The sequence below is a fragment of the Anopheles arabiensis genome, chromosome X (genome assembly GCF_016920715.1).
Source record: "Anopheles arabiensis isolate DONGOLA chromosome X, AaraD3, whole genome shotgun sequence".
Classification (NCBI taxonomy): Eukaryota; Metazoa; Arthropoda; class Insecta; order Diptera; family Culicidae; genus Anopheles; species Anopheles arabiensis.
Window position 1 is genome coordinate 5,730,042 of NC_053519.1, and position 144,179 is coordinate 5,874,220.

Sequence of the window (144,179 nt, forward strand, 5' to 3'; positions counted from 1 at the left end):
ATGGCGACGAAAGTGTGAAAAGTGTCCAGCCGAAACGGGGAAAGCTTGCTTTCCTCTCCTGTTTTATTAACGCACCCTTCCAACCCCCCCCCCCCCACCCTCTCCACCATGCACCTTGGTTCAATTCAAATTATTGCACGGACGCCATGGAAGACACCGAAGGAAATCAGCACGAGGCGGGTGGAAAGGAGCTGCCAGCGACAGGAGGGGGGAAAACTATTTTATTATTCTCTTCCCCCTTTTTTTCAAAACGCTACCCCTGTTTTGTGGGGCTATGTTTTATCTTCGAATGCCCGGGTCAACGCCGGCAATGCGCAATTCGACACGACCCGAAATCCGGCTCGAAGGACCAAAATCCGAAGCGTTCCGGTGTAATTGGCACGCGTCGGTACACGCTGGCTGGCTTTTGTTTCGGTTCGCTGTACTGTGGGGATTCCAACACCATCGGTTCAAGGATTGTAATGCTTGCGCCTTACCTTTGAATGTTGGCAAAGAATGTTTTTTTTTTTTCTGGAAAATCTGCAAAAACCCCCCGATGGTCGGTGATCGGTTATTTAAATGTTCGCTTCGATGGGTGGAATTTAGATGCGAATAGCATCATTCCTTCGCCTCCTGACGTACCAAAGTAACACGCGCCTGTGGGCTGTCCCTGTGTGGAGGCGAGTGGAATTGGGAAATACTAACCCCCCTCCCCCCCCCCATCCAGGGAGACTTGTTCCGCAATGCGGAAGTAGTTTTGGGCAGTGTGGTGGGCAACTTTCCGACCTCTTTTCTCGCTTCCAGCAGCATGACAATCAAAGCAACATGACAGCGACCGTCCCCTAGCAAAGTCTTTCAATGGCAGGCACATTTTTCGGGCCTGTGTCAACCCTTCGGTAGGCTCAAACACAACAGCAGCAAAGCACAAACTGGCCTCCCCCCCCCCCATACCTTCCCAAGCGCAGTAAAACGCAATAATGTATATATAATTTTCCAGCGCGTGTTTTCTCCGGCTCCGAATCACAAGAAATGCTATCCCCAACCTCGATGGGTGTGTGTGTGTGACTTTTTTGCTTCCCAACCCTCCCCCCCCCCCTTGGTCACCCCATAACGAATGGCAAGTGTGCAAACGAGAGCCTAAAATTAAAAGAAGCACAAACCAAGACACACAATTTATATGAAAGGGCGGAGACGGCACAAAATCGTGACAAGTAGCTCGCCGATTTCCAGCAAATACGCACACACGCCACAGCGGGTGGGGCATGAAATTATGCACGAAATTAATTTGCACAAAACTTATGCAAAGCACCTGTAGGGGGCGGGGTGTAGGCTCTACGATTGTACCGCACGCAACCGTCGCAATCGTGGGGCGCTGGGAGTCTAAGGCCATTCTCTAGTCGCGCATGTTGTGTCTTGCACATCAGCGTGAGTTGCTTGCCTTACGGTTTGCTACTGCTTTGCCTTATTTTGCGAGGACATTCCAAAGGCAGGGTTCGCTTAAAAGGAGCTGTCAAAAAAAAAAAAAACTGGTAAAGAACGTTCCTGGGCTGGCGTTGCAGGAACGAAATCAACCCTATTCTAGATAGTACGTCGTGGCGTTTTGCTTGACTTTTTTTGTTGCAACTAATTTTTCTTTAAATCGCTGCTGCACCGGGAACGAATAGAGCTACCTCCGAGCACTCCCTGGAAGAAGGCAAAATAAAATAAAAAAAAACCCCATTTGAAGGAAGAATAACAACGTTCTTGTGAGTAAGGATTACAGCAACTCGTGTAATAACACCTGGTTCGCCCTCAACTCCAGGGCTCTCCCCGGGTAGTTTGCAATCAATTCTCGCCCCCGGCTTGACACTGGGCGAATGACTCACCTGCCGAGTCACACAGAGTGCCCCGCCCGTCCCGACACTCGCTTCCCGCGAAAATTAGCTTAGCTCCTGGGGTGGGTTTTTGTCCTCCTCCCAAGTGCGGTGTGTTGCAAAATTGGGATTTTCAGTTTTTTGCACCGAAGAAAGTGCATGAGATTGAGAAGAACTTTTTATTACTAGATGGGGAAGAAGGGAGAGCATGGGGACAAAAGAGCGCCCTTGCATTCACCTTCCCTTCCCGGCTTCCAGCTGTCACTCGAGAGCAGCAATCAGGAATGGTCATTAACAAATTTCTGCCCGTAAATCACCGGGCTCCATAAATTAGATTCATCCACATCCGGGCTGCACATCCCTTTCCCGAGACGAGCATGAAAATAGCATTGTTTGCCTCTGTGTGTGTGTGTGTGTGTGTATGGATGTTTGCTTTTCGACGACGAACATTTGATTCCTTTCGAAGACATAATAAAATATGCACACTTACAAAAACTCCCCCACCAAACACACACTTCTACCCTGATGCACACCGGGGTTGGATTTTGAGGTTAGCAACTGGGCGTAAAGTTTTTTGCTAGCCATCTCATTTTCCGACCCAACCAGTGCTCAAGACGCTTGAGTGTTACAGTTTCTTGAAGGAGATGCGCACCTATCCCCTGCGCCGCTTGCCAGGTGCTTAATGCCTGAAATTGCGATTGCCGAAAGGAATGCAATTTTCGGACACTGGAGAAGGACAGATAACACTGAGAGCCAGTCGCAGCAGTGTCTGTAAGCCCGGGAAAGTTTGCTTCCTGCTACCAAGTTGACCGGCACTGGGGTGAGCTTCTTGCCAAAACGTTCGGATTAGGAATGCTCCCTGTGGGAAAGCTTTGCTGGAGTTATTTTTAATATTTCGCACATTTTATTATAGTTTCTTCAACGCTCCGAAAACGGAATTTGATGTTTTTTTTTCATTTTATCTATTTTTTTCTTGCAATGAGCAGGGCAAACAGCTTCTCGTGTCTTGGTCCGTCTCAGGAGTGTCCGAAACCGCGCACGGTCTCGCGCCTTCGTCTGCCAATCCGTGCCAAAGGCAGACACCGCTGTGCGGAAAAAAAACCAGGAAATCGATTTCTAACGAACGGAAACGGAAATATTCAAAGTTCATACCGCTTTTGCATCAACAATCGACTAGCGTGTCCGGGGCTTAAACAATCAACAAATTGCATTGCTTTGTTTATCTCTGCACAGCTGGTGTTTACGTCCAAACGTCAGTGTTGCCAGCGGCACAGTGATGGTAATTAGTGTAAGCACACTGGTTGGTCGCTAGTAATGCATTCCATTCATTTATCGTGATAGCTCAACCGTTAGTTGGAAATTATCAGTTTTAATAGATTTACAGGGTTTACCAGCATAATAAACAACTGTCCACTTGTTTATAACAATAGTCGTTTTGAATAGACACCGCTGTCTACCACTTGCTCACACGTCAGATGGTGTAAGCTACTCTGTCCAGTTCAATAACACAATTTACGCCTTCGATTAGCAACTGTCAGATTCGGCACAGTTTGTTTTGTTGGGACAAATTTTGCAAAAACAAAACATTTTCAAACACGCTTCTTTTATTCAAGCAATATGCAGTATAAACCATAAATTTCAGTCAATCAAAACATAATTTTTGTTAATTATAAAACAACCACAAGAAACCTTGCCGAATCCGACCGTTGTGCAATCGAAGGCGAAAATTGTGTTATTGAACTGGACAGAGTAGCTTAAACCATCTGACGTGTGAGCAAGTGGTAGACAGCGGTGTCTATTCAAAACGACTATTGTTATAAACAAGTGGACAGTTGTTTATTATGCTGGTATCGTATAATCCGTTTTATCGGTCTATGTGGACGAGGTTCAGTCTAGTGATGGGTAATGATGGCAAAAATCTGGAGTCGATTCCGATCCGACTCCGATAAATTCAGAATCGACTCCGGAAGGTAGGTCCACGCTGCAATATCCGGAGTCGTCCGGAGTCGCCCGTAGTCGTCCAGAGTACCCGGAGTCGTCCGGAGTCGTCCGGAGTCGTCCGGAGTCGCCCGGAGTCGTCCGGAGTCGCCTGGAGTCGAAGTCATTCAGAGTCGCCCGAAGTCGTCCGGAGTCGTCCGGAGTCACCCGGTGCCGTCCGGAGTCGTCCGGAGTCGCCCGGAGTCGCCCGGAGTCGTCCGGAGCTGCTTGGAGTCGAAGTCATCCAGAGTCGCCCGAAATCGCCCGAAATCGCCCGGAATCGTCCGGAGTCGTTCGGAGTCGTTCGGAGTCGTTCGGAGTCGTTCGGAGTCGTCTGGAGTCGTGTGGAGTAGCCCAGAGTCGCCCAGAGTCGTGTGGAGTCATTCGGAGTCGTCCGGAGTCGTCCGGAGTCGCCTGGAGTCATGTGGAGTCGTTCAGAGTCGGAATCATCCGGAGTCGTTCGGAATCACCTGGAGTTGGAGTCGTCCGGAGTCGTTCGGAGTCGCTCGGAGTCTTTCGGAGTCGTTCGGAGTCGTTCGGAATCGTCTGAAGTCGTCTGGAGTCATCCAGAGTCCGCTGCAGACGGAGTCCTCCGGAGTCATCTGGAGTCGGCCAAGGTCGGCTTGTATAGGAAGTGCGCGTGCAAAGTGAAAGACAAAAAAACACAACGAAAAGAAATGTCTGATCACAAGCACATTAAACCACATGGCTCCTGTTGACTCCACACGACTTCGACTCCGGACGACTCCGACTCCAGGCGGATCTAGTGGTTACATTTTGCCGGAGTTGAAATTGGACTAACAATAGTCAAATTTGGATCGGAGTCGTGGGTGCGCTCCATACAGTCCATCGCTAATTCAGTCCCGGTGAGTCTAGATAAACGGCGTGTCCCTGTATTTGTCACCATTATTACGCTGTTTTTCGTTGGTAGTTTGCGTGAACATTTTGTGTTGTGAATGTGTGTTTAAGTATTGAGGAAACTTTAAGTGGAAATAATAATGCTATATATCAATATGAGACCTCAATTGCATTTTGTTTCATGCACAAAAATATTCGAAAATGCAAAATTGGATTTATAATTCCATGCTATTTCGAACCAAAGCTTTGCACAGAAGATAAAGGTGACTAATTAATGCGAATGGAAATATAAACTCAACAATTAACTGCAGTAGCAACTTCAGTAATAATTGTTGATTGAACTGTGATAAAAAATAACCACACTTATATACATTTCGCTCACTGTGCGCTCGCAGGCTACTAACAGCAAAACAGCTGCACGCATATTGAGCAACAGTGTTTTGTTGGTATTTTTCCTCGTCTCGTAAATGTCGTTTAATGTTTCATTGCAGTTTGCGAGATTTCACATGCACATTTGTAGGACGGTGCAAAACAAACGGCAAACAATTCGCAAGCGAGCTGCAATCCCGCACCGCAAGAAGTGTAATTTGCTTGCTACAGTTTACATGCATCCGGTCGCGTTCCAACCTAAATAAATCTGCTCCCGAAAATGCTACGGCGTGGGGGGAAAAGGCTGCGCAAGCAAACTCCCCGTTACTATTAGCCAGCAATGAGCAGGCTTCGAGTGGCCGTCGACACACGCACACACACACACACACACACACACACACACACACACACGAATTGCTGCTGTCCTCGAGCGTGCTCGGCTCATAATTTCCCGCCCCCCAGGCCGGGCTACCGCTCGCTGCATTGCATTGATATTTATTGCCGGTAAGGGTAAATGTTCGGAAAATTGATTTCCTCGCAAGGAAGAGCCGGACCGCCGGGCGCGTAGATGAACGGTGAAATCCGCGGTCTGGTTGCTGTGGATAGTGGCGAGAACTAGCTCTGTCGCGGTGCAGGCAGGCAAACAACAAACACGCACGCAGGCAACGGAACCCCCTTGCCGCGGCCGGGGGAAGAAATTGAATGCGACGAGTGAGTCATCGACGCCATATGTTTGCGCTGCTCGCAGGACGCAGGATGTCCCGGGAGGAGGATGGGGGGGGGATGGAGGGGTTGTGTGTGTGTGGGAGACGAGGGTGGAATAAAACGGTAACGATACGTGAATGACGGAATCCATCTACGCAGACAGGCGGCCCGAGTTTGGAGTTGATGGAGTGGGACAGACGCGCGCGCGCGCGCGTGTGTGTGTGTGAATATGTTTCTTGCGTGTTTTTCCAACGCCAGTCCAACCCTCCCTTCTTCCGTTGTTGAGGCTCATTTTCTTTGCAGTTCATTTCGAAGGGTTCGGGACAGAAGTTGTGGCAGGAGCAGCGCGAGAGTAACATTTAAAGACTGCGACCGACCGAGCCCGACGAGCTGCTGAAACTGTCGCCTAGGTCCGGGAGAGGTTGGAAGAGAGGGGGGGGGGTAGGAAGAAGCAGAAGAAGGAGGGAAAAAAGCAAACCGTAACGCGTTTCTGCGTCAACCCCCAAAAGGGCGGTTATCCTGCCAGTGCCCAACCCACACACACACACACTCACACACTGTATAGTTTTTCACGCAGTCGGCATTAGAGGGTCGGCGGCCCAGCAACTCCGAAGCCTCGAGAAAATAATATGTGCACACACACACACACACACCATTCTAGCAGCGCACACGTACACCACACTCACATGCGTTTAATGGTTGCAGTCAAAGAAGGTGGAAGCAGTAGAAGATAGGGAAGGGGAAAAAAGGATTCCCTCTTTTACCATGTTACTCCCACACACACACACGCATCCACATCCATGTACAACACATGCACAACCCCGAGTGGGCCAAACATTCGGGCAAATTTGAATTAATGACGAACAATGTTTATGTTTATGTTGTGCTTCCCGAGCCCCGCGTGCCCAGGATTCCTGCAGGACGGTGTTCCTCCGTCACTCCGGCCTTTCTTCGCTTCCCTCTTCTGCCTCCCTTCCGACCACGGTGCACAAACCAAAACCATCATTAGGGCCGGGTTTTTCGGTACGACAGCGCCAGCACCGGGCCCGAGTATCATTCGCGTCCGCACACGGATATCCACGGCGCGCTGTGAGATTTAACTTTTGATTATAGCGATACACCACACGGGAAGAAAAAACTGGTTACTGAGGGTTTTGGTATGTTTTTTTTTTTACTGTCCACTTCCTCCCCACGCTTGGTGAGATCCCGTTCGCCCAAATGTAGTCCGAAAAAGCGTTTTGAGGGCCATCGCCGTGTGCGCGGTGGTTGTAATTGAAAGCGGATACAAAAGGGAACGATCCTGTGAGGGGGTGTTGCTGAGTTTCTAAGGGCATTTTTCAGGTGTACAAATGTTATGCATACGCAGAATTCACGCTAGAGATCGTTCCATTATTGGCTCACTTTGTGCAGGCCTTGGTTTTGTTTTGCTCCTGCTGATTGCACTGAAATGGGGTTCCAGTACCCTTAAACCTTAAAAGGAAGAGTATACCACCAGAAATGCCTTCAGATGTGAGTACCATGAACTTCTCTTTGTGCTAGACGGCTTCGTGAACCCACAAAACGAGTCGAATGTGTAAGTCCCTGGTGATAACTGCACTGGTCGGACGACTCAAACAGTTCTGGGCGGTGACGAGTCTGGAAAAGAAGTAGAGAAGATAGTGTCAACTAGTCGAACAGGATGCTCGTTCGTTAGTATACCCTCGACTTCTACTATTTAATGCCAAATATTTGAAGAGTGAAGTGCTTCTAAAAATAATATCAGAGGGACCTACAGCTCCGAGAAACTTCCACTGTTAATAATCTACCTACTCGAGTTGCTGTGGAGTCTCCAAGAACCTAAGTATTGCATATGAACCCATGTAAAACCTAAAGAAATGTTCCTCAAGAAGAATAACACAAACCTTGGAGATCTTGGAGTGACTGCAGAACACAGACCTTCGCTGTATCTTCTAATTCCAAGAGGAGCAATAAAAAATCTTAACAATGCAGAGGAGAGTTCAATATCTTCCTGATATATCTTGCTCTGTTGGGCCTGACATCTACCATTGCTAGCCTACCACGTGGTCGAGCTCTTTCAGAATTATATTTAAATTGGTTTTATTGTATTTATCAGACTAAAAAGACAACTTTCCAGCCATCTTGCTAAGCCCTTTCTAACGTCTCCTTTGCTCCGGATGACCTCGCCATCGACACCGATTTCGCCAGACGCTGCCGCAGCATCTATATTTATCGTGCGTCTGATGACTGAGGCAACGGTGCAAATCGCTCCAGCAGCGCACATCTGCAGTCCAACGCGTCTGACGTAAAGTCCGAAGCATCAGCATCAGCGCACAGTCTCTTCTCCAGTGTGTGTGTGTGTGTGTGTGTATTTTTTGCTTCTTCTCAATTCTTAAAGAAAATCGTACCAGGGCACACGCGAAAAGGTGGCCTGAAAACTTGGCGGATGACGTCCGCCCAACCAGGCGACCGTATGGTGATGCCAGGTTTGGGTTTAACCTGCCCCGGGACTGCTTCGTCGTCTGCTAATGTGAATGCACCGTGACTTTTGCAGCTGCCGAAACGCGATTATCTCCCCCCGGTCTCCGTGCGTCTTTCTGTGCGCCCGCCTCACCCTGCTCGTGATCGGTTATTACAACTGCTATTATTATTTATATTTTATTTTTAGCTCGCTGCTCTCTCTCTCTCGCGAACCATCTCCATCGGAATCGTGCCGCCTCTGATTTCGGTCCATTTGGTTGATGTGCTTCCCCCCGGGCACCCCCGTCCAAAACGGCTCGCAGCGGGTCTGTGTGTCATATTTTTCACATCATCGAAAACTCCCTTTAACATTACAGAGGACGCGTGTAACGGAGAGATAGAGAGAAAGGGGGAGAGAGAGACAGAGTGGAATTGAAGTCGCTGGCGGCGCATTTGCTTGCATAGATTTATTTATATCATGAAGGTCATTAACTTCGACGGCGCGACCCCTGCGTGCTCGTTTCGAAGAATTTCTGACGCATCCTCTTCTTCCTCCAACTCTCTCTCTCTCTCTCCCTCTCTCTCTCTTTCTAGGGTCTCGTATTTCCCCCAGCAAAAGCAATCCGGAGCAAAGTAGGGGAAGAAAAAAGCGGATGCAGTTTTCCACCGTCACGACAAATGGTTCCGCTTCCTCGCTGCCTTTTTCCGCCGGCGTGTTCCGCTTCCCTCCGCAGTGTGCTCCCTGTTCCATGTGTTCGCGTGTGTATGTGTGGGTGCCAGTCGGGAGCGGAAATTGTCATACATTGACTATTTACATTTTTCATGGGGTCGGATATTGAGGCATAGGGGGAAACATTAATGGAAAAACTAAACACACACACACACACACACGGCGGCATGCATACGCACAAACACAAACTGATGTTCGCTTACGCGAGGGTGAATCTTTGAACTGTTGGCTGGGTGTGGAAAAAAAACGAGGTCGCTGTTGCGAAGGTCAAACTGGCGGCGGCTGCGAGACGTTTACCGATACGGTTTAAGACGCCCTGACCGAGATCGTCATCCATCGTCAATGCGGTCGTCAAACTGGGAAAATGAAAGCCTCCACGCCCGGGTAGGTGGAAACCGTCAGTCGACACCCTTGCCCTGCGTCAGCTACTTCGGAGAACTGTCGAAATGTGTTTGTGGCACACCTCGAGCAGCAAATGGTTTCCCTTCCGAAACGGAGCGGAAATATCCCTTTGGAAAAAGCACCCCACCCCACAAGCCCTCCTGTTTCGCTGGAAATCTCCCCCCCCCCCCTAATCTTGGGGCCCAAAAATAAAACCTCGGCTCGCTTTACAAATAACTACCAAAAAGGCGAACGATTACTGGGCGAACAATCGCTCTCGGTAAGCCATTTACCTAACTATGCCTGTGACGAACCTGCGGGGGGGGCCCACTGTGCCCATTGAAGGGCACAAAACTCGGTAGCGAAACTTCTTGTAACGAGAAACCACGCGTGTAGTTTGCGCGATGATATTCTGCACAGGGGATGTGTTTGCGATGGAATGGTGCTTCGCTTGGCAAACGGTTCGGTCGAGGTGTGTACCTCGGACTGCACACGCTACGCTGCACTTGTACGGGCTCTGCAGCAATGTATGCTACGCCGAGCGCCTCGATACCAGGCTGCATGCTCACATCTAGCTGGGGGTAGTTGGCTGAGCAGTGTTTTGAAATTTGGCTTCAGCGTTGAAAAACTTTCATCGACAAAACCCACGGCCGAAGGGGGTTTCTCGGAATCTCTCAAGAACAGACCGGATTGATTCCAGCGGAGTGGGGATGCTTAGATATGCAGACATTGAAGTACAGGAATTATTGCAACGGACCAGGATCTATAGATAGGCATTAAAATATTATTGGAATACTGCTATATAGGGTTTAAATGATCCCAGCAGATGTTTCCAGAGCTTGAAAAACTAAAAAGGGTTTTGCGTGTTCCGAGTAGAATGATTTATTTATTTATTTATTTGTTTAAATCAAAGTTATCGGGCAGTATGCCTAAATAACTTAATGCTTACAGAGTACAAGTTTAAATTATGGCCCTAGAACTAACTTGAATATGCTGACGCAGCTGACTAACGGATTGGTTGAAATCTGCTGATAACCCTAACCTATTATACACATCAATCATTTTGAGCAGTGGATCATTGGCACCAAAACCAGTCGATCTAAAAGGGCTTCTTAGTAGCTCTCTACTTCTAAGACCTCTAGAGGGAGTAGAAAAGCAAATAAAATTTAAAATGTCAGGTGCATCAAAATCTCCAATTAATAATTTATGCATAAAAGTTATCTGAGCCGTAGTTCTCCTATGCTGTAAAGTCTCTAAGCCAAATAGTAAACACCGAACATTATACGAAGGACGTGGAATTTGGTTTGACCAGGGAAGACGATGAAACATAACACGTGTGATTTTTTTCTGAATTTTTTCAATTTTATCTATGTATGTGATTTGATGGGGACACCAAACTACACTGGCAAATTCCAGGATGGGACGGACTAAAGAACAGTATAATGTTTTTAAACTGAAAGGATCTTTAAAGTCGGCCGAGACACGTAAGACAAATCCTAACAGTTTAAGAGCTTTAGTGACGATAGTTTGATAATGGCTAAATAAACTAAGCTTACTGTCTAAAATAACTCCTAAGTCCCGAACCTGAGAAAAACGTGGAACGCTGTCTTCATTGATTTTGTAGTTATAAATAATAGGATTTTTTTTCTTTGAGAATGTTACACAACTACATTTGCTAACATTAAGTAACATTTCATTATTAAAACACCATGCAGAAAAATAGTTTAACGAGTCTTGTAACATTTCACAGTCCACAATGGGCAGTTTAGAACAAATTTCGGGATAAAATTATTTTTGCAGAAATTGTTAGTTTTTATCGTTTGTAGTAAAGTGTTATGATAGTAAATAACATTTTATATGTAGTTCAAATCCATACCACCAGGTGGCGCTTCATAAAATAGTGTTTTAAGGGATCTTTACTTTAGTATTTTAATTTTGTGAGCTTTTTTTTCTTGTATTTGTTGTTTCTAATAGTATAAGCCATTTTAAAATATACTGTGATGTTTCATAATATATGAACAAAGTATAATAATTATGAATAAGATAATATTTTCTGCTTTGTATAGGCAATTGTAGCTAATTCTCATCACTTTTACTCACAGGTAGTACAAATATTAAAAAATTACATACACAACTTAGGTGGATGCTATTACAAGCTCCTGACGTCTAGTTCACATTTCTAAAAACATGAATAAAGGCATTTAAATAATTAGATAGAGCAGGCACATTGAAATAAAGTAGTTCCCAAATTCGTAATGAAAAGCAGCCCATATTGTTTGTCTTTGAATATTCATCCAATACTTTTCCAAGTCCTGTACTGCCTTCAGAAGGGGTAATAAAACTGAAAATCCGATGTTCTTGGTTTTACAACTATCCAAAATTCAACGATAGCTACAAGCAAAGAATTTACTTCATTTGTAAAGTTAAACTCTGTCTTTATATTAGTGCGTGTAGCTACTGATATTAAACTGGTTAACGAATGAGAGGAATACAGCTCATTATACAAAATGTCCTTCTGGATACATTTTCTTTCTTGCAAAATATTCTTTGTAGCATACTCCCCTCTAACCTTATAATTAGTTTGTCATAACTTTTGGGATTTTCTTCTCCCAAAACGCCAATAGATGCTGGTGCCTTCATAACATTTTCCTGTTATGCGTATAATTTTAGAATTATTTTCCTTACATCGGTTTATAATCTTGAGCAGAGGTATTTGGTTCTGATTTGCTTCATAATATTTAATAATAAAGTTAGGTTAGAATAGAAATTTACATATTAGATAAGTACATGAGATTAAACTAAGATACACAGCTTCGTAATGGAAATTAAAGGTAATCAAAAGCACGTAGAATATATTTTTGTAGAATACACTAAATACGCTACACTAGGCACCTATGGAGCCGCCTAGTTACGCATGTGTCTGTTTTTAGAAAAAGTTGATGTAAAAAAACTTCTATAAAATTCGCGTTCGCAAACTTTCGCAGAATATTTCTTCATAGATTAATAGTATATATATTACACTATTATGTCACATATATGAGACAACGCCACTCTACGCCACTTCCATAATGGCATCAAGTCAAAAATTAAAATGATGAAAATTTTCGAGAATTTTTTTTAGTTATTATCGTATATTTTTGCATGAAATTACCTTAACTCAAAATCTTTAATGTATTTATAAAGCTGACTAAATATCCTTTTTAAAATGTCTAAACTTATCAAAATCGGTTCATATTTGAAAAAGTTACAAAGGTTCAAAGTTTTCCTAAAAAAAGAAAAAATTTCTGCGTTTTTTTAACAAGTCTCGACTTTGAGAGGCCTTTTCTAGAGAACCAGAAAAGATAAAGAGCTCATATTTGGTATTTTTCTTAGTTTAACCCTTAGTATTAAAACCTATTATTTGGAATTGCGCTATTACAAAGTTGATTTTTTGAATTTCATCCCGGCAAATGCCCATTGTGCAGTCGTCAGAATATTTAACAGGTAGGAACATTTTTAGATCGTCAGCATATAATAACAATTTAACATGAGGAATAGCAAACACGACATCGTTAATAAATATAATAAATAGTAAAGGTCCTAATATACTCCCTTGAGGAACACCAGATAAATTATGGAATGTGGCAGATAAACTAGTTCCTATCTTAACGTTAATGCAACGATCAGTTAAATAACTTCTTAACCACTCAACAACATTTGTGTGAACACCATACTTTGATAATTTAGATAGCAATAGAAAGTGGTTGACCTTGTCAAAAGCAGCGCAGAAGTCAGTATAAATGACGTCAACCTGTAAGCCCTTGTCAATATAGGAGTGGCAAAAGTTAAGTAAGTATATTAGATTGGTCTCAATCGATCGTTTCGGCATAAAGCCATGTTGAACATTAGAAATTAAAGGTGAAAAGGCTTGGAGCATATGACGAGACAGTATCTTTTCAAACAGCTTACTGCACGCACATAACATTGAAATTCCTCTATAATTGCACACATTACTTTTGTCAGATTTTTTATAAACAGGAAACATCCACGATGATTTCCAAAGACGCGGGAAGCATTTCGATTGCAAGGATTTGTTGAATAGTTTGGTCAGTATGGGAATGAGAGCAGCCTTGCAATTAATGAGAATTGCGCTGGGAATATTGTCAGGCCCAGGTGCGTAGGAAAGCTTCAACAACGAAATAGCAGATTCCACCTCATCATCGTTGATTAGTGGTGTGCATAAATTAACCTCATCATTTATGAAGGATAAAGCCGATGTTGAGTTAGACGGAACCGAGGAATTGTTGGTGTACACAGAAGAGAAATATGAGGCAAATGCATTGCAAAACTCTTCATCTCCGGTAATGGTGTTTCCCTCAAACTGCATCGAGGAAGGAAGTCGTCCACAGGATTCCTTATCTTTAGCAAATTTCCAGAATGATGTGGGATGTCTTTTGATATTGATTTCAATTTTCCTGACGTAGTTGGCGTAGGCGGTTCGGTTCAGCTGCTTATATATTTTTGAGGCGCGAGCAAAATTTATTTGATTAGTGCTGTTTTTTAGTCGATGCAGTTTTTAAGGGCCCGTGATCTTCGACGTTTAGCCAAACGTAGTGCAGAATTGGTCCATGGTTGATGAGCACGAACATTAAACCGTGGGATGAATTGTTCATACAGTTCATTCATTTGAGAAGAAATTTACTGCCACTAGTGCCTGGAAGTATTCTCTCGGTAATATCAGTTATCTTGTTGGAGCCAGATCTTTCGCATTAGAGAGAACATTGATTTAGAAATGTAAGAAGTTTTATCTCTCAATTAGCTTCAATAGCCTTTTGATAAAACCTAATTGATAAAACCAAGAAATTGTACTACAGGATTTATCATGGGAGTTTATTTGGTATCGTAAACAAGGTTTGAGCGGAAAATTTAGGTCCAAAGGAACAATATCTACAGGCTAGCATTAGGATACTACTGGAATACTCCTGGGTGGTGTTCTTAACTGCTTTTACATCAGAAGATCTCTGCAGATCATGAGAAAAAATGGTTTCTGGAAGTTATGAGGAAAATAATCTATTAAGAATAACTCTATTCGTTAGAGATCTCAATATTCTTCTTGGAGCCAAATGTTTTGGCATTTTGGAACCAGAAAAACCCAAACACATATCTCTCGATGTGTGTGCCTTAAGTTTGATTAACCACCATCGGAACATCAAGAACTATAACCAACTGTCGTTTCCAAGATCATCCACAATTATTCTTTATCGCCACCAACGAATGCTGCTATCAAGCTGATGTTTCTCGGCATTGCTTGATGCATTCCGCGCGATATCCATCAAAAGTGATCGCTTCAATCAGGTTGTCATAAATAAGCCATTAATGTTCTCGACCCCCTCCGGATGCTTCCCGCAAGCGTGCACACCGTATCCGTGGAGATGAACAATCCCGCGCGTTCGATTGCGAGCACACCCAATAAAAATCAATCCAGTTACATGCGCCTGGGTTTCGGTGTGCGAAATGTCAACCCTAATCCCTGGCTGCTCCTGGGTTTTGCGGCGACCGGTTAGCAATCAGCAAACGTTCCATCGAACCGCACCTCCCCCCCTGGAGCTGGCTGGCCTATACCAGCGGCTTACGGGAGCCCCAAAGCGAGAAACGGTCCGTCGATCGAATTCGATTACCTGAGCTACCTGCTACCAAATGGAGGCATCTTTGGGGGGAGGGCGGTCCGAAAAATGAATTGACCAATCTCGGTGTCTGACCGGAGCGTTCCCGATGGCAGCATAAAGGGGCGAAATTCGTTCACCGTCTGCCACGTGTTACCCTGATCAGCATACAAAGTTGAGATGAACAGCCGACCAACAACAGCAGGAATAAAAAAACTTCCCTCCCCAAAAAGCCCAGCAAGATGCAGGCAAATGCAATTGATCACATTTTGGAAACATTTCGTGCTTGAGTGTGTGTGTGTGTGTGTGTGTGTGTGTGTGTGTGTGTGCGGGAGAGAATTGGGTAGTCGTCATCAGCGTTATTCGATTCTAGCACGTTCCAGGACAGTAGCCCAGCTCTTGGCCTTGCGGTGGACATACCAGGCTCACACCGAAAATCGGACCCTCTCCCGCCGGGAGCAGGAACAAATTCGCCAGCAGCAACAATAATTGTCCGTAATTAGAATATTTTTTAATTGATTTTAAAATTGAATTATTCTTCTACGGTCCGCCGGCAGGCATAATCGTCCTCTCCAAAGGTGGGAATAAAATAGGGAACGGCCAGCAGCAGCCTTTTGCCAGGGCTGGAATGGCAAACACAGGCACGCAAATTAGACTGCCGGAAAATAAGGATCTTGGCGCGGCGATAGCCCAAGGAGTCTGGTGTGGAGTTTTGGATGATTTTTTTGTGTGTGTCTGTGTTTGTTTTTATTTTCCCCAATCGTCTTCAATTGAAATCCCACACGAAACAGATGTGGAAATGAGAGCACGAGAATGGAAACCGTAAATATTAATATTTATAATTTGCTTCGCTTTTAAGAACCTTGGCCCATTTGTGGCGTTTTTATTTCATTAAAAAGTGTATTTAAAAAAATCAAAAACTCAATACAAAGTACATTTGAAGCAGCTTCAAGTAATATGAAAAGAAATTGAGAGTTAAAAGAATGATTTAAAATTTCAGTTTTTGAATGATAACATTCAGGAAAAAGCAAGTGAACTTTCCATTCTTTGCAAAGCACAAATCAACGAATCTATCTGTCTCGTTTCGCTTCTACCCATCCGTTGGTGTACCAACAAATACCTAGCAAGGGATTAAACAATGGAATAAACTCGGAAAAAATCATTAATCATTGATGGAGCGCCCATTCCCCATCCCATCGTAGGTGTAGAGATTGCACACAATTCGGAATTTGCGCACAAACCGCAGCCCGAACAAACAGCAGAGAAGCCGCAACGGGATGGAATCGAGCGCAAGCATCGCGACCAGAAAGCGCAAAGTTCCATTTTTACTTTCTATTTGCGTTAGGCAAAAGATGACACCGTTCTTTGTACCGGCCACATACGGTCACCGGTGCGGAGGGATTTATTGGTGCAGCTCCGCTCGAACTGGGAGCAAATTCGAGCAGCTTTGCAAATCAAGTTCCACCCCCGAATCACATCATAGTTGACATGATGACGTACAATAAATAAAAGTTTTCTTGTAACAACTGTGTCTTGCACAAAAGAATGGGAACCGATGTTACGATACGAGTTGAAAAGGCTTACTTTGTTTTTGAGTGGGTAAAATCACGGTTGGAGAATCGCTTTGAGGATTTGAATATTTGATTCATTCTAATAATTTTTAATAATGTTTTTTTTTTGGTTTTTTCTAGTGTTGGGTTTCATGAATCTTTCTTTGAGATTCATTCGTATGAATCTTCAGCGATGAATGATTCGAATCTCGAGTCGAATTTTCAAAGATCCATAAATCTCTAAGGATTCACAAATCTTCAAAGATTCATGAATTTTCATAAGCGTCGTCCTGTCGTGGGTTCAAGCCTCGCATGGACCGTCTCCCCGTAGCAAAACAAACTATTCGGTTGCGTGGTATTGCCAAGAAGTCTCGAAAGCCTCTATAGACTGGCCAGACCACGTAGGTTGTTACGCCAAGAAAAAGAATAATTAAATATTCAACCTCTATCAATGTTTAGAGATTTAAGAATCCCTTGAGATTCATTAAGATTTCGAGATATGAGATATTCCTTTTGAGATTGATTATTCTTTAGAAATTCACGAATCTTTCCAGATTCGTGAATCTTTCAAAATTCGCGAATCCTTCTAATCGAGATTCAGAATCATTCAATCATCCCAAAGATTCATTCCGATTCATGAATCTGAATCAGATTTACCCAACACTAGTTCTTACAGGTCTTTTAAAATGTTGTCCAGAAACTACATCTGAAGCCTCACGCACAAAGTGTAAGTGAATCGTATCCCTTAAAAACCGAAACCTACCCTGAGTGAGTCGTAAAAAGTGAACAGTGAATAGAGCAATGATTCATGTAAACTTCACTTGCTGTCTTCAATATCGAAGCCATTCAGATTCGGATTTAAACCAAAGAATGTACGAATCCTAACGTGTCGCGAGGCAACGCACAGAGTGAATCATTTGCATTGCAATATATTTATGTGATGAGGCTCAAAATAAAGAGCCGTGGATGGAAATCCCTGTAATGACTCCTTTACTTTGAGTCAAATCACTGAACAGAGTCATCGTTCTCACCTCTTGCTCTAATAGCATATAAAATTAAGAGCGCAAAAACAATACCCCGATCTGATTATGTTTTACGTTCCTTTGCATCGTGTGCCTGATGTGTTTCAGTGCTTTTGTTTTCAGTTTTCGATGTACACAAGAAACAGCCAAACTGCCGATTGTGGCCCGTTGCAATAAACAAATGAGCGAAATAATTGAAGCTTATGCGAGTTTCTCGAACCGCTCGAGAGCTGTGTGGGGTTCGCTGGTAAATAATTTACCTCCCGGGGCGGGCTGGGCCCGTCGCAATGGCCGCAAAGGATTGCCGAGACCTGACTCCCGGCCCCGGTGATGATAGTGGTGGTGGTGAATTATTTAACGCACACAGCCGGGGGCAGGCAGTGGTACGTACCTGCCGTGCGGCATTCGTGCTGTCGGCCCGTTTGTTACAGTCGGTGGCGTTTTTATTGCAGAGCGCTAAGGAAAGCTCAGGAGTGTCTCGGAGGGGCACGCGGGGAAAGGATAAAGGACGAATTAAGATATAAGCTGCAATTGGAAGGGTAACAAAACAAAGACAAAAAAACACCACCTCACACCAGTTATCCTACTCATTTTCTTGCCCGATCTCCCTTTTTTTTTTGTACGCGAGCGTGGCAAAGATGTGTTTCGGTTTGACGTCAGCCCGGGCGCACAGGAAAATGCACCTCAGCACGCCAAAGATGATGTACGCAAATGCTGCAGCACCCGGCCCAGACTGTGCCAAGATGACTGCGGACGGGCCATCAAAACCGGGCTGCAGGTGTCACAAATAGTGGAAGCATAGTCTTTGCCGCAGCAGCAGACCCCCCCCCCGCCGGAAGCCGAAATACCAAGCGACGAACTCGGGTGCGCTTATTGTTGCTTCTTTATCTGTAGCACTCGTTAGAAGGCCTCTTCTTGACACTCATCGCCCGACCCATTAGGGTCAGAAGTTAGGAGGCCCTCCACCCGACGGACCCGTCTACCGACCCCAAAAACCTGCCAGATTCCACGGGGCAGCGGGGCGCTGCTGATTCATGCTGATTTCCTTAATGGCCACCGATTCATCGTGCCGCCACGGGACGGGACGGAGCCATGCATAACGGCAGAAAGTGCAATAACTATATTTTCGAATTACTGCAAAACTGTTTTTGTCACGCGCTCGCGATGAACCCGTAGCGCTTGCTGGGTGCTGGCGAAAAGGTGACCACACACATTAATTAGCGCAAGCATCTTCACCAGCCCGTACCCGTACCGGAGCGCTTTTCCAGCGGAGTGCTCTCGATCTCAACACCCGTCCCCCCCCCCTCCTCCCATCCTCTCGCAGGATTATTCACTTTCGGATGCTTTTTCCGCTGAGCGTGTCATAAATTCATTGTCCAAAATATTTCTTACACCCACCAGGAAGAAAAGCGGTTTGCGAATCGTCTGCCAGTGTCAGTTGCGTGGCGGCGGTGCGACTATCCAGCACACACACACACACACACACATACACTTCAACTGTCACCCAGAGTCCCCATTGTGTCACTTGTTTGGCCCGCCATCCCCACCCACCCGGGCGAAAGAAACCGTTGCGCGCTAATTAGCATAAAATACACCTCACGTGGCCATTGCGCGAACGGGCGCGGGCGCGGGACAATTTCCATGCAGCATCCCGGCAGCCGGCAGTCTGGGAGCGATCGCCGGTGCCGTTGCTGGAAGCGCCGCCCGCCTAGAGATTCATTACGTTAATTTATTAGCAAATGTGATGGTATTTATGATGCATTAAGGTGTCGTTTTTCCTCGCCGCCACTATATCGGAGCAGCGTGCAAACGGCACTCGGCACTCATTACCGGTGAGCTTTTGTTTGCTGATGTGTGCGCTACCGTTCCATCCGCACTGCTGAAACGGATGGGGGGAATACATAAATGGTACACCAGGAGGCATAACCAACTGGTGCTGCTAGTGAACGCTACTTTGCTTTACAAATTTTATCAAACTTCATCGAGTAACTTCCGGGCCTTTGAAATTACTACCTTCAAATGCTTACAGCTACTACTTACAGCTTTGGAATGAGTTTGGAGTCTCTTCTTTCATATAACGGGGTGAACAGAGACCCACTTCAGAAATTGTATCGACTCAGAATCTGTTCCATAGCCGGCATTGATTCAGGATGTATTATAGGATCTAAAAGGTTTCGAGGTTTGAGGTTTGAGGTTTGATGATCGGTTTAGACATTTAGAATCACCTCTAAGACGGTTAAGGGCTCAGTTCAAGGACCTGAGCAGTATCAGGATAAACTTCAGAACAGGGATAGCATTTGAATCAGTGTTTGTAACAAGGCCAGAAGTTTGAGGAAAACGCGAATATATTCTAATAGCTTGAGATCAGATTTATGCTTGAAATCGAGTTAGAGATCAGTACACAAACAACATCGATTTCAGCACCGGTATGGTTTCAGAATCAATTCCAGGTCCGGTATGGTTTCACAATTAGTTCCAGGATCGGTATTGTTTCGTAATCAGTTTTAGGTATCGGTTCAGTATTCAGGATCAGTTGCAGGATCTTTTCCAGGAGCATGGATTCAGGATTAGTTCCAGTACTGGTTTGGGTCTAAGGACCACTATTGGGTCATAATCAACTTTAGGGCACTAATCTAAGGATTAGTTCCTGTATGGGTGAGGCATGCTCTCGGTCGTACAGCTTATTTTAATTGAATTTTGCGATAAGTTTATCATTATTAGCAAAATACGGCTAAATTATGTAGTAGGAATTTACTTACTTAAAAAGATACTTTGAAATCCTCATACCAAAAATACATCTAAATTTTTTCACTTAAAAATGACACAGTGGCACGTATAATAGTGGCACTATTAATAATAAACACCTGATTCTGCTCACCTCGCTAATTGTTCAGGACATAATCGGCATTTTGGAGCATTTAAAGCATCATTATAAACAGTTCTTCCTATGGCAGTTGCTGTTGAGTGCTATCTGACGTGCGCACAAAATGAACCATAATCCACAAACGAAACAATGCACATAATCAGAATGCAAACCACACCAATACTGCTGGCCCAAAATCAATCCGTTATTCATTCGTGATGGGGACCTTTTAAAATATAAGTAAATACTTCATTACCAAGCGGAGCAATAACAGGCTCCGTAACAACAGTGAATAGTGGTGCAATTAATATAAGTAGGGGGAGTAATTGTCAATTCTAGCTGTTCTCGTTCCTCATTCGCACGCTGAGCCAAAGTTTAAAGTATGGGGCAGTACATTTATGAAGATATGATTGACGTCTTCCATTTTTAAGTTATTAACAAGCATCCAACACTGCGTAGGAGATAGTGCCTTCTAGTTGAGATCCTCACTTCAAGCAAATTCCATTGTAAGACTCGAAGTACCGAGCATTTGGTCCTTCGGACCGGATTCCGGCTATAGGAAATTGATTGTCAGTGCACTGGACACCTCAAAAGAGGCCCTCTAAAACCATGCGAATGGAAAACACTTCAAAGGCTTAATCAAGAAATGTGTACCATTTCGCACGACTTCTGAAGGTACGGCATCAAAGACAAACTTAACCTCAAAGCACCACATAAACCACTCCACTCGACGATCAAACACAAATGAAAGAGCTGCTCGGTGAAAAGAATACCGCACGTAACACATTGTACTGTCAACATTGTCTAGATAATCCCAAATCCCGTCAGCCCGGCGACGGAATGCATTCTGTCCAGCTTCAACCCACCCACCCGAAACCGCTCCACCGCTTCCCCTCCAGCGTGTGAGCATCTAATTAAAAATTGAAGCATTTCACACTAGCACCCACTAAATTGAAGCCCGTAATAGCGGAAGCGATTCGGAAATCTATAATCCGCCAAACCCCGGAAACTCTCCTCACTTCCCCGTCTCTTTCCCTCTCTCTCTCTCTCTCTCTCTCTCTGCCTCTGGGGGCGCTGTGGGGTATAAATTGCAACTCCTCTCCGTGGAAAGCTCGGCTGCACCTTTGGCAACTGCACCCAATCCCCGAGGCTTAATCCGACCGTCCACCGATGACAATGGATTCGCTGGCGCCGGCTCGGAGTGTGTCAGAGAGCCCATCCCCCCCCCCCCCTCCAGCGTGGCGTCATGATGGGTTGGGCAACAAAATGATTACCCGAAACCCCCAACCCCCACCGCGATTCGCTCGGCCGTGTTTTGATGGAGCTATAAAGGAGCACCATTTTAGAAACCTTCCACAGCCGCTCACACCCACCCACTAACAAACGCACGACCCCACTCCACCCCCAGAGCCAAACGGTAAACATCGATTTGTCACCTCATTTCTCCGGACGGTGTTTTGCTGAAATACGACGTCGATAATGGGTGCAATAAAGCAATGATTATCATCAAAAGCGTCCATGGGGCCGTTTGGGAGTGAGAAAGGGACGGAGAGAGAGGGAGATAGAGTGAGAGAAGGAGTGAGGCATGTTGACTGGCATGCCCGGTGGGTGCGGTCCGACCCGTAAACGTCGTTCCAGTAGCCCTGGAAAAAGCTGGCGAAGGGTCAGCCGGCAAGTCATCGGAACCCCAACCCACATCCTATGAACCAGACCCTGATTGCTCCGTTTACAACTTCAGAACTCGAACGAGCGAGTGTAAACGTAAGCCGCCTGCTTTCGGATATAGAGTCGTACAGAGTCCTGAGAATCGGCTCTCTCTCTCTCCTCCTCCCTTCCGTTGATGAAGTAATTGCAAGGTGGTGGCTGTGTAAAGGCTTTCGCCACAACTCTTTCCACTGTGGGCGGGTCGGGCCGGGAAGGCTCTCCAATAGCTCAATTCGTGCAGTATTCGGGGGGAACGCCGGGTTTCTTTGGGGCTCTGGAACACTCATGAGGTTTGCCGGGATCGTTTGGAGCACACACTTTTTCATGGCGGAGGAAGACAAAAAAAAATCCCAGCATTTAGACTGCAGAGAGGAAATGTAGAAATAGAAGAAAAAAAGCAAACACACACCACACCGCCCTGATAGAAGGATTTCATAAATGCTCGCTCACGCACAGGCAGCCCCAGACATGGTGACATTGTGTCGAACTGGTAAAGAGGGAGAGAGAGAGAGTCCCAGGGAGCGTGTTCGGTGGCCGACGACCGTAACCGTTCCGATGCTCGGGGGATTCCGGGACATACGCCAGGCATTACTGTTTCAGCCCATGGTTTTAATTGTCTCTTGATATGAAGTGCTTTTACAATGGCATTAGGGAGCACACACACACACACACACACACACACGTACAGGAACGAGACACCACACGTACCTCACACCTTAGTCTACCACTTCAACAATAACACACAAACACACACACACACTCACACACACAAAAAGGACACACAAGAACCTTGGAACCTTTGCAAGGGATGAAGTCGTCGCTGGCTGGGTGCCTGAGACTGATTATGTTTTATTGCACGTAAAATTTATCTAGCCCACACTTGAAACCAACCCCAGGGATGCCTTCGCTCCATCCTCGCTGCTAGTCCCCCGGCCGTGTCTGGCAGGCTGGCAGACTGGGGTTTGTAGTTCCTTTGAGCCTCGGCCTGTTTAAGGCCGCTCCCATCCTACCGCATCCAATGCTCGCTTGGATTTATCAAGGAGAGTTCCCCGCCTGCCCGCACCCGTGGTTACATGTCAATAGAGAATTGCTCCTCCACACACACACACACACTCACACACACACACACACACACACACACACTCACAACCGCTTCGTTGGGCCCGAATTTCCCATTGTTGCCAACTGTCACACTTGAACAGGGATTGCTTTTCTGGCCCTCCGCTGTTTGTCTGAAGTCTCTACCAGAAACAGTACCTCCACCTTCTCCCTTACCTTCGTCCTCCTCGCTATTGCACGTAATGAACACCGGCTTTTTAACGGGGTGGTACTTTTTTCCCGCCTTCCCTTTCACACAGCTCCAAATCACGCTCCCTTTTGCTTGGAGGAAACTCTGGAGAACGGGAATTCGAGCACCGCACTGAGTCGCACATTATTATTGTACAGGCACGGGGACTCTTTTGGATCTGTGTGTGTGTGTGTGTGTGTGTGTCTTCAACCTTACCCGATGACTTACCCCCTGCATGCTCAAAATGCAAAAAAAAAAAAACCTTGACAGTCCACACTCCAGAGCGATAGCTCCTAATTATGCTTACCCCTTTTGCAGTGACAGGTTTTTACTTCTTGAAGTTGTACCATGAAGCACTTCCTCGGCTGCACTCGGGTGCGGGTGAACCCATCCCCCCCCCCCCCCCCATTACTCTCCTACCCCCGCCCAGTCAGCTCAGTCAGCTCTCTCGACAGTTGAGGACCCTGGCCCTGGTGCTCGCGTCATGCAGGCAGGGAAGGTGGCAACGGCGCGCGCCCAGAACGTGCCTCATTGGTGTTATTAGAAGTTGAGCGAGCAGCCGGATTTATTGCTGATTTTGCGTCTGTGTGCTCGACGACGATGTCGGCGACGATGAGATGAAGAGTCAGCATCGTCGCACAAGTGGGCAGCGGCAAACGCGGTTGTTCAATGGCGCTGTGCAGTGTGCCGCTGTAAAACAATACGGAGAATCGGATGGGTGGGGCCACTAACATACCGGCTGCCGGCACTGTGCTGGTGCACTTGCCCCCGCTTGCCCAGAAGGTGTCAGCAAAACCCTCGATTCGGGCCGCGGTGCAAGCGGACAAACCGTCCAGCAGCTGCCAACGCCAAGACGTTAAGTGTCCAGAGAGAGAGAGAGAGAGCGAGTGAGTGAAGGGGAGAAGCAGAGGGCGCTTTAATGAATCTACAAAAGGATGAAGAAGCAAAAAAAAATCATACGCTGCACCCCTTCCTCACTTTCGGCCGAATCGAATCGTATTATTCTTAGCGCGAAAAGTAGCGAAAGAGCACGCGAACCCTATTACACCGTGGGTGCAGCTCCTCCCGGTGAGCGGTGAGCGACGAACCCCTATCGCACTCGGTTGCCAAAAAGGCAACGGGAGGGGAGAGGGGAGAGAAGGGGGGGGGGTGCTTACGCCGTGATGCAAAAATTATCACGTACGCCATTTCTTTTAACGCGTGCTATTTTTTTTTAAATTCTGCACACAAAAAAAACGAAAGAAATATGAGCGACACGATGATGCCCTGTTTGCTTCCGTTGGCGACGGGGAAACGAGAGGAAAATCCGTGCTTTTTTTTTTCTTTGCCACCTGACGAAAGCAAAGGAGGGATGCGTGAAAGCGAGAGTCAGGACACTTTTGAGCAGTAGCTCCGCATCGGTTGCGTACCTCCAGTGTCTCATTAGTGATTTTAGATGCTGAAACATTGGCAGTATCCTTCGTGGAATTTCAATTTTCCTCTGACTGGCAGTGCCATTTTTTGGCACCCTCCCCGGTTAGGTTCCGCACCGCGACACAGATCTTGCGATCAATGGCTCGAGCACAGTGAACCGGGTTGCGCAATTGGTCGGCTTATTTTTTTTTCCCCGCGGTGCAAAGAGTTCCGAGAAGGAGCGCTGCAGCAGTTGGGCTCTCCGTGTTCGGGCCAAGTTGGACGAGTCGAAGGACAGTTTTTGCCGGCTTGATTGCTCATAGCTCGGTACCCAGGAGAAGTCCATTCAGCCCCGGTTGGCTGATGGGTGTTTGGTCAGGTCTTGGAATTTGGAGCATCGTTGAGGCATCCGTTAAGCACACGAATGTCCTACAAATCACTCTCTCAATAGCATTAGTTTTCTATTTCAACCCAACGTATCATGGTGCGCGAACTAAAGCTAGAAAGTTCTATTTTAAAGCAGGCCGGATAGAATTCCATGTATACTTTTCATTTTTAGCCGTCATTCTGCAGAATATTTCAGATTCAAGGTTGGTTCACATCCCACAGCCTCTAGGTTCTTTGAACATGTATGGTAGTCACCAAAGATCACGAGAACACGGAGAATTCCTGTCAATCAGTCCCCGATTGCGTCAGATTGTAGTAGTTTATCATTACAAACTTTCAATTCATGTACTGATGATCAAACCTTCACAGAACGTCTATTGATACTAAAATTCTTTGAGGGCAGTTGAAACATCTTACCATTCATTTCAGTGATCGAATCAAACTCTTGGAGAACCCCTGAGATGTTGAAAAAGCAAGACTCATAAAATTCTAAACGTCTTGGAACAGAGATGTTTAATGTTTATTGTTTGTTGTCAAGAGACTGCATAGCCCACTGGAAACAGCTCTTATACCGCCATGGTCCCGGGCGCGTGAAGGCCACTAAAAGAGTTCAGCAACCATGCAAATATCATCATGAAAATATCTCCATAGAAAGCATTTCAGGACATCTGAGGATATCCTCCAAGAGCTTAAAAAAGGAAGACGCGTAAAGATATGGATATCTTGCAACAAATAAGCTTTAAAATATCCCCAAAGAAGATTTTCTGGAAAATATCCACATAACGCATTCCAGGATATCTCAGGGCTCCTCAAAAAGGAGATCATTAAGATCTGAATATCTTGGAATAAAGATCTTTTGATATGTCTCCAAAGAAGGCGTTCAAGGACATATCAGGACACCTCCAAGAACTTGAAGAATCATAACACATAAATATCTTCATATCTTGGAGCAAATGTCCTGTCTAATGTTTAGAAAGAAGACGTTCTAGGATATCTCTGAGATCCTCCAAGAGTTTGAATAAGTATAAGTAATAATTTTTCTCATAAATCTCGGTAGGTTTCAAAATAAATAACGTTATAATACATACAAAAAACGACGTTTGAACACATCTCAGGGCTCCTGCAAGAACTTGAAGACTCATAAGATCTTAATATTTTGGAACAGAGATCCTTGAATTGTCTCCAAAGAATGCGTTCTAGGATATCTCAGAGCACCTCCGAGAGTTAGAAGAACCGTTACTCAAAAAGTTCTGAATATCCTGGAACGGTTCTAAAAGTGCCATGGGACGCAAAACTTCTCCAACGACGTGTCGCAACCCGTTCCAGAAAAGCGCCGCAGCGAATCTTCTACGCATTCACAATGAAATTATTCCGTCCAATGACCGCTAACGTACCAGACGTGTCGTTTACACACACATACGCACGTTCATCTCGCACGAACCCGTTCATCTGCCGCGCCCGGTTTATGAGGTGCATTTATTGTAGCGCACAAACACACACACACACACACACACACACACACACACACACACACACACACACACACACACACATGCTGCATCTGCATTGATTGACTCGCGGTGCAATGTATCCGGATCGGTTCCTAACCCAACGGGGACCGTTGTTTCTGTCCCCCGCCCGTGCCCTTCCCCACACAAATTGCGCGCACCGTTAGAATTAGTGCAGCAGCGAGTGACCGGTTAATTGCACCGGACGGTTTGCTCCTTGCTCCGAACCAGTCCAGAGTCCAGTTCAGCCTTTGCACCGCAATAATCGTTGACGCGCCTGCCGGTTCGGTTACGCACCAGCGTCCGGGGGCGCGCGCGTCAGTTGGTTGGTAATCGGGAGTGAAATTTCATACCCGCACCGGGGACTGCACGTATCGAGTAGTCTGAGCGAGTTGAGAAAAAAAAGCAACAACCTTGGGGCCACATTGTCATGCGAGTGCGGGCTGCAGTGGCGCAGAGGCTAATTTAAAACGGTTCAGGTTATACACGCCGCGTCGCCTGTACCTGTGCGCTGCTTATCATCCCTGCGGTGCAGTCTGTGGAATGTCACTCCACCACGAAACCACAGCCGGAACGCTGGTCCGGTTCTGGACTTTTGGGGCGGAGTCCTCAGTCACCACCGCTTCTTGTTGGCGTAGCCTCGCAGGTCGCATACTAAAGTAACAGCTGGCAAGTGAGCGCGATTGATGGCGACTGTCTTCACGCGAACTAAGTACAAAATAAAATAAAAAAACACAGCCAAGCCATCATCATCCTTCAGCTTCAAAGCTTACACGCGCGACCCGTGGCAGCAATGCACAGCAACATCCATCATCCATCCGGGCGCAGAACTGTGACATTCTCTGCGTGCTCACACGGTTCTTCACTCCGTCCAAGCCTGCTGCAGCTGCTGCCATCAGACCAGCCGCACAGGGTGGTTGAAGGGGCGCGGGATGGAAAACGGCCAAAGCGTCTGGTTCGGGTTTAATCACTTAAAAACTGACATGCCTAATTTTCCATTTTCCATTCGCGCACGGTTTGCTGCGTGAAGCTGTTTATTGGGCACTCCCGCGAGATCATTACCGTACTGCTGCTGGGCTGGCATTTGGCTGCTTCTGGCAGCACCAGATGGCGCTCGCCTGCCCTCCCTTCCTCGCTCGCACAGTAATGTACTTAAGTACAGTGGGGGGGGAAGCCCACCCACCCGATCTGCATACGCGATTGGTAATGGTTTTATAGATGTCATAAAGACGGGCAGAGGCGGATTCGCTTTTGGTTCTGCTCTTTTCGAATCGAGCAACAAAAAAACACAATTTTTGAACTCCTCACGCTTGCCCTTTATCTCGTTACTTGGACGCTTGGGTGGTGCCGTGACCGGGATCTTTCTGAAGGCGAACGCCGCTACCAGCTCGAACAAGGTAATTTAAAATTAATGTTCGGAACATGGATAATGCAATCAGGCAGCGAAGCAATGGGTTTGGAAAGTAGCACCACCACAGCCACATTGTTTGCTGGCGGCTATCAGGCAAATTGCATACTGTTTGATGTACCCGGCGAGCCATCCCCAGCTCCCGCTGAAACGGAACAGGAAAATGGCTCCAATTATTTTCAATTCACACTCAATATCCTCCCACCCACAGAAAGGATGCATTCGGGGATCTCCAGGCTCCGTTTGGATTTTCGGCACACACACTCACACACACACACACACACACACACACACACACACACACACACACACACACACACACACACACACACACACACTGACAACTTTTTCGTCTTCTTCAAACTTTTTCGAACGGCGCAACCTTCTCCTGGCGATGTAATTTAGTTGGCCTAACGCTACACGCCCGACCTTGCACGCTTGTTTTCGTGTGTGTGTGTGTTTTCTGGGCATGCTATACATCCGGAAAAGTCCACCCCCACCCCCTCCCCACGAAAGCCTAACCATACGCGGCGACGAATTGATATATTTATATACCTTATGTGTCCCCTTCGCACAGGGCAGAGCCGTAACCGTGCGCCCGAAGCAGGGGTTTTTCGGAAGTTCACATCACTCCCACACACACACACACACATACCTTTGGATCATCAAATGACCCTAGGGAAAAAGTTGCACCATTACCTTAAGACTTTGCGCGCCGGTAATGGTTACGGTTATGAAGATAGTTCCGTCCCGGTACGATCGTAAAGAGACCGAAAGGCTCACGGACTGCTCCGGCGTCGTCTTCATCGTCCGTTGTGCCGCACATACTCGCGCTTAGCGAACGAAAGTAACGAACAGCAACAGCAAAAAACACACACACACACACAACGACAAGAGAAAGACAAGTAAAGCAAGCCATCAAGATTTAGCCCCGCCGGTAGGCTAAACTCCAGTTCGGGCGTACATAAACCCGCGCGTCGTCGTGCTGCACCACCCGCCGGAGAAAAGTTTCGCAACGGCCAGAGCAACAGAAGGGGACAGCGATGGACGGTCGCGGAAGCTGGTGACCGGAATCGGAAGGCAGTGCCTAAATAATTAGCCCCATGTTTGGGAGGATGGGCAACGGGTGGATGGGCAGTAAAATTGAACAACCGGCGCAATTTACCGGCCCGAGTAAGCCGCGACAGCTCCCCCGGCACGCGACCTGCCTCGGGGATGGAAAGGATGAGCGCTTGTTCGATTGATTTTACATTCTTTGAAATGAGACAAGTTTCTGTAAGGTACGGTTATGGTGGTTGAGAACATTCTTCCCTTTCGCTCTTACCTTACCCGCACCGAGCTGCCCGGCGATGGGTGGTGGAGTTTGGGTTCGGAAGCAATGAAACGGAACGGCACTTTGCCTAATCTGCCCGGACCCGGTGGTTCGCTTAGTTATTGGCCGGTGAATTTGCCGCTTGCCGTTAACTGTTCAAATATTGATGCCTGCAGGCGTCATACATCGGCCTTTGTGAGGCTTTGGAGATATTCTGATGAACACGCGCGTACAGCTGCAGCAAGACAACAACGAGCATATGGGCTCGTAAGATGTTAACAATATTTTAGGCTCTCCTGGAGTGACGATTTGCTCCAATAAGAAGCCTACCCCGAAGAAGACTCTGCCAAGGAAGATGTCTCCAAAAGTGTTCCGTGTCCTATACATCTCTCCTATCTGGACAAGATGTTTTGAATGTCTCCCTCCAATTACTTTAGAATTTGTCCAGCCACCCAAGACGTACCCGTGCATCGATACAATTTCATCCACAGTTGATTGAACGGTCCCGTGAGACACGGCCACATACACAGGCTCTGATTGGGCTCGTTGGTGTCTCTCACACAATCCATCCGACGTATCGAATCAATCACCGTGCCCAAAGCAGGAGGATCTCGCTTCAATTAGGCGTCGCTTGTGGGAATCGAGGTGAGAGGTCCCACCTAACCGGAAGAACATTCGGGGTGCAGGTTTTGGTATCGTTCTCCCATTTCCACCAGACTGTGCGACTGTTTGAAAAGCCCCATTTTGTACGGCCAATCGACACCAGCTGACGGCATCTCACTCTCTTTATCAGCGTACAGCGCAGATTTATGAGCCTGTTTCCACATTGCTCGTACTGTCTGGACGGGGGTGGAGAGAGGGGAAAAGTGTTAAACCAAAGTGGGTCCAAATGATTACGCCACCGGTTGTAAGGAATGTGAAGAATTCTACAGAAACTGAAGAAATATCAAACAAATTTTGAATGATGTTCACAGCAAACACAGTCGCGCACAAGTCTTTGGTGCCTGCCATTAAGCGTTAACAGTGACACAAGTATCCCACAACCGTTGAAGCAAAAAAAAAATCGGTGGCCATCATTGTTTATTTTGCCTCCTCATGCTCATGTGTTTTTCAGGCAGACTTTCAGACTTTCCCGAAAAGGGTAAAAACAATGTCTCGGGCAAGAGCGTGTGGTGCGTTTCAAAGGATTTATATGTCCGCTTTACTACACTGCCAGGGCATCGAGACAGCGAATGCGCTGCATTCGATTCTATAGCGGGGCCCAAATGCCCCGCAAGGACGCATTTCTGAAGATGAGACACACAAACACACCCATACCCTGCATTCGATTGCGCAAGAAACAGAATAAAAAGGATGGAAAAATAACAACAACAACAACAAGAGACAACACAGACCCTGCCGACGACACCACCCCGAACGCCTGTCGCGCAGGCTAGGACACCGTGCACCCCCAGAATACGGTCCCGGGATCCGATTCTTTCTACGAAGACTACGAAGGCCCGGGAAGGCGGCGGTCCTGGGCGAAAAACAGACCGCGGCCTCATGTGTCGGTCCCGTGGCATCCTTCTCCTCCTTGCGTAGTGTTTTCGTTTTCTCTGGTCGATCCAGCAGTCGCTGCCCTGCACCCCACGGAATGCGTTGCGTGATATTTTGTTTTATTCATGTTATTCTACTTCTTCTTCTGCTCTATTTCTCCTTGAAGATCCGTTTTGTTGTTGTCGTCGTCGTATACGGCCACATGTTTTACGACACCCCTGCTGCACACTCCGTGAGACACGGCCACATACACGTATGTCTGTGTGTGTGTGTGTGTTTTTTCTTTCTCCAGAATCGTTGCTGAGAGCGCATTTGAGAATATTTCAACAACAACAACAAAAAAAAAACAGCCGCTTTAAGCCGCAGCCTGTGCAGCGATTGATAAACCTAGCCCGAACCGATTCCGAGGGCCTGCGCATCCCCGGATGTGTGCTGTTTGCTGCGAGCGGTAAGAAGCAATCGTCGGCGATGATTAGATAGCGCGTAGAGGCCCGAGGGCGCCGTACGGCGATACCTTCGCGCAATAAACCATTCCGATCCGGTTCCGATCTCTGTTCTGTAGCTGTAATTGCTCAATTCGACACCTTGGAAAAGCCGTACCGGAGGCTCAGAGTTTTGGTTGGACGGAGGGGCCATGATCAGTCCTTCGAATGATTTTCTTCTTTCCTTTTTTGCCCTTGTCACGCAACCGCTAACTGCCGTCCCGGGATCTCGTTTATCGCGCGTTCCCTCGCGCGGAGATTACGTTTCACAGCCCGCGCTCGGGAAAGGAACGGGGAACGTTCTTCAGGCATCGAGGGGGGGGGGGGAGGTGGCGGGAAGAAACAAATGCACCGATTATCTCATCGCGCCGGGAAATTGGGAACAAAATGTTTCGCTTGTAGCGTTTTGGCTTTATGATGTGATGGAATGTGTTCGTTTTTTTTGTATTTCTCTTTCATGGATTATTTTACCAAATCAATTGAAGCGTTTAGTTTTGTGAAGCGAGGCTGATTGTGTTGTCAAACTTAGCTTAGGGTAATTGCTTCCATTGCATCGTTTATTTCCGTTTATTAGTCGATCAAAAGTTGCCATCTGGATAGTGAAATCGTTCACAGAAGCATGCATAAAACGAAAATGGTCCGAGGCGTAGGTTCAAATCTCGCCTCAAAAAGGCCTATTGGTGGGAAGAGTTTGTGAGTGTGTGTGTGTGTGTGTGTGTGTGTGTGTGTGTGTGTGTGTGTGTGTGTGTGTGTGTGTGTGTGTGTGTGTGTGTGTGTGTGTGTGTGTGTGTGTGTGTGTGTGTGTGTGTGTGTGTGTGTGTGTGTGTGTGTGTGTGTGTGTGTGTGTGTGTGTGTGTGTGTGTGTGTGTGTGTGTGTGTGTGTGTGTGTGTGTGTGTGTGTGTGTGTGTGTGTGTGTGTGTGTGTGTGTGTTTGTGTGTGTGTGTGTGTGTAGAGAGAGAGAGAAAGAAAGAGAGAGAGAGAGAGAGAGAGATTTTCTGTCATCTTATTGTTTAACACATAACACCCACCTAATATAATGCAACAAAACATTTACTACTCTTTGTAAACTTTACTGTTGGAATGACTCTCCTGAGAATCGAAACTCCTACTTCTCTTTATTCTTGCACAAAAAACCAACCACATTATTGTTGCAGAACTTCATCAAGATAATCCACCTTGTCCTTTATCAGCCCAGTACTCAGGATCAGATCTCCTGCAAGTTAATATCCAAACCTTGACTTGATCCCAAGTGTCACCGGAGAGCGACCGTGTGGACGATAGCTTGTTTTTTGTTTGTTTGTTTTTTTTTTTTTGTTATCGGCACCCGTAAAACGACCATTCGTCAGCTGGGTGTGATTTATGAAGCGTTTCAATTCCACCGATCAGGTGAGTGACCGTTCGCACAGAGAGGTGTCAAACGCGAACGCGCGCACACTACGCGCGTCCAATCGGTCAAATCTGCGCGTGTTGGTGTCGTTTGCCGGCTTTGCGATCTTCTTCACTACTAGCGCCCTCGTGGTCATCGTGGCGTGAGAAGATGCAACGGAGGTGTTTGTGTGTTTTTTATTGGACATCAGTTTTTATGTGCAACACGATACTTTGTCGATCTGTTTGCGTTTTCTGTTTTGTTTTGTGCCATTCGGCGATTGTTGCGATTATTTGTGGGGATGTGGGAAATGGGAGTGATATATAGCCCGCATGGGCAGAAGCATTTACTGTCCGGAGTCCCAAACTTCGAGCCGTCCCGGAGTAACGATGTACCTTCAATGCCACTTAATACAATATTCAACTCTTTGGGAGTGATGTGCTACATAAGGAAACTGAAAAGAATGAATCTGTTTTTCACATTTAAAGATCAGCTCAATTCTCGGCCCTTCTATTTAAAACAGCCCGGGAGAGAACGATCGGCCTCATCTGTGTGCACCAAAATGCCCACTTGTCACCATGTACGAGGCCTTTCCGATGATTGAAGTGGGTCGTGTAAGAATTAACGAAAAAAAAAAAAGGCCCGATCTGAGCTCCATCTTTCAACTGGCCCTTTCTCCGGCTGTCGCTTTCTCGCCTCGGCGCCATACCCATTGTAACGCGGAGGCGTGTCCGTCCAGGCCTTTTTTTTGTGGTGGGAAAAAAGAAAGGTTCTGGATCGGCAGCCGGACAAAAAAAAAATTAGAAAACAATTTTACAGTCAAACACACAGTGCGCACTCGAATTACAGCCGACACCCGACTCGCGATCCCCTGGAGGAGGTCCTTACCACTGCCGCAGAATCGAACCGCCAGATATCAGGACCAGGAAGGGACTCTTGCTCTCTCTCTCTCTCTCTCTCTCGCAAACAAATGGGCTCGTTGTCTGTGTCATCTTTACGTGTTCGTTTCGCGTTACAACAAGATGCAGTGAATGTGGCGGGATAAGATATAGGCTCGGAACCTGCGTACTTTAACGCAGTGTGGTTTCGCGTATTTGTTGTGCGTTTGCTGTTGGCTTTTTTATTTACGACCCACTCTACACGGGTGTGACCAAAACAGGGATATCTTTCCCAAGCACCCAAGTTGCAGCAGCACTTGGCAAGAGGTTGCAGGTTGGTTTGATTTTTGTTTGGTTCTTCATTTATTTGCTTTGTCGTGTTTTTTTTTTACTCTTTCATTTTTACACGTCTGCATCTAAGCGAACGGGCGGCTGCAGCAAGGCACTACTGCCTCAAGTGTGTCCCGCAGCGTCGGGACCGCAAGAAGCCAAAAGCCAACGGGAGAGGGCACCCGCTTGGTGCAAACGCGTTGTGGAGATTAATTTTACACATGCTTCCTGGCGCAGTCTCACGCAAGGGCCGTCTCGTGTGCGAATGTGTGTTTTGTTTCCTTCTTTGCTTCCAGCGCCTTTTTTTGTTGGCTTTGGTGCGTTAAGCCATGAAGCAAACCTAAGCTAAGCCCGCACGAAGAAGGGCAAAGCAACGCACAGAATAGTGTGTGTGAGAGAGAGAGAGAGAGAGAGAGAGAGAGAGAGAAAGAGCACAAAAAAGAAGACCAATAAAATAAACCTGCCATTGCGATACAATAAAAACTCGTTTTAATTAACCCCTCACGCGCGGAATCCATCCTGCCGGCCCCGGAGGTGTAAAAAGCAGGGCCCAACCATCATGTATCGTATCGTAGCGTTTCTGCACGGAGCAAAACCGAGGCAACGCTGTCGCGCAAATCGCCAAACCGGAGTAGAGCGCAGGAAATAATAAAAAAGGTCGTGTGTGTGTGTGTGTGTGTGTGTGTGTGTGTGCGAGGGCATTTTTTTCTTTCCATATTCTCTTTTGCCCGGTTGTCTTAGCCCGCGGAGAAAGATTAACCGCCCGCCAGACAAGGGACGCTAACACGATCCTTCGACAACTTCATAATCATCGTGGTGTAACGCGCGCGGTACAATTCCGGTTCGGTGCGACAGAAAGTCGCGCAACACATACCACGGAGCACGTTTTGTTGCGTACCGAGTAGGCGCACCGTGGCCATCCGTGCTGGTTGACGGTGGTCAAAATTTAACCCATTTGACTACCCCAGAGTTCGCTCCACAGCTATACGCCATGTCTCTCGCTCTGTTTCTATCTCTGTTGCCATCCATCCACACTCTGTTTGCGCTGGAGCACACCGACACGGGACACGGCCGTGTCACACAGTAAGCGTTAAACACACGTTCCTCGTGTCCGAACGTCAAGGCAGCGTATATGCCCCGTCCGAAACGGTACACCGAGATCCTCGCAAGGCACGCGCATGTCAAACTTCGGCTCGACTTCGGCGCTACCCGCTGTGCTACGGTCTCACGCACCGGGGTGGAAAGGCAGCGCGGTGCGAGGAGGGCAAACCGGTCGATGCTTTTTCCAAAACCATCCACACAGCGTCTTCGCACTGTCCGCTGTATCGCAGCTTCATTGTCTGTGGCAGTACGATGCCGTCGTACTATGGGATGCAGGGACAAAACAATCGTAACGGGGTGGAAAAAATATTATAATAAAAATTAAGATGAAAACTAATATATCTTGAACAGGACACTTTTCCAGACATATTCAACTAATAAAATTATATTTGTCAGTAGAAAAAAAAATGAAACAATGCAATCCGAACTGTTAACTAACATCAGCAGGTGAGGTTTCAATAGCACATTATAAAGCGTCCCCACCTTTTGACTTATCTTTTTATTGCCATTTATGCATCCCTCGTGCAACGTGGTCGTATAGTGCACTGCGTAAGTGGTTGGGCATGCACAACGCAAGGAAAGAGATCGAATCTGGTTTTGTGAACTTTGTTCAAAACTTGCAATCTCTACATTGATCAACTAGAACAGGGGTCTCCAAACTACGGCCCGCGGGCCGCATGCGGCCCTCAAGAGCTTAAAATGCGGCCCCGATGACTTTGCCAGATTTAGAATATTAGGTTATTTTGACATTTTCAAAAGAAATTGTATTTTTTTTCATTTCTTAGACAAAAATCAAGCTTTAGTAACACTAATCTGTTCAAGTATCGTTAGTATTTTGTTATAAAAATGAGATTTAAACGTTCACTCATCAATTATAGGTAACATTAAATGGCCCTTAACATAGTGATTTTTGAAGCAATGCGGCCCGCGGGCTGAAAAGTTTGGAGGCCCCTGAACTAGAAGAAAAAGTCTCTATTTGCAATGCATTTTTCATTCATTATATCTATTCGTATATCTCTCTTTATTGATTTATTATTGTCTTTAGCCTTTTCCTCTTTTCCGCAATTGTTTTCACTTTTCTCTGTTTTTTTACTCTTTATTGTTTTGTTTTCTTTATTTATCAACTGTTACATACCGTTTATCACGTGTATGACAAATTTATGTTTTTAGTAATTGTAAGTTTTTTTGTTTTGTTTGTCACAATTTGTTGTTGTATGAAGTTAAGCGATCAGTTTTGACAGTTAGGAAGTTATATTTTCTATCAACTTGTTTATTTTACATCCTCACTTTTTCTAATCCCTTTTCTCTTTCTCTCGCTTCTCTCTCTCGCTCTCTTTCTCTCTATCTCTCTCTATCTCTCTTTATTTCTCTCAATCTTGTTCTCTTTCTCTCCTTATTTCTCTGTCTATTCTTTTCCCATTTTTAGTGCAATACTTTTGCATGCTGTTGCCCGTATCGTTTCAAGCAAAACCACGGCAAATTTTATCCACCCGCCGTCATCACCGGCGCACAGTTCGGTGTACGCGTGGTGTTGTTGCGGCACAAAGCACCGTCCTGGCCCTGGCGCGGCCGGACGGTCGGTGGCGGCGTGCGAAGGGCAGCCTGTTCAGCTTCGGCTCACGGGCACTCGGGCGTCGGGCCCTTCCGAACGGTTTCGGCTTTCGGTTTGGTTCGCTCACGCGCGTCGCCGCAGCGCTTCGGTGTATACGCAACAGAACGAACTGGCCCTCCCGGTCGTCCGCACCGTCGACCGCTCTCTCGCACACACACACACACACACACGCTTGCGCTTGCTTCAACACCCATGAAACGAGAGCCCTCACGCGCTGTACACACGCGTTTACTGCCGCACCGACTGTACGGGGTGGCCGCCGAACGCGCTGCTTGTGTGTGAGTAAATGGTGGGTTTGTCGCAGTGGGTAGCCCGGAACGCAGCTCAGTCAGCACGAAACTGTCGTGGCGTTTGCTCCCTCTCCGCTGTGTGGAAGGTGTGTATTAATTTGTGTGCATGGGTGTGTGTGTGTGTGTGCGTACGTCAGCGTGGATTATTTGGTCCTTTCTAACGTGTGTGCCAATCGTCCTACCGAGCGCATTGTATCGCACGAAAGCGCGCAGTGTATCCTTTCGGCATCGCGGAACAGCCAAGCAAGCCAACAAAACAAAACAAAACGGTGTGAGTTTTGTTGTTAGAATTCTTCCTCCGGCCCAAGACAACTCACGGTTTGCCCGCAGTGCAGAGGTGTTTTGATTTGCCAAAACGAAATTAAAACAAAACAAAAACCGGCAAAGCTGGTGCGTGTTGGTGCGTCTCTAAGCCGTGCAGTTCAGAGTGAATTAATAAAAAGAATTAATGCAAAATGCATCAAACGTGCAAAAGGCAAACAAACAGAAAATAAGAAAAAATAAATCGTTTACTACCGGAAGTGTCGCGCCAACGCGCCAAAGAAACTGGCCAACACAATCTTGCGCACGTGTTTCGAGCTGGTGTCTGAGTGTGGGTGTTGGTGCCGGATTCTCTTTTTTTGTCGACAAAAGTGTAAACTACGCACGTAGAAAGTGCAACAGAAAAAAAAAAACAAAAAAACAAATGCAAATCGCTGTGCAGTGCAGTTCGTTTTGGCCACAAGCAAAGGGTCTTGCTAACAAACAAAAGGCAGCACAAGCAGACACAAAGAAAGCGACTGAGCAAATGCACTGGCGAAGTGTTGATGGAACCGTACCCTGTTCGAATGCAGCTGTGCTCTGTGCTGTTTGTGTTTTTCCGTTCGGTGCAGTTGCAGTTTGCAGACTGCACGAACGCAACGAAACGGCGGCGATTGCCACGTTTTTCGATCGCTCTTCTTACTTACTGCTATCAAAAATGTCCTGCTCCGGCCACGGATCCACTACTATCAAACACCTCGTCGCCTTCCTCCCCCCCCCCCCCAGCGCGTCAACACTCACCTCCGTTCCCTGGCCGTAGCGTGAAGTCGTGTGTGTGTGTCGCGGCGTTTGTGGTTTTGCGGCTCGGCGCTCCCCCAGTGTGTCCTTTGTGTCCTTGCGCTATCCGCTTTTGTTTTTACCCTTCGAAAATAAGTTTTTGAGAATTTTGTACTGCAAATTTTAATATTAAAATTACATTTTATTTTTATTGCAACTCTCAATTTGCAGAAAACAATTTTTTTTTTTTGATATATTACTTGAGTTGCTAAAAATGTGCAATTAATAAGGGGGAACGCTTTCGGGCGATCCCAAAGCATCGACTGGCTCTGGCTGAGATTTTTTTTTGTTTTTTTTTTTTTACGAAAAAAATAATTTGTTTTGCGTTCACGTCGCCAAAAAATGTGGCAAACGAAACCTCGTGCTCCTGTAAAATGGGAGGAAAAACGCTTTAAAACCTCCGCTAGAACTCAAACACATTGAAGTAGCCCAAAAGCACGTGGAGTCAAAACTTGTGTCTGTGAGTGGTGTGCCAGCGAGCGAGCCAGCAAACCTGTGACACTGTTTGGTTTGTGGCTCCATTTTCTTCCCCCTTTTTGTTTGCGGGTGGAAGGAAAAAGTGTCACGAATCGAGCATACATTTATTTGTATTTTGATGTCTCGTTTTGGGCCATTTTTTTGTTTTTTTTTTTTGCTGGTCTCGTTACGCACAAATAGCGATGGTATGGAAACTAAAATTTGCTCCATTTGCTTTTACTACTGCCCGTTCCGATCTGTTTTTTTTTTTGCTTTATAGTTGTTCTGCAGCGAGCTGGAACCTGCCACCAGTGTCCCTTTGAACTGGCTGCAAATGCAGTCCACAAATGTCTCGACTGTGCGGGCTTATTGGTGGCCCCAATTTGCAGCAAGGAAAGCAATCGTTACGGCACTTTGCCTAATTGTGGAACTGGAAGTACTCGGCAGGAAGGAAAAAGGCAAAACAAAATGGAACTTATGCACCTCGAAACCAACCAGGTTGGATGACAAATCGGGACAGCAAACTAAAATAAAAAAAAAAAACGAACAACCCACACAACGCTGCGCTAGAAAATATTTCTAAAATCGCGCAAAACCGTTCCGGGAGGGGGAATGCAAGCGCGCGCGCGTGAACGCCTTCACGAGTTTCTAGTTTTTTTTTAAAGAAAAATACACACACGCGTGTAAACCATTCTCACCATCCACCCACACCCAGCACGAGGAGGGTGTTAGAGGGTTTTTTTTTTGTTGTAGTAATGGTAGTGGCCGGCATTTCCTTCTTTTTTTTTTTTGCTTTAAGAGTTCATTTCACTTGGTATGGGCGGCAGCAGACAGGGCAAGAAAATGTGCGTGTGTGTGTTTTCCCTGCCGTTTGTCTTTTTATGCCTTCTTCTATTTGTCACCGTCGCAATGTGCTACCTCTTCTTTATCGTATTATTCTTGCTTTCGCTTCACAGCATAGAGAACAGAGAAAAGCAAACAGTTTTCCTTGACATTCGTGGTGCGTGGTGGCTCTCGTTTGCGTTTTTAACGGTGTTTGCCGGAATACGACGAATTGTGTTTTTTTTTTGTGTGTTTGAGTGCTTTTTTGCCGTTCAGATCGCCAACAGCCAACGGCAAACAGGGTGAGAAAAAAAGTGTAGTGAGTTATTTTAAGCCGATGCGCCGAACATCATCAAAACGAAGTGGTGCTTAAGCGAGGGGGAAAAGTTGTGAACGAGAGAGAGAGAAAAAAATAGTGCAAAACAAAAAAATTTAAAAAATAAAATCATTAAAAAAAAGTCGCTCACTCCTGAATTCATTCGGAGCAAAGCAAAACCCAAAAATTGTTTGATCCCTTGTGCGTAAAACTGTGTGAACTGAGTGTTCGAGTGTTTTTTTTTTTTGTTGCTTTTTTAGCAAAACCACAAACGTACGGACGCCGCGAGTGGTTGCACGTGGAGGAGGGAGAGACGAGGCGACGAGCAGCAACAATCAACCAAACTTGCCTGGACCACGCCAACATTGTCTACATTGCAGTAATTCATCACAGTGTCAATCGCCCTAGTGATAGAGAGCAGGAAGAGCATTTAATTGTGAAGCGAAAACGGCAAAACAAAGCAAGGCCCAAATCCACCCGACCCCAAAAGTGCACAACACTTTTCCGGGGGTGTCCTTTTCTCGCTGCGTAGCTATTCTTTCCACCCGCTAATCGTTTACATCTGCTGCTCCTATCCTCCCTATCAATCAGGCAATGTGATCAAGCTGGGGCCGCTCGGTTTTTTTGTTTTTCGTTTTGTTTTGCAACGTGCAACGTTTTAATTGCGTTTGAAAAAAAAAAAGTGCGCACCGCCTTCTACCGGAGCGCGTGGCGGGTAACGAAAAAAAAATAAAGAAAATGATGGAAAAACAGCTCCTGTGCCGGTGTAAAGTTTGACGCTGCTACCGACGCGACTGCGAATTCAAGCCAGCGCTCGGCTGGTCAGATAATAGCATAATTGGATTTCAACTCTTGATCGCGCCCCTGCCCGATCAGCTTACGGTGCGGGAAGGGCAAGTAAGTACGACGTGTGGCGACCGAAGCGGGGACGCTGAAAAGGAAGTCACCGTGTGCACGAAATCGAATCAACACGCGCGCGTCAAAAGCGAACCGTGCCGTGTGTGTGTGTGTGTCTGTGTGTGTGTTTGTGCGTGTTGGGTGGGTGGGCGTCTGTGAGTGGTTGAGCCGAGCGGGGCGGAAGAGTGTCCTGCCATCCTGTGACAAGCGCGCACAAACAGGAGGAACAGCGCGGATTCGGAAACAATTCAAGGTAAGTTTCGGGTGAAGCTTTTCTTTTTCGTCTCTTTTTGCTTGGTACAATTCGGGAAGGTTTTTTTTTTGAGAATGACTGATGCGAATGGTTGCGCGAATGGGGCGGGTGAGCGCGATGGAATGCAATCGCAATGGCGCACCAACATTTTGAGGTGGAAATTGGATCGATTTATTGACTTACAGCGAACGTGTGCGGGGGTACGCCCCCCCCCCAACGCCCTTCGCCGTGCCAGCAGTAAGGAAGCGTCAGTTTTATTTACCCACCGCTGTTAGCACGGGGATCTGGTGGGGGGGGGGCAAGGTGACCCTTTTTTTCTTTGGGGTGTGGAATCGTGCGGATGGTGTCCTTAAGGATCCCATTTGTTTGGGCGCACTGTGCTGGGGGAGAGGGAGGCGTGGTAAACACGAGGCAAACGAGTGGAGTCACGTATCCTTCTTTCCTCGGGGGAGCATCAATCTTTCGCCTCGTCAATGTTCCCAACACGGTGCGGCGCGGCGAACAACGAACAAACCCATCGGCGGGTGTCAGCAGATCGGGAATTCAGGTCAATTTGGGCACGGTACGGGGAGGAGGAAGGGGAGGAGAGGTGAGGAAAACAACGAGCGAGAGGTGGCGGGTAACGTGCTAAAGCTAAAGAGTATAAATTGTGCACTCAAACTGGAGTGCTACTGAACGAATGTCCGACAGATAGATAAAGCGAAGCCAAAATGGGCGCTGTAAGGATGTCTTTAACGGTTCGGTTTACCCAGTTTTACGACGCGATTAGACTGGCACTGGCTTGCGACGCTAAAGTGGTGCGAAAATGCACAGCTCCACTAGCTCTATCCTTCCATTCGAGCAGTTTTCGAGCAGTTTTCGAGTTGCTCGAAAAACATTATATACTTTATTCGATAGCTACACTCAAGCTAAGTAGATTGGAAGTAAAATACGAGATTCGAGCAGCTGCTCGAATTGTTTCAATTTAGGCCAAAACATATAAATCGTCGTATACGCATAGCGAATCTTTGAATTTAACGCTTTACCAACTAAAAAACAATGATTTGTCTACTAAAGACTTCAAAGAAGGTTTCCTCAACGCTTACAGCTACACACACTTCAGTGTATTAGTGTCAAAAGCGAAACACTTGAACGATGATATAGTTCAAGCATACTGCGCACCGTTTAGTGAGCGTTAAAAACCACCCACGAACTGACACTGTCTGCCCGCACAAATGAACTGTCAAAAAGGCTGATCTGCTTTGCATAATTCCGGGCGCTAATATATGCTCCTGCCGTGCACGCGGACCCTTTTTCTACTCTACAACTGTGTGTGTGTGTGTGTGTGTGTGTGTGTGTGTGTGTGTGTGTGTGTGTGTGTGTGTGTACCGGTACAATCGCTTCGGCATTTTCCCCCGTCCCCCATTCGACCGTGTGGTACCGTGGGGTGTGGACGTGCCCTAGAAACAGAAGCAAAACAAAAGAAGAAGAAAAAAAAAACAACAAGAAATAGCACACCCACACGAACACACCTTTACGCTGAATCGCTTGAGCATTCTAAGCGTCTGCACGGGTGAAAATTTAGTCGAAGCAACAACAAAAATCCTTACCTCAAAAGTCGATGCGCTACACGCGGGGCTCAAGTAAAAGCATACACATACACACAATCCCACGCACAACTCCTCCACCCACGGGGAGTAAGCTAGGCAACGGAATAGGAGGCAAAATTTGCTTGGGCGGGCGAGAGCGTTTGCGTATGTCATCGTTTGATTTTTCCATATCCTGCCCAACGAACACTGGCAATTGTTTGCAAGGGGAAGGGCGCCAAGCATTCGCGTATGGCTTGCACGTAAATGATGCACGGTGGAGGGGGAGGTGCGGGAAAAGATATTAATGAAACAACAACTGGTAGGAGCGGGAGGAAAAAGAAAACTTCCTTGCGCGAACGAACAAAAAAAAACCGGGAAACAAACCTTTTAAAGGGATGGCACGTTTAGGTTGCGCGGGGGTTGTTTTCCCCCCTCCTTCGTTGCCCCATCCGGGCTCGGAAAACAGGAAAACCAAAGCAGGGTCGAGGATGGCCTGGAAGCAGCTAGCAAGAAATTGGCAAAAAATAAAGATCATAAAGAGCCTCTAACATGCACGGGAACGGCGCGTATATTGCAAGTGATTTCGAAGAAAGCCGCACAGAAGAACGCCGCGAACCGGAAGGAAGCAAGACACGAGAACAAAGGTGCAATAAAACCAGGTATGCGGGTGGAAAGCGCAGCAGGCAGGTAGATAAAAACAAAATATAGCCGAACCTGATCGGCCCGATGAGGCACGCAGAAACATTGCTCGACTGAGGACTGAGGAGAGCGAAGCTGAAAGGTAAGATGCAAGCAAGGAACTCTCTCACACGCGTGTGTGTGTGTGTGTGGGAAGCGAGCAAACAAACAAATGAGCGGACGAAATTTGACATTGACTTTTGCTTATCAGCTCGTAACAAGGCCCGTACCCATTAGGGTCCAATATTGCTTGACTCGTCAGCCTGTGTATGTGTGTGTGTGTTTTTTTTTCATAAGATATCATAAGCCGTGTGGGTGGTTAAAAGTTGATAACGATGTACCGACCGACCCTGGATGGCAAACGAAATGGATCTGGGCAAGAATAACAAAAAAACCCAGATATGCTTTCGAAGGAAAATGTCTCTTCTCTTGAAATGAATGCCAGCAAGAAGAACTGAAGGTTCTAGGAGGCTGATATCTTTTTTTTACTGTGAATTTTACTATGCTGCTAAATGTATAAAAATATTTCGGCTTTTATGCGCCCTTTAATGCCTTATTAAGACGTCACAAGACGTGAGACGTAAGACGTTTGCAGCGTTTTATTAGCCTGCTAGGCTTGGGCTTGGCTGACAACTGTAAGACATAAAGTTTCTTTTTGGCTGCTGCCGATGGTGGTGCAGCTGAATGCTAACATCTGTATGACTGCATTAACTAACCCACAACGATCTCGTTTAATCCATCACCATCTGAAGCATCTTGAGTCAAACGTGCACGCATGTATGTGTGTGTGTGTGCGGGGGGCCATTTTTTAACACCCAAACGACGCTAACGATTAGAAATGCGATGCGCCCACAGGGACGGGAGATGCAATTAAGGCCGGGAAAGCCGGGAAAGGTGGGCCCGGGAGTGGTGTCATGGTAATATTTCGATTACTGTTTTACAAGCAGTGCTTCGCGCTGCTGCAGCAAACGTTCGGCGGCAAACGTCTGAAACTCCGTACGATCCGTTCCGCGGGCCCGTTTCGTCACGCCGCCGGGCCCGCATTCGTAAGCTTCTTTATTGACTGCGACGAGCGATTTGTCGAGTGTTTGAGTGGCTGGTGGTGTAAAAATTTGTAACGATTTCATCAAACTACTCCGACACACACACACACACACACACACACACACACACACACGAAAGGGTAGATTTCTCACGGTTCGGATCGGCGTTGCGATGGGAACGATATCAAATAATGTGGAACGGGAAGGAAAAGTTGTGATGTGGATGACGGATTTGTGTTTCTGTTTTTTTTTTGTATTTAACACCACATTAGAAATTTGATTCGGACCAGCTATGTGAAAGAGAAGAAGAAGAAGAAGAAGAAGAAGAAGAAGAAGAAGAAGAAGAAGAAGAAGAAGAAGAAGAAGAAGAAGAAGAAGAAGAAGAAGAAGAAGAAGAAGAAGAAGAAGAAGAAGAAGAAGAAGAAGAAGAAGAAGAAGAAGAAGAAGAAGAAGAAGAAGAAGAAGAAGAAGAAGAAGAAGAAGAAGAAGAAGAAGAAGAAGAAGAAGAAGAAGAAGAAGAAGAAGAAGAAGAAGAAGAAGAAGAAGAAGAAGAAGAAGAAGAAGAAGAAGAAGAAGAAGAAGAAGAAGAAGAAGAAGAAGAAGAAGAAGAAGAAGAAGAAGAAGAAGAAGAAGAAGAAGAAGAAGAAGAAGAAGAAGAAAGAGAAGAGAGAGAGAGAGAGAGAGAAAGAGAGAGAGAGAGAGAGCTTGTATTGATTTGGATAGATCATTTCAATAATATAGACAAAACTTTTTTACAACATGAGAAAAATAGTAATGATAAAAGTAAGTCATCATTTTCTGTCATTTTTTGCAGACAAATGACATGTAAATGACGTTTTGCTTTGTGCTTTTTTTATCATTTTTATTAACTCTCAAAACAAAACTCTATGAATGCAAGAGACACGTGCTCACGCATTCTAAATTCCTCCACTTTTACAACACATTAGCTTACGATGCGGTAAGCTTCCCCTTTCCCCCCACATCCACACACATAGCGCGCGTTCCAAAAATTGTTTGACACATTACGAGCTGTCAATTGCTTAATACCCCCACGGCACAAAGGAAAGCGAATGAAGACCAACGACGTAACCAACGAGAAACAGCCCATGCCAGGCAAACGACAAAACGACTCCGTCAACCATGCGTGAAAATGTGCGCGTGAAGAAAACATCAAACAATAAAAAAACACTCACCCTCCCTCCATCGACCACACACGCCGACAGCAAATGGTTACCATTTTCATATTTCCCGTTGATTGCTAACACACTCCCGGGGAAAATTCCCTTCTTTCCCGAGTTTTTCACATTCCATTTCCCAATGCCTTCGCGCACGATCGAAGCTGAAAAGGGGGACGGGGGCGGACTAGTGTACCCATTTTCCCTTTTGCCGAGGCTTGCATTTTGCGGCTATCCGCTTGCTTGATTGGAAAAGTGAACATAATTTTCGAGCCGCCGGAAAGCAAACTACAGCCAGTACAAAAAAAAAAAACTCTAATGAAACAGTGAAACGAGGCAGGTTTGGTTTGCAAGATGAAGATGCGATTGGCCGTCGAATTAGGGCGCGCACGCTACGAAGTGCGTGAGCCGCTGTTGCTGGTGGCAAAATCATAATTTCGTTGTTAAATTGGCCGGCTTGGGTTAGTCGGTAGGGAGAGGTCTCGCGTTCGCCACCGTCCGTGCCGCAGTTTTATTTATGTTTCCATTGCCCCAGCGATGGCGACGCGCTTGGCGTGAGGTTTTAGGACAGGGCCCTATAAATTGCCCTTTGTTTTTTTGAGCGGCTGTTCTGGCGGTGCGTTGCAGTAAATGTTCTTTTCGGTGAGCGGCCCATTACCACCGACCGGGTTCGATCGTGTTTCCATCGCAGCATGCAAACGGACGGTGCAAATGCCAAACGAAGATGGCATTTGGAAAGCCAACGCCAACCATCGTGTAAGGCGAGTTTTGAATCTTCACGGTTAGGCAAGCGCATTCGCCAGGGACGTGCTCCGGTGCACGATCGGCAGGATTAGGCAGCAGCTAGGCGGAAAGAGTTATTTCCAATTGCGGGGTTTCGGGGCGGGGGCGCGCGCTCGATCTAGGGGATTAAAGGCACGTTGGCGATGGACCGATATGGGGTGTGATATTTTTAATTTAATGTCTGCGCTTTTCTTCGCGGGAAAAGCGGTATTAGCAAGTGCATCGTAAAGATGCAGCCGCTCGAACAGCACGGCAAACTGCGCCATTTGTGTGCGCGTGTGTGTGGCTTTTAAAGTGGCCTCCAAAAAAGGTTTTCATTAGACCGAGGGGAAGGAAGAGGAAGGGGGTGCAGAGAAAGGGGGAATAACTCAAGTTTGAAAATTAATCGTAGAAGTTTTGCTTCATAATTTAAAACGTACCTTTAAAATATTGCGGACTTAAATCAGGTTTGCGATCGGTTTTGGTTCATCAATATCCGGTTCGAAGGACTAAAATGAGAAAATCTACTCTACTGCAAAACAGGTTAGTTTTGAGCCGCTCAATTTGTAGTGTGATTTCAATAGTTTAACAGTATTGGTAATAGAAGGAAAATCCTACGGAATGACAGTTGATTAGTGTAAGGAGCTAAATGCATTAAAATCCGGCTCGAAGGACCAAAGTGTGGATTTATCATTATAGGTCAAACGTTTCCTAGAAATAGAAGCCATTTTAGTGCTGTACACTTCATCCAAACACCATATAGAAACGTTAAGTATTTAGCCGATATGAAATGGAAATTCCTCATAAAATAAATAAATTAAACTATCGTCGAGTGGTAGGTCTTTATACTAGGAATCGAAGCAGCAGCATGTAGACTTTTCATCGATTAGATTGAATCAAGCAAATTTAATTTCTTATGACTCTTTTAGACGAATCTAAGTTCATTCCTCACCATCATTTTCCTAAAATTTCACATTTTACAACGAACAACATTGTATCCATCGCAAACCGAGGGGAATTAGACGACGAACCTTAACCAACATCTAAATTAAACTGATTCATATTGCCTACTCGTTGACGCTCTTCATCGTGCTGCGAGGCGCGAGCACAGATCATTGTGTTTTCTTTCGAACCCCTTCAAAAGCCAGGAAATTTAAGAAAAAGACACACACACATACGCAATCATGTAAACCGATCCTTACACATCGACGGGGACGACATTTCTTGACGCTGTTCTTGGAAGAGCAAAGTAGGAAAGTGGAAAACAAAAATTCAAAACACCCCTTCACGGTGTGCACTTCACCTTCATTGCTCTTATGAAGATTAATTTATTGCCATCCAACTTATCGGTACTTATGTTTACGCGCTGCTTAACAGCTTCCCGCGGAAAACCCTCCACCAAGTTGCACGTCACTAACCGTGGCAAACGGGAAGCAGTTGCTGTCGATTATTAAAATGCATCCCGTGATGCACAGGCGTCACCCGATCGCCCCTTGCCTTTCGCTTTGAAATATGGAGCTGCCTCTCGCGCTTCGCGCACCCCTCGTTGCTAGTAACAAATAGAGTTCTTTTTTTTTGTTGCTGCGGCTGCTGTTGCTTGGTGCAGCTGCAGCTGCCTATTTATGCTTCTTTCACACACACACACACACACACACATACACACACACACACACACACACACACACACACACACACACACACACACACACACACACACACACACACACACACACACACACACAAAGTGATTGACTATTTTTCACATCCCACTTCGCCCCCGCACGATGGCATTGTGTAAATGGCAGCGGATGACGAAGGTGATGCATTTCGTTCGCACCCCTTTTTTCCGGAAGGGAATGAATTGTCTGCTCTGCTGTTTGTGGGATGATTTTGTGTGTGTGTGTGTGTGTATCATCTTCTCTAGCATTATGATGGGTAGAAAAATGGATGCCCAATAGCCCAACATAAAAAAATAGTGTTAAATTTTTCATCTCCAGCGAAAAATGGGGCGCTGGGAGTGAAAAATCGGGAAAGAGAAAGAACCACGAGCACACTTTGCGGTAGCAACAAAGCAGGACGAAGTGGCAACAAGGGCACCCGGGATTACTTACCTCATCGATAAACACTCGCCGCAGCTCGTTCGCTCATCGAACTTTGCTGAATTTACCCCCGTCCGCCGTTGGTTTTTTTTTTTTTGCTTTTTTGGATCGGATTTTTAACATTTCGCTTTCGCGCTCGCTCTTAGCCGCTTAGAGACGTTCTGTTGCAGCTCCGCGGATTAGCATGTGAGCTGACGAAGGGGGAACTGGGGCACTTGGTGGTGGTGTTTTATGGGCATAAAGCCATCCAGACACCGCGAGCCGGCTAATGGAACCGATATGCGCGCGCGAGCGCCACACTGTTTGGCTCAATTTTGGCTCGCCCCACCGAGATGAGCTTCCCGTGTTTTAGATAATTGAATCTCTTTTCCATCATTACTGTCCGCCCCCCCCCCCCCGCTTCCATGGCACACGACGTTTTGGGCAAGGGACGAGGGAGCGAGTAGGACGGGAAGGCATTTTCTTGTTTATATTTATCAAAATACTACACGACAAAAAAAAAAAAGGCACGCACAAAATCGAACGTCTCGTCTCGGCAGCCAGTGCTGACGTTTTTTGAGCAGGGGCAGCACAGAATGAAGACATGATTCGCGCGGAGGGAAGTGAACAAAATATTGATGGAAAAACAGAGTGGCGAGCAGAGGGCGCCGACAAACTTTACTAAAAACTTCACCCAAAAGACAAGGAAGGAAAGGCGGGGTGCTGTGCCGCACTGCTCGAGAGCCCCATCCACTCGGTTACGATAATTTAATTTCTGCATCGGCCCCGGTGGAACGGGCAGGGAGGGCAGCTATTCGCGATTAATAACGGCCCTCGCGTCGGCCGTCGGCAGCGGCAGTCGGCCATTTTTATCGGGCAGCTCTTGTTCTGGTGTGCTGTTTTTTTTTTGCACTTCCGCTGCTGCTCGATAGCATTAGCTGTGTCAAGGAAATGCGACACCAAGTGGGAGGATGTGAAGAGATTGGCAAGAGAGCAAACAGAAGAGCAACAAAGAAGCAACGCAAAAAAAAAACCTTTCCGGAAGCAGTATTGACACGTTCACTTTTCACTCAGCACAGCAGCATGATGTGAAAGTGAACGCAAGCAAACCGGTGGAGCTTTTAAGGGCAGGGGGGGGGGGAAGTGGTAAAAGAAAGATGAGGGAGAAAAGTACTCTGAGCTAGCTATTAATTTCCATTTTTAATTATTAATTATAAATTTCTTTTCACTGTGGCGCATGGAAAGTGATTTGTTCCGCCTGGCCAAGAAGCTGCGCCCCGTCTTAGCGTTGTATCGGGGCTGTCGTTGCTTCCAGAGCTATCTCTTATTTTCCTGTTCGGTTTTAATTTTATATGTTTTTTTTTAAATTTGGCAACCTTTAGGCCTGTCATTTTTGAAGCCGTTTTTTTTTATTCTAAAATTGGAAATGAGCAAACAGCGTGGAAAGAATTTTCCACTGAGAAGAAAAACAAGACTGAGATACAGAGAGACAGAGGGAGAGAGAAAGAGTGAAATAGAATAAAGCGCAACGTTTCTTATTTTTAGAGCAAGAAATTAGGAAACCATCAAGAAGATGGCTTCCCAAGGTCTCGATATTGAGCTGGGCAGCAGATAATGTTGGTCAAATTAAAAGATTCATGAAGAACGGATAAGGACATCCGCTATCCCACCAGCTCAAGGTTAGCCGCAAAAGGTGCCCTTTGCTTGGGCACCTGCTTTCACGCACTCTGCAAACCCACCTGGATTGTTGTTTTCTTTTATTATCTTCTCCCTTTTGTTGTTGCCATATTTATAACACAATCAATGGGACTATTCATTGGGTTTTAATTCTTCTCGTGCTGCTCCGTCCTTGCAGTGCGGAAAGCCAAAACATGATAAACACACACACAAATACGCACATCAATGAACCTTTTGTGCGCGTGTTCTGTGAGCGCACCAACAGCAGCAGCAATAATAATAATAATAATAATAATAATAATAAAAAAACCTTCCCCGAAATCCCATTGATAAATTCTCGGAGAGCAAATTTTTCATTTTTCCTACCTTCCCCACCCCCAAAACGGTACAGTACTGGCGGGCAGGCCATCGTCGCATACACGCCACAGCTGTAGCCCGGCCCGTGCAATGGGATGGGTGGGTCGCGAGGTTATTTTTGATTTTTATGAAGCGCCATTTTTTACGCGCCACCATGCGCCTCCATGGAAATGATACGAGCGTGCAAATCCTCGCCGTCATGCAACAGTAGCTTACATTTTGAGCTCTTGCTAGGGGGTTTTTTTTCCTTCTTTTATTTCTTCTTTTTAACTCTGTGTTTGATAGAGAGAGAGAGAGAGAAAAAGTAGGGAAAGAGAGCGCGTGCGAAAGCATTTCTGTTCAGGCCCAACAGGCTTCGCACCTGATGCGCAACTGGCACTGGCGGGTCGCGTGTAGTGGACAACGGAAAGTGCTTGCGCGACAATTTGCCTTCCAGGTGGCACCGATAATAACGACCGTGGTCATCTACTCGATACCCGGTATCGGTTGGAATCAATTTTCCCGTCCATTCCCAGTGGAGGGATTTTTTTCCCCGGCTCCCCTTTTGTGCGTCCCGGGGCCGAGTCGGAGCGATTGAGCACTAAGGTGGGTGTTGGTTTTTTTTTCTCTCTCTCTCTCTCTCTCGACATCCTCACATGCACACCAAAGGTCAAAGGTGTTCGGTAAATGGGGGGCGGTTGAAGCAATTTCCGTCTTTCACGGGGATGCACCTGCAAAGGAAGGGCACATGTGGCAAAAAACGGAAAACTCGTGTGGGAAATCGAGAGTTCTGTTCAAACTGGCCTCCAGAGATGGTTTGCAAGTGGTGTGGACTTTGAATCACGAAAATGAAAGCAAACGAAAGGCAAGAAGATGTAAACAGCAACGATTTCAGTTATCTGATATGAGTTTTTTTTTTCATGGTAAACTTATTAAGTTATTTCAAATTGCAAAATCTAATAGGAAAGTTATTGCTCGAATTTCCTAAGTCCTGCCAGTATTTTGGTGAAATCTTCGCCTGCAAGACTGCTACTGTAATAAGATATTGGAATTGCAATCTGCTGGCACCAGTTTACGTAGCGATGCATCTCCTGCACAGTTTGCTCAAGGTTCTACAAAATGGCGGCCAAAAAACGGTTCAAATTGATAGACAAAAAATGTGTCACCGTACAGAACAGTGTGTTTGAAATGGCTGCTGTCTTAATTCGTTCGAATTCTCTCAAACTTTGATCGCCATGGAACGAACCCAGAAACTGGACGACTCTTTCAAAAACAAAACCAAAAAATAACACCCAACGTCTCGTTTGTCGAAAAACACTTTTGCGTGGCAAGTATTTTGTGTAGAAATGCGTCGCATCATAACAATTTGCTGTGAGAACTTTTGGATGCGAGTGTTTTTGTGAACGTGTGGGTGTGTAGATGTATGCTATTCAGGTTGTTGTCACTGCTGCTCCATTACTAATCTGCTTTTGAAGGCACCGGTGAGCCCGAAACAAGCCGAACCTTTTTTTGTTGTTGTTCAAAGCCCTTCCACACCATACTACAAAGGCGAAAAATGAAAAGCCTCCGGGCCACAACCGGCCAACTCGATGTGGATGATTTTTGCCCTCTCTTTTCTCTCTCACAGTGTGTGTGTGTGTCTGTAGAGTGTCCTTGCCGGATTATGGACGCCACAGTGCATTCTCCAAACCCCGGTCCCAAACAGGGGGCAGCGCCGAACCGGTCCGGCACTAGTCCCGGGCCTGATGGCGCAATCGTCTTTCGGTGCCGCTTGTTCATACTTCCGCTTGACTAAACGATCGAAATGACACGCTTCTTGCACTGAAATAATTGCTCCTCAGTGTGTGTGTTTCGTGTGGCTGTGTGTCTGTCTCTCTGTGCACCAGGAAGTTGTTGCTTTCCTTTTTTGTTTTTTATATTTCTTTTTTTTTGGCGAGCGCGAACTGTCATGTGTCTGGTGAAGAGAACAGAACGCTTTAATTGAAAAAAGCCAAACCTTTCCTCAAACCACCAACGAAAGGGAAGAGGACCGTGCCCCGCACGAACGCATTCCACACGTTGATCCGATTTTAGACGAGTCACAAATTTCCCTCATCCTATTAGGCTCCACTATCCGCTTATTGGGATTCTGGGTACTTCGGTTCGTTCCCGATTTTCTTTCGTTCTTCCCTTTTTTTTTTTTTTGGTTGCCTTTCCACCACTGAGCGCTCGTTCGCTCGTGTTCAAGTTCAATACCGATGCAGGGCGCCCTTCCGCAGTGGCGAGTGTCATCCCGAGTGCCCTCTCGTCTAATGCTCATCAGCAGCGGCGAAATCCAAACGCCTGAAAGACCGTCCATCGTTGGAGGAAATTTTTTGTGCGAGACGATTTTTCAACTTTTCTTTCATCTAGGGGTTTTACTTTGATTTCGACGTGCCTCGTCCTCTCGATTCTCGGTTTCCCCGAGGCGGTGGTGTGGAGTGGGAAGGGGGCGTGGAGAGGAGAAGACCTCACGAGGTGGATATTTATTTTGGGTTCATTTTTGCCTCCTCCGGATCGGGACATCACAGCCGGAAGCAGCCGGCACTGGCTCGTTATTATCATCTGCTTTTCTATCATCATCATCATCATCATCATCATTGGTAGCAGCAGCATCATCAGCGAGGTCGTCATCATTCAGCAGACGCTTCTTCGGTACAACCGGTATCGTCAATACATCATTTATCTTCAAAGAATGTATCGAGTGACGACTTTGGCTGGGATTGGGAGATTCTTTATGCTTTCTATCTCTTTCTCTCTCTCTCTCTCTCTCTCTCTCTCTCTCTCTCTCTCTCTCTCGCCTACCCTCTCACTTTCTCTCTTTTTCGCTCCCAAGAATTATCAACTGCTTCTTCTGGTCTCTTGCATTCCCCTCCATCGATCCTTGTTCCTTTCAAAACGCTTCCCACAGAACTCTCCCAATGCTTGTTAATTTCCCCGCCCAGGCCCCGCAACTCGAAGTGATCGGCCAGCAATGACCTCCAGCATTTCGAACGCGTTTCAGCACCGTTTTTATGCTCACTCACAGCTATTGGCAAGATGAAAGTATCGTGGCAAAATCTGCTCCAAGAAAAAAAAGCCCTCCCCGGGATGCCTAAGGGTCGTTCTCTCCAACCATTTCCAACGTTCAGCGTCGGACGCGGCAAGCAAGAGCGTCCTCTGCTAATGTCTGCCACTAAATCATGATGGATCGTGTGTGTGTGTGTGTGTGTGTGTGTGTGTGTGTGTGTGTGTGTGTGTGTGTGTGTGTGTGTGTGTGTGGTGTGCCTCTAGCTGAACTATAAATTATTTTTCGATGATGCGAAGAATCGGTTTTTGGCCTCGGACAAGTGAACATATGCTTCCCGCAAGCAAGGGGACCATGTGCGTGTGTGTGGGAGATGTATCGCTTGCACCCGGAGGGTAAAGGTTACATCAAACGCCCACTATTGGCTGTGCATGTGTGTGATAAAGTGGTGCTGGTAATGGAGCCCAGATTTCATTCAATTGTTGCCCTTCCCGTACGGTGTCTGTGTTGCCTCCGTACAAAACTTTAGCAGCTGGAAAGGGAACGCAGTTGGGCTGTTTAATTGAAATTAATTCGATTCTGAAAAGCCCCCCTCTGCCCCACGCTCTGCCACTGCCTAAAACTGCATTCGAGCAGTGCTTTTGATGCCATTTATTGACTTGTTATTAGTTATTTTTGCGCTGCTGGCTCGGTTTGCTCCCGCACGGTCTTATCGCAGCGCAAACATCCACCCACATTCCAGCTGCATACTATCGCACACACACACACACCGCACCCCACGATTGCAGCCATTTAGTGGCGTGGGGAGGCGTTTTCGCCGAATTTAGTGCTCAAAATGAGCATCAGTCGCAACATGACCACATGGCCATTTGACGCCCACACTCGTCACAGACAATCGAACCGAGTGGCACAGTTTCGGCGAAAGGTTGTTGATGTTCGCCACAATTAGCTAGCCCACACACACACAGATCTGCTCTCTGCATGCAAGCGCCCACAGAAGACACAAGGAACAAGGTTCCGAACTTCCCCCGAAAAGGTTCATATATCACTTTTCTCATCTGTAACACTGCTGCTCGGTCGCTACCTCCTCCATTTCGAGGTTATTAAGCGCTTACCCAGGAGCCATTCTAAGCGACAAAACCAATCACTCCCACACACACACACTCGTCCACAGTACAGGTATTGGAGCGCGAATGCCTCCCGAACACACGGGACAGGAGCCTATCCATTTCCGGACAGGCTCCCGCCGAACCAATCGAACCCGTTTGGCAGCGCCGGACGAAACAAACGAAAACGCCAACCGGTGATGCTTTCATCTTTCGACCGTGCTTAAAAACGACCCTCATATCCTTCCCCCCCACCCCCCACCCCATTTCCTCGTCCCACAAAAAGTACAATGTTTGCCAAAGTGTCCGGAGCGTCCGGACGGCATTTGCAAGCGAACACAACCGTTGAACCGATGCAATGCGGCGGCGGCAGCGTACGCACTTTGCTTTTGGGATGATAAAGTGAGCCCACTCTATTTGGACAGCTATCACTCGAGCTTGGGTCATGATCGGGGCAGCCATGCGCTTGCCATAACAGCACGCGGTCCCGGGCGCACACTCACTGATGGATGCGTGGAGGCTGAGTGCTGCAGCAGTGCACACTATCGCAGGCTTTTGGGGGCGAATGCCGCTTTTGCCTTCTGTTTGATGTGGCACAATCGTTCAAGGAACGTCGGCCATTGCAGACGACGTTTAAAAGGATGTTTTGATTGTTTCGGCGGGAAGGGGAAGCACTTCTTGATAGGGAGTTGCATTGCATTAATATTTAAAACATCTTGAGCCTGACAACGTGTATTTAAACAATCGATGCAGTTGAAACTGCAAATGTTTGAGCTTCAGCTCAGCTACGACAACATCATGTTTGTGATAGTAAGTGAAACAATTGTGTGTTTCATTTATTAGAAATTGTAATTGAATTACACTAGACAATTCCTAATTTTCCAACCATTGCACAGTGGAAGCAGACCGGAATGAAGATTTTAGTTTTTTTAATTTTTTTAATTTTAAATTTCAATGCTGGTAGTATTTTTGCTTTAAAGTAGATGCTATAACATTAGGAAAGGCAAAAAATTAGACTTCCAAACCCCGTGGATTGCTAGGAAAAATATATCAAATTTAAGAAATGTATCATGTCCTTTATATTTAGGTACATGGAAGGAGCATCTTTTTACTGCAATATTTCAAAAAGAAGTGATTTGATTTTGAAAGTTTATAGTGTTTCGGAAAGGTTATTTAATATCCTTTAAAATTATGCCTTATTTACTTTGATTATAAAATATTCATGAATTTTATGGGAATAGCTGTAACAAGAAAACTTAAAATAAATAAAATGTTTGTCTTCAACATGGTAAAAATCGTTTAGTATATTCATGTTTTCCTTAGTACTACACATTGTAGAATGACTTGTTATAAAGCTTGTGTCCAAAACTCAAGATGCACTTTTCGTAACTTTAGAAATTACATCATATTTTGTAATTGTCAGTTTGTAAGAAGTTCATGTCATATTACTTCTTTTCATAATGGGGCCCTTCACGATTCTAGCCCGTTTTTTTTTGTATGGAGTTTGACAGTTGGAGGCTGAAATCATGTAAACACTCCATACAAAACCACACACACAACTAGCCTGCAATTTTTATTCTATATTATTCTAGCCTCAAAGCTAGAATTAGATTCGAGTACCTGCTCGAAAAGATGGCAAAACAAGGTTGTTGTTTACTTTTATCCCAAGGAGCATTAAATAGATCTGTTGATGAATTCCAGAATCAAAGTGTATGTAGTCCAGGTGGTCTCATAGTATGTTTAAAAAAAATTAAATATCACTTTTTGACAGGATGGGTGAAAACTTTTGCTCAAACAACCTTTCTGGAGGCTTGACAAATACACAAAACACGCTTAAAATCTTCATTCAGAAGCAGAAGCGATAAAAATCAGCCTTCTTAATACATACACCTTGGGATAAGCCCACCTGTATAGTATACCGACTTAGTTAGCTACTCGAAAACTGCTATACAATGGAAACAGCTGACAGGCTGAAATTTCAGCTTACGAACTTAAAACGGAAAGGGCTCCAATATTATTTTGGAAGGGATTATAAAGAACAATGTAAATATAGATAGCAAGCATTTGACTTATGAGTTTTTAGAACTGGAATCAAATTTCATTATATAAAATTAGGTTTAAACGTAAGGAAAGGCAGCTAATTTACTGTACCAGCACAAGGAAATTGTTTAAAAAAAAGCGTTAAACTATCAAAATGTAGCTAATTATGTAAAATTTTAATAATTTTCCAGTAAAAAAAAGTATACAACATCCTTGTTCAATAGAAAATTTTCAGATCTAATAACAAAATATTTTTACCCCACTGCTTGTACGGGCTGCTTCCACTGTGCATTGGTTGTGTGCATCCTTTTCAATCAGTATGGCAGCTTTGTGAAACACTCACTCACTCTCTACCTCTCTTTAAATAACCTAGTGAGCAGTGAATTGAGCGATCGCTTTTCCTTGCCGCAGCGAAACCAAACTTTTCCGCGATTGACATATTGCCTCTCGCCTAGTTGTGGCATTATTTCCGACCTTTACTCGCGATGCTCCCCCCTCCCTATAAGGCAAATTTATTTCTGTTCAAGACCTTTATCTCCAACCCTCTGCTCACCAACCACACGAACTGTTCTCGATCTGCTCGGTTAAAATCATCATTTAGAAAAATGATTTCAAATGTGCCACATAGCTCACAATCCGGTATTTGCGCGAGACAGGCAGAAAAAAAAATCCAATTGGATGGGTTGATTTCGGACCCTCTTTGGGGAAGTAATTCCAGGGCAGGGAATGCCGGCTGCCGTAAATAGATTTGCTCGTGCTGCCTTTCTCTCTGGGCAGGGGCAGAGCCACATCAGAATGCTAATAAAGGACGATACATCCGTTCCGGTGCACATACCGAACGGTGCTCGACGGCTGGAGCGAAATTTAATACAATGAGATGAGAAACGACGCAAGAAGCGGGCAAAAGCCTGGGGCACATTTTTACTCCTTTTTTTTATGCGGACGCAAACCCCCGGCGCAAAGAAGCAAAACGTAATTCGAGCACTCTGGTAACACAGAAAACGCCCCTTCGAGCTACATTTTTATCAATGCCCTAGTAAGTTTAAAAATGTATGACACATATTTGTTTCACGGCAAAAGTGTTTCACGCATGAGGGGCCTACCTGGCGAGGCAACCGGCCTCCCCGCCGCGCCATTTTCTAATCCAATTGAACGAACTTAAATCGCAACTACGTGGGCATGCACGAAACGCAAAGGAAAGCCGCACATGATCCCTTTACGCAAGCGAACAGGGAAGGAAAACAAAACCGTGCACCGATGTCATTTTCCGAGTGCGGGTCCGCCGTACATCATCGTCATCACGTACACACAACCTTGGGTCTTTGCAGCAGCCGGAAAGGATTTTCCTCCACTCTAACTGGTTCGCTTGATTTGCTCTTTCTTTTTACCAATACACCACTACACCCACGTTACTTAGTCTAAGAAGAAAAAAGAACAGCGGCAAAAGTAAGGTTAAAGTTGAATACTTTCCAGTTTGCTGATGCGTACGATCACTACTTCGCCTTCCGCTTGTCTCTTTTGTATGGGTTTGATGGTCATCTTTTTTTTATTATTATTTTTAATCGGAAATTAGTTTTCTCAGCTTCTCGCCAGCGTTCACCCCTTCCGGGCGTGACAATTATTGAGCTCGATATTGCGATTTTTCTTCCACTTCTTTGCTTGCTGCTAACCCATAACGTTCCAGTAACATGTTTTTTTTTTTCAAATGAGTTATTTACTTTGTGCCGTCTTTTCACGGTTAAACTTTCGCAGAAAGAGCTGTTTGAAAGCGTGATGTTTGTCTTTTCCCGGTATCGTTATCGACATTACCTTACAGCGATGGGAAAAATGAAGTTTTTTTCGGAATCGATTCCGGTTAGCTCCGCAGTTTTCTAGAACCAATTCCGGATAGTAGATCCGGAGTCAGTTTCCCGAAACAAATCCGGATTCGATTCCGGATTCGGATTCGGAATCGACTCCGGAATTGGTTCCGGAATCAGAATCGGCTCCAGCATTGATTACGGATCCGGCTCCGGAATCGGAATCGGTTCCGTAATCAACTCCGGAATCGGAATCGGTTCCGGAATCGAAATCGGCTCTCGAATCGGAATTGGCTCCTAATTTTGAATCGGCTTCTAATCGGAGTCAGCTTTGGCATCGCCATAAAAATAGGCAATCAGGTCCAATGATTCTACGTATTGATAACTGCAAAAAATCAAAATTTACTTGTAAAAGATCCATTCTCATGGAGATCCCTGGGCTGATGTTGATTCTAAAACTTCTTTTTTTCAATTCAAAAACTAATTCTCATTCCGGAGCTAATTCTAATTCTGGAGTCAATTGAATTGCCCCATTCCGCTATCGGGGAAAGTTGCGATTCCCAGGTCAATTCTGATTCCGGAGCCAATTTTGAACGCGGAATCAATTCTGGAGCCGACTCTGGAATCGGTTCCGGAGATAATTCCAGATTCGGTGCCGGAGTCAACTCAGGAATCGGCTCCGGAATCAACTCCGGAATCGGCTCCGGAATCGGCTCCGGAATCGGAATCAGCTCCAGCATTGATTTCGGATCTGGCTCCGGAATCGGAATCGGTTCAGTAATCAACTCCGGAATCGGAATCGGTTCCGGAATCGAAATCGGCTCTCGAATCGAAATTTGCTCCTCATTTTGAATCGGCTTCTAATCGGAGTCAGCTTTGGCATCGCCATAAAAATAGGCAATCAGGTCCAATGATGCCACGTATTGATAACTGCAAAAAATCAAAATTTACTTGTAAAAGATCCATTCTCATGGAGATCCCTGGGCTGATGTTGATTCTAAAACTTCTTTTTTTCAATTCAAAAACTAATTCTCATTCCGGAGCTAATTCAAATTCTGGAGTCAATTGAATTGCCCCATTCCGTTATCGGGTAAAGTTGCGATTCCCAGGTCAATTCTGATTCCGGAGCCAATTTTGAACGCGGAATCGATCCCGGAGCCGACTCTGGAATCGGCTGCGGAATCAACTCCGGAATCGGCTCTGGAATCGGCTCCGGAATCGAATCCGGAATCGATTCCAGCATCGGAATTGATTCCAGGATCGGTATCGGCTCCGGAGTCAAATCCGGAATCGATTCAGGAGCCGACTCCGGAATCGGCTCCGGAGATAATTCCAGATTCGGTGCCGGAGTCAACTCAGGAATCGGCTCCGGAATCAACTCCGGAATCGGCTCCGGAATCGGCTCCGGAATCGGAATCGATTCCAGCATCGGAATTGATTCCAGGATCGGAATCGGCTCCGGAATCGGAATCGATTCCAGCATCGGAATTGATTCCAGGATCGGTATCGGCACCGGAGTCAAATCCGGAATCGGCTCCGGAATCGGAATCGATTCCAGCATCGGAATTGGCTCCGGAATTGATTCCGAACACGGAATCGAAATCGGCTAGGTCCGATTTCGAGCTCCCACCACTATTACCTTCGACTAGGAAGGTTTGTGTGAGTGCTTGTCGCGGTCAATTATGAAGTTGTTATTTTTATTTGGAAGCAAAAACTTCAATGAATTATTTATTTATTTATTTTTTTTTTTCAAAAAATAGAAAAAGCATGTAAGAATTAATTAAAAACCAGCATAAGATCGTTTCAATATTCATGCAAATGGGGTGAAGCAGTAGGAAGGATGGGTTTATTTTTCTTCCTTATTTTGGCGTACAAATATACGCAACGTACAACCCTTACGTATTTTCTCCATCAGCATTGTAAAGCCTCCAATGTAAGCTAATGCTTCCTTCCCATCTTAAGCGCGACCAATAAGCTCAACAATTGCTAAACGTTTTCGCTCGCTTTCGTCCCAATTTACCCCCCACAAAGTCTTCGCCTTCCCCCCCAGGAGTGGGTGGGGGGGGGGGAGGGGGCGCAAAGAGTACAGTTTCCAACCCAACAACTGGCCGGCCAAAGGAGTTTTCATGCTCACTTGCACGCAAATGTTTATTCGTTTATTGTAACATACCCGCAACGGTGTGCAATGCTTTGCCCCCTACCCCTCCTCCCCCCACCATTCAAGCACCACTCGAGTATGCGTGTGTGTGTGTGTTTTACCTTGCGCGTGAAAAAAAAACATGGCTCCCAACCCCAAAAATCGCGCATTTTAAGCACCCACTTTTAGGGGGGTGGAGATGGCGCTGGACTGGGAGGAAGAGATTATTTATTTTTCCCCGTGTAAAACAATTCGCTGATGGGAGGAGCGTTTGTTTTCCTTTTTTTTTTTTTGTTGTACTTCGAGAAGGAGGTGAACAACTTTTTCTGGCCTGTCCCACTCCCCTTACATCCCACTCCCCCTCCCTGTCTGTATGTTTGTACGTGTCCGGCAGCGGAGCTCAGGTACGGGGAGATAAAATAATGCATTGTTGAAATAACACGACAGTAGGGTTGGTGGGGGGGGGAGGGGTATGAAAGAGGCGCGAGACGCAAAAGGGACAAGCGCGGCTGTATGGAAATTTTGCGCGAGTCCGCACACATACTCACACATACACACACACACACACACACATGCCGAAGTTGATATTAACATTTCAATCCCCAAATTTCAAGCTTTTCCAACCCCAAGGGTTGGGGGGGGGGCGAGGGTAGGTAGAAGGTAAGCGGGGGGGGGGGGGTATTGGTAGTGTGGAAATAAAAGCGTCAATTTTGGCAACGATCTTGTAAAGGGCATGCTTTTGCTCGGGTTTTTCCACCCCCTCCCCATACTCGTTTTGCCACCACCTCCCAACCAAGCGAAGCCGAAAAGCTGCCATTTGGAATGGAACTCTCTACATTTCTTGGTAGCTATGTGTGTTTGTGTGTGTGTGTGTGTGTGTGTTCAGACTTGCTTTACAAAATGCTGGACACATATACAGGTCCACCCGGGTCCCTCGTCCCTTCCCTGAATGTGGGGTTTGTAAAAGCTTCCGCAACAAATCGAACAATAAAAGCGCGCGGCAAACGGCAGCCGCGCACCAAACGGGACTGCCTGTGGGAAACGCTTCGGTGAACGGAAGGGATGACGGTTGTCGGGGGGAAAATAAACAATTGTGAATCCTTTTCCCTTTAACCCGCTGCCCCTCACTGCGCCACTCCCCTTCCCGGAATTGCCGTTCGGCCGTCGGCTGCAAACGGAAAATTCAAATCAAACCAAATAAAAATGCTTTTCCGGTTGCTTCCAATAAAACCCGGAGAGCTTTGCCTGCTCTGCCTTCTACTAGAAAGAAAGAGAGAGAGAGAGAGCAAAAAAAAACGGTGGGTGGAATATTTTCACCAGCGAACAGATTTCAGACCCTCCTGCCAAACCGAACCGAAGGAACTCCTTTTGGGCATTCCACTTTACTGCTGTATTTTCCGCGATGATACAACCTTCCACCCCAACCTCCCCCCCCCATCCCGCCCGCTCCCTTCGCTTTCTAATCGGGCGGGCAGTCCTTAAAGACGTTTGCCAAAGGAAATCGCAGGGGTAAAAACACGCACTAAAATAACTTCACTAAAAACGACGGGAACGTGCATGAATGTTGTGCTGCTGATTTTTAACACCACACGCGTGTGTGTGTGTGTGTGTGTGTGTGTGCGTGTATAAAGAAAATGAAAAAGAAAACAAGAAGAGCAAGGGGTGGACTTACGCATCCTTTCGCCAGCTAAGCAGATGCCAAGTAGATGCCTCGGTTGGCTGGGATCAAACCATTTAGCGCCCGGGTCATGTGTGCCGGGCTGCCCGAGTGCCCCGGAGCTGTGGCTTTTATGTTTATTGTTATCAACCGGAGGGGGGGGGCAACAGTGCTTCCGTGTGTTCGTCCCTCCCTGTTCGTCCCTTTTGCGGGGCGGAATGGCAGGAAACGGAAACGCTGACCACCGGCACCGGCGGGGGTTGTTGAAAGGGTTTTGCCGCATTTGCGCTTACATTTGACTATTAGCAGCGACAAACATCGCAAAGAGGGGTTGAAATCGATGCCGACCGATCAATCGGACGTTTTGGGACGAAGATGCGCCCCGATTTGGCGTCCCAGCGTAATGGGAGGGGAGATGTATCTGGCCAAATCTTTCGGCAAATGCCAAACTGGGAAAATCCCTTGCAATTTGCATAAAATCACACACACACACACACACACACACACACACACACACACACACACACACACACACACACACACACACACACACACACACACACACACACACACACACACACACACACACACACACACACACACACACACACACACACACACACACACACACACACACACACACACACACAGCAAAGCAGTTTGAAGACGCTCTGGCTGAGTGCTGATTGGAATAATTTCAAACACCCACTGCTGATTGCTGATGTACTGTTGAGCCAACACAAAAAAAACAGCAAAAAACAATACAAAAACAACAACAAAAATCATCTTTTCTACCACTTTTTGGCAAATTTAGCAGTTTCACTTTGTTTGAGATGTAACAGCAAACAAAAACGCCCCAAAAAAACGCATCTATACGCAACGAACATGGGAAACATCACACTCGCCCATCCTGGTCACGGCACCGCCAAACAAAATCCCTCTTGATAGCGCTAGCGCGCTAGCTTATTTTTATTATGATTTTTTTTGATTCCACCACTGTGTGCACACTTCAATTCTGCTTTCTGGCCTTTCACGTCTGTTCTGGCCGCAGTTACTGCCCGAGTAGGGCTCGATGTGGCTCGATAAAGAAATTAAAAACAATCCACCATCTCCATTCCCAGTGCGATTGCACGAAGCCGAAGCGTATTTGAACAAGATTCAAAAACTCAGCCACAAATACACACACACACACACAGAGACGAGAGTGGAGCAGATAAGCCCTTTTGCTTCCAACAGCATCAACGATGCAACGAGGCGACGAACCAGATCCGGAAAACTAGCAGGCCCCCACTTTACCATCCCTTGCTTTGCCACTTGTATGCAATCGTGTTCTTATCTAAAGTGCTTTTTTGCCTACACTCTTACACCCCCCCCCTCCCCCCACTCGATTGCGATTTTATTTATTGGGCTTGGGGACGCGGGGGCCGGTGAATGTTTTGTTTGCACACACACACACACACACACACACACACACACACACACACACACACACACACACACACACAGTCGCACTACCCAACTTTCAAGCAGATCATCTTGGTACTGGGGCAGGATTTGGACGGCTGCAGAGCTGTAGTTTGTTTTATTTTATTTCTTCTTAGCTGGTGGGTGTGTGTGTTTTTATTTCTATTTGTTCGTGTGGGTGTGCGTGTGCGCTGTTTCGCTTTTCACATTTCGTTTCGTATGTGACGCTGTGTGCGTTTTTTTTTTTTATTTCCTCTTCTGAATGCCGATTGCATCCCAAATGGCTTCCCCCATGCACTTAAATTGGTACGGTATGGATTTAATTAACACCATCTCAATTCAGCGCTGGGGAGGGGAAGGTGAATGGTCCACCCATGGGTTGCAACCACGTTCTGAACACACACGTGCTCGCGGGTGTCCCGCAGCGAGGCACTGCGCAAGGGGTTTTGCTGATTAAACGGAAATACATTTCCGCTCGCCGCCATCGTATACGATATCCATCTTCCCGGGGCCATCTGGCCAATAAGGCAGCAGGCGGGAGCGAGTTACGGATCGAAAGGGTGAATGCTGTCCCCCTCCCCCCTCTCTCTCTCTTTCTACTTCTCTGATTCGTCTGAATTAAAACACCAACAAAAAGCGCCTCTGATCTCTTGATTGAGGGGATGATATGGCGGAATGAATGGAGCTCGCGAAGGGAAGGAAAACTGCACAAAAGTGTCCCGTCGTTCTCTTGCCATCTCTTTTACACGCTCTTTGTTTGCTGTACCACTTCAACAAAAAAAAAAAAAAAGCATCCCAGAATTAAATCGCTGAGCACCAAAACGAGGAGAGAAAAAAAACAACAGTGCCGGCGTAAAAAGGTAAATTCGACTAAAACCAAAGTACAGTTAAAAAAAAAGCGCTGTAAGTGGAAATTGTAATGAACGATGGTGAAAAAAAAAAACTGAAGTGACCGGAAATCTCCCCCATTTTGTTGTTGTTGTTGTTGTGGAGTGGACTGCAATGTTGCAATGTTGGTCGAATGTCCTTTTAAAATCGGACCGGCCGCGCGATAACCGCAAATGTGTGTCCGCACATAATTGAAAGTACCCCGTCGCGGGTATGCGAACGATGGCGTTGGTTGGGAAAACCAAACCAAAAAAAAAAGAGACAAATACAGCAGGAAAGAGTCCAAGGAGGGGAGGGGAGAATGAAATTAAATTTCCAAACACTCCACACTCCGGCATCTTTGCCCTTCCATTTGCCCCTTCTTGTCGCGGCTGGTTTGTAATATTAAAATTGACATCGTTTAAAGTGGTGGAAACATTTAACCCGTACAACATCATCGGCACCTCGTGATTGTGCTCCCTCCCTCCCTCCCTCGCAGCCAGGCTCGCTGAGCTGATGTTTGTATCTGATTTTATCTGACACGATTTATGATCAAACAGGCACACACGGACGCGCTTACCGCAAATCATTATCGACGTTGAAATGCCTTCCAGAATCCCCAGAACCACCTGGAATGGGGCGATAGTGGGGGGGGGGGGGAGAAAGAAAAAAAAAGACCAACACATACACATAATATTGACGAACGTCAGCTGGCACCTCTGGCTGACATATTTGATCTTCTGTAAACATCCACGGCCCATCAGCAAGCCTATCGGAGCATCACAAATTGTTCTCTAATTGAGCTTCGCAACTAATACTTTTTTTGTTTCGTTTTTTCCTCTCTCTCCTCCCATTTGGCAGGTATGAGTTCACACCTAAAACTATTACGCTGATAGACGGGAGGGCGAGCGTGTTTGACGTATAGGTGCAGTAGCACCATCACCACCGACCAACTGCCACCGCCGGTTTCCAGGTAAAGCAATAATTGCTTCACGTAAACAATGGTTCACAATTTAAGTGCAGATGTTTGTTAAACAAGCTATCCATCACCTCGAGCACCTGATGATGCTTCTGGTGCTCTGCTGCTCGGCTGCTGCTGCTTCCCAGCCCGGCGGGGGTTTGAGGTTATGTACACAATCATTATCAAAATGCTGTCTCTCTTCCTCTTTCTCTCTCTCTCTCTCTCTCTCTCTCACACACACACACTCGTGTTGCAGTTAGGCTTCCGTCCTTTTTGTTTTTGGTTTTAATGGATGATCTAGAAGGCTGGGATGCTGTGCCGGTGTGCCTGTGTAACTACAGCGCGCTACTAAAACCCCCAAAACCCATCGTTCATCAACGAGTATATGTGTGTGTGTGTGTGTGTGGTACAGTAGTGGTGGGTAAAAATAGAGAAAAAAATCGGAGCTGGGTTCGGACGATTCCAACAACATTCGGAACCAGTTCCGGCGGGTAGGTACAACCAAAACAGTTCGCAATCATCAGAAACCATCCAGAACAGTTAGGAACCGGCTGGAATCGGAACTGGTTCCGAATGATTCCAGACGAATCCGACGGTTCCAGGCTCGATTCCGGACGATTGCGGATGGTTACAAACGATTTCAGACGAGCCCGGCCGGTTCCTGCCACGAATCCGGACGACTCCGGTCGGATCCGAACGATTTCAGTCGAAGCGGTAGCGATCCCATTTATGTGGAGTCCACACAGAAATAAACCTAGCCGGAGCGAAACGCTCTAGAAAGCTCATCTCCACTCGAGGACGATAAAACTGACCGAGAGCGTTGCACTCCTGTAGCCACACACTTGCACAACTCCAATAAAAAGGCGCGCACACACACACACACACACAGGAGGTGATGGTTGGAGTTGTCCGGCTGTTTGTGCCGGACGCTGCCCGCTCTATGATAGATGGGACAGTGACAGACAAATATTTAATTTCAACGAAAACACTATATTTATTCAGCACCTGGTCCTGGCTCAAAGCTGCAGCAATTGAACAAACTACTGGAGACGGGGGGGGATGGTGGAATTGTAGGAGGTCATGAGGAGGGAGGGAGGAAGCAAACTACTACTCGAAACAGGGTAAACATTTGCTCACCGATAAATCGAGTGGTTCTAGAGCTTGTGACAGAGCTGTCAGAACGCGCAGAGAGAGAGAGAGAGAGACAGCGAGCGGAGGGCAGCACTGTTTTGTTATGAGGCTTGCATCCAGTCGGCTCTATATTGACAGATTGCCCAATTATCCTTCCAAAGAGCAGTGTGGGTGAGTGTGTGTGTGTGTGTGTGTGTGTGTGTGTGTGTGTGTGTGTGTGTGTGTATGTTTGTGTGTGCACTGTCACCACCACCGGACAAAACCGGGACACGCTGCGGCTAATGCCAATTACGATTGCCGTGTGTGTCACAATCAATCGTGCAACGATCATTGGCGCGTGGCGGGGGTGGCACCCCCAATTGCCTGATTGGTCCCATCGACCACACACACACACATACACACACACACACACACACACACACACGCTCGCCCTCATTATCGTCACCCAGCCGCACACTTACACGGCAGGGCGCTCCCGTTTTCGACGCTAATCAAATACAAATTTTGCTCCAAAAGATGATGAGGATGACGGCAAGCGACACTCGCACACACAAGCTGTGTGACAGTTGTCACCTGCAACGCGTGTCTGTGCGCGGGACGGACGGGCGCCGGTTATCGCATGACGACACAAAATCGGACACAAACGAATACCGAACACACGCACACACGGAGACGCGCAGATATCGGTTGACATTTAATGAAGCTCGAAAGTGGAAGGCTTCACGCGCGATCGCTCCGTTGTGCTAATGCAAGGACATTACCCGAGCGTGTGTGTGTGTGTCAGTTCTCCCATTCCCACCACACAGAGGTCCTGCGTGTACGCGTGTGTGTGCTCGCAGATGAATTGAGATAAAATAAATTAATGTTACCGAAGGCCAATCGAGATCCGCGCGGGAGATCAATGTCAGACAGTGATACTGGGGTGCTGCTTCTTGCGGTTGAGCGACAAAGCCCCACCACCTCCAACCAGGGTACCGGAGGCCGGACAAAACTGGGATTTAGCTAGGCAAGCAGTGTGTCAAACTATTCAGTGCAACTGATGACAGCTGGCTAGGTTCTGCATCTCCAAAAACATAGGGGCTATCTTAGCTCCCGCTCTACCCCTGCCTGCCGGAAGTGACTTCGCTGTGTAGGTCCAGCAAGAGGGAGGGTACCATGGGTCTGTGGGATCTACTGCTCCGGTGGTCCCGGATGCGCGACACCTCCGCACCGAGTGGTAAAAGTTTTCCAATAATCATCACAGCTGCCTTACGCTTACGCCTTGCTTTACCGGGTAATGAGGTTGACTTCGGCAGTTCTCCTGCCTCTTCTCGACAGCTTTCTGCGATTCTCAGGGTTTTCGGGTTTCTGTAAAATCATCACAGATATTAACTCCTGTGTGGGCCCCACAAGCCGGGCCTGCCGTACCTCCCGCGCGTTTGGAGCCACACCACGGGCCACGGATGATTTGTCGGCGATGATTAAATGTGACGTGGGAATTGAGATGTGAGCTAGCAAGGGAGTAACGTCTTCTTGGCAATGGGGGGGGGGGGGGAAACCACCAGGCGGGCTAGTTAAAAGGGGCAAAAGTTATAATCATTCTCTCATGATCCAGAACGTGTACACCTCGAACCTCCTGGTCTGAGTGTGTGTGTGTGTGTGTGTGTGCTTTAATTCTTCTAACATCCCTTGTCCATTCTTTCGTTAGGACGATTATTTATTCGTCCACACCTCACCAACCCATTCCTGCCGCTCCAACGCCCTTCGCCACGGGATGGAATGTTCGACGCCTAATACCCTAGAACAGACTGATGATGGATCTTTTGTCGGTGTTGCTCTGTCCGTCTTCCGGGTTGCCCAGCCAACTCCTAGGTCGTGAGGCTTTGGCTCAGTAATTGTGTTACTACACTACCAGCAGCAGCAGCATAAGCTGACCCGTCCAGCGTCATAAACTTTTTCTCTTTAATGCTTCCAAGGCTTAGCAAGCTCCTCGCAGCGCTGCTCCCAACGTCCCCGGGCGTTGACGTACATTAGGTTCTCTTTAACCGGCGTGATTGTTAATCCGACTTCCTTCATCATGTGTTCTGTGCATGTGTGTGTGTGTGTGATTGGGATTTTTGTCTTCTCCTCTTCTTCTAGCAGCAAATCAAAATCCTTCCAATTCGATCGATTAATCGCCACGGTGGTACGAGCAACTACTGCGCATTATAAAGACCTCTCCTGCCAGCAAGCCTTCTGGCGGGTTCTAGCAGGGCGACCACCCAGACACACACACACACACACCGACCCCAGGTGGGAGTCGCTGACCCTATCGGAAGATCTCTCCCGTGGGAGGGTGTCGGTACGTACGCACACACTCCCGGAGGTCGGCCAGTATCTTAGCACCTTCGAACGAACACTGTGTGCGGGTGTCCCTTTTGCGCTAATGAAGCCGGCAGTGAGTCGGCACCGCTGTACCCGACAGTGGGTCCGTGCTGTCCGGTAGTATTAATCCCTTTCGATTGCAAAACATTGATCGCCCCGTGTGCCTCGTGTGTGAAGCTGCGGTGGTCGGCGCGACGTATATGGTACACTCGACTGCGCTGACCTCCAAAATTGTGTGCGAGCGCTCGCACCATCGCGTAGTGCGCACCACAGCAAAGCCTGCAGGAAGCCTGCCTGAGATCTTCGGCACGAAACCGTATAATTAGATGCTCTTAGGCAGGCTCCGCTAGACTCCTCCACGGCCTTTGCAAATTCTGGCGCAATCTGGCATCGGGCAAAGTGGCACTGGCAAGCGCAAACACACAGCCACACAGCAAACCCCGAGACTGCGCAACCTTTTCAATGCAGCCATCTTGATCTTGACACCTTCAGTCGAGAGAGCGTCGTCGCCTCTCGACACAGCTCACCTCGAAGTTGTTCCGACGATGTGCGGCTGTGTCTGCATGTCCGTGTGTTTGTGTGTCCAGGCCCTTGGTGTACATGTGTTTCTGAAGAGCGCTGATTCCTGCGTCGCTACCAGCGTCATTACTTTGTTGGGGTTTAAATCTCTGCTCCTACTCCTGCCCCTCCTCTATCAAACACGTTTCGGGGAGGTATTGGAGCTCAACGGCCAACGACAACACAAAACCGGGTCGTCGCCGCCTACGCACGCAGATTCCTGAAGGTGTTTGGCTGCGAGCGGACCGGACCCCGAAGGTTGTGTGTGTGTGTGTGTGTGTGTGCTGAGCGTGTGTTTTGCTATTATTCGATGTTCGGCTTCTTCGCGCCGTGCTGTTTTGGAGTCGATTTATTTTGCTGCCCCTTTGGTCATTAGAAGCTGCTCCCCAATTCCCCTGCCACAGCCACCCAATCTCGATCGATCTCTCGCTCGTGCTATGTGTGATTTTCGTAACATTTTTTGCTTCTTTTCTGTTTTTGGTTGACGGTTGGTGTTGTTGTTGTGGCCGTGTTTTTTTTTTTTTTCTTCAAAAAACCGGGTGAGACACATGTTAGCCGATTCGGTTGCCTTTTTTTTTCGTTAAATTGTTTTCATTATTCTTTGTGCCGCGTGCCTCAGCGCGCGAGCGCGTGTAGGCGTTCGAGTGTTTGTAGCGTGCCTATTGGCGCTGGGGGGTGGGCGCTGCTGCGCGATTGTTTGAAGCCTTGCTGCCCTGTTGCTGCTGGGCCTGGGCCTGCGTGGGATGTGACGCCCGTCTCTTAGTGTTGTTGTTTTTTTTTTTGGCTCTGGCTTTGCTGTTTTATTGAGCAGCGCAAGGGTTCGGTTCCTATCGCTGCGGCCGAGTCAAGCCCGGTTCGTCGCTTGCCTCCCGTTCGGCCCCATTACGCTTTGTTCTTGCTGCGCTGCCGCGAGTGTGAGATGACTATTTTTCGACAGTGCAGAATCGAATGAAAAGAATACCTAAACAGACACACGCACTCACGGCTTTATGACGTCTGGGGCTCTTTTCACACAAATATGGTCAGAGCGGCGTGCACACACACACGGGGACGTCCCGTCCCCGGGCATACATTATGTATGCAAAAAGTTAAACTCCCATTTAATGATCTTGCACCCGTCCGCCCGCGGGCTCCCACAGCAACCCGTTGGAGGTGAGGGCCGCTGGAGGTCGCCAAACCAGCGTCGCCCAAAAAAAAAACATTCCGACCGAAAGATGAAAGATCTGTGCATGGGGCCTGACACGGCCGGGTTTCGGTTTTGGGGGGCAGCGCACACGTAGTGAGCAGAGACGCAGGCGACAAACGGCAGCAGCAGCGTCGAAAAATGTGTCCCACACCAGCTACCCAGGCAAGCCCGGGCCGCACGCGGGCGGATTATTAATCATCTCTCGCTCGCTGTGGCCCGGCCGCGCCAAAAGGGGCATTTGCTGCTGCACTGTTGTGGGCTTTTTTTCTTTCTTTTAATTTATATGCCCGCCCGTTCTTATTCGTATGCGTCCGCCGGGCCATCGCGCCAGACTCATAAATCGGCGACCTGTCGAAGGCGAACAGAGGGGAGTCGCGGGGCGCAAAGATGACAACAAATAATGCTTAGATCTGCTTAACATATCCCGCCACCTCGCCACGGCCTTTGCCGGGGGTCCCAAGCATCGCACACACACACACACACACACACACGCACAGGTATTGAGGTTATGTGTGAATTGAAACAAACCAACCAGTCAAGCAACAGCACGAGTGCCGGGGCTGTATGTCGAGTGTCGGGCAAAAGGGGAGGCCACGGATCTCTCAGTTCCCGGCGCCACCGAGCCTTTGGGGGGGGGGGGGGGGGTAGGGGGGGTCTGCGTGGCGACCCCGTTGCGACATTATTTACGCCTTAAGCTGCACGAGTCGAGCCGGCAGCTTGCTCGTTTTCGCTTTGTCTTCTTACGCTTCTTCTTCTTCTTTTCTGACCCGTTGTTTCGTCGACATTGATGGCGGAAATCTCTGGAGACCTTTTTTTTCCGGTTGTTGGTGTTGTTTTGTAACCTTCGCCACTCAAACCCACGACCGCGAGATCCAAGTGTCCACGCGTCAAGAGCACTATTTCGCATACCACCATCACCACCAGCAGCACCAAAAACGCACACGCCGGAGACACCCCTTTGGGGGTGGTTCAAAAGCCGTGGGCCGGGGCAGCTTTAAGGATTCCTTCGGGGCGTCTTCGGTAGCTTCTGAGGCTTCATCCTGAGGTTACCCTCCGGCTGGCTGGGGCTGGTAATTACTGCTACCAGCGCTGTGTTGCGATGATATTTCGGCGCTGAGGTTAGGGCGCAGTGTGCGTCACTTTGCAGCGATTGCTTTTCGGCTTGCAGCGAACCACTCCAACACGGGGCTGCTAAAAATACTAATAAAATTATTAAAAAAAAAAAAACAAAACAAAACCACACACCAACAACAACGCAACAACAAGCAAACGGACGGCAATCTTTGCCTTTCTTTTTTGTTAGTTTTTCTTTCAAAACCACAGCCAGCTTGGAGGACAAAGAAATCAATAACGTACACCACTGCTCACGGGGTTTAGGTGTGTTTGTGTGGCTGTGTGTGTGTGTGTGTGTGTGTGTGTGTGTGTGTGCCTGTGGGTCGAGGTAATGTTGCAGATGAAGCCATACCGAACCCGTCTCAAAAAGGGTTCGCCAAAGTGCACTTTTTACACTCTCCCGCACATCCCCGAAAAACTGCGAGATGAACCAAGATTGACATATACACACACACACACACAAACAGGCGCAGACGGTGGGAAGGTGGCAGTTTTGAGGGGACGCAAAAAGGGTTTCGGTATCATTTTACTGGATCGGGTTGCCTGCCACCTGCCTCCGCGCACATACGTGCGCGCTAAAATCGGAGTTTCTCTCTTCGGCGGTGAGGATCCCAACCTCTGCTTTCCCGCAACGGAGCGATTGAGAATACAGATTTCGAGTGGCGACGCATAAATCGCAACACAATAACCCGTGTTTCGGCTCGTACGTGTGTGTGTGTGTGTGTGTGATGATAAGACATTTCAAGGGAAAACGTGTGGAAAGCTGAAAAGCTGTTTGGCGAAGCGCGTGTTCCTGCTGTAACGGCCCTGGCGGTTCCGGAAAATATCCGGCAGAGCGCCTGGTTCAGCCCTTTTTCGTCCCGGGATAAGTATTTCCCGATGGGTGTGTGTGTGTGTGTGTGTGTGTGGGGGGGGGAGGGGGCTTCCGGTGCTATTTCAATTTCCAATCTTATCCGGGCGCGGCGCGCTGTACCCGAAGCCTCATAATAGATTGATCGCAATCGTGTGCTAAGGGGTTTCCGAACACTGCCAAGCTCGAGCACAGGATTTCTGGCTGAACGTTAAGCCTAAGTAGTGTGGTGGCGTTTATATTGGAATACAAAATCATTTTGCTATGGTTCACAACATGATCCAATACAAACAGGCTAGAAGCTTTCTATGTAAATGTATGAGCCCGCGTTGCAATGTCGTACATGCTTTAGACATTTTCAACCCCATGTTTGTTGCTCACACACACACGGTAATGCCCTTCTACTGACAAATGCTCCCATTCAATGCTTCAGGATAGCTAGGTACTATCAAATAGGCAAAAAAACAAAGAGCATTTTTTTTTTAAATTAGAACAATGGTTGGCAACAAATGTTAAGCGTGTTGTATTAATAAAAAATCGACAAAAAAACCAAACCCTATGCATTAGTACCCAAATACGTTCAAATGAATAGAAAAAGATACGTGTGTATGTCGATTGCTTCCGTCATATTTATGCAATTGGTATAATTACACCAACTTGAATTTGTTTCATTTATTGGAAAAAAATCCAATTGGAACGCTGAAATCAACCGGAATGGAATGTTTGTTCCATTCCTTGTTGTTGGAGAGGAGCTCTTCAATAGAAAATAGTATTTTTAAATAAAATGTAACATTCATTGGCAATGTTTTCGAACTAAAAAAAAGGTTCGAACTAAAACAAATGCTGGTTTGTGTTTTTATGGTTTTTTTTTTCTGTTTGAATTTTTGCGTTAAAATGTATTTCTGATGTATTGAATCAGTTTCCAATTGATAATAACAATGTGTTGTAACGATGCAGTTATCTTGTAATGACATTTTTGAAGCATAGTGCGTACATTATTGTTTGCGCAAATTTGCTCAAAATGAAGAAAAGAGAAAAAAAAACATTCAAAGATAATTATTCCTGTACAAAACCATTTCTAGCAGAGGAGAAGTGATTGCTTGGACGAAACCAACCCAAGACGAAGCAGTAAAACAATCGCTATCCCCGTCCCAGAAAGTCAGACGATGGCGACTAGAAACAACTCGCAGATCGTGCAAATGTCTCCGGGCGTAGATCGTAGAGCATTTCTTCGCCAAAGGTTGCGTTGGAGCAATCGCTTGCCACCGATAAAAGCTTGTTTCCCCAGCACTAATGAAAAGATGACATGCATCCCCGCAAGTAGTTGGTTACTGTGTGTGTGTGTGTGTGTGTGCCTGTGTGTGAGTGTTTTTCCTCCCTTATTTCACCCCACCAAGGGCTGCTACTCCACCACAGCCCACACCGCAGTGGTAGAACGGGCAGGGAAAAATAGGCGACTGAAACCTTTTCAAAACAGACGTCTCAAGTGTCTCGAGCGAGCCGAACCGAACCGGGGCGAAAATAAAATAATCAAAGCACCAGAGGCACGAGATTGAAAACAAAAAAACTCCCCGAAACCGAGCAAACGGCAAAGAAAACTCGGGTGGAAACGTTTTAATTTATCTTTCGCACCCCTTTTTTCTGTACATGGTCGCGCTCGCCGCGGAGATAGTTCCTCGTTGACTCAACTAGATTTTTCGTCTATATTATTATAAGGTGTTGTTTTTTTCTCTTCTGCTCCTTCTTGCTCTCGCTCGAGTGCTCCTGCTACCCCCCCCCCCCTTCCGTGGGAGCCATTATCCAGCATCCGCTCCCTGCATCCGCCCGGGCGGCGTCCCAAAAAACGACGAACAAATCTTTGCCGCGGCCCCAGCTAGTGAACCGAAAGTAATTTTCTAAACGGCCATCAAACCAAACGGTTGGAAAACCGGGGGATGCAACGGGGGAAAGGGAGGATGGTAATAAAAATAAATGAATTAAAAAGTAAGGATGGTAAATTAATTGAAACATTTTAAATCTTCGCCCGCGCGCGCGCGCACCGGGACCGCCGCAGCGCTGCGTCTTCGGCAACGAGAATGGGAAAAGTTTTGTGTTAGTTTTGTGCCGTCCGTGCCAGTGTGGCCTTTGCTGCCCTGTGTAGCGAAAGAGATTCCCGAGCAAGTATGTGTCGGTGTGTGGTGTGTGTGTGTGTGTGTGTGTTTTTGATGTTGGAAAGACATCAAGACACATCTTCGGTCCCAAAACCCTACCGCGGGCCAACTTTAGTCACGCCACGTAACAAGTCCCTTTTGTTCGGTTGTTTTTTTTTGGTGTATTTTTCTGTTACCTTTTTTCCAATTTGGTGCGTTATTTTCTTGTTCTTTCTAGTGTTTTCCCCCGTCTCCTCTTTATCACCTAACTAGACACTCGACAGTTCTGTGTGCGACTTTGTTGTACTATTTTTAAATGTATTTTTCGTGTTTCCTTTCTCCGCTTGCGAAGGGACAAGATAAGCTGAAGCGCTTTTTTATTCCTCTCTCTTTTCTCTCTCTCTCTCTCTCTCTCTCTCTCTCTCTCTCTCTCTCTCCTTCTCTCTCTCTTTCTTGTTGATTTGCACAATTTTTGTGCCACTTCGGGACCGAGCCTCCTTCAGCGTGTTATTTGTGTATTTTGTTTTGGCCATTTTAGTTTTTGCTTCCACGATCCCCCCTCCCCCCCTTAGCTCCTTTAGTTGACGGCCAGCAAGCGACGAACGCGCTTCCACGTTCGCTGCCGTATCAACAACTACCGAAAAAACATAAAAAAAAGACTGAACAAAGACTGCAGAAGTCTCTCACACACTCACTCAGCCGGGGGAATAAGTTTGAAAATGAAGCACAAGACGATGCTGCACACCACCCCGCCCGCTGGACAGTAACTTTGCTGACCCGTACACGGCACCTTCGGTAGCCTTCGTAGCCGGGGCAGCAAAACAGGCCACAGGACCGCACCAACCGGGCCTTATGGGACCCCCGGGATCCCGAGGTTTTGTCCGGAACGGGACATGAGTGTCAAAGTTTTTCGCCTAGCACCTTTTCCGCCCTCCTCCTAAGACCACCGCCCCCCCCCCCCCCCCCCCTTTCTTTTGTGTGTTGGAGAGCAAAGTTTTGCCAAGACCATAAGGCCTGCGTCGTTTTGGGCCCGGGAACGAAACAAAACGGGAAGCGCTCAAGCGTGTGGGGACTTACACACGTTTCTTCTTTCTGATGGTTGGTACTACTTCTTCTTCTTCTTCTTCTTCGTCTTCCTCTTCTTATTTCTACCAAGAGTCGCACACACAAAGCAAAAACGGAAGCAACCGAAAGCAAGGAAGGGCATGGAAAAAAAAACACACGCCGCCATCAGGAGCTTATTTGCGCTCAATCTATTCATCACATCACACAAAATTACACACCAACACACACGCGCGCGCGCGCGCCTGCAAGGACACGGGCAACCCGGGTACCGAAGTTGTCGTGTAGATGATAATTTGATAGAGAAATCATTTTCCGTTCAGCATTACTGGGAACTTCGGGAGAAGGTGGGAACGCAGGAATTGCCTGCTTGACTGGCCGTGAAGTTTGTGGAGTTCCCCCCCCTTTCCAGCAAAGGGGACGAGGCGCCATTTCTTTCCCAGAAATGAAGACCTAGTCAAAATGTGTGCCTGTGTGTGTGTGTGATGTTGCTGATACGATGACTTTTTTCGTTTTCCCAAAAATTTCGGAACAGAATTTTAAATCAGCTACAGCGCCCCGGCCTGGATAGGCGCGAAGTGATAGGCACTGTTTCCCAAGCAGAAATAGCTAGCTCAGGTGTAGGACACGGACACTGCTAAGCGCTCCCTGTCAAAATTAGTGCCCGTGTGGGAGGTTGGTTCACCGTTGGGCCGCGAGTACTCCCAACCGTTGCACCACGTAGTAGCCTGAGCTGAGTGCTCGCTAGCTCTCCAGCACAAACATTGGTAACTGCTCGACCAGTGAGGATGTTGCTTGACTTCAGACTTCAGTCTCAACATATTCTGAACTCCAGCAAAGCCTGCGTGCTTGATCAGTGGAGATGTTGCTTGACTTCAGACTTTTTCTCAACATGTTCTGAACTCCAGCAAAATCTTCGTGCTTGATCAGTGGAGATGTTGCTTAAGTTCAGACTTTTTCTCGACATACTCTGAACTCCAGCAAAGCCTTCGTGCTTGATCAGTGGAGATGTTGCTTAACTTCAGACTTTCTCTCGACATACTCTGAACTCCAGCAAAGCCTGCGTGCTTCACCAGTGAAGATGTTGCTTGACTTCAGACTTTTTCTCACCATATTCTGAGCTCCAGCAAAGACAGGCTCCAGGAAAACACATACCCGCCTACTGTCTAATCTATTCCTGTGTTATTATTTCCGATGAAATAATCTTGCCCAACGCTACCAATATCTCACCGCGGGGCCTCTTCAATGCCCGCTGTGGATGGCAGATGGCAGTCCTAAATTGGCCCCGCAGGCTGTGTAAGGGGCACTGACTCCGGGCCAGCGTATCACAGCTCTAAGTACGTTATAAATATGACCTGCTCGTCGCTGTTGACTGCTACTACAAGTCCTTCCCGCGGGCTGTCATCATGCTATCTAGGGGGAAGCAAAAGCAAAAACGACGACCTCGTGATAAGATACAGGTCCTCGGCGAGGAGTCCCTGCACGAAACCATCATCATGGGACCTGTGCTGGAAAATCTGCTTGCTCGTTGCTGAGGAGTTTGCAGTACATTGTACGCTGGCAGGAGACAACGGGACGACATCTTTGTTCCAAGAAGCCCAACTGCGTGTCCAAACATTTTCGCCGAACAAAAAAAAGTTGTGTGTGCCTCTCAGGGGGGTTTTTCGTGAGGGACATCTCATTTGCTCTATCAGTCTCTCTCCCTATCTCTCTCTCTCTCTCTAGCTCTTTTTTTGTCTATCTCCTACCACAAAGACGTAGACACGCTGGGATTCAAGGTCTCGGCCTTCGTGCGTGCGTTGTCCATTCGGGGCCCAGCCCCCGGTGAGTATCAGGTTGCCTCAGCGCTGACAACGCACTGACCACAAAACGAAACCCAAACCAAAGTCAGCCTATGTGTGTGTGTGTGTGTGTGCGTTTGTCTGTGCGTCTGCAATCGGGAATGGAATGTTTTGCGGTTCCAGCTGTGTCCCGATGTGCCACACAGCCTTCTGACACTGGCACATTCCTGACCGAAACTGGTGGTGGCCCGTGTGGTATGTAAATGTGTGTGGGGCAGTGACAGTCCAGTGTGTTCCAAACTGTTGCATGCCTCAAAACCTCGTCTCCCGGGCCGTGGGGGGGGGGGGGGTTGGGAGGTTGGTGCAGGGTTTTGGGATTACAATTACCATCATCCCCGAAACGACACCGCACACACTGCCACCACCGCCATGCCGCGGAGTTGCGTTGCGGCCAGCAACTTTGCCTAGAATTGATATCATCGAAGCACCGGGGCCGGGCGCATTGATTTCGGCCTCGCCGCAACCGAAACTTTGACTTTGATGCGGTTGCCAAGTTTCACCCGTACGACGTACGGGGAGACGTGGGGAAGGTGGACTTTCTTGGTCGGCTAGCGGAGGGGGGAGCCGTTTCCCTCTTCTACTTTCGGTCGATAGTCGTTGTCATTAGCATTCTCGTGCACAGCTAAAACCGGAATCCGGATCGCTCAGTTATCATTATCGAGGCAAGCCACGAAATTGAAGGGACACACACACACACACAGGGCTTGAGAGCATTATTTTGGAGCAGCATCGGCACGCAACGTCCGCAATGGCGGTGGGCTCAAAGTGTGGGAATTTTGTTTTTCAAAAAAACGCAACAGTTTTCCTTCTGCAAGCATCCAAAGGCAAGCCTTTTCCAACCGCTGAGATTGTTGGGGGGGCTGGAAAACATCTGGCAAAATTTCACATGCCGCCTCCAGTCAGGACGCGAGAAAGGTGCGTGTGTGTGTGTGTGTGTGTGGGAGCAGTTTAAATTAATTTTTGATTACCCGCCTTTAATCGCATTACCTTTAGCACGCGGGACTGTGCAGCAGCAGCAGCAGCGGCAGCCGTGCTACAACCGTGCGCACAAATGACCCTACAAAGCCCGGTGTGCGGGAGGGGTTTTGAGCGGGGGGGGATTTGGGGCTTTGTATCCGCAAATCGACACCGCGGGGCGTGCTAGATCAATTGTAAAGGTAGAAAACGATAATTATACTTTTCCCCTTCCCATGCATGTGTGTGTGTGTGTGTGTGTGTGTGTGTGTGTGTGTGTGTGTGTGTGTGTGTGTGTGTGTGCTGTCCAGTTTAATGTTGCCGGCACGGCACGGGCGGTAATAAGGAACACTTAATCGACGTTATTAATTACGCCCCGTTGCAGTGGGGCGATGGGCCGGCCAGGTTCGTCGCTTGCTCCGAGCTTCCCTGCGCAAAAAAAAAAAAGCATATCGCACACCCGATTGTTACGCTCGGCCCGTACCTTTCTCCCGCGTGTGGAGTAGCGGGGGGGGGGGGGTGTGGAGGGTTGCTTTCGGGTTTGGGGAGTGTTCTTCCACTTCCACTCCGAACCCGTCCGTTGCTACAGTTTTCGAGGTTAATTATCGTCAGCTGGTGTAGCTCCGGCGTCGGGCGTCCGATCATTTTGGGGGCACACGCGACCAAAACCCCCTTGCCTGTTCCCTGATGAAGCGATGAAGAAATCTATTTCACTATCTCTCTCTCTCTCTCTCTCTCTCTCGCTCACTCTCTCTCTCTCACTCTTCCCCACAAAGCGACCTCAATTCGAGCGGGCAAGCGGCATCGACACTGGACGAACCGGAACCGAAACCACACAAAAATGTGTCTCCCGTATAAGCATTCGCATAAATATTTTGGTTTTATTTTATGCAGCACTTCTCCTCCTATGCCCTCTCCCTTCCACCCACGAATGCGACAACGCGCTCGCGCTCAAAAAGGGACAGCGGCAAGCGACGAACGGGCGCAAGAAAGCGAGCCTCAGCATAATTTACCTATCTCAGTGTGTGTGTGTGTGTGTGTATTTTTTTATCAATTCACCATTACGCCGGTGGAATTGATTACCATTCCGAAGGAGGACCTGCTTGCCTATCTCACTTCTCCGAAGCACACACACACACACACGCAAACGCATTTTGGGGCTTCTGCTGCCCGATTTACATATTCTAGCGGACGCACGCGCTACGTTTCACGCCACCCGCCGGGGCAAAGGGGAGGAGAGCGCACCATAATGCTCGCGCCCGCCCCTCTCCCGCAGGACCCCGCAGCCGTATTGCGTATGTAAATTTTCCGGCAAAGCTAATAGCAACGCAAACAAATCATTTGCGCTGGCGACGCGGCAGCCCCCGAAAGGAAGGTCATCACGGTTTGACGCCGAGCCGAGCCCCGAGCCTGCGAAGGTGTCGCTTCCAGGGTGTCGCGCGTACGACGGTGCTCCCAGGGTGTGAGCAGTGCTGGAACTGTAAATTGTAACACTCACGGGGAAAGATACGGCTGCTGCTGCTTGTTGGTGCTCGTTAGACAATGCCCCAACGGGGCCAGAATTAACGCACCGAACCCCTGTTCCCCGGTTCCCTTCCTTGCCGGGCTGTCCCATCCTGGTCGAGAGTGGGAGCCAATCAATTAAATTTATTGATAGATGAAAATTGACAGCCTTTGCCACCCTTTCGGTGGTACGTACGGTGCGGCGGCGAAGAGGAGTCGGTCGTGTAATTCAATCTCACACTTCAATTGACTTTTGACCGGCCGGACCCCGGGATGAAGATGAGAAGCCAAACCAATAGACCAATCCCGATTGGCATTACACACACACACACAGACACACACACATGCACACACAAGGAGCGAAAGCCAAGAGCTGCAGACACCGGGACCGCAGACTTTTGCAAACGGGATCATGAGCCCATGAGCATGAACCATTCGGGTCCGGTTCCTGGTGTCCCGTGTCCAAGCGACCACCTACAACCACCAACCAGTGGGGGGGGGGAAAGGGGAGAAAGAGGAAGAAGCGGGGAATGGTTAAAAACCACAAAAGTCCTATGCACAAGCCCCGAGAAGACTGCAATTCCTGGGATGCTTCCTGAGAGGAACATTTTCCAACCACAACCAGCATGTTCGTGCCTGTGTGCGTGTGTGTGTGTGTGTGTGTGTGTGTAATCCTAGTTTCCGGTGTAGCTCGGAGTGCTTGGACATTGGAAGGGCACACAGGAGAAGAAGAATAAGAAGAAGAAGAAAAAATCGATAAGCGAAGGCCCAGACCTCCAAGACACCGACCTCCGAAGCTCCACAGACATTTTGGACAAGGGTTTTGGGACGGAATCAAACCGCAGCTCTCCAACAAAAAAAAAAAAAAACGTAACGGTTTATAGAGGAGAGATGGGGCTCCCTGAGATTGCAGGGGGGGGGGGGGGGGTATTGGAGGAAGGGTACCAACGCACGTGAAGCGAAACTGTCGCCCAATGTGACGAAGGTTTTTCGGCGAGTAGTTGTAGTCGGCGGGTGAGTGAGCAGGTCCTGGCCGTTGAAAGCAGAACTGACAGCTGCTCCCCGTGCCAGCCCTACGCGCACCAAAACCAACCAACCTCACCACAACGTCTTACACACACACACACACACACATCTCTTGAATCTCCTGGAGTGTCCTCCGCTTCAATATTATGTTCTCGAGCATGTTTTTATTTCGGGGTCCTTTTTTGTCTGCCTGTGTGTGTGTGTGTGTGTGTGTGGCCGTTGTTGCGTGGCGTCCTTGTTACGTGCTACGTGCACGATGGCACCTGATAGTGTGCAGATAGTGTGCCTTAGTGTGTGTAGCGTCCGCTTCCTTCCCCGCCACCGGTAGCGTTCAATAAGATTAAGATATATGAGGCATATCGGAGCGCCACCCCTCGCAGGAGGTAGTAACAAAAAAAAAAAAAAAGGCAACCAAGCAAGCAAGCCTGCAAGAAGTAGGCGAGCTTCTCCAAGAAGAAGAAGAAGAAAAAACCGCAGTGGCCATGCGACGACCCATAACATAACCGGTAAGCCGTTTCAGATAATGCTTGCCACCTAGGTCAACCGTGTTATTAGCCTCCGGGACGGTACATTGGTGGTGGGGGTGAGGGTGGGGAGGAGTTAGAAGCGCACCGAGATGACAAGATGCCAAGCCGCTGGCCCCTTTGGTGGCAGCGCAGTACGGGGCCTGCTCGCAATCACATACGGGCGCAGAAAGGCAAGATGCTGACGACCAAAGAACAAGCAGAAGAAGAAGAAGAAAAAAACGACAACAACATGCCCCCCCCCCCCCACAGCACAGTGCAGGCTACACAGGCATTACTTTATCTATCCCTGATCAGGCAAAATATTACCTCGTATATCCTTCGGGCGGACCAGTGTGTGTGAGTGTCCTCAGCACCAAAACGTATCTAAAATCACACAACGAAACCCAACGCCCCCCCGCCCCCCCCCCCCCCCCTGTCCATCCTCTGCAACGAGGTGGAGGTGGGAGGCGAGCAGCAGCAAGAAGAAAGTATCCTTTGCTTGCAGTAGTAGCGGCGCACTAATAAGAAACAGAAGGGAGGGCAGCCGGCAGCAACCGCAGCGCCCAAATAAACGTCGTTAAAATTTACAACCTTCCACCACCGCCGGCGCCGAATAACGACGCCCACGGACGCAGAAAACAACCATCCACAATGACACAACACAACAAATATCACACATACACACACGTGCATGTAGTATCATGAATACAGTGCCACGAGATGTGGAGCACTGCGGCGACGACGACGACGACGAGGACGCGATGACAACGACGATGCGACATCATTAAGGGGAACTCCAAGGCATCACGAGCCGGTTCGCAACACATTTGCCTTTCGAGAGAGACCCCCCACCCTTCACTGCTATTCCCAAAGATGGCCTCGGACTGTAACAGTTTCGTTCGGTGCTTCGTTTCGTGCTTTCTTTCTGTGCGGGAGCCTCCAGGAGTCACTAGCGACGCCTAGAGACTGCCTTAAAGCACCTTGTGCTGTGCGTGTGTGTGTGTGTTTGTTTGTGTTTGTCACAGAAAATGTAAAGGTTTTCGCCTCACTATCACACATGTGTAGCACACACACAGTCACACACACGCCTTCATATACCACTACTAAATGGAACACCTCACGCCGCTTTTCGCCCGTGCTTTCGCCCGCGCGGCTCCTTTGATTACTAACAGGGACAACAGTGGTAGTGGCCCTGCTGGCGCAGAACTTTTGGCGCTTCCCAGCGTGAACGTTTTGCGTGTTGGGCGCACAGGGATAAACAAAACAAAAAAAAAACCCCAAAATAACATAAACTACAATGCCCTCGGGGACGCTTTCCGTGGAGTGGTGGCAGTGGAAATTGGTCCACTGCGTTTGTGTGTGTGTGTGTGTGTGTTGTCGCAGTCTATCGCAGCGAAAGGCTCATTATCTGGCTTCTTAATAGTTTCTTCGGCGAGCAGAGCGCACCAGCGCACCAGCTATCCGTGACGAGCGGTCGTTCAAGGATCGCCCCGCCCCGAGCTTTCACCAATCGGCTCACCAAAAAGGACCCGCGGGCGGCCGCCCGCGGAGTCATGCCAGTTTGTTGCTTGGGCCAGTATTGCCCCCCCCCCCCTGAGCGCACATCGGCAGCAAATCCTCGCCACACGGAGCCACGCCACAGCTGCAGGATCTGTGTGCTTTATCTGTGGAATGGTCCCGTGCCGTGTTTGCGGGATCGCCGGAATGGCCCACGGGGCTGCTAATGAGCAGCGGCCATAAAACTGGACTCTCCACCCCCCCCCTCTCCTCCTTCCCCCGGAAGCTTATCGTGCGCAGTGATGACGCTCTCGGACACACAGCTAGGTGCGTGTGTGTCTAGCATCAGAAATCGATCCACCGACTGGCAGAATATCCAAGCCGGAGAATGTCGTCTTCTTGACGCACCGGTTCGCAGGTCAAAGGTCACACGGGCCCTCGATTGTGGGCAAATATGTCCATGAAGACCAAGACTGCTCCACACACACACACACACACACTGCACCCGGGCGGAGAGAAAGTCCCGGCCGGGCCACGCCATTCCTCCCAGCAAATGGGTTCGGCGTCGCGCACCTTCCAGGGCTGAGGTGGAAATCGATTATCATAATTAATAGTTGGCTGCGTAGCGCCCTGGGCCCTCGAGGGCTGGAGCGCTGTGTCGGACAGGACGGACCACAGTAATAATAATACTGCCGTGCACTGTGTGTTTGTGTGTGTGTGTGTGTGCGCGGGCGGGCAAACCGAGGCCCTAATCCCTCCGGACGCAAAGATCAGTTGCACCGGGCGGCAGTAGCTTCCGCCGCGGCGGTCTCGCCAGCCTTGCGACGCAAGCAGTACATTATTTTTTCGCCACACGCTGACATTTACAGCTTACGACCGGCTGCAGTGCACACCGCGGACCGCGGATTCAATTTGTTCTACATTTTTTTCACACCGCATTACTGTCTCGCGGCCCGTCGGATGCCGCATGGGTTTCTGTTGGGTTTTGTATGGGTAGTTGGATTCTTCGGGCGTTTTGTCTGCGCTGTGCGGTAGGGTGACGTGTAGTGTGCACCACTCACACACACACACACACACACACACACACACCGATTGATGTGTGCAAGCAATGAAGAACGGTGTCGTTGTGGTTGTGGGGAGGCAGCCGTTTTTTTGACGCCGTTAAGTTGAAACCAACATTCTCGCATCGGCAGTGAGGTAGCGTAGAGAGCACAAGCACCGAATCACACACGCTCGTGATGAAGCGAGCTGATGGTACTTGTTGGTGACGCGGCGATACAAGTAAGCAGACAGCCAGAAGCGAAAGAAAGAGGGCGCCCGAGCAGCAGCAGCAGCAGCAGTAATAACAGCGACAAAACACACTTCAGTGGCTCCGGCGGGCTGAAGTGAGCTGATTGAGTGTGAGCGAGTACCGTACGGCGGGCCACGCGCACCTGACCTGAAGCAGCGTGGATGGGACCGCAGAGCGAGAGAGAGAGAGAGAGAGAGAGCGAGAATGCGAAATTGTTCAGTCTCGATCAAACAATCAATTCGAGCCCGAATTTCAGCACCGCTCGAGCGAGACTCGCTCATTACTTGAACTCTCTATCCCTGTCTGTAAACGAACGAAGGCAACACTAAGTACCCCAAATCGGGGTTTCACAACAGCAAAATTGCCCACTCACCGCGAAAGACCTGCGGACGAGTGCCAATTGGTAATCCGGGGGCAACCGTCTGCGTCTTGTTTTGGGCTCTGCAGTATCCGCTGCCTGCGATTTTCTGTCTGCAAGCGATGTAAAATAAGCGACTCATTAGCTTTGGCGAAGGACTGCTTGATGTCCGCGAGAAACACACACACACACACACACACACACATTTAAGCCAAAAAACAGCGCGCAGTAGACACTAATTGTACAATATCTTTGTGTTCTTATCTCCTACTCCTAGGTACGTGTACTGGATGAGGTGTGGGATTACTGGGAAGCATCGCTGGAGCACGCCCCGGACGTCTGTAACCGAAGGGTGAGAGTAAAGCGCCACATACTCTGCAAGCAAAACGAGAGCACTCGTCTCGGACGTCTTGCGAGTGGCTGCCGTCTAATGCACTGCACAAATCATAACCGTAACTGTACCTGCGCCCAGAGCAGAGCTAGCCGGGATCTCGTCACCGGATCTGAGACACATTCCAGCAGAGGGTAATGAATGCTTAATGTGACCAACGGGGTCTCGCCAGCCCAAGGCAGTGATAGTAGGCACCGCAAAACAGGAAGCCGTACCGGTTTTTCTTTTTTTTTTTTCGAATGTAAAGAAGCGCATGAAATTGCAGCGCCCTGGTGCGGTTTGCGGTTCTGCTGCTGCTGAAGCCCTTCCACGACGCGACAGATTGGCCAATCGAGATGAAATTGGCTTGTAGTAATGATGTGATAGCGGCTGCAAACCCCCCCCCCCCCCGAACAAACGAAACAAAAACACCAACCGCGCCGCCATCTTGTTTGTTGGAGGGTTTCTTTCAGCACGCTCTGCCTTCTGTGCCTTCGTTTTTGTCGTCATCGTCGTCGTCGTTGCTGCTGCTGTTGTAACGACTTACTTGTGGGCTCTATCAAATCTGGTACACCAGAAACACGCTAAGAAACGATATCTGGTCCTAGCTACGGCAGCACACCGCAAGAAGAGCGGCACTGCCCGTGTCGAGGGGTGATAATAACACTTACCGACACGGGACTGGGTCGACGACAACGACGGAAAAAAGGAGCAAGCACACGCAAGAGCGCATCGAACCAATGATCATGAAGCATGAAAATATTTATTGTCGCCTTCAGGCATCACCACTGCTGCTTGGGGGGGGCACTACTGGGCGGCCGAGCGACGGTCCGAAAGGTCCTGCAGCAAAAGGGAGGGCTGCACAACATCATCGTAGCGTGCATTTACTTTTACTGCCGAGACAGTTTTGCTGGCCGGGCCCAGAATTTGCACAAAGTAGCAGCCCCGGTCTGCGGTGCCCCTTGAACCGTCGCCGCCCCCGAAGGCGAAACTGCTCCCCGGAGCTTTCTACATCGTTTGCATCGCAATCTCCCTTTCACTCTGTGTGTGTGTGTGTGTCTCGGTGGGTGGATGTCTTCGTTTCGTCTTCGTTTGCAATATTGAAGACGACACTCGGGACCCTCGCACACACATACACACAGAGGGACACAAGAAGCAGCCGCTCGTGGAGGCACCAACCAGGATAAAGGACGCAACCGTGTGTTGTATCCTTCGTGCCAGGCTAAATAGCGCCCCATGCGCCCTACTACCAGCCTGTGCTCGGTCTGGTCTGGCCGGTCTGGTAAGATTTATCACCGAGGCAAATCGTCACGTTGATGAACCAAGCGAGCGCCCGCTAGCTCCTCGATGTCACCGGGATAGCGAAAGCGCGCCACAGCGCCCGCTGCAAATGTCTTCTTCGCCCACTCTGCATGGTCTGGGCGGGTTGTTGTTTTTGGCATTGCCCTGCGCTCGTACCACAATTCTTTGTGGCCAGACCGCTGCGAACCCGGGGAGGCATCAGCTCAGCTGATGGGCAAGATAAGCGTAAGTGCAAGTTTGACAACATGCACATCTTCACTGACGCTTGATACGCTGCAGACGACCGGGCACAATCTCAGCACTTTGTGTCTATGTGGCTGTGGCTGTGTGTGTGTGTGTGTGTATGTTGGAATAGCGAATGTAATCCGTGGACGTGGGTTATCTAGTCGCAATACGTTCCAGCTTTTTTTTCCCCCATTCAACGACAAACACCGAAACCCTAATGCAATCCGGCGATGTCCCTTAAGTCGTCACTAGTTTTATGTTATGCTTTAGATTCGGGCTTTCGTTAAAGCTGGTGCCTCACTCCAAAAAATGTGTGTCTGTATATATTTGAGACACTTTATCTTCATCTTGGGGTGTTCGGGGTGGTCCTCGTGGTCCTTTTTTTTCCTGTTTCTCGCGCTTGCCGCAACAGAAATTGATTCAGGTTTTGGAACACTTGTGTTTTTTCTTGTAGGTTCTGCTTCTTCCACCGTCGGTCCCTCTTATTTCTTAAGTACTGTCGCACTCCCAAGACGTGCTCCGACTGCAATCCTTAACGATATCCCCGCCAACACCGAGCTCCGCTCGATGACAACGGATTTGAGAAGATGTTTTTTTTTTTTTATTTTTAGTTGTTTGTGATGGTGCTGGTGTACATTGGTCCCAGCACTCCTTTTTTTTTTTTTTTGGTGAGCGAACATTTTCGAGTGACTCAAAGAACTCGATAAACCAAAACTGAAGTTGTAGTTTGTTGGGAACCGGCGACCTCGCCATTAAACCGTTCTGGCGTACCATCTGGCCCCTCGCGAAACGGTACCGGCCCGCGGCGTGGGGAGATAGCGCAAACGAAGAATTGGTCCAGCATCCTGCCACCTGAACCGTAATCACACACACACACACATACACACGCACGAATGATCACAGCATCAACAACAGAAGGAGAAAAAAACAGGTTCTTGCTGTATCGCCCCAAGTAATACGGTTCCATTCACCAGGCCAACTCCAACCGCTCCAGCTCCTTCCTCTCTATCCCCCCCCTCCGCCCCTCCTGTATCATATCTTGCAACCGAATCGGAAGGAGATGTGAAATTATGACAATTGATGGGCAAAATGGGCCGCCCCGGCTACTCCGTGCAACTGGAAGAGAGCCGGACGAGCATCACGGTGCAGCAGTAGGGAGAGCAGTAGGGCGGGGAAACAGCATCCTTCCCGCGGACCGCGTGGCGTGGTGTGCAGTGGGGTGGTAATGATTGGGAGGGCAGCCCGGACCGGTTTTGTCCCCGGGATCGGCACGAAACGGCGGCGAAAAAGCGTGGACCAAAGTACCGCCCCCTGGGGCCCCAAGGTGAGGAAGGTTCGTCGTTTCTGCTGAATGAGGCAGCAGCGAAACAGAAGAAGAAGGAAAAAAAAACCTTCCCGTAGACCATTATCGTGGCGGGCAACATGTAATCAACAGGATGCAGGTTATTTTAATTTTCCCTTCCAACCTGATTTCAAGCTCGGTGTCGTGTGTGTGTGTGTGTGTGTGTGTGTGTGTGTGTGTTTGTGTTGCATTTTTTTGTTGTCTTTTCTTCTTCCTCTGCTTTGCGCTTCGCGTTCGCCCTGAGGCCGTCCGGACGGGCGTCCAGGTGCACTCCAACTCCACTGGACCCGAGCGATGCACTCGCGATCCGCACTTTGGCTTCTTTGTGGTTTTTGTCGTTGTGGTTGTTGTATTATTTCTCGCGCGACAGGGCAGCGATACAAGTGTGTCAAACCGGCTACAAGGGAAGAAGGGAAGGGGGGGGGCGAACGAGTCGCTTTACATGCTGTCAGCGGTTGATGTAGTGCCCACTCTTGCAGCTAATGACACTTTCTCGGCGTGTACACCGTTTGAGGTTAGGTGTATCATGTGTGGTTTTTTTTTGTTTTTTTTGGGTCGTTCAAATAGTCGCCTTCTCTCCATAAAATACCTCTCCAACTACCTGACTCGACATCGAGATGCGATTTAATTCAGATCAGATTGTCTCAGGTTTCCCAAAAAAAAAAAAAAAAAACTTCAGGTCCTATGGCCCGCGTCAAGTGCACCGCAGCACAGGTTCTCAGATCCTAGCTCAGATTCCGAAACGAATTGTCTGATGCCTTCTACCACAACCATACCATCCATAACCTCAGCAACAATAGCACCCTACCCGACAGCAACTACCAAAAGGGAAAAAAAAACGAAAGACTCATCTTGATCTATTCGACAACTTTATTTCGAATCAAATTCCAGTTTTCATCTTTGAGCACAACAGAGGAGAGAGAGAGAGAGAGAGGAAAAAGGCCCAACCGAAACTAATTGCTAGAATCGAATCAGGGAACCCGTCCGACACTAGCGTTCATTGATTCATCCTCCACGGGATCTACGCGGGTTCACATTATTTCCAAAATTGTTGTCCGATTCCCTTCTGGTGGCCTTTTCCCGTTCCCCGGTACCTTTCGGGACCGCAAACTCGGTGGCTGACCTGTGTGTCCCATTGCGCGTGATCATGCATTCTCCCAAACACACACACACACGCACAGGTTGGGAGAAGAAGGACACAACAAATCGGAGCAAAGACATCGGAGCCAAACCAGGGGTCTGATTACACAGTGTCCCTAGGAGAGGAGGCGCAAGGCGAACTTGGGAGTTACAATAACAGAGTAACGAAGGCAACAAGAACAGGCAGCAAAAGGCAACAACAGAAAGGGCACAGACACACACACACACACGACCCAGAGCGCAAGACTTTTACCACCTGCCAGAAGTTCTCACAGTCGCTCGCTCCGGGCACCGGGGCTGGGAAGCAGCGAAAAGGGGCAATCTGATGCGGCAATCTTCGGTGATTGCTGATACTGCTGATGGTGGTGGCCAGTGGTGGCCGTGCAGTGTGTGTGTGCAGCAGAGGGAAGGTTAAAAAAAAAAACAGAAAAAAGAGGAAACTAAAGTCAACCGGAGCGCGGAGGGACGGCGGCGCGCAAAACGCGATCGAAACGCGATCGAAAGGAAGCAGTAAAACATAAGAAAGGTTTAGTGGAAGCGGGAGGGGGAGAGGCAAGGGGCACAAAGGGGGGTGCGTAATGTATAAAAGGGCCACAGCCACAGCATCCCTGCCCCCCCCCCCCCTTTCGGGGCAACGGCGGCGATGAAGAGATGCTTGATGATGGACGCCCGTGATGGACGCGATTGACTCGTTGCACTCTTGTTGCCCTCGGCGGTTAACGAAGAACCGCATGCAGGAGGGAGAGGAGGGGACCCGACGCGTCGTAGCCACGCGCAAGACCTGTTCGGCGGGATTGCGATCGTACGCGCGCGCCCTTACACGCTGCGTTAGCGCGAGCAAGAAGGCACAGGAAGCTGGCTCGTGGAAGATGGACGCAGGAGAGAGAGAGAGAGAGAGAGCGCATCGGCAGGATTCTCCTCCCCCCCGTCGCAGGCCTTCATAATCATAAAGCAGGAAAGGCTTATACCTGCGTGAGGCACCATCGGACGGTAAGCGGGAGCGCGCGCGCGCGAGAGAGAGAGAGAGATTGAAATAAAAGGGAGATAAAAAAAACCAAAGGTAGAAATTAGTGCGCAGCGGAAACCGGTGGCAGAAGCAGCAGCAGCAGCAGCAGCAAAAAACAACAACAACAACAACAGCACCGAGAAGAACGAAAACGAATTAAAAGTGATGATGCGAGTCGACGCAGGGTGTGTGTGTGTGTGTTTTGTGTGTCTGAGAGAGAGATGCTGCGGTTGGGAAACCGAAATGCGATCGGGACAAAATGTGATCATAAAAATCAAGAGCACACACCGGTTTTGCGGCGTGCCCGGGCTGGGAGAACGAGCAGAAACCAGAGGAGCTAGGTTATGAGACCTCAGGGAATGGGTTCCTGTCAGTTGGTTATTTTGTGGCTCCTCTTGTGTGTGTGAGTATTATTATTATTATTTTTTTTTTTTTGCTGCCCTATTCGACTTTTGGGGATGGTGGGGCTTCTACTGTGGGCTTCATTTGCTTCGTGTGCCGAATATGTTTCTTCTTTAATTTTGTGTGTGATGTCCGTGTTCGCACAAACGTCATCCCAGTTTTACGCTGGGCCGTACGAGCACCGAGCCTTTTGGACACCTTCTCGGGCCACTTGAAAAGACGCCAAGCGAGCGGCCAAAGGCAACAAACGAACTTCAACTCTTACTACACTCAATATTAGTGCGCTGCGCGTCCTACGGAGCCCGAGAGCCCCTGCCAGCCTGATTAGGCGGCTGCCTAACCCGACCGTCCAGGCGTATCACTTCCACCCATTTCCGGGACGAATTAAACCATTTAAAAACTCATCGTTTTTGGGGGTGATTAGCAACAAAAAAAAAAAACAAGTTGTCACAGCACACAGAGCAGTGCGCGGCTGTGCGGCCTCCTCTCCAAAACGGCTCCTCGGAGAGCAGGATGCATGCATTAAATTGCCCGCGAGGCTAATTTCTTTCTCTGTCCGCTGGCCGTGGAAGCTTCCCCCGTTGCATCCCCCCCCCCCCCTACTTTGTCGTATTATTTTATCTTATTATTATAGCTCTCCAGCCATCTCATCTCGTCGTTTTTTGTGTGTATTGCTTGGTCGTTTTTCGAGATCGCAGCACGCCTGCCAGTCCACTGCTGCTGCTGCTGCGGGTCTTGTTATTATCGTCGTCGTCGTCGTCGTCCTCCTCATCATCATCATCATCGGTAACAACCGGGCGACGCTTCGCATAGAAAATGGCACCCGAAAGGAAGCCGTACACACGCGAATGGCCCGGATTCGCTGCGTGCGTGTGTGTAGCACGTCGCGCGCGCACACACCACAAATCGAAAGGCAATCATCTCCCGGGGTGCTCCGGGTTAAGTGTGTATGTTGTGATCTCCTGCCTTGTCTCTCTGTGTGTGTGTGTGTGTGTGTGTGTGTGTGTGTTTTTCCTCTGGTGGTGGCTCGTTTTTTTTTTGTTTGCTGTTGCTCCTCTCCTTTCCTTTTAACCGTTGTTATTATGCTGCCCTCTTCAGCTCAGCTCGTTTCCCAGCGGCGTTCCCGGGCGACGGAGCCACCGGCATTAAAACGCAAACGGAAAGCCCTCGCCAAACCTTTCCCCCCCCCCCCCCCCCCGATGGGTCGCCGAGGTCCGGTGATGATGAGTTTTGGTTCCCGCCCGTTTCCACCTTCCCTCCCCTCGCCACCAAACCGCTCCAGGGTTGTGATGTGAGAGTGTTTGTCTTTAATTTAATCGCAGCTCTCACATTTGGCCATCCGACAGCGCCGCTCGTTTTTTGTTTTGTGTTTCTGCACTTTCAAAGTTGTTATTTTTTCTTTCCAGGACACACACTCACACACACACACGCGTAACGATTGGTTTTTGGGGCACTTGAAGGGTTTCTGGCTCGAATTCGTGTCCTTTTTTTTTTTTTTTTGGCTCGCTGGAAGGCCAAACCGCCTACCCGATAGCCCGTTCACGCGTCGTGTAACGGGTGGAATGCACTTTTGAAAGGCTTCCCACCAAAAAGGAGCCTGTGGGCAAGCGGCAAGGGGAAGTGCGCGTGCGAGATAAGCCGCCAACGCGGTACCAAACGTTTTGGCGTCGGTAGCGGATGCGGTAGCGCCGCAACAAGATCAAGCAACACCGACACGATGTGTCACACAGATCATACGACGCAGGCAAAACACGCATTACAAGCGATCTATGAAAGTAACGCCCGATAACGGAGATAACGTGCGCTACATTGATTGGTGCAGGCCGCACCGGGATACTCGCAGCGCTGCAAATTAGCGAGCAGCGAGCACTATGGGGAGCGGGCGGTCATTATCAAGCAAATTGCAATTATTTCATTTAAAAACACTCTTTGAGAAAAGAAACTATTATGGCACATTATTTAGTTGATTAAGGTTCAAAATCTCGGTTTTATTTATTTAACGATGTTGAAGTCTTAGAGACAACGTGAGAAAACTAATAGCTTCCCAAACATCGAACAAAAAATGACAAATTTTAAGAAAAGTTTAACCAAACTAAAAACAAACTACTCGATACATTTTTTAAACATTTTTGAATGACATCGTCATTGCTCATTGCTTTTTTATGTGTTTATGTGTTTATGCTATTTTTTAGTGACGCCACTTTTTGCAAGATTTTGCTGAAAGTCATAACCTTTTTTTTTTTTTTTTTTTTTTTTTTTTTTTTTTTTTTTTTTTTTGTTAACGAAGAGTGAGCATATTCCATCCCCCTCTCCGACTCACCCAACTCGACCGGTACGCTTGTGGTGCGTATTACTTCATGCGGAGTCGTGTGTGCGGTTGCACCCTGGGTCACGACGCATCTTCTGCGGCGATCTGGTCTGATGATTCTGCTTATTACGCTGCTTACCGTGGTGCGACGCGGTCCCTTTGGTCCTATCGCCCACGCTTCGGGTGGGCAATGGGGGGTCGGCATCGTTGGTCACCACTCCAAGCACGTAAGGCAGTTCTCCTGAAACGTGATTTGGATAGAGGAAACAAGAAAAAGGAGAAAGAGATAGAAGAAAGCTGAAAATAGATGAGAGAAGAGAAAAAGAAAGCTGGAAAGAAACGAAAATAAATAAAAGATTAATAACTTTCCAGCTTACGGTGGCCCTTGCGGTGCGGGTTGTTGCCGTGCCGCATGGCCTGAGGACCACCATTTGCGTCCCTCGCCCGCCGTCTGGCCCGCCTGCGTCGCCTTGCCGTTGGTGGACGCTCAACATCCCATCTCGCTTGGAGAGTGGAGAAGATTGTCCTGGCGGCGGCGCGGACGGCCTCCCACGTATCGCTGCGGGCGCACATTTCCGAGACGATGTTTTCCATTGTTACTCGGGAATGGCACCGCTGCTGCATCTCGTTCCGGATCCGATCGAACCGTGGACAGTGGAACAGCACGTGTTCAACGTCTTCCACGGCGTCCCCACATTCGGGGCAGTTGGGCGAGCCTTCCAGGATGCCTTTCTCGACGAAATAGGAGCGCAAGAACCCGTGCCCCGTGAGGAGCTGGGTGAGGAAAAAGTCGACTTCCCCATGCTTGCGGCTGACCCAGAGATTAATGTCTGGAATCAGCCTCCTCGTCTTCAGTCCTGGTGCTCCTGGTTGCCCTGCACCCGTTGTCCACTGGTCCTGCCAGCGCCTCATCGTCTCCTCCCGTTGCCGCTTTCGTATGTCCGATTGAACACCACCACTCGCTACCTTTTCGTCGTGGCAGCGGATATCCTCCTGCATGAGGAGGACTAACGGGGTGGTGTTGGCAACAACGCAAGCGGCATCATAAGAAACGGTCTGGAAGGCGCTGGCGACTCGGAGAGCCCCCGGTCGATGCGCCCTTTGGACCGATTTGCGATGGGTCTCCTTGTCGAGCACCCATCGCCCCCAGGTGGCAACTCCGTATCGGATGATACTGTTGCCGACGTTTACGAGCTGTCTCCTACTGCGGCTCTTAGGACCACGCTTATTCGGCATCAGGCAGGTCAAGGCATTCGTAATCCGTGAAGCCTTATTGACCACCCTCTCCAGATGCCGGCTGTGGTGCTGTTTGCGGCAGAGGTCCACTCCCAGGTACTTCAGCGTTTCCGTGGATTGGATCGAGTGACCGCCCGCTTGAAGCTCTGCGAGCTGCGGGACATGATGGGTACAAAAGATCATGAACCCGGTCTTTTGGTGGGCAAGTTCCAAACCGACTCCTTGCAGCCACCGCTCGATCCTCTCCAGGTTAGCCGTTGCTAATGCGCTGACCTGTTCCGTGGTCCTTCCCAAAAATGTGAAGGCCACGTCGTCAGCGAACCCGATGATGTCCGCTCGTAGTCCTTCGAGCGGCAAGCGGAGTAGGTCGTCGTACATGACGTTCCAAAGTGTTGGTCCTAGAACCGAACCCTGAGGAACGCCAGCAGATACAGTCCTCGACACTATTCCTTCATCCGTATCGTAGTGGAGCGTTCGGCCAATGAAATAGTTCCGCAGCAACGCCTGCAAATAAGGCGGAGTGTTTTTACGCTGCAGAGCTTGGCCGATCGCTGTCCAGTTTGCCGAGTTAAAGGCATTCCGGACGTCCACCGTTACCACCGCACAGAGACGATCCCCCTTTCGCTTTTTGTCTAGAGCGACTTTACCATTGTCCATCACCCGAGTGATGGCATCAACGGTTGAACGCCCTTTACGGAAACCGTACTGGGCGTCCGAAAGTCCCCCGGTCGACTCCAGATGGGTTGTCAGCCTCCGCTGAATCAACCGCTCTAATATTTTCCCCAGCACACTCAGCAAACAAATTGGCCGGTATGACGAGGGCTCCCCAGGTGGTTTTCCCGACTTGGTAAGCAGCACCAGTTGTTGCCGCTTCCATGCGTCGGGAAAAGTGCCTGCCTCCAGTAGCTGCTTGTAGCTTTTGGCAAAAACTTCCGGAAAAGCCAGAATTGCCGCAGCTGCAGCCATATTTGGAATATTGTCGTCCCCCGGAGCTTTCTTGGGGTTGAGTGAGCGGGCAATTTCCTTCAACTCTTCCGCCAACTCCTCCTCCGAGACCGGATCCTGTGGATCCTCACCTACTTCCGTCTCGGGCCACTCCATCGGGGGACGATCGGGAAAGAGCTCATTCACGATGAACTGGAGCTTATTGGCATCCCGTTCCATCGGAACCCGAGCTCCTTCCCACTGCTGCTTGCGGATTTGGTAAGCAGGGCCAAAGCCGTGCGGTTCCAATTGTTCCGGCAGATCCTGCTTGTGTTGGTCCTTGCTGAGCTTGATGGCCCGTTCCAGGGCAGCGCGTGCGTCCGACTTCATTTGACGCCTTGCCTCGCGCTGCTCCTCGGTCCGGGCCCGGTTGAACCGCCGTTTCATTCCGTGATAATGGCTGCGCAACCGATCAATCTCGGACGTCCACCAATAAACTGGCCGCCGGCCCTGTCGCCTTGGGGGTTGCCTAGGCATGGTGCCATCACAGGCCACCGTGATGGCCTGGGTAAGCTCCTCTGGCGTAGCAACATGCCCAAAAATGTCCTGGTCCCTCAAGATTTCAACGAACAAATCCTTGTCGAAGAATCTTGTGGACCACCTTCCCCCATTGAAAGTCATAACCTTGCTTAGCAAGTTTTTCGCATAACGAGCTATGCAATATATGGCTTTGTGAAAATAATCCAAAACACTTCAAATTATTTAACGTACAGTTAAAATAAATAAAGTGAAAACTGATTTTTTTTTTCTATAATGTTACTTTTTCTTGGGGAATCTGATTTCAAGGGTATATAGTACAGTCTGTTCCCGGGATACGCGGTTTGTGCGTTCCCGAGGAATCTGCGTTAGTCGAATTTCGCGATTTTTGGCCAAAATCCAATTGGTTTCTTAGTATTTTTTTTTATTCAATTTAGTACTGCATTTATGCACTTATTCCCTTATGCTAATTGATGCACTTTATCATTTATCAAATATTGGGGTCCTTTCCGTTTTAAGTTCGTAGGCTGAAATTTTAGCCTGTCGGCTGTTTGCATTGTATAGCAGTTTTCGAGCAGCTATCTAAGTGGGTATAATATATAGGTGGGCTTATCCCAAGGTGTATGAATTTAGAAGGCTGATTTTTATCGCTTCTGCTTCTGAATGAAGATTTTAAGAGTGTTTTATATATTCGTTAAGCCTCCAGAAAGTTTTTTTGAACAAAAAAAAAAATCACCCATCCTGTCAAAAAGTGATATTCAAAATTGGTTATAAAAAACATGCTATGAGACCACCTGTACTACATACACTTTGATTCCAGATTCCACCACCTGATCTCTTCAATGCACCTTGGAATAAATGTAAACAACACCGTGTTTTCGAGCAGGTACTCGAATCTAATTCTAGCTTTTTGACTAGAATAATCTAGACTGAAAATTGCAGGCTTGTTTTATGTGTGGTTTTGTAAGGAGTGTTTACATGATTTCAGCCTGCAACTGTCAAACTCCATACAAAAAACTGACTAGAATCGCGAAGTCGCCCCATTATATGATACTATGTGGGGAGAATATTCTGATGCTTTTAGCTTTTAGGTTGATTAAATTTATCAGCAAAAATTCAATTAATACCGCATTGGACAATTCTTGAAGCAAATTGCACTGATTTGACATTTGATTTGTCAAATTAAGAAAACCGCGTATCTCCGAATCCGCATGAGCCGAGAACAGGCTAACTCGGGATCAAACTTTAAAAGAAATGAGGAATAAACTCGTCCTAGGGAAGTTCTTCCCTGTAGAATTAGAATCATTTTTGTATCTTTTATCTGTTGTATTGACTGACTCTTAATAATGTTTGTCAGTGTTTCTCTGACATAACATACAAAAATATGTCAAAATTCTCAAAAACTGTGTACTCGTATAACGATCTAATTCTAAACAATCTAATCAAAGCTTATAAGAACATGATTTAACATTCAAAACTGAAATGAAACATCCTTGCAATGCACCACTGTGTGGGCGTCCAACGCTATCAACAAATGCTTTCCCAATTCCGGCTCGTTTTGCTGCCGTACCGGTCGTACCGCGCAGTGCTGATGCTATGCTTGCCCGTAAAGCTCCCAGCGTGCTGCCGAGCGTGTTGGGGCAACCGTGGCTGCGGATGGTGTTTGGTTTTGATGTGACAAAACCGTAGCAAATGATAGCAATTAAAGGGCGATAAAAAGAAGGGTGCCCACTATCAATCACCCGCTTTTTAAATGTAGCTTGTAACCTCACCGTCTCCATTAGCTATTTCGGGACGGAGTCACTGCTTGGCACATAAGCTGCTGCTGCTGCTGCTGCTGTCCAAATGAGTCTTATTTATGCACTTCTAAGCCCCATACCCGGTTTCGGCTGCTAAAAGCCGAGCGAAACATCACAATTAATAAACTTTAACGACTCTGTTCCACTTTCCACAAACACACAAAACATGAAATGTCAAGTTGACCCTTACCCGAAGAAGAAGAAGAAGAAGAAGAAGGCACATAAAAGAGGTTACAAAAGCGCCACAAATAATGGCGATTCATCCACCGTGTGTGTGTGTGTGTGTGTGGGTCACATAATTGAAATAACCTCTCCGCGAGACCAATTTACACCGTGCGGGTACCGAACGCAGCGCTGGGCCCGGGCTGCAATGGGCCACTCGCTCGATGACCTCCCCGATTGGTGGCAGATCGGTCCCGGAGCACTTGATCCACGGCGCGAACCCCACATATATGGCTTTAGTGACAATTATGGGTGTTTATAGCGATGGCTGCGCTGTTCTCCCACTAAAAACCGACCCAAAATTCAAATCAAACCGAATTACGTGTGTGTGTGTACACACATTATGCGTTGCATAACCTTCCTGAAGGTGGCAGGTTCAAGAGGGGCAGATGGGTGAATTAAAATAAATCATCTCAAATCATTAATTGCATTACGGTTGCGCGGTTGGCCGAAAGCAAAAAAACACAAAAACGCACGGCCTACCGCAAAATAGCTGCACTAATATGCCTCGGGTTTTGATTTAAAACATGCCGCAAAATCGCCAAACACTCATAATCCCGAAAGCACACACACACACACACACACACACACATCATCATCATCTGTGTGTTGTTTGCGTGTAACACCGTCCAGCCTCTCCGTTACACACTCAATGGTCCCCCTTATTGCAGCGCGTGGACGGTTCTGTGCGCCGTGCCGAGGAGACTATATTTGCCGATTAGCAGTCGATTTTCCGCCAGACCGAATACGACGCAGGGCGGCAGTGGGGAATGCAGAAATGATTAGGTCGCAGGAGCAAGGGCATCTAGCCTGGCCTGGCTACAGATTTATTGACTACGACGCTACGGTTCGCTCTCTCTCTCTCTCTCACTCACACTCTCTTTTCGGTAGGCACGGAGCAAATTGCCCAAAAAAGCAGGCCAGAACACGAACAGTGCCGACCAAAAAAAAAAAAAAACAAGTTAAGCCACCAAGCTGGCACACACGGCGCAAAGGGCGTCCAGGAAGGGGGTCGGCTAAACTATCTGTCAGGAGGGTCGAGCGCCCGCTGTGTGTGCGCTCCTCGCTCGCTCTCTCTCTCTCTCTCTCTCCCAAGCATCAAGATGACAATTTATTATGATTGCCTATTGCCATGTACGAATGCGTGTGTGTGTGTGCACAGTTGATGCTGCCATTCCAGCCGTTCTTCCGTGGCACTTCCGACATCCCGTTCTGCTTGTTCGGGCGGGGCTAGAGAAAGGACTGCCGGCGGGGAGGAGATTACAGCAAAACGATATGTGTTTCCCCCGACGCTGGTTGCCGGCTGGTTTCGCTCTCCCGAACTGCCCTTTGATATTTTATTACCGGCGTAACGTACAATTTGCATTGCTTTGCTTTATTGCGATCGAAACTCTCAGGGCAGGGGGGGGGGTTTGTGGTATGCCAGCTCCCAACGAGTTCGGCACTGTTTTTGGCACTCGCCATGAGTATGGCGATGCAAATGTTATTTTATTTTACAAACACATGCAGGGATAGATTGGGATGAGCTGTTGCTTGCTGCAATTGGCTTGAGTTCAGTTTGACTGTTTGACTGAAATCCTGCAGAAAGGGAACAAAAAATGTCTGTTTTTGAGATTTCCGAGAATTGGCGGAACATGTTTTTATTCAAACATAACCTCTAATGCAGGATTTATTGTGAAGTAAATGCATGAAGCTATTTCCATTGAATTGAGGTTGCTTTATAAGCCAAATGAAACGTAATAAAAAAGTAAAAAAACGTTTATTAAAATCTGGAAAAACTTATACAAGTGCAACTGCAAAGTGTTCCAAGTCATCGAACGAATTTGTGAAAGCACTGCAGCACCCCGGCAGTGGCGTAGAAAACAACCAGCAGGCAAAACATGGCCGGCTGGGCATGTAACTGATGTAAATGTGCTAAGTACACCAGCAAACAGAGTGGATAAAATGCACAAAACACACATTCAGCAACGGTCACGCATACGCATGATGCCGAGAGTGAGTCAGGTAACACAACTACACTCCTCCACCCTGCCTCCACCACCCCCCCCAGAGCTCATGGATTATCGGCCCCCCCCGTTGGCGGACCCCAGCACAGAGCGGGCGGCATTCGATTTGGCTGGCCGCGTATTTGTATCCCCTATTTGTATCCCGATAATTCTACCAACCGACCCCCCCCCCCCCATGTTGCCCTGGCCCGGTGCTGTTGGCCTTTATCCAAAAAGGGTCGCTACAAAAACCGCAATTGGTTCGCACACACACACACACACACACAGTGTGGGTCCGCACTTCAAACATTCCAGAACGCGCCAGAACCTAACGCAACAACGGGCACAAAAACAGCCATCATTGTTGTCGGTAGCAGTGGCAATCCTGCAAGGACATGACAGCAGCAGCAGCAACGGCAGCCCAGGAACGTTGATCCCAACACAGTTTCCTGCCACCTCTCTTGCCTCCCTTCGCCTCCCCCCCCCCTCGTTCCCAGTAGGGAGGAACTGGTTGGGAGATTTGCTGCTGTGTACGGATCAACGATCAACTGAATTCAGCTCAATTTCCATCAGCCAAACATATTCCGAATTGATTTCACGCCCTAATGATTGCTTCAATAGCGAGCGCCCGATGTTGCCTCCTCCTCCTCTCTCTCTTTCTATTTATGCTACTCCTCAATGCTCCGCTCCCCGCCAAACCACGAACCAGATTGGAGATTAACTAAAGCCCCTCGTGTCGCTTACTTTCGGCGAAGGTGAAAAGCGCTGCCCCGGAGCAGCAGGTGGGAAGCTGGGAAGAATAAATAAGGTAACAAAAAAGTGGTGGGGCATACACGAGCCCGGCACAAAAAAGAAAATAACCTTCCCAACTCAACCATTTTCTTCCTCCATCCGCTCTCCCACTTTCTCTCTCTGCTTTAAGCCCGGGAAGGAATTGATTTGTTGCTCCAAACATCTCCAGATAAGTGGCCACCTGCAGCATTTTCGGGTCGCACGCTGGTCGCATTAACATTGCCCCGTTTTCACCGTGCAGGCAAACGCGTTGCCCATCGCACAAGGGCAAAAACCTTCACCCTGAAGGGTTCGAAAAACAGTGCGAGTGAGAGAGAGAGAGAGAGAGAGAGAACGAGCGCAAACGAACGATGTGATAAAAATGAAACCGCGGCGTAACGCAGCGGATGTGTGGAGTTTCACATAATCGCGGCAAGGCTCGTTTTGCAAATGGCAGGAGCGGTTCGGGCCCGAAAGGAAGCAGCGGCCATCGCTGTGTGATTATGTACTGTGCCGTTGCGTTGTGCTGCTACTCCCTTCCGCCCGGTCCCGGCTTTCCCTGAAGGATGACTTCAGATTGGTGCGAGCGCGCGGGAGCTTCGGCGCGACTACGGCGGGCTGTCGCGATTGCTGCCCCGGCTCCCCGGGTAGGTAGGAGGCTAGCACCTTTGGTACACACACACACACACACACACACGGTAGCGAAACAGCGTCGGCCGCGCTGGAACGCGCTCGCGCGCGCCCATCATCGATTGAGCCACGCGAACCGGTCCGGAAAAGTCTGGCGGCGCGCGCGCGCGCCTGAGCGCTTTCTCCCCGCGTTCGCGTGGCTTGCTTCTTTGTATCTCTTTCTTCCTCCCCGTGTGTGTGTGTCTGTGTTTTTTTTTCTTTATTACATCCTTCTCTCTTCTCATCTTCTTGCCATCCACACACAGGGAGTGCAGGGGGGGATTGGGGGCATGATTAATGTCTTTCAATCTTTGCGCGCGACCTGTTCCTCCTGCTTCGGCCACCATACGCAGCTTCCGTGAGGGGTGTGGGTGGGGGGGGGTCTGCAAGAAGAACTCTGCACTGATCGGTAGTAGCAGATGGGAGGGGGGGAGGAGGGGTGTAGCGCCCGGGTGACGAGTTGAGCAATTATTTCTCGACGACGGATTGAACAGCGCGCTGATCGCGGCCCTAGCGCGAGGTTCATTGAACGCGCGTGGCGTGGGCTACAGCTTCTGCGGAGATCGACAGCGTGCGCCCGTAAGCACACACACACACACACACACACACACACACACACACACAAAGGTACGGAAAGGGGGGTTTCGCTGATTGAGGGGACCACGCGCCACAAGGGCTGATTTGTGCGATGCCCACGCAGGCACGTTCACGCTATTCGCACTTTCGCAAGACAAATTTGGTCTTTTTTTTTACATTCCACTGGCTTTTTTTGTTTTGTTCAGCAAAGTGCTTTCACTGGGAAGGTTTTTATTTTACTTTTTAAAAGATAAATTTGAAATAAATACTCCTCAGTGCCAGTATTACTCTAATTCAGCTCTGTTAATCGAGCTTTTGCGGTGCAAATTGCATACCAGTTTGAACCTAGTTCTAGCAGGGGAAAGCGGAGCAAAATGGGCACGTTAAGCAGTTTACTGAGTATTCCTTTGATTATGCCACAAAACACAATTTTTCTTGTATTATTGTATGCCTTCACTCTTTATCTACGGGTTAAAATTGTCACATGGAATGAAAACAGTGTAAAATAAAAGTAGATGTTTTATGAGAAGCTATTTTGACACGCGGGGTAAAATGGACATAACAAACTGTGAACCGTCAAAACACTGGAGCAATATGGGCCACAACAACTGCGCCTTAGGTAATGGTCTATGCTTTTGCGCACGTTTCGTGAAATGTATTTTCGTTCTATCTTTCGTTTTGCTGGTCAGGGAAGCTCTTAAAATTATTCCAAACATATGTCATCAAAATTAGAACAGTTTTTACACGTTTAAATCTACAAAATCGAATCTTTTGAAGCTGTGCCTATTATCATTGTTGAGGCGACAAATACAACAACATAGCCTCACCAAGCGCCGTATGTCAAAAGCAGCAGACCATTTTGCTTCTAGCAGAACTGCCCATTTTGACCCACATGAAGCATTTTTTGTATTTTTTGTTATATTAGTAAAAATACGCTTGCTTTCTTCAAAAAAATTGTATAGAACTATTATATCTTTAATAATATATCGTGTAAAACTTCAACGCATCTCTGTGACACTGGTTTCAGCTTATTTTCGAAGTGTCAAAACATACATCAATATGCTACTAAACCTTATTTTGCATTTTTCTTAGTTATTTGTTATGCAACGGTTATGAAACTTACATGGTGTTCATAGAACACTCCAATGAATACATTTTGAGCATTGGAAAGTATCTTTGTAGTCTAAAAATGCTTAAATAGAGAGTGCCTATTTTGCCCCGCTTTGCCCGTACTGCTGCATTGCATACATTCGGGCGACTAATTGCGGCAAATCGCTTCATTGCACGATGATGTTTACGGTTGCCCGGTGTGCTGTGGCGCAGCCAGTGTAAACGTTCGAAGCTTTTCTTGCAGCGATCGTGGTGCAAAGGAGGATAAACAAAATTGTGTAAAAAAAGTATCTGTTTTATTGCTTCCCCCCAGCCCGTTTGCGCAATAAAAAGCCGCTCAGTTTGTGCCTGTCTGATAGGTAAATGAAAGCCGTTTGCCTGTCGTTTTTTTTTGTCTGTCTCCCTTTCGCTTTGCATTAAACGACTTACCACCGTAGAGAGTGTAAATTGTCTGCTCAGCTTAAAAATGAGACTGTGGGCACTATAAACATGCACACGATAGTAAACAAAAAAAACAAGACGCCGAAGCCCTCTGATGAAACCCACAAAAAAAACAAAAAAAAAAAACAAAAAAAAAAAAAAAAAAAAACAAAAATCCCGTCCAACAACTTGGCAACAAACGTCACAAAATCGTGCGCGCGCGTGTGTAAAAACCTGCCCTCCAAGATGCTGTGGCTAGCGCAGCCCCTCCGTCATTTCACCTTGAGCTGACCAACCGCTCGCGCACAGCAACACAGCCGAAGAGACAAAAAGACCATTTTCAAAAACCGGCACACGGACGGAAACGTAACGTTTTTTTTGTTGTTGTTGTTGTGTTTTGTTTTTTAAATATCTTTCGCTGTCACTTGGCCGGGCAACACCGGTGACGGAGAACTTAATAATAAGGCTATGCCACAGCAACCACAGCAGGGAAAAGGAAGGAACGCACGCCTCTCGCCCCCGGTGCCAGGAGTGGCAAAGCGCAAACCGGAAATGCCTTCCGAGAGCCACATTTCTTGCCCTCTGGGGGCTGTGTGTCTTTTATGTTTATTCCCCTTCGAGCGGGGAAGAAGAAAAAAAACAAAACGGATGTAGTGCTTGTGAGTGTGTGTGTGTGTGTGTGTGCTCGTGGGGCTCAGGTTTTAATTACGGGGACCTGTTGCGGGGCACTGGATGCTGCTTGGGGAAATGTAAACGGAGCATTGTTTTGGTTTGGTTTGCCCCTGCGCTGCCACCCGGAAATGGAGCTCATTCTCCCGTCTACCCCTTTTCATGCCCCCGTCAATATACATATGACGGAGAGGTCATAAAGTGCGACAGGAACGCGAAAGCTGCTCGCTAAACGTTGACTAGCGAGACTTACCCGTGAGAAACCGAATACGTTCCTTTTCGTGCCCTTTTTTTCACTTCCACCCAACCACCACCCGTCGGGCAAAAAAAAAAAAGCAGAAAAACCAAATTATCATGCCTGCCCAATGAAGCTACAAATGGGAAAGGGGGGAGGGGGGAGGGAACAAAGAGGCAACTTGACAGTATTTTCTGTGCTAAAGGTAAACGGTTGAAAATTCGGCCTCGGAAAACGGAACACACACGGAAAATGCTTACGCATTTCACTGCCACTACACTTTTGCTGACACGGTCCGGCAGTGTGTGTGTGTGTGTGTGTGTGTGTGTGTGTGTGTGCTCACCGCACATCTCCCCGATCGATTCCGTTCGAGTTAAGACTTTTTTTTTATATATTTAGTTCCGTTTTGTTTTTGACTGCTTTCCACTCGACCGGGCGGGGGAGTGTAGTCGGAAAATCACTCACCTAAGCCTCTTACGCAAAACTTTTCTTCTTCCCCTGCCGCACCCCCCTCCAACCAACAAGCCCGCTCGCTTTTCAAGCGTCGCACAAAACCAAACAAAGATGGGTGAACCGGAAAACGTGCGACGACTGAAGGTTGCGGCGTCGCACCGTGCGGAAGGTCAAACCGTGCCGAGCCATTTCCAATTTTCCAACTGGGAAAAGGAGGGGGGAGGGAGGGGGGAGTGGTAGGAAAAAACCCATAAAAGTACCCCTCGTCGGTAAGCTTCTTAGCCCTTCTCCGCCATCCACGCTCGCAATGCAGGACTTCAAACAACCCTCCACAGACGGGAGCGAGTGTCCTTGTCCGGTCCGTTTGTTTCTCGTTGTCGGGTACTTCTGTGTCTGTGTGTGTGTGTGTGTGTTGTTTCTTTCTGTGTGCTACTCCTATTTTATTTCCCCTTGATCGACGGTAATCGATCTCTAATTGGATGTTGTCCAATTCGCTTCCTTCACAAAAAAACACGCGCAAAAAGCGGTTCGGTTCGAGTGCGTGCGTGCGCGCGCTCGGCAAAATACTGCTGAGCTTGGCAAAGTGCGGACGGTCCGGAGTGCGGACGGCCCTTGGACAAGAGCAACAACAACAACAAAAAGGGACGGGAAAGGAGGCTGCCGTTTGACTACGCCGCTTGAAAACCCACAAAAGAAGCTCCACTCGAGGGTTCACTCAAAAACCAAAAAAAAAAAAAAACCCAGGAGCTTGGGGTTGATTTTCGGCAGACGTCAGAACTTTGCTGAAGCACCGAAAATTATTTCAATTAAGCAATAGTATCCGTTTATCTTAATTTACAACCCTTTGCAATTGGTTCGAGCTGGGGACGGGTGAGGGATCGATGTGCACCCTAGCCGCGAAATGCAACAAACGGCGACTGTGAATGTAGGTGAGCCCGGCGCGTCTCCGGCTCCAATCGCACGGTGTCACTGCAAAGATATGCCCGATAGGCACTCTGCCCAACAGAAACTGAAAGACCCGTCACCTTCCCCGTTGGGGAAAACAAAAACTGAACCACCCACTGGACCAACTTTAACATCCCCAACGCAGGACCTTCGTGTGACAGGGCTGGCGGATAGTGCCCGAATGCCAACGAATGCGAGACAGCACACTGTGCAAGTGCTCCCCAGGTTTTCCCGCAGGTTCTGTTTTAGGGATTTAGGTCCCGCTTCTTTTTTGCCGCCCGTTTCGCTCGGAGCGCGTGAAGTGAACAAAGGAAACGCGTCGCCAAATGCATGCATGGTTCCGGGTTTGGGCTACGCCACGGCGCCCCCGAAAACGCCTGCCACCGTCATTGACACCTTTTTTTTTGGGGCGGCGGGGTGAAAGAAGGCGCCCCGTGTGCTCTCGCCCCCTGGGAGAGCATGGTAATCGTCACGACACGGTCGAAAAGCTACCTGCCTGGGTGCCGATGCTGCATTCTATTGGATTCATTCGCTGGGTGAGGGGAGGGGGGGGGTCATGTGGGGGGTATTCGGATGTGCGAGCGGGAGTGCTGGAAGTAAGGGCTATCGCGCCTTTTCAGATTCCAGCGCTCCTGCCAGGATCTGGGGATGCTTTCGGCGTGTTAGAAATAGCAAAAACACACACACACACACACACACACACACACACACACACACACACACACACACACACACACACACACAGAGAGTGCAGGAACAAAAAGCGCCGGCCATTGAGCACCCGGTTGCACGGGTTGGGTGGGATTCACTTCGGTTCGGTTTTGGTCCTTCGAACCGGATTCAAGCGGTGCCAGTCAACAAACGTGCACCGTTCCATCCCCGGCCACTTCAACCCCTTCGCGCAACACATGTAAATGAAAAGTTGGACCACGTCCCATTGTCCGGGGTCCCATTGTCTTGCCGTGAAAGCGAAACCATGCTGCCTGTGTGTGTGTGTGTGTGTGTGCGTGTGTGTGCAGGAGCGTTAGCATATGTCGCAGGACAGTGGCACGCATCGGAGCAGTGTCGCCAAGCTCACAAAGTGTAACGGTCGGTAGGCCCGCGGCGATGAGTCCGCAGCCCGAAACAATGGGTGTGTTATCATTTATGACACTCTCCAGCTCGAAAAAGCCGCGTATGCGAGGCAACCAAAGCCGTTCTCCAAAAGGGCCATTTTGCAAAGCCCACCTTTGCGCTGGACACCGTTCGGCACTTTGGAAGTTGCTCATAACCCCACCCACCCACCGGGTGTCCGGCATTAGTGTGCCCGGGGACAGCCGAACAATTGGCCGGGACGCCGGGACCGGATGATAAAAGGCAGGCAACGCGGGCTGTGCCACTGTACTGTTGGGTCGTTTGCGGTAAGATAACGTCAACGGAACGGTTGAGGCAAAAACGCGGCCTTCAATTGCGGCCTTTGTCATGGCGTGTGTATTGCAAGTGTGTGTGTGTGCGGGCGGACGGACGGTGCAGTGTTGCGCCTGCATGGTAGACCATCCGCACAGCGCCCGGGAACGGCTTCCTGCAGCCGGTTTCCGCTCGCGCGTTCGTGCGGCGTTGGTTTCGCGGGAATTGATGGTTGATAAAATTAAGACATAATTTTACGACGCAGCCGACCAGTGAGTGGAGAGCACTGCCTGGCGGGGCGGACCATATTTTCAATCAACGGAGGGGGGGAAACGGACAGGTTGGGACTGCGCGTGGACCACGCTCTCGACTTAGACATTGTTAAGTGAGCCAAAATCAATTTGTTTCGATCTCTCTGCGGGACGCGGCGTTTTTTTTTATAGCACGCGCGCTGAAAGTGGATGGTGAGTGGGTGTGTGCGTGTGTGTGTGTGTGTGTGTGTGTGTGGTTTTATTCCATCCGCTCCATTCGGGTGATAGCCAGGTCGATGGAATCTTGTTAAGGGCAAACAGTTTACAGCGGCATAAAACGGTTTCGCCCAACCTCCCTATCGACGCAACATCCGTTAAACAAGCTGGTTGGGTGGGGCGGGGGGGGGTGAGGGAGACTGCCCAAAGAAAGAAAACTTACCCACACGTACACCGGCTGCGTGGCCCGGGCGAAGAAAGGTGAAGCAATTCTGGACGCACATAAAATGCTGTTTAAAATAAATAAACCTGCAGTAAATCAAATTTTTAAGACACGAAAAGTGTGCTGGCCCCCTTCCCACCAACCGACCGTGCAATACTTCGAGGCTTCGAATCGTTCGCTGCTCACTAGCTGTGTGTTGTGCGTGGGGCTGGAGACGGAGGGAATGTCGTAAAAGTGTGCCTTTTTGGTAAAAGAAGAGAGGAGAAGGAGAACAAAAAAAAAGCATTCGGCCCCGTAGATCCTTAATCCAACCCCAAAAGCCGACTCTGGTGGAGAGGGGGGGGGGGGGCGTTGGGAGCACAGTAAGGCAAAGAGCGGAGCTGAGATGAGCAACTCGACGGATTACCGAGTCCCGTGGCAGTTTGGGCATAAAATCAAATCACAATCCTCCGAAATTCGATCGAACTGCTCGTAAAAAACCACTGTCATTTACATACTGACAACCATTTTTGTCCTCGTGTTTTTCTCTCTCTCTCTCTCTCTCTCTCTTTTCCCTCGTTGCTGTACCACTGTGGGTAAAAGAGAGCGATAGGCTAGTAACAATCGGAACCGGTCGATTGCTCCACTTTCAATCAGATCGGAAAGAACGAAGGGAACGAAACAAGCTGAGGAACGGATCGGAACCGGTGTTGTGCGAGTGTGCCTCCGCAGAGGATTACCTTTTGCATCCCTTTCTCTCTCTCTCTGGCCTCTACAGACTACTTCCTCGCACACCAGATAATTGTTGGGCTCTTCCACCGTTCACACTGTTCGTGGATTGTGCCAGCGGAGTGGAAGAGATTGTCTTTTTGTTTGATTTTTGGTTGTATTTTTTTGTGTGTGTTTGGTTCGTCTCCCCGATGAGAAATTGAATCATCTCACCTCATCTCGGATACAGCAGCAGCAGCAGCAGCAGCAAAAAACTACGAAACGGAAAATCAATCTTGCTGCTTGGGTCTGATTTCTATCGGCGGGCGGAATTGATGCCTACCGATGGTGGTAGGGGGGGGGGGGGAGGTTGGGAGGCATTATCGCCCCTTCCCCCTATCTGTACGTGTGCGCAGGCACACAGGTAAGCGGGCCATCAAAATCATCTATCGCTGTCTGCTAGAGGGGAAACACACACAGACACTCAATTGTTATTGCCACCGAAATGAAACCCATGATGGCGGTTTGATGATGAGTGGTTTTCCCTTCAGCTTTTTTTTTTTTCTTTCGGGGCGTAAAATTAACTTCATTGCCTAAGGGGTTATCGCTTCAATCGCGGAAATACTAATCTATTTTTTACATCTTTTTTTCTGTTTTTTGTTTTTTTTTTTTGCTTTGTTGCAGGTCCCGACTAGTACACAGTCGTACTAGACACAGTCGGAGATGCATCGGGGCCGGTAGCCGACGCGACTGCGACGCGACCTGCCGACGAAGACGACCGACGATCGAGCGCAGCCACAGCAGCAGTAGGAAGCTGCTTTGCGAAAAGTAACAAACAAATCACAAAAAAAAACAACAACAACAAAAAATACAGAAAAATGGCAAACGGAAGCCTGCGGTTTACGGTGCTAGTGTACGGCACGTTCGCGCTGCTCCTCTCCCGGACGGTGGTGCTTACCACGGCCAGTGCCGGTAGCAGCAGCAGCAGCAGCAGTAGTGGTGGTGGAGTGCAAAAGTTTGCGATGGAACCGCAGAACCAGACGGCGATAGTGGGGTCGCGGGTGACGCTGCCGTGCCGGGTCGAGTCGAAGGTGGGCCAGCTCCAGTGGACGAAGGATGACTTCGGGCTCGGGTGGCACCGGAACCTGAGCGGCTTCGACCGCTACTCGATGGTCGGGAGCGACGAGGAGGGCGACTACTCGCTCGAGATCTACCCGCTGATGCTGGACGACGAGGCACGGTACCAGTGCCAGGTGGGCCGCGGAAAGGATGGTAAGTGTTTAGTGAGCTGAGAGGAAAAGTGGTGGGTGAGCGTGAGTTACTTCACAGTGTATGAGAAATTGTTGAACTCACTCACTAAGAGTCGTCAAAAACTACCACGAGCGAGTTACTAGTAGTCACTGAGAGCAGAATCACTCAATCGATAATGAGTTCTGGAAAGAGTTCTTCCACTCATTTAAGTGTTTAGCGCTCCATTTCATAATTTCAGCTTAAAAACAGTTACTTCACTTAATAAATAATGTTTTACAGTGAACGATTCACTAAAAGGTACGGAGCGCTAAACAACTCCTCGAAGATAAGCTCTCGAAAGAGTTATTTGACCCATGATTGTTTAGTTCACCTTGAGTGATCGTTTAACAATCACTCGTTTCGGATGAACTCTCAAAAGAACGATTTAAATTGAGAATTTGACAGTGAACGAATCGCAGTAGAGTATCTTTCCTCGTAATGTAACGCTCAAAAGAGTTATGTAACTCATAGAAGATTTTGGAGGGAGTGATGGCATGAAGAGTTAAATCAGATTTCGAAATTTAATTCCAAAATGAGTTTCAACTCAAAGCATTTTAGCTTCTAGGGTTCACTAAAAGGTACGGAGTGCTAAACAACTCCTCGAAGATAAGCTCTCGAAAGAGTTATTTGACCCATGATTGTTTAGTTCACCCTGAGTGAACGTTTAACAATCACTCATTTCGGGTGAACTTTCAAAAGAACGATTTAAATTGAGAATGACTCATTTGACAGTGAACGAGTCGCAGTAGAGTATCATTCCTCGTAATGTAACGCTCAAAAGAGTTATGTAGCTCATAGAATATCTTGGAGGGAGTGACGGCATGAAGAGTTACATTAGATTCAAAAAAAAAAAATAGTTCAAAATGAGTTCTCACTCAGAGCATTTTAGCTTCTAGGATACGCTACACGTGAAATAATTCATGAAAATATTACTTTTTATCACAATTATACCTCACTAATGATTTAATTATCTGTTAGTGAGTTACCGCATGATGAGAAGAGTAACACATCGCATATTAATATACGAAAAAAAGGGGAAAACTCACGATGCATTAAAATCTCGATGAGTGAGCTAAGCTAAGTGTCAATTTCGCAAGGAGGTAAATCGCCAATGAGTGCTCTTCGTGTTGCTTGTACTCAACTCACTCACTCTCTTTACCTCAATTATACCTCACTTATGATTTGATTATCTATTAGTGAGTTACTGTATGATGAGAAGAGTAACACATCACAAATTAATTTACGTAGAAGGTGGTAAACTCACAGTACATTAAATTATCGATGAGTGAGCTAAACTGAGTGTCAATTTCGCAAAGAGGTAAATCACCAATGAGTACTCTTCTTGTTGCTTGTACTCAACTCACTCACTCTCTTTACCTCAATTATACCTCACTTATGATTTAATTATCTGTTAGTGAGTTACTGTATGATGAGAAGAGTAACACATCGCAAATTTATTTACAAAAAAGGTGGTAAACTTACAATACATTAAATTCTCGACGAGTGAACTAAGCTGAGTGTCAATTTCGCAAAGAGGTAAATCACCAATGAGTACTCTTCGTGTTGCTTGTACTCAACTCACTCACTCATTCTTACTCAGTGTGTACAACACTAGCTGACATACGCTTTCCCTCTACCGTACCCTTTCCTGCAGGTACTCCCGGCATTAGGTCGAGCTTCGCCACGCTGACAGTATTAGTTCCGCCGGAACCGCCAAAAATAGTGCAGGGCGACTTTCTGGTCACGACCGAGGATCGGGAGATTGAGCTCGAGTGTGTGTCGGTCGGCGGCAAGCCGGCGGCCGAGATTACCTGGATCGACGGGCACGGCACGGTGCTCACCAAGGGCATCGAGTACGTGAAGGAACCGATGGGCGATACGGGCCGCTTCACCGCGAAATCGATCCTGAAGCTGACGCCGAAGAAGGAGCACCACAACACGTCCTTCACCTGCCAGGCGCAGAACACGGCCGACCGGACGTACCGGTCGGTGCGGCTCAAGCTGGAGGTGAAGTACGCGCCGAAGGTAAGCGTGAGCGTCGTCGGTGGCGCACTGGCCGGCGGTCGCATCCCGGAAGGGGCCGAGGTGCGGCTGTCGTGCCGGGCCGACGCGAACCCGACCGACCTCACCTACCGCTGGTACAAGGCGGACGAGCCGATCGTGGGCGACTACACGACGGAACTGGTAAGTGATGCAGGGCAGCAGCTGTGACGGCACACGCGTCCGTACTGAGCGCAACACTTTCATTTCGCAAAACAAACAACCGCAGGTCATACACAACGTCTCGAAGGAGTACCACGACGCGGTGATCAAGTGCGAGGTGCACAACGCGGTCGGCAAGAGCGAGGAGAGCGAAATCCTCGACATCAGCTACGGGCCGACGTTCCGCACCCGGCCCCAGTCGGTCGAGACGGACCTCGACCGGAAGGTGACGCTGGCCTGCGACGTGGACGGCAATCCGCCGCCCGAGATCATCTGGGTGCACGAGGAGTCCGGCCGGATCGTGTCCAGCAGCGCGAACATCACGCTGATGGCGACGCGCGAAACGGCCGGCCGGTACTGCTGCAAGGCGAGCGTGCGCGGCTTCCCGGACATCGAGGCGACGGCGGCGATCCAGCTCAAGGGCCCGCCGACGATCCGGTCGCCCCGCCAGCAGTACGGCTCGGTGAACGACAACTCGCAGATCCAGTGCGACGCGATCGCGATCCCGAAGGCGAAGCAGGTGATCTGGACGTACAACGGGCTGGAGGTGAGCGGCGAGAACGAGCACACGATACTGGAGAACCATTCGCCCGAGGGCGTCCGGTCCACGCTGATCATACCGAAGAGCAAGCGGCAGCATTTTGGCGTGTACAACTGCACCGTGCTGAACGAGTACGGCAGCGACTCGCTCGAGATACAGTTCGCACCGATGGAGTCGTCGTCGCTGCCGGTCGTCATCATACTGATCGTGGCGGTCGTGTTCATCACGTTCGTGCTGGTGCTGGTGGTGAGCCTGTGCTGCTGCGAGCGCAAGGGCAACAAGAAGCTGCCGCCGGCGGACGTCATTACGGATGTAAGTAGGGGGGAAAACGGCGCCGCAGGGAAATGTGTTACTTATATATTTACTTATTATTTGCTTTTTCTTCTTCTTTTTTTTGGAAAAGCAGCATTACATGACGGAAAAGACGTGCAAGGAGAGCGACCGGTCGTCGAACGTGAGCGACCTGAAGATTGACCGGGACCACGAGTACTCCGAAACCTGCTCCGGCACGGACAGTATCGCGACCCGGCTGGCAATGAACATGATGGGCTCGTCGAGCGGCGGCAGCAACAATAGTGGCGGTGGAGGAGTAGGAGGAGGAGCGGTCAGTGGAGGTGGTGGTGGCGGCGGCGGTGGTGGTGGTGGTGTACCGCTAGCCGGCCCGGTTCGCATTCCCAACGATTATCGGTAAGCTTGCCTATTTTTTTTTCTAAAAAATGATAGTTTGCGATGCACGTTGCATACCATTCGGGCGGTATTTATTGAGCGTCTTTTTTTTTGTTTTTGTTTTTTTTTTCTTTCACTCTCCAGCTACTCGGGTGACTATTCCGACGGCATTGGTGCGACGCTGCAGGCGAAAATTGGGCAAAGCAATGGTGGGTACGTGCCGTACGTCGACTACGCCCAGGACTACAACCTGCCGATGCACATATCGAGCAACGGGCAGCTGCCGAACGGCAACCTAAGCCTGACGCGGAACCGCGAGCTGCGGCAGGACAATGGGCTGCCCAGCATCCAGAGCGGCATGGGCTCGCTGTCGGCCGGTTTGATGAGTAAGTCTTTTGGTTTGTTTTTCTTCTGCTGGTTTTTCATTGTACTTTGCTCCAAAAACAAAAGTAGCATTACAAGCATCTCAGGACACACAAACTCACCACCTGTATCTTCAACCTTAATCTCTTCACCATGCAAAAAAAAAACAGATACATCCCTGATGAACGCCCCGAGCATAGATCCGCGGTACAGCGCAACGTACGGCAACCCGTACCTGCGCAGCAGCAGCACCCATCTGCCCCCGCTGCCCCCGCCCAGCACGGCCAACCCGGCGATGACGCCGGCCCCGCCACCGTACAGTGCCGGCCGGCATCCGACCAGCGCCCTGCTGATGGGCGTCAACATGGGCGTCAACTCGGGCAGCGTCATCGGCATCGGCTCGAGCCTGACCAGCCCGGAATCGATCCGGTCGACCAGTGCCGGCAGCAGCGACCCGGCCGGTACCGCGGCCCAGCAGCAGCAGCAGGGCGGCCAGGTGGCCGCCGGACAGACGGGCAGCCCGGCCCCGGGCCAGTTCATACTGCCCGCGAACGGGGACATACGCAAGGGGGCGCTGGCGACCCACGTCTAGCGGGGCGGGGCGGCTCCGCACCAACCCCCCTCCACCACCGAGCCATCGAGCGTGCAAAGCGGCGGCCCCGCACCCGTCTCCTTCCATCGTTTCCTCGCGCCAAGCCAAAACCCTCCATTCCCCCCCGCCCACAATCCCAATCGCCCTCAGCCTCGCGCACTGTGCTGCTTTGCGGGCTTGCAGCCATCTAGGGGCATCCGTGTCTCCATGTGTAGGATAGGTATCTTTTTTTTTTAATTTTCGTTTCCTCATTCAGTGGATAAGAGAGGGTGTGTGTGTGTGTGTGTGAATGTGTGTGAGTGAGTTTATCAATGCTTGGAACCAGCACACGACACAAACACACACACACACAGGAATATACACGCGTGGCCATTAGATCAGATTGATACGCCCGTGTGCAATGTTCGCATTAAGGCATCGTCCATAAATTACGCAATGCCAAAAAAGGAGAAAAAAAATCTGTTACGTTTTTTATGGATGGTCCCCTAACTGCTACACCGGATAGCGAAAACGGTCTAATTTTGTGGGCAAAAACAAAGCACACACACACACACACACATTGGAGTAGGAAACTTTTCTTTTTTCCCGCTTTCCTACATCATACTCCCCAGCCAAACGAACGTTACAGCATTGGATGGAGATGCCTAATGTTTTAGTCATCTTTTCGGCCTCCGGTTCTGTAATGCAGTTTTGCTTTGTATCCGCCCCTTCCCTGTCACCCCGCTCATTCCAACAGCCTAGGATATAATGGATGTGTATGAGGCGTGTCATACAGACATACGTACATAAAAAAAAAACACACACACACACACAAACACCCAAAGGCGAAATTTACATGTGCAGCAGCAGCAGCAGCACCGTTTGATCGTTTAACGTTTGTTTTTTTTTTTAATCTATTTTGATTCAAAATGTGTGGCCTTATTAAATGAGAAAGCAAAAATGTACGAAACAGGAGAAAACCAAAAACACACTACAACAGCAAAAAAAAAAAAGAGTTTTTTAAAAACAATTACACCAAACACACAATCACGGTGACACGGTGAATATACAAGCGGAGGGAGGTGGCCAAATGCTGCTGAAAGGAATTCATCAAAGCTCGTCTACTTATAGCTTAATTGCGGCAATGAGCGTGCGAGTGTATGTTTGAGTGTATACTTGCGTGTGCATATCATGTGTGTGTGTGTGTGTGTGTGTGTGTGTGTGTGTGTGTGTGTGTGTGTGTGTGTGTGTGTGTGTGTGTGTGTGTGTGTGTGTGTGTGTGTGTGTGCATATATACATATATACTCGGAGTGGTTATATAGCGATATACACGCAGCTTGCCGTGCTGCTTACGATGTGCGCGCAAGCTGCTTTAGCGATTTGCTGTTAAACCATCCCTCTCCTACGCCCTCCCTCTTTTCACGAGCGCAAAAGATGCTCGCGGGCCAGCAAAGGTTAGACACAATTTTAGACTAGCAAAACAAACCACTCCAAGCGGCTGGAGGCGCCGCCACTTTCCATCGAAAGGTACGAAAACGGGAAGTCAAACCAAAATCTCGCTGCACTGGGACGGTTAGAGCTTTGGCGTTAGCTTTAGCGTTGAAAAAGTACACATGTTTAGCTGAATTCGGGGTAAAGAGTTTAGTACATTTTAACGCCTTTTTTTTGAAGAAAAAAAAAGAAGAAAAACCCCCAAAACCATGAATCGCCATGACAAACAAACAAACGCAAGGCGTGAGCGGTGGTGGATTATTGGACGAAAGGAAAACAAACCGAAAGCCATACAGGCTGATGCATGCTGGTGCTTGTGGCCGTGCGCCATGCTTGTCTATATATGTGTGTGTGTATGTGTGTGTGTGTTTGTGTGTGACTTCATATTGGCAAAGGAATTCGAAACGAAACAAAACAAAAACCAAACTAAGCAGCTTAATATAATTCTTTCTCCGTTTTTGGCAAGTGTATGTGTGATGGTGTGTGTGTGTGTGTGAGAGAGAGTGTGTATGTGTATCGCACCAGTGTGTGATGCACGCGCGCGCGGTTGAGCACATTTTTTGCGTTGCTGTTGTCGTTGTTGTTGTTGTTACGTGCGCACTGCACGTTTGCCTACCTTGCAGGCGCTTCGAACTGCACGCAACACCATTTCGAGCTTTGCACCTTGCTTCCACCATATCCACTGTATCCATACGCTTGGTATAACAAAGACACACACACACACACACATGCACGCACATGCACGCTGAGATATAAAGTGTGCTTTGGGGACGGCGGCACAGCGAAGGAGCCGGAACGGAATTTATTTGAGAGAAAGGCAAACAAACAAACTGTACGTTGGGGTAGCAGGGCGATTGGTTTTTCCTTCCTAAATTTGCTTGCGCGGGATGGGGGGGGGGAGGTGGCAGGGCCTGGCTGGCCTGTGGCCCCGAGAGAATGTGCATCATGTGAGAATATACCAAATTGTTTTTTTTTTATTTTTTTTAATATGTGTATAGCTATTAATTTTTAGCCAGCCCAGCGGTCGCAGCGGCTCGCCTCGTGTACAGCCCGCTCGTCGCTTCTTATAGGTTTAGGTCTCTTCGCTAAGATTTCATTTAGGCAGCAATGCGAAACAAAACCCCTCCCTTCAACCGGTGCTTAGAGTTGAAGGAGAGGAAAGGGAAGGAGGGGTAATAGAAGCGAAAATCAAGAGAGGAGGGGGGGGTTGAAACAAGCTACTCGCGTAAGAATAGAACATAGCACGTAAGTACTCGCAGTGGAAACGTAAACACAAACTCCAGCGCGCGAGAGAGAGAGAGAGAGATATTAAGAGTGTGAGCGAAAGTAGGGGAAAAGGGAAAGCATGGAGGAGCAAGACGAGGTTACCTCCTTTCCCTCATCCACTTTCCGCCCGCAAAGTTCTCGCTAAGGCCATTCGACTGAAATTCGTATCGTTTTTTTTTTTAACGGCGCTCGATTCGGATTACAGTAGGCGACGAACCTCCCCCGGATGACGTAGCGTCTCATTGCATTAAAAAAAAACGAGAAAAAGAAAATACACACGAAAAAACAAAAAAAAAAACAAACAAACAAACAGATTGTCTCAACAATACATCGTTCAAACTCATTCAAGCAGTAGGCAGTAAGTACTTAATCGGTAAGACGAATCTTGGTGCCCAAACCTTGCAGCTTGGAACGTGGAACACACACACGTATATCTTAGTAGCTAAGCGTGATGCTAGTAAAAAAAAAACAAAAGGGAATGCAAACACGCGCAGAGTAGTCACAGTGCAGGACAGTTATACACCCGACAATTGTACGCCAGTAAGAGGGAATAGCAAGAGAGGGGACATTTGCATCCAATCTATCGATAATTTGTACATACACAGATAAAAAGCGCATACGAAATCGTTATACTTTTTTTTTTTTGTTCATGTATTATAAAGCGTATAGGTTTATATATATATACATACAACACACACACACAAACAGACATGCATCCATATTAAAAATACAACTAGAGCTATATATACAAATAGAAATTATGCTTATAGATAGAGAAAAATAAGAGAGGAAAGAGCAAAACTCGACTGTATTATAAACATATTTTTAACCTTCATCTTCATCTCCCCGACTCCCCATGCCAACCCCTCCCCCCGCATGTTGTCATCTCGCATCTCGGCACGGGAAAGTGAAAGTGATGTTATAATTACCGTCATTATAGCAACACAGCAACACTGTTCGGCTTACAACCCTTCCCCCAACCTTGCCCAACTTCTCCCAATCCCCATCGGTGGAGCGGCACGGTGGGTGGGAAACACGTTATAGCTTAATTGTAAGGGAGCTAGGCTCGAGCAGCTGCGGCACACGCAAGATAGGTTCAAGCAAAGCGGCAAAGCGAGCGCCCCGTTCGAGCTCCTTCCGATCGCTTCCGCCCACGCCCCGCCACCCTATCCCCCCCCCCTTTCCCGTTTCGAGCGAAAAACACTCAAAAAGTATGTGAACAAAACTGTCAATTTGTACATAGTATGGAATTCTTCACTATAGCGTTAAGTATTTGAAAGTCAATTGAATCTCATTTAAATAAACGAAACAGATTTTAAAAACTGACAGCCCTGCCTTCCGCTTTAGCTTCCTTTCGTCCCCCCCCCCACAGCGACATCCGAAAACAAAAGAGCGTACGCACGCTACGAGGATAGAGGGGAGTGCGAGCAGCGAGTAGTCAATTTGAATGCAAATGAGTTGCATTTTCTTCGTTTCGCTCGCTCGCCGGTGTGCAAGAAAAAAAAAAAACAAAAAAAAACTTCACTTCGTGTACCGCGACGATGCGCTTGCCCGTTCGGTGAGGCGGTGAGTGCGCGCGGTACGCGATATAAATTCACCCGGTGCGATGATACACAAAACTCTACCTCCACCAAAGCCCTGCTGCCCTCTTGCGTGTGCGAGTCCTTGCGAGTGGCACAGGAAGCGTGCAGTTGGGCGAACACTGGTGACGGCGGCAAACGAGTTGTAGTTGCAATGTTTTTTTTTGTTTTTTTTTTTGCTCTTCGCCCTTTCTTTCGCGCGTTTTTCACGAGCCTTGCTGGAAAACTCCTGCCGGAAAACGCGCGAAAGCGCTGCGAGCATGAATAATGAAGCGAGTCGCATGGTTTCGGTGCAGGCAAGGGTTTTGGCTTTTTTTTCTGCTTGCATTCTTTGCCCGTTTGCTTCCTCGACAGTGCCACAGTGGTGGACAACTTGATGCTGAGCTAGTGTGTTTTTTATTATTTTTTTTTTATATGGAAAAATAGTCGATTTGTATGAAATTTGTTGTGCATTTTTCCTAATATTCCTTCTTATTTTAACTAATTTTGCGAGTCCAAAAGGAGTTCAAGAGTGTCTTTGTCAAAAAGAAGGAAAATAAAACACGAGTTTTACATTTTGCAGCACTCAATTCTGATTTGTCTGCTTCAAACTATTATTTATCTCAAAATACTTATAGAAAGAAAAATTGCATACTTTTAGGCGCTTCGCAAATTTGCTCATTTGGTAATATTAAATTAATTTAAAAAAATGGAGCCACACTTTGATTAAAATGTTCAGGTATAACTGAAAATATTTTTAATTGCATCTTACTATTTGCATCACTTTAAGCATGATGCTTGCACAAATATAAGCCAACGTTGGGTGATTTATGGTCAGATCGATTGTGTACGCTTGCTGGCATTGACTATTGATGTACATTTTCAACGTTGTATTCTAATTTTTTTCCTAATTTCATATTGCGTCAAATAAGTTGATTTTGTATAACAAAAAGCATTCATCTAGGCGCATACAGAATACCAAAAAGTCAAAAGTTGTGCCTACCTTTAGGCGGCCATTACATGCCATAAAACATACAGTACTTAAGCATACCTGTGGGCGCTTTTAGACTGGTCACTGCGGTTGACAATCCCTGTCGGGGCTGTCTTGATGTTTCCTCCATTTGCAACGAATTTCTATGCCAGCCAGGACTGTCGCTCATCCATTCAGTCGCGGGTATATTTTTCATTGCTGCTTTTCCAACGTGGTTGCCCTTCAGATGTACCTGCATTCTCTCTCTCTCACACACACACTCGCTCTCTATTGCTACCGGGCATCAGCAAGGATCTTGCAGTGGCGAATACATTTCCGATCCGATTGTTCCTACTTACCGGTCCGTCCAGCTTTTGTGCCCCGAGTGAGTTAATTGAAAAACTAATCCCCACTTTGCTGCCACTTCTGAACAGCCACAATCAATAAAAGGCATCCGTCTGCCCGTCCCCTCGAGCCTTTGTCGAGGCTTTCAACTGTCAACTGTTGCCACCAGCTTGTGTGTCCCTCGGTGCGTAGTTTTTGGAACTGCCCCCCCCCCACCCCGGTCTAATTGCCAGCTGCCCGCCAGCAGCACAAGCACGGACGACCGAAACGAAACGAAACTGCTCACCGACCTTTTCCGTGCCCGAACGACGTACGACGTAAACAAACGCATTAATACTTCATAAATAGTCGGCGTTCATTAATAAATTATGCAGCGGGTGGAACGGGGGCGCTCTCGGCCGGGATGCTGAGCCCCGGCCACTAGACACTCGTCGGTCGGACGCGCTGTCCAGTGTGACCGAAGCTGTTGCATCCGCAAAGCAACCGATGACGAGCCGTGCTGTCTACGAGCGTACGCGTGTGTGTGTGTGTGTGTTTGTGTGTTTGAGATGGAGGAAAGTTCGATTTTCCGTAGTGATTGTCCTGCTGACGGTCATTATTATCGTCCTTATCGTGTCCGGCCGTGTGGGGTTGCGGGCGGCCTGTGTCTCGTGCGGTCGAGAAGCAAAGGCAGCATAGGGCAGAAACGCCTCCAGAGCTTCGCATTCAGCCAAGACAGCAGCTTCAATTAGCAGTGGCTGTGTCCGGCCGTAGCTGTGCACCGCCCGTTTCCCGCAGTGCCCGCAGTGCCCGCTGGCACCGTTCCGCCTCACCAGCGCCATCAACAACTCCCAGCGGTATATCACCGACAATAATAAACTGCCTGGGCCTGCTTGGCCCGCTTGCTCGTACCGTAGACTCTACCTCTGCACACAGCAATACACACGTACACAGAAAGAGAGAGAGAGAAAGAGAGAGAGAGAGAGACAAAGACAAAAGCAGATCTGAAACGTGTAAGGCTCGTCAAGGCGGCAAATTGCGCCGGGGCCGTCCCGTACAATGGGTCGGGCCGTGTGAATGCCAACATGATATGTCCTTGTCGACGCACTGGAAATCATTCATTGATGGACACCGTCGCTGTGTTCGGTGCCCGGGCATTGCATCACAATGGGCGAACGTTTTGCATCCGGTCCTGGGGGTCGCTTCCGAGGGGTAGCAACTGAGCTGCTGTCTTGAGATGCGGTGCGCGCCGAGCAGGACAAAACAAGCCGGCCAAGGTTGTTGCTCGCTGTTCGGTACACTTTTCTCTGGCAGCACGTATGGACTGACTGGGCGATTGTTTTTTTTTTTACTGGTTTGCAACTGAAGAACAGTAAAGCTAAACGTGCGGTTATAATTATATGTAAAGCTTTTTTAATTACATGTGTATTGAGCCATGCCAGAATTCAATTTTTGTTGCTGATTGGTTAGCCTATCATTCAGGCGCTGGAGTATTATTTGCAGATCTTTCTGCCTACCTTTAGGCGCTCCGGACTCACACAATAATAGCCCAAGTCTTGTTTGTCTTTGCAGCTGCAGACGATTTTTTGCTGCTATTGTGCAAAAGCATTCTGGGCAAACAAGTCATCAAACTCGTTAGCAGCTAGGTTCCACGACGCTAAAAGTCTCAAACTTGGAAAAGCATGCACCATTTTGGTGCATTTGTTTAGTTATGCAGTCATTTGAGCGTAAAAAAGAGCCATAAAGGTCGCTTTTTCAACTTTACCTCCATGACATCTGTACAAAACGCCTAAAGTTATGCAATATGGTATTTTGGTGGCTTTCAATTTTATGGTACAGATCAAGGTGAATGAAAAATATCTGGTGGTGGAAAATGGCCATAGTTGAGTGAATTTACGTCATTTTTAAACCGTTAACCAATGGTCAAATAGCACTCTTAGCATTTTTGTATGAATATTGATTTTATAGAAAATATTAATTTATATTAAATATTAATATAATAAAATATTTGATGATTTGTTTAGTCACGAAATTGAAAATCATGCGAGTAAAAATTCGAATCTAATCTGAATTGTCCATGTGGCTCGCAGATAATGAGGAATAAATATGAAAATCGGAAAAATAAATGATTTTTTATTTTTCATCCACAAACCAGTCGAAAATTCAATGAATTATACAATGAATACACAATATAGCACACTTCAATCTATGCATTAGTGTTCAATAAGAACTCGCATAGCCTAAAATATATTTTTAATGAATATTTAATCAAAAAAATGCGGTAGAAAAATTGAATGAGCCAATTAAAAAAATTACTACAAAGTTTGAATCTTGAGGACTTAATGCAAAGAGACGAATTTTCTAAAATGCTCTAGATTCCACCACCTGATATTTTTAATCCACCTTGGGTGAAGATAGTCATTTTCCTTTGCGCATTGTAATTAAACGCCTAGAAGTATGCAAAGGCAACGCTATGGAGTATTTGATGACAATCGTAATAGAAATGTAATTGGTTTATCGATAAAAATAGTACAAAATGAAGATAAAAACGTTTCTGGCAATTAAATACCAATATATTTACAAGTAATTGAAACAACACGCGCCTGTATGTATGCAATTTGTAGTATAATTGTAAGTTTTGTACTTTGTACTTTTGAAGCTATGTATCGTTACATAAGTTTTGCTATGCCATTACATTTACATACATTTTTAGTTCGTTCCCATAATCTAGTGGTTTCGTTCGATTGGATAACAATACAATTGGACCAACAAATTCTGAGAAGCAACCAACAAACTGTGGGAACACACCATAAACATATGGTAAGCAGCCGAAAAATGATGGGAAATAACCAATAAATCGTGCGAAAACCCTGTATTCAATTTTATTTAAAAATTGTAACTTCCTTTTTGCAATATCTGTAGGGTATGACGGAGCATCGAATTTCTCAAAGAGAGCATACTTATCAACAATAATGTAGAGAGAATTGAGTAGATTATACTGGAATCAAAACTTCCTCAATTGGCAATTTGTGGGGTGTTCTGATCAGGAGCCTACGTGCTCCGTTTTCGATAGATATAATTTCTTCTGCAATTCTCATTAAGTATGCACTATTCCAACTGGACTTTATTTAAATGGGATTTTTGATTAAAGGGAAAATAGATGTAGTGCATGTTGCCTATATGTGGGCGTTATTATCCATTGCCTAACGTTAAGGATGTGTTTTACCTAGTCAATTTTTAAGCAAGGGTGTGTTCTGCTTATCTCAAAATCTAACAATATGCAATCAAAAAATATTTGATCAACATTCAAAACAAAAATTAAAAAAGTGGACAAAAGTACACATTATTATGAAACTCCACAAGAGCGTGGGCTCCTTAGAAGTAGTAAGCCAAAAAAAAAAAAGCGGCACATTCACCCATTGACATCTCAAAGGCCATCAGGTCAAAACGTGGAAAAAAGTGGAAATAAAACCACGCGTCACATTACAAACGGGTAAACTGCTAGCGTCTTTTTCGGCAAATGATTAAAATGCGACCGGGTGGCCGTATATTGCCCGGCAAAATCCCAGCCTGAGAGAGAGAGAGAGAGAGAGAGAGAGAGAAAGAAAGAAGGAAGGATAGAATACCCGGGCACCCTGTTATCCGATTCGCAAAGCATAAAATATGACACTGCATCGAGCATCAGCATCGATACCTCATTAGCATGCCAATTGTGTATGTGTGTGTGTGTGTGTGTGTGTGTGTGTGTGTGTGTGTGTGTGTGTGTGTGTGTGTGTGTGTGTGTGTGTGTGTGTGTGTGTGTGTGTGTGTGTGTGTGTGTGTGTGTGTGTGTGTGTGTGTGTGTGTGTGTGTGTGTGTGTGTGTGTGTGTGAATTTGTGGGCGCCTGCATTCAAAGTTCGATGGTGCTCCACTTCGCCCGAATCGTTTGCGAAACCCTAATTGAAATACATGTGTTTTGTGCCCGCAGAGATGCAATCGGTAGTGGTGGGTGGAGTGGGGACAGGACGGGTAGAAGCCCGGGAGCAAATAATCGAACTAAAAACGCTCAACCAAGAAGTAGCGCGTGAGGGAACAGTTCTGGTTTCCATCATTATGAGCTACGCGGAGGAAATTGTTGTTTTTTTTGCGCTGTCCTCTGTTTTTCATTTGCTTTTGTGTGTGTGTGTGTGAGTGTGCACAATCGTGGATTAAGGGCAGACACAATGGGCCAAGCGACACCCGTAATACAGTTCCGGTACTCATTGCGGTACCAATTTTCTTTCCTCCGCGCCTGGGCAGCGAAACATATAAACGAACATGCGAAGCAGCAACGGCAACAACAACGCTTACAACAGCTAAAAGCCTCCGGACCGCCATTTGGACCACCATTGCCATGCACACACACACACACACACACACACACACACACACACACACACACACACACACACACACACACACACACACACACACACACACACACACACACACACACACACACAGTCACACCGTCCGCTCGTAATTATTATTAATCGTTGTGATTATTGTTGCCATTTTTCTCATTAGCAGGCGAAGCGGAATGGAAATGACTGTTCCGTTCATTTTAGTCCGTTCATCCGTCCATCCTGGGTCGATTCGGGACTTGCGTGGGAGGGAGGAGAGAGCAGAGAGTACAAGGCAAAAAGTGAAAACGCAAAAAAAAAAAAAAACCCCGAGTCAAAAAAATGGCCAAAACACACCAGGCAAGACAAAAACCAGCCGGCCAAAGGTGACGATTGAGCGCGTACGAGCATGGTTAAAATTGCGGCCCCCAGCTTTACTAGCGGTCGGGGACAGCTTTCACACCCTCACAACTCCCCCACCCCCTTCCCACTTTTTCCGTTTGCGTTTATTCACTGCGTGCTGAAACTTTTGCGCGCATTTGTAACGCCACGGCCCGAGCGCGAGCTGCGAATGTAGAAGGGTGTGCGCGCTACTTACACGCAGCACGTTCGGTGCTTCGTGCCTCCCAATTAACACCGGCCGCGCGCCAGCAGCTGAAAGCTTTTCGCCGTACTCGCAAAACAGCCCCCGAAACGGTGGCCGTCTTATCACTCCCACGGTTCCCATCACGCACGGGCCGACGGGACCAAACACCGGCGCATTTTATCCGCAATGAGTGGTTTATTATGTTGATTGATTATTCCGACCACAGCGAGCGAGCGAGTGGCACGATGCGAGAGAGGGGCGAGAGTGTGAAGCTGTTTGAAATCACACACACACACACACGCTCGACCCACATTTTGCAGAGAAACCGTGCCAAAACCGTGCGCGCACCTTTGCCCGGCGCCCGGTGGAACATAATTACAAATTAAAATGACCATTGTTGCGTGACAGCAGCGAAAAGTAGTCCTTATTGGAATCTTTTTTTTTTCAATCCGAAGGGCTGGGAGGGAGGGAGGAGTGCGTTGGAACACAGTTGGTTGGATGAAGCACTTCCGTTCTGTGAATCGCACTGCACTGCCGAAACGCAATTCCGCACCGGTTGGCGGGTAGTTCGTGCTAGTGAAAAGTGTGCAATTTGTGTGATAGTACTGTGCTGCACGGTGCACGGTTTTCGAAGAGTGCAATTGTTTCATGTCAACCCAGCTCAGGAGGGTTGATGTAAGCTGACAGGTTTGGCTCACCGCTCTGACCCGATGGTGCGACATTACAATGTTTGCACACCCCGAACGATTGCGGGGCACTGGAGACGGTAAGACATACGTACATTTGCATACCTTTAGGCGCTTTGAAAGGCGCTACATTCAGTTTCAAAATTGCGGTCGAGAAGGCAAACTATTCTCTTTGATCGGTTACCGTAAACGCCCAAAATGTATGCAATATGGCATTTTAATTACCAAGAAAGAAGAATAGAATAAAAAAAAAATATGAATAGTTTTTCGTTACATTTTTCTTTCTCATAAAAAAAACAATATTTTCATATCCATTTTGTGCATTCACAGTAATGCATTCAACACATCATCCATCAACTTTTTTGTTCAACATCAAACCTGTACTTGTAAAGTCAGCCTAATAAGCTATTTTGAGACAAAAACTGCTGCGGAAATGACTAAAAAAATTGTTCACTTCTTCCCCAGCTCATTTACGCTCAACATATTAACATAACTCAATATGTGCAGGGTTTTTTTCAGTTGAGTTTAGAAGAGCAGCATACTTTTTTTAAATAGTCGCAATAGATGTTTGACCAGCATCGTCTATTTTTGATTGCGTGCAAAGGATTATTGACTAGGCGCAATTGAATTCAGCCCAGCCGGTTGCTGGTGCAGAGTGACCAGATTGTTTTTAGAGCTTATAGATAGGAAATCTAAAGCAAATTCGGTAATTTTCGATAAAAACAACTTTTCATCCACTACATACAAGATTTCCCACGATTTATTGGTCAGTTCCCATAATTTTTTGGGCTCGTCTCACGACTTATTCGTCGTATCTCATGGATTTTTGGTTTTTTCCCATAATTTATTGGTATCGTCCAATTGAATATCAGTACAATTGAACCAAAAATATTCTGGGAAACGGCCAAAAAATCGTGGGAACCAACCAAAAATTGATGAGAACCAACCAATTAATCGTGGGAAACCCTGTAAAATTCATTGAAGTCTAATTTTTTTGTTAAATGTTCAATACTTAGAAAAATCTTAGATTTTAGGTTAGAAAAATTGAGTATTAGTGTGCTCAATTGTAACTCAATATTCGATCGAACATCGATAGAACTACATATGGTCACTCTGAACAACTTGCTCAAGCATGCTTATGGTTAGGTTATGCCTATGGGTCCACTACTGCATGTTTCAAGCCATCAAATGCTTTTAATTTGTGTTTGTGAATTCATAAAATCAAAACAATAGAACCGTAAACCTATCAGATCAATTATTTATTATTTTGTGAATGATAAATAACAATAAAAAAATTGTTTAAACTAATGTATGCATGAAATTAAATATTATCAACAGATAAATATTCAAGTCAATCAATACACCGGCTGTTATAAACGCAACGCTCGTAAGTTGTCAGGCAAAGGGCTGCTGAAATCAATTGCTCCTAGTCAATAACCCATTGCACGTAATCGAAAATAGACGATGCTGGTCAAGGATCTATTGCAACTATTCAAAAAAAAAATATGCTGCTAGTATAAACTCAATTGAAAACCCCTGTAATGACACCCAATTACTTCATAAAATCTTTCGAAATGTTGAAAAAAAAAATCAAAAATATGTCATGCTTGAGGTATATACATGGAATTTAATGGAACAAATAATTCCAACGATGATTTGTATTGCGTGGAGTTTGCGTAATACTTCGGTCGTCCGCTATTATAAAATACTGAATTTTTTATACATTTAAAGTGAAAGATGTTTTTAAAAAATGAACAAAATAGCACTTTTTATTCATAAACATTCCTGTACGAAGATGATCGGTTTGATAATAAAATAAGCTAAAGAGTAAAACAACAAACTAGGAATGAATTTTTCAAGCGTTTGACATTTGTCTTTATCTTTTTATAGGTTATTAACTTGTTTACAACTGTGCATTTATTTTTTATATATTATATAAGTTCTTTAATCAACTGAGAACATGTTATCAACCACTATTGCCACCAAAACAAGGGTCAGATTTACTTGAGATTGTGAAATAAACGTCATTGGAATAGTGGTCAGTTTGCAACTCAAAAGCATTAGCAAAAGCACACATTTTACTTTACAATTTGTTGGGTTTTATATTGAAAAAAGTAGACGTTGGTGGTACGTAACCATTTTGCTCAATAAATGCACATGAAATTAATCTTAAACTGCTAGTTTTGAAGTGATTTAAAATGGCATTCGAGCCTATGAAAATAATTAAGAAATTATATTAAAAAAAACCCTTGCACATAAGCTATTTTCTTTCACGTGTTTCAACTATATCACACATAATATGCGTGACGCCTCATTTTCTCATTTTGAGCACCGTTCGATTGGCTCTCACTGTCCAAGGCCTACTTATCGTGCCCGGGAGGTAACGGAAACAAATGCACCCGATTACAAAAGCCTGCCAGTAAATTATTTCATCATTTGTACTACCAACCCGGTTTAATAGCTTCTTCCCCGTACCACGTTTCTACGCCGACCCGCCGACCGTAGCACCGTGTTTTAAATTTGTCGATTTAAATCAAACGTTTATTGCTTTTGCCCCTCTGTGCTCAGCCCAGGACCCAGCACTAACCGATGGGCTCCGACTCCACTACACTAATCGTTTTAAATGGGCTGCAGATGGGTTTAAAAATAAAATAATGCTAGTTTCAGCGTGCTTTACGGTAATAGTCTGCGGCTGTACCAGCTTGGACCACGTTTTTGCTCCAAGCTGTGTGTGTGTGTGTGTGTGTGTGTGTGTGTGTGTGTGTGTGTGTTTATGTTGCTGCTTTTGTTTTTGTTTGTTGCACGCGGTCACTTAAATATGCAAAACGCAGCTCACTGCAAATAGGAGCTAAAGTTAATGGATGATTTACTGGCAGTCGTATCGTTTTGTCTGCAAACATGTATTATTTATTTATTTTTTTCCTGCACCATATAATTGCCACAAATGCCACTCGCCTGCGTCCTGTGGTCGCTTGCCTCATTTGCACTCTGCATGGATTTTACATTTACTACCACAAACAAGAAAAAAAAACAAAACGAAACAAAACCCCTCAGCCAACCTGTGAGCCAGTCTCGCCTATCGTTCCGGAACAAAGCGAACCCCCCGAGAAACGCGAGCGCCTAGGTGAAACTGAGAGCGCAACCGTTACTCGCATGCGACACTTAAGCACGCCCGACCGATGGATCAACTTCAGAACCCCCACCTGCCCGCGTCCACAGCATGGGGCCGTTTTTCTTTGGCGAGCCAACCATCTTTGCTGCTTTGATAACGGCAACCGATCCCGCCAACCCTGCGGCAGCGTGCAGTTTGTTTGCTCGTCTGTGTGTTTGCGTGTGTGTGTCTTACGATTTGCGTCATTGCGAAAATGGGGGTGCGCTCGAGATCAAAAACACATATTCTGCTGTGGAAGGTGAACGCACAGCACAGCATGAAAACAAACAGCCCGGGTCGCCGAAACCGTAGGTTTGCGAAACCCATACGCCGAACCGGACGAATCTAATCGGATTGTTGCGATCTGGATTGCGGTTTTTGTTGTTGTTGTTGCTTCGGTGAAAATCTCGTACTGCGGTGAGGAGCTGTGTACTGCACTGGGTGACTTGAATGTTGTGTCGATTTAGAGACAAGTTGTCAGCCACAGCAGGATTGCAAGGGGTAGCGATCACAGCTAATGACGATCATAGCAATTTAGTATAAATGCAATGAGATAAATTTTAAACAGTTTTTTCTTTTGTCGAAGCTATGCTCTGGAGTAATTCGAAAAGGTTATTTTATGAAGCAACTTTATTAGATCGATTTATATTTTAACTACAAGGAGGCACCTGTGGTGTGTGGGAGTGTTTGGCAAATGGAGGCGCCTAGTGTACAGTGGCGTCTAGTACATGGAGGCGCCTAGTGTATAGTGGCGTCTAGTACATGGAGGCGCCTAATGCATGGTGGCGTCTAGTACATGGAGGCGCCTGGTAGTTTACTATAGTGATGAAGATAATATTGTTTTTATTCTCAATTGCAATTTTTTCATTCGGCTTCGGTTTTGGTGTCTACATCCGCACTTACCTAACACACCGTTGCACACTGCCACAGTTTTTTTTCTGTTGAACTGTGCTGCATTCCAACAACATTAACCAATCTATACGCCACGCCACGTAGCGTAACCATTGACAACAAACTTCCAATTAATTCATCAATGGATAATAGTTGTGCGAGAAACGTCTCCGCAGCGCTGCAGTACACGCCAGCAGTGCTAAGGGATAATGGTAATCCTTCGTTTCGTCCGCTAATACCAAATCAATCCACAATGCAAAACTCCGACACCACGATCCTACACCACAGCTCGTACAACGGGTACTCCTCGTTCTCTCCCTCTCTCTCTCTCTCTCTCTTGCACTCACTTGCACTACCATTCGCTCGCACGGGTCCGTTCTGGTTGCTGCGATAAAATAAAACTTCAGAGCAAAGCGGGAACTATTGCCGTTTGATGTCCCTCATTCAATCGGCTGTTCGTAGCAAGTCTCGTACGATCCTTTCCCTAGCGTGAACCACGGACCACGGCATAGAGGAGTGGGAAACAGCCACTGAGACGGGTCGGCGGGGTGGGCAGCCCATACGGGAGTGAAATGTTTTACTCGATCAAACGAGCACGAGCGGTCCAAACCTCAGGCCCCGCTTTTTAACCCCCCCCCCCCACCCCCTCGTACTGACCGCACTCGGTCCCTCACATCTGCAATGCGGAAGTTGTTTGTGCTTAAGGATTTGTCGCGTAAGAGCGCTCCGGAGATTTCACGATTTCGCTTGCGGTTTCTCCTGATCCCCGGCCCGGTGCCTGAACTCTATGCACCCCATCCTCTCCCCCTCCCTCCTTCGTGGTCATTCTCTGATTGCAAAAGAGTGAAACTGGGGAGAGGATGGAATGAGGGCTCAACGAAAAAAGAAGGGGTGTGCACCCCTGGTGAGAAAGAAAAGAAAAAGGCCCGGAACGAAAGAAAACACATAAAGAAAGCTATCGGGTGATTGAGCTGGCGAACGGCGAGCGAGACACGAGACGAAGAAAACGAAACCTTCACCCCCCCCCCCCCTCATCTCATTCTTCTTTGCTACCCCTTTCCGTGTTTAAAAACAACCCCTTCTGGTTGAAAGGTATTTTAACCCGAACTTTGACCGGCACACCGGACCGGTCTCTAGACGGGTCCAACAGGGCCTGTGTGTCCGGGGCCTGTGTGTGTGTCACTGTTTTTCAACAAAACCGACAATCACCGAACCGAAAGGATCATGCCAAACAGCAGCAGAAGCAGCAGCACAGCCAGACGGCAGATACCAAAGTTGGCAACTTACCAGTAGCCGTTGCATCGATTTCGCAGCCTCGCAGGCTCCTCGGCAACGCTCGCCGGTTCGGGATCACGGGTGGGAATAAGGGGCGGAAAGCCCCCGGAGGTGAGATTGGATAAATTAATTTCTTACCTTTACCGACGACGACGACGACGACCACGACCCTTTCCCAGAGGACGCGCGGGAGCGTGCGCTCATAAATATCAAGCCGTTGCCGTTGCTCCAGCACGGCTTTGGCTGCACATGATAAATTTATGCAAACGGACGAACGGCGGAAATTCTGCCACCACACGAATGGTCAATTTGTGCGCCGGTTTCGGTCGAATGTGTGGATGGTTCCGTGACAACGTACCGTTTTTTTTTTTTTGGGGGGGAGCCTAGAGTAGAGAGAAAGGTTGGGGAGTGGAAGTGCTAGTTTATAGCGATTTTTTTAGAAGAGCAAGTTTAGTATTGTGATGTACAAATGGCAATCAATGTTTGTAGTTTTACATCAATCAATGGATTTTAAATTGAAAAATCGTTATAGTTTGATTTTTTTTCATTGTGGATTTGCTTACTGATTGTAGGTTAAAACTTTTTCTTTTTAAGGAAAAAGAGCAGAATTACCCGTGAAAAGAGCAGAGTATTGTAAACCACTTGAAGGTCAGCAGTTTAAAATTGGGGTTAGATTTATGTCCTACTTCGCGCATTAACCTTATTTATGTTGTAATATCAAACACAAGAAACAAATACAGTGAACCCTTTCTTATTTGGGACCTCTCCAATTTGCAACACCCCTCTTATTTGAACATTTTTCACAGTTCCTTAATTTTCAGTACATTTTTGTCTATCTAATTTGAAAAACCTCTGAAATTTATAAGTCTCGGAAGCCTGTATAGGCCGGCATGATAACTTAGGTCACAACGCCAAAAAGAAGAAGAAGAAAAAGAAGAAGAAACATACAAAGAAAAAGAAAAGGAAGAAGAAGAAAAAACGAAAAAGAAGAAGAAGAGGAAGAACAATAAGAATAAGAAAAAGAGGAAGAAGAAGAAGAAGAAGAAGAAAAGAAAGAAGAAGAAGAAGAAGAACAAAAAGAAAAAGAAAAGGAAAAAGAAAAAGTAGAAGAAGAAGAAGATTCAAAAATACATGCAAAAAACATGCCCGCCGTGGGTTCAACCCCAGCATGAACTGTTCCCTCGTAGCAAGGACTGATCGTAGCTGTGTGATAGTAATAAGAATAAGAAAAAGAAATAGAAAAATAAGAATAAGAAAAATAAGAATAAGAAAAATAAGAAGAGGAAGAAAAAGAAAAAGAAGAAGAAGAAGAAGAAAAGAAAAAGAAAAAGAAAAAGAAGAAGAAGAAGAAGAAAAGAGAAAGAAAAAGAAAAAGAAAAAGAAAAAGAAAAGAAAAGAAAAGAAAAGAAAAGAAAAGAAAAAGAAAAGAAAAGAAAAGAAAAGAAAAGAAAAGAAAAGAAAAGAAAAGAAAAAGAAAAGAAAAGAAAAGAAAAGAAAAGAAAAGAAAAGAAAAGAAAAGAAAAGAAAAGAAAAAGAAAAAGAAAAAGAAAAAGAAAAAGAAGAAGAAGAAGAAGAAGAAGAAGAAGAAGAACTGACCCTACATATCCTTTATAGGTACTGCAACTGTTCCTTTTCGCTTACCGATCCCAAAACTTATACAGATCCTACATAGATCCTGGAATTGATACTGATTCCATAACAGTTCAAAAACTGATGCTGATCTCATACCGGTTCTGAGCTGATCATAAACCCATACCGGTCCTTAAACTTTTACAGAACCTGTACAGGTCCTGGAACTGGTCATGAACTCATAACGCTCCTCATAACGGACTTTGAACTATTACCGATTCAGAAATTGTTCTTCATCCCATACCGGTCCTGAAACTGCATACAGGTTCTGGAATTTATACACGTTCCACACTCGTCCCAGAACTGGTTGTATACCAACACTGGTCCTTAAACTGCTCCTGAACTTATACCAGCCCTGGAACTGGTTCTGATGCCATACCAGTCATGGGCCTAATCCTAAACATAGACAAGCTTTGGAACTGATCATGAACGCATATCGATTCTGAAGCCTTCACGGAAGTCATTCCGTTGCTAGAATTGATCCTTAAGCCATACAAGTTTTAGTACTTATAGAGATCCCATTCTGATCCTTGGAATAGATCCTGATCCCAAACCGTTCCTGTATCACTAATGCTGTATCAATACAGATTTAGTTACGTAAACAGAATACCTTACACAGATACTCCCTGGAGCTTATACTGAACCCATACCCGTCCCCGAACTCGTTCTAAACCCATAACACCATACTGTTCCTGGAACATCAACATCTCTTCCATACAAACATAGCAACTGATACCTCCAGGTCCAAAAACTTATGCAGAACTCACATACCTCGTGGAAACTGATCTTCAACAATTATTTATCTCAATCAAGGAACGAATTACGACCCGAACTAGTCCAGGAATCGATAAAGCGCCTATTCCGTTCCAGTTATTGATTCCGCTGCTAATATTCGAACCCATTCCCAGGCAATAACGTTTGCTTTAATTCTGTCCAGAAGCTGGGCTATCCAGAAAATAGCAAACATACGAGCTAACTGTGGCAGAGCAGGCTTATGTACTTGTGTCAACACGTGCTCCGTTGGTGTAGCTCCCCACTGATATATTAGTTCACAGCACAGCAGGCACAAATTAGTGCTCATTTTGTGAGAAAAAAAAAACCTCTTTGTTCAGTCTGGCCTATATTTTACCTAAAAACTTACCAGTTCCCACGAATCAACCAATTCCCTGCTGAACCTCACGGTCGACTGATTTGGGCCTGCTAATTACGATTGCATGCATACGTTTAGGCGTCATTACCAGTACGATCAAGCACAAAGATACGACACTATTTCGGCAGACAACGTACTCTATTGCGCCAGTATTGCTACGCGCATTATCATAAATTACACATCCCGCCGGCAGGGACAAACAACTCCATCGCAGCCCAATATGCCTGCAGACGGAACGGATGTTTTCCTTTCAATCATACACGGTATCATTTTTATTGTAAATGCACACCCGCCCCGCACCTCCACGTTCCACAAACAGCGGAAGCCGCACAGCAAACGCTGCGTACCCGCCGGCCGTGCGGAGTTCGTTATTATTCTTCACTCGTCAAGGTTTAGTATTCAATTAATTTCATCAACGGGCAACATCGCTCCACTCTTCTTAATCCAACAGCCCGGGTTTCGATAGCACAGCAAAGGACGTGGGAGAGGGCGGGGGGGGAGGGTGGGGGCGAGAAGCTGGAGGGCATGGGTTTCCATTGCAAACGGAAGACATGGTCGCGCCGCTCCCTAGCACGGTGTAAAACCGCATGCTTCCGCTGCTGCACGCCACCAAGCAGGACACTTCCACCATTACCACCCTCCCCGCTTTCTCGCCATTCCCTTTATCCGGTCGGTCCGCCGGCGTCGTGTTGGGGTGGGATAGGCCTACCGGGTGGGTTGTGCGAGCAGCCGAGAAAATTCAATCTAGACAGTAACCGGATGAAAACTCGTCAATGCCTACGACCTACATTCCACATCCCCACAGCACACAACGCATACACACAAACACACACACACACCCTCTCTACCATCCTTTTACCTCCTCTCCCTGCCCCCACTCCAGCAAGCGATGCAGAAGACACAAGAAAGTAAAAAAAAAAAAAGGAGTGTCGACGAAGCCCGCCACAGCACGGCAAGACGCTCAAACGCGCCCGCGAATCTTACCCTTCACCTTCCCTCCCCGCACCCCTCAGCTAGGGTTCAGCCTCTCAGAAACAGATTACGAACACCAACGGCGCAACACACGTTTCCTTGGCTCGGCGAGCGCACTGGGGTAGGCGGTAGGGTTAGTGAAACACGTGGGCAGAATTTTAAGGCAAAACTCTCCCCCCCCCAGCTCCCTACGTACGTATGACCGCTTGTTTCGGATTGCCGCGAAATCGGTTTTTGATCTGATTCGACGTTTGGCATTCGCCCCCCCCCCCCCCTTCTCGCTGGTGGTGGGCTGAAGTATTTATATAGATTTGTCGACGTTCTTGCCAACAGGCTCGCCGCAAACGCTGTAACGGGCTGGACGAGCCGGAACGGCACGGCTAGCCGAGGACACATTCGTCAATCTTGTCTTCAAAATGGCACAAAAAAAAACACCCACACACACGCGCGCGCACGCAAGTTCATCCACACAGACAGGCGGGTAGAAGAGCAGAACACAAAACAAAAAGAAGTGCAACAAAAAAAAAAACGCAGAAACCAAAACCCAAGTCCGCCGAATCTCGTCCACATGAGACCGCCACCGTTTGCTAGGAATTTTGTTTGATATTTGCTTTATTTTTGTCTCCCTTCACTTTGCCTTCTTTCTCTCTCTCTCTCTCTCTCTCACACACACACACACACACGCAGCTTCTGCCACGTTCACGCGCTTGATCGCCAGTGTGTCCAGGTATACCGATGGGGGTACGTGTGCTGTATGCCAAATGCCATTTGTTACAAATCACATTAAATATATTCCCTCTTGGATCATCTCTCTGGTTTGCTTACATCCTCTCCTCCCCCTCCCCCTCCGTCTCATCCCCATCATGCTGTTTTTGCAATGTGTGTTGGTGTGCGAGGTTTTCGGTACCGATTTCCCGCCACAGGAGCGCTCCCCCGCCCTCCACACCAGGCTGACCGGGGGGCTGCGCTGTGGTAGAATGATTGATATCAGAAAATTAACTCAACCTAACCGGGCTTGGGTGGCTTATCAATCCCACCAGCGATGGAACAGGAGGGAGGTTGTGGGAGATAGAACTAGCAAAAGGAAAAATTGAGATAGATTACAGTGGGTGGCCTATGTTTAAGTGTCCACTTACCTTGGTAGTAATCAAAAAATTTAAATGAATTTATTCATTTGAAAGGTTCTCCGTCTTCTACCCACTTCAAGTGTTTTAAAGGTTGGTTTTACTTTGGTTTGCGGTTCAATGATACACACGTATTTGAATACATATAGTAAAATCATGTTTCACCAAAGTTTGCCTGAAAATAAGATAGTTAGGGTCCATCTAGGGACCATCCATGAATTACGTTACACTCTCAAAGAAGAGGTTGCGATTCGAAATTGTGTTACATAGCATTCAACAAATGATCCAAAAAGCATAGTTTAGTCATCCACGCGACCACATTATTATTTAAATTTTACCAGGGTACATAATTTAAATTTGAAAAAAAAAATTAATTGCGATGAAAATAAGAGTTTTTTTTGTATTAAGATTAACCAATATCAAGGAGATTAAATTCTGAAACACAAAACAAAAATACATGGTTTATGAAAAATATTCAAAGAATTTTTTAAAAACCCCTTAGGGCCTTAAATTGGAGTAATATTTCCAATAAGTAGAAAATAATAAATATGTAAAATATAGTTAGTTAAGTTAAATATTTGACCTATATTTATTATCTATGAAATCTACGTTTTTGGCCATTTTGAATCATAATTACATTTAGTTCAAAGGCACTATTAGGGCGATGAATTAGATTAATAAATATTTTTACACATTGATTATGATTTCAATATCATAGTTTTACCAATAGTGGGCTAATACATACATAGCCATTTTAATGTTTAGTTGTTTTAAATGTAATTCTTATAGTTGCTATAACACTAATAATTATCAAAAATATTAAGGTGATAGTCATATTATTTCTTTCTTTATTCTAATGAATTATCAATGAATCTTAACCTTACCCACGAATGCTGAACAATCATAAGGTTTAGAATATTAAACATTACTATCTATCAATTTGCTCATCCACGACGGTTAAAACAGGCGTCCAAAAAATGCTGCTTGGGTTTGAGATAAACAGGCGTTACGCGTAAGACTAGCGTAACGTAGAAGGCTGAGCCTTACTTTTACCCAAATAACTCCACATTTGCCTTGAAATAAACAATAAAATATTATGAAACAGCCAACGATGGCATTTCTTTCATCAATATGATAAAATAATATGAATCTACACCATGCTTGTGTGTCTTATACGTACCTGTTGAATACTTTTTTCCTAAAATTCTTCAATTAAAAAGTTCTGTTGGTGTTGCGTATTTTATGGATGACACCCTACATGGTAATTTTTCACACTTTTCGGGGGTAAATTGCCTTTTAGCTGGAAGATTTCAGCTTTTTGTTTATTTTGTTATGAAACTTAATATATTCATGTATTATTGAAAGATAGTGTGGTAAAAAATTGAAAAAAAAATCATAAAATCATGCGACAAATTAAAAATACAGTACAAGGTAGTGAAAAAAGGAAATCGAATTCCCCGACAAATAATCAACAGGGCTGAGTTGGAGCTTAAAATTCTTACAAAACAAATTAATTTCAATGTTCTTGTTGATAAAACACAAACCTGTTGTAAAAATATGTCAACCACTGTGCACATCAAACGGAATGAAATCGCAACGGATAGAAGTAAAGAAAAGAATGAAACGTGAGTGAGCACGCGTAAGTATGCTTGGGTGTATGTACGTGTGTATGTGTGTGTGTGTGTGTGTGGGGACGTGTAAAGCGATCCGTAAATGGGTGAGATAGAATTCAGCACACGACTGCTTAGCAGCTTAGCCGGCTCCGTCGTGCTGCTGCAGCCAAGAAGCGGCCGGGGGTAGCGCCGGACGACTGCCCGGAAGTTTATTCGGACTCACTTACACACGAAAACACACACTGTCCACTCGTCCAATCTAACACCGGGGTTTGGCCGACCCAGCTCCGGGGCAGCAGCTTTTGCTCCGGGTGGGAAAATCGAATAAATTATCCCATTTTCACGGGCGATTGATGTTTCCGTATCGGTTCGCTGGTTCCTAATTTTCCGCTGTGTAAATAAAAACTGAACTAGGGTCGGGCACCGTTGCTCGGGACGGGGAACGGTCCGTGCGTGCCGTGCAGCCAGCAGCAGCACTCGGAAAAACAAGAGGGAACACAAGTGGAGGGGGGGGGGGCACAGGCAGAGAGGACCAACATAGCTCACGTGCTAATCTATAGATTCTTGGCAGCCAGCAGAGGCAGCAGCGCAGCGCATTTTTCGATCCCTCCGCCAGCCGGCTTATGATAAGCTATCTTTTTCCTTCCAGTCACCAGTGCGCCCTGCTCCGTGTGATCGAACATGCTGGGTGCGGAGGGGTGGGGGGGAGCAAATATTCCCTCCCAGCACCCAGCTGGCAGGCGTCCGGTAAGCTTTGATTTATCCACATTTACCATGGTGATGGCGTCCTTCGCTCGCTACTCAACCCGACCGGTCATCAACAGCTGGGTTACACATACATTGGCTCCAACCACCCTCCCCCCCCCCCCAACTCCCACTCAAACCCGAACTGACCAGCTGTGTGCACGTGTATGTACAGTCAAACGAGCAAACGATTTATATTAAATTATAATACTTACACCGATTGGATCTGGTACGAATCTGCCGTGAATGCCGGAAGACATGAAATCCAGCAACGAGGGAAAGGTGCAACGGGGGGATTGTGCGGCGAAATGGAACACGAGCTTAATCAACTAACTTTATTGCGCTCTGTTCTATACACTTCCCATACACACACACACACATCCACTTTCACCAAACAAGATGAACGCCAATCGACTTCGACAAGGATCGATAAGAGCGTGTCGGTATCAGAGATTTTTGCAAGACCGTTCCCGCTAGCGCACTGGCATCCGTTCATGTGTGTGTGTGTATGTGTGTGTGTGTGTAGTTTATTGGGTTTCGCGTCCGGCAGGGACGGTCTTCGAGTAATTATTTGTGTAACCAATTAGCTTTCCAGATGGGCGCACTTTAAATCAACTCTTGCGTTTTGATTGCATCGCGAACCGGTTACAGCCGAGTACGGAAACGCCTAAAGGTATGTAATGAAGAGTACAGCTTTCCATTTCCTTTTTTTTTTTGTACGTCGCCTTTCTTTCGCAAAGTTTGTGCGAAGTGAAGCCTTGTGTGTGTTTATGGTGCTTCGCTACTGTTTTAATCAATCAAAGTGTTGCACGTAATGTTGTTTTTTTTTATTCTTCCTCCGCAAGTAGTATTTCATGGAAAATTGTTCCTCGCAATGGTTCCTGGAAAGCTATGGCTACTTGTGCGCCTAAAAGTGTGCAATATGATGTGTTGGTGCTACACGGAATAGTAGATTTGTTATTAGCAGTGTAGGTTTCTCGTTAGCAGCGTTTGATGAAAAACAAACAGTGGCAAATGTGCACAATATTGGCATTAAATTATCAACAAAATTATACTAATTATGATTTGTTTTGATGTTTTTATTTATTTCAAATGTTGGTAAATATTAACCTTTGACAGAATTGTTTTTCAAAAGTCTTTTGCCCCTAAATGTTTGTAAAAGGGATATGCTGCATAATCAATCATGCCGAAGATTAATCAACAAGGGTCGTTTTAAGCTTCTGAAGCTGCCGGTATGTTCCGCAATGAAGATATTGCGTGTAAACTGCCAAGTAAAGCAGCTCCATATGCTCTCACTGTCCCTCTAATGAACCGGCCATTCTTGAAAGTAGGCGCTCGGGCTATCCAAGATCAAACCCAGCGTGTACAGTGCTAAAAAGCTCAAAAGGATTCGTCTGCAACTAATGATTTGTAATTCAAAGAATATAAATGAATTAAGCAGGAAAATCACAGTTGTTACCACCTAATTTTAGCTCTAAGGCATCAATTTTTGACAGTAGGAATCAATGTTTGACTCTAACGCACCTATTTTTGTCCACCAAGTCAACAATGTCTGGCTCCTGTAGGAATCGTGGCAATTTAAAAAGGTATTTAAGCAGATTTTTAACATTTGTTATCTTACATCTCATAAAAAATACAAAAACTGTGTAAATTGATTGTTTCTTGAGAAAAAAAATGTGAAATTTTAGAAATTCTAAAGCTTTTGTTTGCAGCTGAAAATAAATGCCAATTGTTTTCACTCCATTAATCATTCCGAAATTGGAAAAACAACTGTTTTATTTTAAATTCTATCAATAAAATTATTCACTACTTAACTTAATTTCATACATTTCAGAATACTCTGTTTCAGAAATTACTTAAAATTTTGTAAATAAAGCAAAAGCGACAGTCAAAAATTGATACCTTCGAGGCAAAAATCGTGACACTCTGTCAAAAATTGGTGCCCTCGAGACAAACATAGGTGAGTTGGAGTCAAAACTTAGCGGCAACGACTGTAAATACAAAGCGACTTAAATAATTATCAAGTAAAGGGTTATGGTTGCATACTTTTAGGCGCCTCTAGCTGCCATAAAATAACCCGATTCAACATGAAATGTTAAAACTCGCCTGGCACCAATTCATCTAGTATTAAAGGAAAGCAATACTTCAAAGTATAATCGGTATGAAAGTGACTCTTTCCTAAGCTAAACATTTTAAAAGCGAATATTTTATTGAAATCCATTCAAAGAGATTGGAACTTGATTTTCTGTTGTTATTATTGCAGGCCTGCTTCTTTCCACACGTCACATTTGGCATCAAGAAAACAAAAAGGTATACAAATCAAAATGCCAAACAAAGGTCGAAGCAAATAACTCTGAAAAAAAAAAAAACAAAAAACTCTAAAAGAAGCAAGCCGAGGCTGAGTCAATATCAGTGAGTTTTTTTTTATTATTATTATTGTTCGTACCTGCATTCCTGTCCTGCTGTGACATTGTTTTTCACCTTCGTGGCTCATGGAGTCGCAATAATAACATCTGTCACGGATTCGAACTTCCCGTCCTTGCAGCAGCAGCATCTGCTGCTGTGTGCCAAATGTGCCAAACAAACCGGGACAAACAAACAAACAAACAAACAAACAAACAAACCAAAGTGCTCGCCGAAGTAGCCAAAACAAGCAAATGAGCGACCCGTTAATTAAAATCAATCAGTGCAAAGTGGAGGGATGGCAGTTTTTGGGCTCAGCTGTCCCGGCCGGCAGGAGCCGGAAAGTGGAAAAGGCACACTCAAAAAAAAACACACACACATACACAAACAAAGAGTCTCTTGCGTGTCTGTCGGTGGAAGATTAGCGCACGGACATACAGACAAAAAAAAACACACACACACACACACACAAAACTGTAGATGAAAAGAAAAACACACCGCTAGCGAGTGGAATATTATTAGTTTCATTGAGCGGCCACGGGACACGCGGTGTGCAATCGCCATTCGTTTGGGCGAAAATATTTACCCTTCGCAACAAAATGCCATCCCACGACCATCGACACACACACACACACACACACAGGACCGGGGGAGGGGGGGGGGAGGGCAAGGCCAAGGAAGCCTGTGCCGGGAAGCAGAAAACAGCCGCCCCGAACGGGGATTGATTTATTTATTTGTTTGCGAACCATCGGACGGCGGGCCAACTCGGTGTGATTTGAATGTCTCATATTTTTCTTGCGACACACAGCGTGCTGCTACCGTTCAATTGCCACCCGCCAGTGGGAGAGGGAGAGGCTGAGAGGGGGGGGTGGAAAATTTACGCTCACCACAGCACCAGGCAGCAGCAGCAGCAGGAGCCGCCGCAGAAACACAAAATAGGCGAATCATCAACATCAAAGCTGGATGGATAGCGTTTTTTTGTTGTTGTTGTTGTGTTGTTGTTTGTGTTTGCTTGCAGTTGTCGCTTGCCGCTTCTTCTTCTGCTGCTGCTGGCGGGCGGAATAAGCATCGTTTGCTCAAACAACCCCGTGATCCCGAAAGGTCTCGAGCTATTTGTGCAGCTACGGCAGTACGGTTTCGGTTTCGTCCTTCACCCGGATACACGGTCCTCCATTGCTGCGCGATTTCCCGTGCCAATAGTGATTGAGATCGCGGGCCGCAATTGTCGCGGCAGCCCGCCGCTTGGGAAGGCATCTGCCGCAATATGTGTGATTGGAGCTTGGGGTGAGAGCTAGGGGACGAGACGATTAGTGTGTGTGTGTGTGTGTGTGTGTGTGTGTGTGTGTGTGTGTGTGTGTGTGTGTGTGTGTGTGTGTGTGTGTGTGTGTGTGTGTGTGTGCGAGTTTTGGGTGCTCGTTTCGTCACTCTCTCTCTCTCCTCCTGATACCAGATCCTAGTGTTTCAGGAAACCGGAAAACGAAACCAATTGCAGCGAGCAAAAAGAAAAAATTGTTTTCACGATAAAACGGCACGAAAACAACAACTTTGTTCCACTGGTTGTGCTTTCCTATGATTTTCTTCTCTTTTTTTTGTCTTGTTTTGTGCAACATCAAAATAAACACTCCAAAAGCTGCGCACTGCTGTGCGTTCGTTTACCCATGGGCTGGAAATGAAATGGTGCACGTAAGATTAACCGGAATTAATATTCATGGCCGCTGCGCTACGCATTCGGTGCCCGCCCACTCACACATGCACTACGCTGTTTTTTTTTTCTTTCTTTATTGTTTCATCATTTACACAAAGAGATCTGTATGTTTATCCCACTCACTGATACAAATGAGTTGTTTTTTATCGAGAAAAAAGGCTACAAAAGCAATAAAACTACACTAGAATCAGTTAATTTTTTCTCATCTCTCAATGGCATCGAATGAAGTGCCCGTAATATTCTTTAGAATCAATTTTCAATTTGTTAAAAGTAGGTGTTACTATTGTACTGGAAATTCACACGAAGCTGATGCAACATTTAACAGATAAATTAACATTTAATTAAAAGCATAAACAGAGATACAGCCCAGCATAACAGTCATGCTGGGAAACTGGATTGTTTTCTTTATCTTCGCTGTGCTGTAACATGCTTTTGATTAGGGTACAGAGCTACAATTATGCAAAATATGCAATAGATGCCCTTAACAATTATTTCCACTTCGAATAAAACACTCTTGCTGTTAATATGTGTTTAATTAACGAAAATTCCAAGCTCGATTCAAGATAAATTCAATTTAAAAAGCCATAAAACATTCATTGTGCATACCTTTGGGCGCATGGACCATGAAGCGATGTTTAAGTTTCAATCAAATATTCCAATACCCATTCACCATTTGTAATTTGTAAATATTGTTAAATATATTAAAATAGTATTGAAGGAATTGGTTCGTGATTAGAAAAGCATGTTTGCCACAAAATATAAATATTTTGTTTCGTTTTGGTTGATCGGCAGCGGCAATGTAGGTTTATGGCGAAGTTGTAACGGCTGAGAGTAACTTATTTAATTTGTTTCTACATTTCTACAAAATTTTTAGCGAATTTTAAAATATAAAAACAAACAAAGGTTCACAGCCGCCTAAATGTATGCAATGGAATATTTTAAACCGTTCCATCTAATAAATCATTACAATTCTAGGTACAAAACAGTTAATCACACAATTCATGCTAACAGAAACAAATGAAGCTAAATTGCATACATTTGGGCGCATTTTATATCATATTTTCATTTTTTTATACATTTTTCTCTACCGGTGATCTTTTAACCCCTAAATGTCTTTTTTACAGCTAGCTGTAGATTTTTTTGCACTGCAGATCGTACTTTTCTTTTTTTAACTCTTCCCTTTTAAAATGATTTCGTCCTAAACTTTGAGATCGAAAGTTTTGAAATAAATGACTAAATAAAAAATAATTAAATAATAATTAAAACTAGTTTTCATCCAGTAAAAGAAAAAAAACATTTAATTCCCTGATAATTGCATACCTTTAGGCGATGAAAACAATCTCGAGCGAGGGCACAAAAGGTAACTTTACACGGTAGGAATGTGTTTTTTTGGTTTTTTTACGTACACCAGGAGTTCAATTATGGCGGGGACTGGATTTGCACCGGATAATGCTACCCTCCACTTCCCGGAACGGATGAGCGAAGCTGAATCATTTCACCGAAGAAAACAAAACTCAAACAGAAGTTAAACAATCAAACACCACCGGGCGGAGAAAAAGATGCCATAAACAAATAAAAGCTAAACCTACCATTTTCCGGCGCGCCATGGTTTTCGAGTGGGGGGAAGCGAAGCAAAGGAAACCCGTAAACAGGTTTCGCTTTTATTTTACGCTTGCCCCCCCCCGCTTCAAAAATGTCCTTCCATTGCTCGTGCTTTCTTCCGGCTCAAAAGCCACACACATAAATCGGGGCTGACGCGGGGTGCCGCACTTTGGTGTTTGGTGCTAATATTTTCTCGCGGGAAGACACAAAAAAAAGACAACAGTCGACAAATTGTGCGGATTATCGGGGGTGAATCAAAATTGATTTCCGACATCATGCTGCTCTGTCTGTAGCCGTGCGCGCTTGCCGCTCACCTGCGGCCCGTGTGGCAGTTGTTGTTTGCACGCTTGTTATTTCGTGGATTCGCAAACCAACAAAAAAGAAGGAACAAAAATTTCCAGGGAGCCGTGCGTACGATCTCAGTCTCGAGCGCCGGCGACAAAGATAAACCATCTTCGCGAACCTGTAACGAAACGGATGCTTAAACACCGTCACAAAGACATTCCCGTGCGGGCGGTACACAACCATCACCAGCGCGAGCGTTCGTATAAATCAGGCAAATGGGAAACAGCGGAAAAAAGCGATAAACTAAAGCCCCCGGAAGGGCATGAATGTAATACCGACACTGAGCACACAGCAACGGCAGCAACAACAACAACAACAAAAGCCACTGCACCCGTTTTTTGCTGAATGGAGCAGCAATCGCAAACGCGGGATCGCGCGGCTCGATTGCCTCGTAAACGGATGAAACCGATACGCCACGGCCTGTTGATCCGGCGCCCAGGACCCTGCCTAAAGTCTTAAACGCCTGCGAGCAGCCCGCAAACACAGCGAAGACGCCGAAGGCAGCAACAAAAAAACAACACACTGCTAGCACCGCTCGTTCGCAAAACGATTTCGCCGGATGCGCAACTACACAGCAGACAACTGCAGCACAAGCATGGGCGCGAAACGTGATTCACTGTTTGCCGTTTGTTCCCGCCCAGAGGGTGCAGGTGAAAAAATTAACAAGAAAAAAAAAACTCTCTCACACACACTCACCCCCACACAAAGAACAAGAGAGGCGCTTTTTTACGCTGCCCGTTGTTTGGAAGGCTCGTTTTCCTTCCCA

The 144,179-nt window shown here is 47.1% G+C and overlaps 1 protein-coding gene across 5 annotated transcripts; it reads left to right on the plus strand.

Annotated features, from left to right (window-relative positions):
• Positions 1 to 36,789: 36,789 nt before the first annotated feature.
• LOC120905836 (irregular chiasm C-roughest protein-like) lies at positions 36,790 to 117,050 on the plus strand. Of its 5 annotated transcripts, none has more exons than XM_040317059.1 (8): positions 36,790 to 37,252; positions 40,244 to 40,802; positions 108,617 to 109,204; positions 110,877 to 111,406; positions 111,492 to 112,277; positions 112,372 to 112,652; positions 112,776 to 113,017; positions 113,165 to 117,050. In XM_040317059.1, the coding sequence occupies exons 3-8, from the start codon at positions 108,811 to 108,813 to the stop codon at positions 113,584 to 113,586; spliced, it is 2,655 nt and encodes an 884-aa protein (XP_040172993.1). In that variant the 5' UTR covers positions 36,790 to 37,252; positions 40,244 to 40,802; positions 108,617 to 108,810; the 3' UTR covers positions 113,587 to 117,050. The 5 variants fall into 5 exon arrangements, with proteins under 5 accessions (XP_040172993.1, XP_040172992.1, XP_040172991.1 ...); XM_040317058.1 differs by having other exon boundaries at positions 36,790 to 37,250; positions 39,471 to 40,802; XM_040317057.1 differs by having other exon boundaries at positions 36,790 to 37,067; positions 39,471 to 40,802.
• The last annotated feature ends 27,129 nt before the right edge of the window (positions 117,051 to 144,179 follow it).

Excerpts from the sequence above, each read along its gene's own strand:
- LOC120905836 (XM_040317059.1), top strand. The coding sequence starts at position 108,811 with ATGGCAAACGGAAGCCTGCGGTTTACGGTGCTAGTGTACGGCACGTTC. Across the intron at positions 112,653-112,775 it reads CGCATTCCCAACGATTATCG|CTACTCGGGTGACTATTCCG; the intron begins GTAAGCTTGCCT and ends TTCACTCTCCAG. Across the intron at positions 113,018-113,164 it reads GCTGTCGGCCGGTTTGATGA|ATACATCCCTGATGAACGCC; the intron begins GTAAGTCTTTTG and ends AAAAAAAAACAG.